We start from the raw sequence: 123,410 nt of genomic DNA on the forward strand, positions 1-123,410 counted from the left end.
CGGATGAAACGGGACGGGACCCGGGCATTTAATGGACCCACGCCCCCCTGCCAGGGCATGGCAGGATCTGACACTAGGGCGTGGGCAGCTGAGAATGTCAGGATGTCAGGCCGCGCGTGCCTATTAAATGCGGCATTGGGTCTTTGACTGGCTGACACCCCGACGATGGGACCCTTCGGGTCGTCGAATGATCTTGCGCGAACCTTCGGGGAACCGAGTCCTCGGGGGCCGCCACGCGCAGCCCCGATCACTCTCTCCCGAGCACTTCGGTGGGACCTTCGGGGAACCGAGTCCTCGGGGGCTGCCACGTGCAGCCCCGAGCACTCTCTCCCGAGCACTTCGGTGGGACCTTCGGGGAACCGAGTCCTCAGGGGCTGCCACGTGCAGCCCCGAGCACTCTCTCCCGAGCACTTCGGTGGGACCTTCGGGGAACCGAGTCCTCGGGGGCTGCCACGTGCAGCCCCGAGCACTCTCTCCCGAGCACTTCGGTGGGACCTTCGGGGAACCGAGTCCTCGGGGGCTGCCACGTGCAGCCCCGGGCACTCTCTCCCGAGCACTTCCTTCCCGGTATTTGGACTCTGCGGATCATCGGGGAACCAGGGTGCTCGGGAACCTAGAGGCTACGGCCCCGAGCACCTTCCCTCAGGACTTAGTTTCTTCTTATCCTGCAGGGTGGACCTCGCGGGATGGTGATATGTGGCGGATGGCCGGCCCGGTCTTCGGGACTCAGGGACCCCTGGTTCCTAATACACCGACAACGCTCGGGAGGGACCCGTCAGATCATAGATGATCGGCGGCTTGTCCTTGGTCGTCGAAATCTAGAACGGAGAGCAATGGAGATTGGAAAAGAAAACTAGAGCAAAAAGAGAATAAAAATGAGAGAAAAGTAAATTGTATTTATTTGATTGGATGTTGAATGATCTCAATAAGCTATGTCCCTTTATATTTATAGGGAGGGATAATCTTACCCTGTCTTGAGTCGTAATCTACCAAAACACGTTTTAAATCCAGCTCAATCTCTTTCCAAAATCCCAAGCCGATTTGAATAAGAAGTTCTAATTCCCCGATCGGATGTTCCAATCATGTCGGAGAATCCGATTTTCCCAAACATGGGCCTCTCAGGTTGAAAAAAAAATTTTAATCGGAAGTTCTAGAACATCGGAAGTTCCGATATGGTCGGAATGTCTGATTTATCAAACTATGGGGTTCTCGGGTTGTACAAAAATAATTAACAAGATGTTTCGATCCTTTAATCGGATGTTCGATATGACCAAAATGTCCAAAATTTCAAACATCGACCTCTCGATTTGGATTAAATATTTAACCAGATGTTCTGATGATAACATCGGATGTTCCGATGTGCTGAAACTTCTAACTCTGAGACTAAACGCCGCATGTTCTGGTGAGGAAAAAAAATTATAAATACAAGACTAATTTTCAGAGCTCGAAAACTCTCTAAAAATGTCTTGAACTCGTCGGATGTTCCGATGCTTTCACCGAAGACCTCATCGAACTAATTTCCAAAAGAATCTCTATAAATCATCATATTAACCTATTCTACACATAAGATATTTCGATGATCACGTAGCTATAGTACCGAAATATCTTGTATTAAAAAAAAACGTACCGTGCTATTTTTTTATCAACCTTAGTTTTCCACTAGTATATGTCAGGACCTGCGAGTAGTGGACGACCTTGACTACCAACAGCAATAACAATCATGTCACGAAAAGGAAAAGATGCGAAGCGACAACATCTTCTTTCACGGCCGATCCCTACTCCCTACCACCACCGGAGGCACAGTCGCCGGCCGGCCTTGGCGCGGAAGCAACCCTTCCCAATTGGCCGACGGCTGACGCTCCAATCCAGATTCCAGGCCAACACCAGAGACGATTAAAGCGTACTTTAGGAGTGAGCAGGCACCAACTTTAGGAGTGCGCAGGCCGGTGGTGGACGAGCACAAATGATCGAACAACTTTAGGAGTGCGCAGGCACCAACTTTAGGAGTAGGATCGAGCCAGCGCGCACCACGCATGGTACTGTTTTAGTAGCTTTTGAAGCAGTGGATCGAAACTAGCACATTGCTGCATCGATCGGCACAGCATAATCTGGCACATATATGGTACACGAATCACAAAATGTCACGTATGTACCAAGCATATCTACCATGTGGCGCGAGATGCAGTCTGCTAGTTGCCGATTTATTCCAAATACACGTACACACAAGGCCGCGACATTTCGGACACACAGCACTCTTGTCGTACTCATAGGCACGCATGCGTACACGCGACTGCACGTGCGGACATGCCCGCGCGCGCTAGTACAGGATCGACTGATCCAGGGGCTTCCCGGCGCGGAGGTCGCGGAAGTAGAGCCGGGGGTTGTCCTCGAACACGCCCCGCGGCATGCGCGCGCCGCCTCGGCCGGGGGCCACCATCATCGTGCGCCTGCGGGCGGCGCGGGCACTGCAGCAGCAGCGCCAGCAGCAGCGCGCGAGGCAGTAAAGCGCGAGCGCGCCCAGCACGGCCGGGATCAGCACCGTGACGGCGACGTGCAGCCACCGCCGGAGCGTCTCCGAGCGGGTCTCCGGCGGGAGGAGCTCGTCGGCCTTCCTGGCGAGCGCCGCGAGGAGGGTGGCGGTGTAGGCCGCGAGCTCGGTGGCCTTCGCCTTGATGAGCTGCCACAGGCCCGAGAAGAAGTGCCCCGCATCGTCGAGGTCGAAGCCGAGGGCGGCGGCGCTGGCGACTTTTCTCGCCGTGCCGGAGCCGCCTGCTAGGAGCTTCCTCGCCGGTGCCGGGGTCGCCTCCACAAGGCAAAAAAGATTAAATCCCGGGAGAGGACGCTCGGGGCCACAGTCAGTGGTCCCCGAATACCCAGATTCCCCAATGATCTGCGAAGTCTAAGTGCCGGGAAGAAAGTGCTCGGGGAGGTATACGGTGACCCCCGAGCACCCGAGTCCCCCGACGACCAGGAAAGCTAAGTACCGGGAGAAGTGTGCCTGGGACCGCAAGCGGTGGCCCCTCGGGCACCCAAGTATCCCGAGGACCCACTGAAGGAAGTTCCGGGAAAGAGTGCTCGGGGCTGCGTGCAGCGGCCCCCGAGCACTCGGTCCCCCGAGAATCCGTACAAGCATGCCCGGGAGAGAGTGCTTGGGGAGGTGAACAATAGTCCCCGAGCACTCGGTTCCCCGAGGACCGAGGAAGGGCGTTCTCGGGAGATAATGCTCAGGGAGGTGAACAGTGACCCCCGAGCACTCGGTTCCCCGACGACCCAGGAAGCCCCTCCGTCAGTGATCCCCACAGGGGCCACTGATGAGGTGTCAGCCAGTCAAAGGCCCGAGGCCGCATTTAAGAGCTCGTGTGGCCTGTCACCTCCAACTGCTCCCACCACGCTCTGTGTCAGTTCCTGCCACATTCTGGCAGAATGGCGCGGGGACATTAAATGCACGGGTCCCATCCCGTGCCATCTAGCACGTCTCAGGATAACGTCGTGAGGGCCGAGGCGTTCCGTCTGTCGCGCTGCTGTGGCAGGAGAACAAGACAGGGTGGGCACACCGGACCGCTCTGCGGCTGCCCGGTGGGCCCTCTCCACGGCGTCCGTTGTCAGTGCATTTATGGTGACGGATGACCGGGCGCAGGGCGCATTTTCCACCCCCGGTCACTTCGCACAGAGGCTATGATGACGCCCTTTCCATTTATGGTGCCTTGGAACTCGTGCCCTCCCATTCGGGGCACGCTACTGCCGGCAGGTATTTAAGGCAGTCGGCAGCACGGACAAAGACAGGTGGTTCTGGCTCAGGAAAAGCTGAAGCAGTTAAGGAAGTAGAGAAGATCGAGAAGCCCAAGAGCACCCAAAGCCAACAGATACACACAGACCGAAGAACAAGGAGCCCCAGGCTCTAAGATAGACAAACATTCTTGTAACCAGCAACATCCTTGAGGGACATTCTCAGGGCATTTATAGTATCCATACAGGAGTAGGGTGTTACGCCTCCGTGCGGCCCGAACCTGTCTAAACCCCAGTGCATTTACTTCGTTCCGCACTAGATCATTCCACCCCGCCAGCCATCGCAGTTATACCCATTTATTTCTCTGGCAAACATATTCAGGATTATCCCCCCACCGAATATCTAAAAAGGGGCCCCTCAGGATCCCTTCGACAGGAGTTAACCCTCCGACAGCAACCGAAGACCAGCTATGAGAGAGGACAATGAAACGAGGTGGTGGTGGCACTGTCGGTGTGGGATTGGAGGGGGGTAGCCTGCGGGTAAGGCAGCGTGACAATGGTGGGTTTCGAGGAGGAAGGCAGCGGCGTAGTGGATGCAACAACAGCTAACCAATAGAGAGATATAGGTCATCGGTGAGAAGAAAAAGGTCGAGAGAGGACAGGATAGAGGTAGAGAGTTCCAGGAACTCCAGCCCTACCCTCGGTGCTGGTAGCAACACCCTTATTATAGTCGAGGAGGTGGGGTCATGATGGAAGGGAAGATTTTGGTGGTGGATCTTCATCCGATGGTTTTAAGGAGGTGGTTGAATAATTGATATTTACTTAATTAGGTCTTGTTTGGGAGGCTCAAACCCCATCGGGATCCCGGCCCTTTCCCGAGGCAGTGAGCTCACAGGGGAACAATCGGCCATGTCCCTTTATATTTAAAGGGAGAGATGGTCTTGCCCCGTCTTAAGTCGTAATCTACCAAAACACGTTTCAAATCCAACTCAATCTCTTTCCAAAATCCCGAGCTGATTCGAATCAGAAGTTCCGATTCCCCTGATCAAATGTTTCGATCATGTCGGAGAATCCGATTTTCCCAAACATTGGCCTCTCGGGTTGACCCAAAAAAATATTTAATAGGAAGTTCCGATATGGTCTGAATGTCCGATTTTTCAAACTATAGGGTTCTCGGGTTGTACAAAAATAATTAACCGAATGTTCCAATCCTTTAATCAGATGTTCCGATTTGACCGACATGTCTGAAATTTCAAAATATCGACCTCTCGGTTTGGATTAAATATTTAACCGGATGTTCCGATGATAACGTCGGATGTTCTGATATGCTGAAACTTCCAACTCCAAGACTGAACCTCGTATGTTCCGGTGAAATTTTTTTTCTAAACACCAGACTAATTTCCAAGAGTTCTAAAACTCTCTCAAAAATATCTTTAGGAGTGCGCAGGCACCAACTTTGGGAGTAGGATCGAGCCAGCGCGCACCACGCATGGTACTGTTTTAGTAGCTATTGAAGCAGTGGATCGAAACTAGCACATTGCTGCATCGATCGGCACAGCATAATCTGGGACATATATGGTACACGAATCACAAAATGTCACGTATGTACCAAGCATATCTACCATGTGGCGCGAGATGCAGTCTGCTAGTTGCCAATTATTCCAAATACACGTACACACAAGGCTGCGACATTTCGGACACACAGCACTCTTGTCGTACTCATAGGCACGCATGCGTACACGCGACTGCACGTGCGGACATGCCCGCGCGCGCTAGTACAGGATCGACTGATCCAGGGGATTCCCGGCGCGGAGGTCGCGGAAGTAGAGCCGGGGGTTGTCCTCGAACACGCCCCGCGGCATGCGCGCGCCGCCTCGGCCGGGGGCCACCATCATCGTGCGCCTGCGGGCGGCGCGGGCACTGCAGCAGCAGCGCCAGCAGCAGCGCGCGAGGCAGTAAAGCGCGAGCGCGCCCAGCACGGCCGGGATCAGCACCGTGACGGCGACGTGCAGCCACCGCCGGAGCGTCTCCGAGCGGGTCTCCGGCGGGAGGAGCTCGTCGGCCTTCCTGGCGAGCGCCGCGAGGAGGGTGGCGGTGTAGGCCGCGAGCTCGGTGGCCTTCGCCTTGATGAGCTGCCACAGGCCCGAGAAGAAGTGCCCCGCATCGTCGAGGTCGAAGCCGAGGGCGGCGGCGCTGGCGACTTTTCTCGCCGTGCCGGAGCCGCCTGCTAGGAGCTTCCTCGCCTGTGTTCCCGGGAAAGCCATGGCGTTTGGAGCAACGTGTGTGTGCAGTGGAGCAACGAACCACTAGCGTGCGTGACAGGAATATATATTAAGGCCCCGTTTGGTATCACTATGTGGAGTGATTCTACGTGGGAATCAGTTCTCGCGTTGTCAAACGTTCTGTTTTGAATTATATACAATTAATTGTTTTAAATTTTAGCTACAAATTATTTTTTATATATTAAGTTTGAACATTTGAAAATAGTACGAATAAATTTGTCTCGAAAAATACTTTTATAAGTATATATTTGCTATATTTTATTAATATATTATAATAAAAAGATAGTAATCAAAGTTATATTTTAAGAACATAATAATATTCAACATAATATTTATTTATGATTGAAAGAAGTAATAGAGTCCTCGTTTTTGGTGTATTTGGTGTCACTACTTGAGGTGTGTGATGTTGTACTCTCCTTTAAATGAATGGATCTTGGTCCTCGATAAAGCACCCGGTTTGTTTCTTCTTTTTAAGATAAAAGAGACTAGGCAGTTCATTAAAGTAAAGGAAATAGATAGATGGCTCATCGCTATTAGCTTAACCTGTAAATTATCTATTTCTACTTGAAAAGAATAACAGCCTAAGAGTACTAGCAAGCTACATAGCTGGAAAATGGCACTCAAGTTATCCCTTGCACCCCGACTAAAAAGGGTGGTAAAGACAAAACCCCATATTGGACACATTGAAATGCTGAAACCCACTATCCCCCCAGCTTGTTCTTCCACACCGACACCCTCCATTATGCTTCCGTTTCCGCTACCATCATTACTCAAAGTTGGATCGGCTTTCCCTCTAGTTTCTAAGGTTGGAGAGGAGAGGAAAAAAAACCCAACAACCTCTAAGGCATTTTCCAATGCTTCAACGTAATTAGTTTTTTAATATTAATTAGTTGTTCACGTAAATAAAAAATTGATGTGATAAGCTATTTAAAAAGAAGAGAGATGGAACTTATTTCTTATGGAATAAACTAGCTCTTTAAGTATTTCTAGATGATTGTGAGATAATAAATTGCTTTGAAAGACCTAAAAACAAGTAACACATGCATGCATTAAAAACTTATTTCTTAACAGTAATTTTTTAGTGTCTCTTCTAAAGTATCACCTAAGAAACAAAATATTAGAAGTGACCTAATCCGGAACATCGCTCACCATAGCAATAGGGCCACTGCCTCAACCGGGTAAGCAGAGCAGAGTTGCCATCCACAGCAAATAAGGAAAGCCAATTAAGTTGCTTCCTCACCAGCTTTTTGTTACCACGATCCATTTCACCATCTAAATATCTACTCACTCTGATCCTAAATATATGTTCGTTACAATATCTATATAGTCTTTAATATAATATTTTTGCTAATAATACATATGAAATATATTATTTTAAATAGAAAGAGTTATGTATTACGAAAGTATGTTTCATGATAAATCTACTAACATCGTCCTTACCTTGCTAATCTATATGATTTTTTTAGCTATGGATGATCAAAGTTAAAAAAAGCTTGACTTAGGATAAACCTAAACAGATTTTTTTTTAAAAAAAATCTAATAGACTTATATTTAGGATTGAAGGGGGTAACTCAATAGATAGGCTAGGTAGGCAATACATTTGTTTCGTAGAACATGTACACTGAACCATAGCCATACAAATCAACACTTGCAAATTTAGATGAGAAATCGAGACATACAGCGAGTAATTAAACGAGCCAAACGTAGGCGTAACACTTGATCAGAAACGCAAGCTCCATAACACAGTTCAGTGTTGCATGCATGCTTGATTAGGGGCCGACAGAGACGCGGAAAAGAGCGGCGACCGGCGCAGCGACGAGCCAGGCGACGGTTCTCGTGCAGAAAACGGCAGTGGCGACGACGGGGCCAGCAGCGCGCAGGATCTGGAAGAAGAGTGCCGGGGTTGCCTCGAACGCCGCTCGCGATATCAGCATGCCGGCGGCGCCTGGGGCCTTCATGGTGACGACGGCGCAGTTCTTTACGCAGAGCACGCAGGGAGGTAGAATGCAGGCGAGCGCCCGGTGAACGGCGACAGCGACGAAGTACAGGCCGTGACCGAAGTAGCAGGCGGCGCACACGAGCGCCTTGCTGACTCCCACGGTAGCGATGCACAGGGTCGGCCAGCAGAACCAGACGAGCGCCACGAGGAGGAGAACTGCGGCGATACCGAGCGCGAAGGGGAGAGCGACGGCGGCGGCGGCTTGGAGCCACCGCCAGAGCGCCTCTAGCTTCAGGACGAGCTCGTGGGCCGCGCCCGTGAGAGTGGCGAAGAGTTGGACGAAGGTGCCGGCGAAGAAGCCCGTGACGAGCTGCCACTGTTGGAAACGAGTCACTCTAGCTCTCGTCGGACGGAGGTAGAAGATGAACAGTAGACAAGATAGATTTACTGGCAACGAACGCCGCGGCGCCAAACGCCTGTATGTTGGCTTGTATTAGACAACACACAACTTGGAACTCCTTGAGCTGACGCATTACATTGGCTAATATAGCCCAGCAACTTAAGCCACGACCCGGCCTTCTCTGCGCACGAACGCACGGCCTTAGCTCATGCAAGAGCCACGAACTCGCGTGCGCGACGGACGCGCACGATCCGCATGAACCGGTTAGACTTCTCCTGGCAGCGCTCGCTCCTCCACACAACTCGGTCGCTCGAACAGACCTTGAGCCATGCTCCCGCGCCTGCGCTGCGTCATGCCGATGCCTCCAACGCGAGCTCGAACACGCGCGCCATCGACGACTCAACCTGACACACGCACGCACGCACGCCATGCACGAACATGACGTGGTTTATTCTAATAATCTCCCCCTAAACCACGACATCGCCACGCGTCCCGCCCTACAGGAGCGTCGGCTCGTCGGCGGCGTCTCCAAACAACGCCTCCTCCTTCCTTGGCTTCGGGCATTCCCTCGAGAAGTGGCCGCGCTCACCACAGTTGAAGCACTTGCCCTTTCCGGAGCTGCGTCGACGCTTGCTCGCGCCCGATGCGACGCTGCTCCCCCCATCGTCATCGTCGCTGTCTTCCTGGCCGCCGCTACGGCCTCCACTCTTCTCGCCGCTGTAGTGCTTGCCGCTGCCTTCGCTCGAGAGCTCCTTGCTACGGCATTGACGCCGACGCGCCTCCCACTGCTCCTCCGTGAGTAGTAGACGCCCGACGCCATCCGCGACTGCCTCGACGCCGCCGCAGCGCTCCTCTGCCACGCGCAGCCTGCCGACGAGCTCCTCCAGCGACATGGTCTTCAAGTCGGCGAACATCTCGATGGAGCACGCGATCTGGTTGTACCTCGCCGGCACGACGCGCAGCATCTTCTTCACGACGCGTTCCTCCTCCATCGTCTCCCCCAGCCCGCGCAGCTCCGCGGTGAGAGAGTCGAGACGCATGGCGAAGTCGTCGATCGCCTCACCATCCTTGAACGCCGCGTTCTCGAATTGTTTGAGGAGATGTTGCGCCTTGGCTTCCTGCACACGCGTGTCTCCCATCCGCAGCGACTTGACCGCCGCCCAAGCCTCCTTGGCGGTCTTCTTCGCGGCGAGCCCGGACTTCATCTCCAGCGGCACCCCGCGCAGGATGACGGCCAGCGCCCGTCGATCCTTGCCGCGCTCGGCTTTACCAGCCTCCACGGCATCCCAGAGCTCCATGCCCTCCAGGTTGACCTGCATCTCGAGCGCCCACTCGTGGTAGTTTGTCTTCGTCAGCTTCGGGATCTCTGCCGTGCCGCCGATGACGCGCTCCACCACGACCGTACATGGTGCGCCATCGCTAGGGTTGCCGGAGCTCGAGTCGCCGACCTTCTTCGGCGTCGTCATCTTCAGCTCCCTCTCCTCTCCCTAACCTAGGCTCTGATGCCACTTGCTGGAAACGAGTCACTCTAGCTCTCGCCGGACGGAGGTAGAAGATGAACAGTAGACAAGATAGATTTGCCGGCGATGAACGCCGCGGCGCCAAATGCCTGTATCTTGGCTTGTATTAGACAACACACAACTCGGAACTCCTTGAGCTGACGCATTACATTGGCTAATATAGCCCAGCAACTTAAGCCACGACCCGGCCTTCTCTGCGCATGAACGCACGGCCTTAGCTCATGCAAGAGCCACGAACTCGCGTGCGCGACGGACGCGCACGATCCGCATGAACCGGTTAGACTTCTCCTGGCAGCGCTCGCTCCTCCACACGACTCGGTCGCTCGAACAGACCGTGAGCCATGCTCCCGCGCCTGCGCTGCGTCATGCCGATGCCTCCAACGCGAGCTCAAACATGCGCGCCATCGACGACTCAACCTGACACACACACGCACGCACGCCATGCACGAACATGACGTTGTTTATTCTAACAGCCACAGGCCGACGAGGCCGGAGCTGATGGCTCCCGCGGTGTTGGTGACTGCAGTGAGGAGCCACTGCCAGAGCAACTCTAGAGGCAGGACGAGTAAGTGGGCCGCGCCCGTGAGAGCGGCGAGGACGTGGGCGAGGATGTCGGCGAAGAAGCCCGTGACGAGCTGCCACAGGCCGTCGATGCCGAAGCTGATGCCGCCGGCGTCGGCGACGCCTCGGGCGATGGCGCCGCCATGTAGGAGCTTCCTTGATGCTGTGTCAGCCAAGGCCATGGCAGCTGTAGCGCCTCTCCTCAAGTGGATCACTGGAGCAGTGTGGAGAGAGTGAAATGGCGCTACTGGAGTCTTTGGCTTGAGGTGTTCTTGACTACTAGCACCACATTCCGCCGTGCCCTGGTACAAATGCGCATTAGTTTACGCGGCGGCTCTTTTCCCAGAAAAGAGGTTTACGCTTGCTTTCCTACGTGGAGGTGGCCCACAACAACGAGCTTGCTTTTCCTGACGAAGACCTGAACAGTAAGTTAGTCTATTTTGATTAATGGGATCCCTTAAATAAACGGATCTGCTAAACAACGGTAAGCCCAGAAAACCTGCAAAAATGAACCATGGATCATACATTACGACTCGTTCTCCACATATGAACAGTAGCTTAGGGTTTTTTAAGGTACAGTAGGTTAGGGTTAGGGTACAGTAGGCTAGGGTTAGGAGCAATATAGGGAAATGCAAACACTACGGTGGAAACCTTTATCGGTCTTGATTTAAAATCGTTATTAATGACGGGCTTTGAATCGATACTGATTACATGGTACCGATAGTCACTAACTATTAGTGTCGGGTATAAAACTATTACTGAAAATCACTATCAGTGTCGGTTGGTGGCTCCAACTAGCACTGATAGTCGGTCCCGATTCAATATTTTTTGAGCCAAAAAAAGCTTAAAAATTCGTGATCAGAGGCAAACTGATCAAAGACTGCTCACCTGACCGCGCCCAATATTCGTAAGGTCACCTGATATTCGCTCGCATGCGGCAACCAAGACTCAAACTCACGACCTCACAGCAGGTGCGGGCGCAACCCATCTAACCATCTCAGCTATCATCCGTTCGTGAGTATATTAGCAAAATAAATCCTTTTAATATCTTCTGACTAAACGTTTGAATGGCTATTTAGACATCTAAATAACCTCAAATGAAAAAATTATCAACTACAAAGTTGTATATCTCGTCGAGTTCTACAATGTTCATATAACATTTGTCTCCATCCAACCACTACTGCAATTTTGTTATAATTATTTGAGGATTTAAATAACCTCAAATTAAATGTTTTCAACTACAAAGTTGTAGATCTCATCGAGAGCTATAATTTTTATATAAAGTTTTTCCCCATCCGACTTCGTGTGAAAAAGTTATGAATTTTTTAAGATAAGTTATGACAATAGCAATCATCAGTAGCGTTTTATAACTAGAACTGACACTAATACTTACTATCAGTGACGGCTCATAGCTAGAATCGACACTGATATATCAGTGCCGGTTCATGACTAGAACCGACACTGATACAGTCACTATCAGTAGCGGTTACTGTTAAATCGGCACTGATACGTCGTCAGTAGTGGTTACTGTTGAACCGGCATTGATAGGGCGCTATATATATGGTGTTATGTAGTAGTGAAAACTGTATAAGCTTGTGCACATATAACTTATATGAGTTGTTCATCAATCTCATGTGATACTTATCCATTCATTGATTCTTTTCATCTATCTAATGATTTTTTTCACATATTTCTTTAATATGAATCTCAATGCAAATAAATTATTCTAACAAACCATGTATGCCTATATATATGTGAACATTTCCCTTTCGGCAACCGAAGACCAGCTATGAGAGAGGACAATGAAACGAGGTGGTGCTGGCACTGTCGGTGTGGGATTGGAGGGGGGTAGCCTGCGGGTAAGGCAGCGTGACAATGGTTTCGAGGAGGAAGGCAACAGCGTAGTGGATGTAACAACAGCTAACCAATAGAGAGAGATAGGTCATTGGTGAGAAGACAAAGGTCGAGAGAGGACAGGATAGAGGTAGAGAGTTCCAGGAACTCCAGCCCTACCCTCGGTGCTGGTAGCAACACCCTCATTATAGTCGAGGAGGTGGGGTCATGATGGAAGGGAAGATTTTGGTGGTGGATCTTCATCTGATGGTTTTAAGGAGGTGGTTGAATAATTGATATTTACTTAATTAGGGCTTGTTTGGGAGGCTCAAAGCCCGCCGGGATCCCGGCCCTTTCCGGGGGCAGTGAGCTCACGGGGGAACAGTACACATGCAAAGTAGAGAGCACATTTGGAGGCACACAAGACGAGTATCTTTGGCCCGACCCATATCGTTTCCATGAGAGAAACATGCCCCACCTACACAGGTTGGGGACGACTCCCCAATCTCACAACTGACACTTGCTCGCAACTCACGGCTGACGCTGCCACCCGCTCCACCTCTAGGGCCAACCCTCTCTACGTCAGCCTCCACCGCTATTGCCACTAGCTATGCCGTCACCCCCTCTCCACCTCCATGGTCGGCCCCTCTCCACCTCCACCAACACCGCAACCACCTCCACCTCCATGGCCGCCCTCAAGGAGATGGATGGGCTCGACTTCGTCAGGGGAAAGGTCAAGGCCCTCACGCGGAAGGTACTCTAATCACCTCTCTTTCCCCTTGCAATCTTCCCATAATCCCACCTATCTTGTCTTTCTAGAGAAGGTGTGCTTGTGCCTCCTGTGTTGATTGCTCAGTTATCTACCTTTGTATAGTTGGTGAACTAAAGATTACATTCTATTTAATGTGGTATGGTGCATATGCCCGATTGACAAGAAGGCGGAGTACCAATCTAGAAGCTCACCAATGCCACTAATGGTGCATCTGCTCAAGAGAAGGCACCAAATATAGAGGCGAAGGGGAAGGATGAGCATTCGGATGAGGAAGACATGTTTAAGTATCAGCCAAAACTAGATGTGATGTACACAAAGTCTGCTCCTGATGGGTAGGTGATGTTTTTCAACTCCTAATTATTCTTGTATGTTTGTTACATTTGGTAAAGAGATGTCAGATGCTTCCTTTTGTGTGTGCACGGCTCACATACTTGAATGTTACTTTGCAAAATTGTATTGACTAACTTGTTCGCAAACAAAATCTTGAAATGTAGCTATCGTGGGTTAATTTCTGATAATATATCCAGGGTATGCAAGACGATGTGTGCATGATCAACTTTTCCAGTGGTTGTTGGTGTGTGTCGAAGGAACTCAAGAACATCAATGTTTATTCTGGTTCAAGCCTCCTGTGAGATAACAGCCCTACAGTGTATTTTCTTATGAGTTGGGTGAACTTATTCAGAGTGTCCCTTTTACAAGCCCGATCCTCCCCCTTTATATAGCAGGAGGTGCGGTGTACATACAAGGAGACTATGCTAAAAACAGTGGCTTCCCTATACCTGACGAATACAACTACTCATAGGTCATTATTACAGGAAGTGGGCACGCCTGGCCTACCCTGGTCATCCTACATGCCCTATCCTATCCGCCAAACACCGTCACACCTGCCTTCCAGCCCATCACACTCACCTGCCATGCCGTCTCGTAGCATAAATTCTACAAGACGGGTCACTCCTTCTCTGCGTCGGCCCATGACTTCATCGGCTGAAAGGGTATATGTGGAAAGAAAACACATGAGTGTATGATGTTAAATATGATTAGACTAGTTAGGTGTGTACCTACCTCACGACCAGCAATACCTGATCGTTGGGTTTCCATATACAATCAGGGGACTGGTCACGCGAGCTCCGCCTGGTCACACAGTGAGGTCATGGTCTTAAAAATATCAACTGTCAACTGGCATCTACTGGTCTGGCCCTTCTGACAGGAGACCCTTATTCTTTACACCAACAGTAGCCCCCAAGCTCCATCGCGGATAGGGTGGACTGAGTGGTTCATCGCATGGTTCCGAGGTTGCCGGACACCATTTTGCTGTGGTCAGGCCAGGTCGAATCACTTTGGCCCTGTGTGAGCATATGTTCACTCTGGGAGTGGTCATTGACGTGCCCTTTGGTGGTCAACTCGGGAAACCTCATCCTAATGGGAGGTTAAATGTCCAGTCAGAGAGAGAGAGAGAAATCATGGGGGAGAGAAAAAGGTGAATGGGAAAGAATTGTGGGAGAGATAAACATTAAATGCCACCGGGCCCGATGGAATTTCAGTTCCCCACGCACGACCTTTTGAAGTTTCAACCAGCTGGACTCCGCGACGGTTGGGATATCACACCGGCCCTATAAATTGGAAAGCCAAAGGTTCCCCACAAATCATTTCGTCACCTCCCCACCGCCTTTGTGCTTGGAACCCTTCTTCTTCGTCCCTGTTCTTGCACCCGTAATGACACTGCACACCGGCAACCAGATTTCTCCAAATCCAAGTGTAACACGGTAAGGATGAAGCAAATGCATGACAACCACCAGCTCCATTGCCACGTATCCTCAGGGTACCGCGCCGGCGAGATCGTGTCCCCCCCCCCCCTCCTCCTCGTCAAGAGTGGGGTAGATGCGAAAACACCAGAAAAGCAAGTAGAGAGGAGGATTTGGTTCCAAGCCACCAAGAGTCCTTCAATATGGCAATGTCTGAATTTTTTGAGTTGTGCCAATGTAATGTATGAATCATACCATAGACGTACGGCTTAGGAGTATTAAGAAGTAGCAGATTTATTAATGAATGGAAGTCTCAGCCTGAAGCTCGTATTTGTTCATCTGCATGACTGTGATCAATTGTAATAATGTTGAATTCAAATAAACTCTTAAACTTGTTCTGATCATATGGTCCTTAGAGGTTGAAATAAGCTCTACGGGTTCTGAATTTTCTCGATTTTTTTTCTAATTTTTAAGACTATTTTTGTTCATCGGGATTTTTATCCCCTTAGTTTTCAAACAGTAGTAAGGAAAAAACCCCGGACAGAAATATACCTCTAGAAAAACGAATTACCCTAAAAATCCCTATAGAGGATATGTCCCTGGATTCACTCCCTGCTTCCAAACATAGTCTTAGGGCTTGTCTGGGAGCAAGGAGAGGTAAATCCAGGGTAGGAAATCCCCAAGGGAGATTTAAGTGCACTTCATTTTCCTTGGGGACGATTTGCTCCCTTCCCTGCCACTATTTGGGGGCAGAAGGGATAAAATCCCTGAGAACAAAATTTGATCACGAGAATAATACAACAGGGTTTCAGAGACGCAAACAATGCTGCACTGATTAACAACACGCACTGATGAACTAAAAATCGAAGCTGCATTGCCAAAGTCCTGCTTCAAATTGCTTACATTAGAATACTGATTCATCCAACTGACACAAGGGTCCCAAAATTCAATACTACATAAAAAAGTGTTGCATCATATTGGTATGTCCAGCATGATTTTAGACGAGGAACAGCAAATAGAAGAAGCGTCATATCCGCTGCCTTCTGCTTGTAATCCTCTTGTCGAACTGAATTTTGATCTCCACTACTCCAACAACTTGTATATGGCCCTGAAATTTGAATTCATATTAAATAATTTGAATGTGATGCATACATCCAATACAGCACGATTTGAAACGTGCAGATTGTCATGGAAGAAAAGCAACATGCAATTCAATGTGTAATAGAATGTAAAACATATATATATCTAAAATGTAAGCCCAAAATTGCGAGAGAAAACAGCAAAAGAAAGTACGGAAGGTAAGGAGATTTAGACCAGGTTAAACTTATGCGACTGCAACTACGGTCACTTGGAAAGTTGCAATAATTCAGATGAAATGATAAAATAGAATGAAAGTGAAATTTAAATCTCCCGTAGCAATGCTTCCTATTCCAAAGCAAAAATCAGCAGCACAAAAAACTGTAAAACTGATAAAACGAGGATCATAATTCTGAGAATCAAGAAAATTCTTATAACCATAACTTCAAAGGTTCCTATTGCACATGTGTAGGCCTTATCCTGATCCAGAAGCCAAAAAACAAGTTATAAGGAACAATTTTACCTTCATATAGAGATGCCAAGTAATTAAAGAGAGGAAAAGGCTTTTGGCAGAACTTCCTCACTTTGGGTGATCCTATGCAACATAACAATGTAATTAGTACCAAAAAAATTACAAGATTACTATTTCTAGAGACAGTAAATGTCTTACCTTAATAATTTTATCCAAGATTTTTGGTTCAGCAATTATCATGCCCATAGAATCATCCCAACCCGTACCACTCTGTTTCTTTGCATCCCTTATTGATTTATAGCTTGCTTTAAGTTCCTTCTCCTTTTCTTGTAGTTGTTGCTTTGTGAAATGTGCTATAGGGAACTTCTCATTGAACTTGATGGTGATACCCCTCCAACCCTCTGATACCCAACCATTTTGCCCTTTGAACTTTGCGTTGTTGTTATGGTCATGTAATATATCAACATGACCTTTCTCATATGTGGAGTTCCAAGCAGCCCTTGAGACTTCTTTTGACATATCAATTCTATGAAAAGAACGTCCAGCATGTCCAGCATTAAAAAAAGACAGCATGTCCAGCATTAAAAAAAAAGACAGCATGTCCAGCATTAAAAAAAAAGACAGCATGTCCAGCATTATAAAAAAGACAGCATGTCCAGCATTAAAAAAAAGACATATCAAAGTATAATGATGTCTCTTACATATCAAATCATAAGCAAACTAGTGAGTACTACTACTTTAAGCATCCATTACACATCATAGAGGTACCATACTACTTTACAAGATATCATGTTTAACTAATTATTGTAGGCAACCCACATCTATAGTACGATCTGATCTCTGAGAGTACTTCCATCACTTGACTCCAAGTCATTTGGGTAGTTGTCATCACCCTCCGGAACATCAACATAGTCGACTGGTGAGATATTAGTTGGTTGGTCATCTAGCCACCCTTCTTGACCGTTTTGCCCTCTAATTATATTGTGAAATGCAACAGCTGCAACTGAAATCTTAATCTAAGACTCTATGGGATAGAATGTGCCTACTTTTAGAATCGGAAACCGCTTCTTTAGAACACCAATGGCCCTCTCTATGTGGTTGCGAAGTATTGCATGATGATGGTTGAACAATTCTCTATAGTTAGCATAACCACTTTGAGATGAACGACGCCTCCTGAACTCATTGAGGTGGTATCGAACTCCTCTATATGGGGCAATAAAGGATGGTGTGTTTGCGTACCCACCATCTACAAGATAGAATTTCCCCTCCGGCACATGAAATCCCTTGCTAAGAACAGATCTAAGGACCCCTGCATCTGATGCATACCCTTCCCATCCACATGAAATGAATGTGAAGTTAAGATCAAAGTCGCAAGCTAATATAACATTTTGAGACATAGTTCCTTTCCTATTCCTATAGGGAGGGGCCTTGTCTTCTGCAATGGTGATTGATATATGTGTCCCATCGATGGCACCAATGCAATTCTGCATGCAAGGAAAGAACTTAAGGACTTGGCACTCAAGGAAAGAAAAGCTTGGGGAAAGGTATGTGTTTAGTATATGGCTCACCTGAAAAAAAGGCATAAAACGAGGATCTGTTGCAATTTTCGTATGAGTTTGGATTGAACTTGGGAGCTTCACAAATTTTTGAGTCAAGGCAAGAATTATATTGAAAACTTCTGTTATTTTCATATGGATTGTTTCCCCGCTATGTTGAAAAGCTTTTTGTAGCCTCTGATTACTAGCATTGTGTGAGAGCATGAACATGAACATCCCAAGCTGCTCCTCAACAGCAACACCTCGTGTGTCACGCAATAAATTCTCCCTTCTAAGAAAATTTGACGTGGCTCTAAATATCTCCGGCTCCATGCGGAACTCAACTCTACACCAAATCTCATGCCCTTCTAGGATTTCCTTAACCTTTTTAGCACCAGGAAGAGAGGAGGTGTGGACGTACCTTTTCTCTTCTTGTAGGCATAAAAGTAAAGCAGGAACAAGTAAAAGGAATAGCTCATCGTCCTCTTCTTCCTCCTCTAAAAAAAAATTGCCTAACTTGCTCCTCCCAAGAACCCATTATCTAGTAAAATGACAAGAAAACATGCCGATATGAATTGAAGCTGTAACAAACATGCAGATCTTAATTCATTAACCTAGCCACTAGTATTCAAGAAAACATGTATAAGAAGAAGAGTAAATGTTAAACTAAGAGACGATGTGAAGCAAATAAGACCAATTCAGTACCTCTTTGCACTGCTTCTTGAGCTTCAAGTTCTCATCCACCAGCCGGTGAACTTCCTTTTCTAGATTTTCCACGTATGCCTGCACACGAACAAATCACTTAAAAATTAGTAAAAATTGAGCTATTAACTTGCATAATCCAAACATGTAGGCCTTTTTTCAGGTGTACTAACTGTATAATCACATTCTAAACTAGAAGCCTATCTGCTCCAACTGTTTCAAAGACAGTCCAAAGTGAACAATATGCAAGGTCACATACTAATCTACTACTGTTTCTTCAGGTATGTTCCATGCATATCTACAAAGTTTCTGACAAGAACTTAGATACAAATTTACAGGCTATACTTTCATCTTTTATATCTTTCTAAGGGTTAGTGCAGTGGTAAATGTTCCATTTATCTAGTATGGATGAAGTTGTGCTGTTGCAGGTTCAAATAGTGGAACCGATGCAGGCCTGGTTCAGAAAGGAGCAGGTATGTAACTAGGAAAAGTGAACTACAGATGCACATAATATCACATAAATTCCTACATACTACTCATCATGCTTTAGAAATAAGAGGAAAATGGCCGATTATTCTTATACTCAGTAAGTTTTAGCCTACTTTTAAATTCTGTTAAATTCAGCAGATAAGATCCGTAAATAGTAAGTCCAAAGGGTGAAGCATAAATAAAGATTGTAGACTGCTAAGTGATCAGTGATCAATTAGAGCGTTGACTGAACACTACTGGACAGCTTCTAGTGCTATGTTCAGCAGCATAAGAAAAGAAACATGCTGTAACAAAGTGATGGTATGATAATTATATCTGACAAAGTAAATCATTTTTCAGTGCTGATATGTTATCATTTGCTATCTAATCAGTAGATTAGACAAAATGGCACTGAACTGAATTTAAATGGTACTAGTGACTTGACATGAAGCCCTGAACTAATAATTTGGACAATTGCAAGATAGGTCTCTGGTTCTGATCTGAAAAATGAAAATAAAACAAATTTGCTATCTAACAGAACTATTGTTTCTTCAGGGAAGGCAACACCATCTACTATAATTTTGCACTTGTTTCAACCTAGACAAGTATGGTTTTACACTGCACAACACCATCTACTATAATTTTGCACTTGCTATCTGACAGAACTATTGTTTCTTCAGGGAAGGCAACACCATCTACTATGATCTTCCTCTGTATCAGGTCACCAACAAGAGTTCAAGAAGCAGCAAGATTAGGGGGTCAAGCCCACAAAGAGAGTTATCAGTCCTTTTCTCAGTTATGGTCAGATAGATCTCTAGAAATCTTTTGAACCAAAACCATAGGTAAATGCATTCCTCGCGCGTGGGTAGTAGGGCTGCGCCGCCGCAGCTCTCACGACGCATGCAGATTTGGAGACCCTGTTGAGGAGGCGGTCGGGGAGACGCCCGTGACGCCACAAGAGGGAGGAGACGAAGATGGATCCGGAGGCGAACTCACCGTTTGGGTTCGTCGGAGCGGAAGGGGCTGGGCTCCCAGGAAGTCAGAGACCGCGCTGCGGGGTTGGAGGCGGAGACGGAGGTGGCAGGAGACGGAGGCGGCGGGAGGCGGAGGCAGAGACGGAGGCTGCGTGGAGGCGGAGGCGGCGGGAGGCGGAGGCCTCTCGTGTGCGAGGGAGGTCGAGGACGAGGGAGGTCGAGATGGGGAACGATTCCCGATTGGTAGAGGCGTGGCTCGGGCCCCCACGGAAAGGACATGGATCGGGCCGAGAAACCCTGTCTGATGGGCTTCCCACATGGCGTGATTTTCTAGCCCGTGGGAGGTTGTCCAGTGGGCTTTTCAACCGGGGAAAAGGCTGTGATCCCGGAGTGGATCGAGCCTCCCAAACTAGCTCTTAGTGTGCTTCCTCCCTCGGGCAATTATTATAAATCGTGAACATATTTTACTCCGGATTTAAGCACCATCTACGCAAAAGGAGACGAGGACGCTGCAACTAATCCAAACTAATCAGAAGAAAGCATCCATCGATCCGTAGTGAATGGAAGGTGACGCAATGGATATGACGCCAGATACAGGATCTTTTCCTGCGTGGTTAGTGTCACATTGTCACGTAAATGCCTACTGGATGGAAGATACCAAGCAAAGAACCTTAGAACACCAATAACTATCGACACCTTGACGTGCATGTATTTTTCGGGTTTGCTCAGTACTACTAAGATGTTTTTTATTTGTCCTAGTCTTTTTCATCTTAACATTCATGCATGCTTCAGCTTCACCTTTGGCGACCACAGCAACCCCTCCAGTAAGTTGAGACTGTAAGAAGTGCGGTCAAGACATTGAATTAGAAACGTACAGTTTAGAGTCACTCATTTGCCAAATGTGGGGCTCTTTAGACGAAGGGTGCCCTTCTGTTTTCTTACAGCTGATGGACACAAAAAGACAAGAAAAAACATCACAAGAGGTAAAGCATACCACAACCGTTAAACCATACACATCCAGAGGAAACAAACACGGGTAGAATCTCCAACCACAAGCTAGACCGTACCGAGCTCGTTCCATCAGAGGGGGAAAAAACAAGGGAGACAGTAAACGTAAGAACAATACACAGTTTCCATGCACCTTGTAAAGCCTTTGACAAATGCACCTGATCTTATTAGTGGCTACGCCAGTATCATCACTTGATTGTGATGGATCGCAGCCGTGGTTTCCTGGGTCATCGAAGCCTTTGACACAGCCGTGATTTGAGCTGCGAAATGGCAGCGGAAGCGCTCATCTGTTACTGACAGTGCGGAGCATCCATTGTGGCAGCTTGCCGCTGTTTACATGAGCAGGAGATGGTTCAGGTTCAGACTCCCCTCCTGCTCCTCTAAATTGACATGGCCAGCAGACGATGAGTAATATAATAGAGTAATTGTGCTGGATAACTCATAATGTCAAGTGCAGGTCCAGTCGCAAATGTCATGACAGGTTTAGCTAGCAAGGTGAAACAAGTAAACAAGTCGCAAATGCCATGAAACGTTTAGAATTCAGAAGTTGCTTTTCAGACATGTGTACTTTTAACCATAGTCACCAGAAATTCAGATCGATAGGGTGAAGAAACGGGATCATTGATCGACATCTAACAAAAATATGGTACGAAGGAGGGTATACCTCTTCGGGACAACAAATTAACGATATGGAACGTGACTCCGATTCATCCAGGTCGATGACACAGGTCCATGCCTTATTGTAAAGACTAAATGCATATGCTATAAATGCATATGTTAACCAGTACATGTATATATTAGCTAAAAAATAACAAAAGAAAATATATTTGATCCATGCCACACTTATCACATTCAAGGCTCAGTAGTCCCTGCCTATTTGCGAAGACTTCTCGACCTGCAGGCCGGAGCCTTATGGGCCTCGGTGCATGACTGACCCAACTCGGGTCACCTACACAGTGCACACCGCTAGCATCATCACGGAACCCTAGCTACCCCTTCACCTGCATGCACCACCAAAGCACGACGCACCCGCCTCCACCTCGCTCTCCGCTCGAAGCCACCGACATCCTACCACCGCTTCCTACAGTGACACCGGGTAGAGATCCATCCGAACTCGCTAATAAGCTTTCCCCACTTTGCTTAGGTCGTTCGAGACCAAATCCAAGTCCAAAATCAAATCTCTCTCCCCTCCACCCCCTTCTCTCTCTCCCTCTCTCTCCAGCAATGAATCATCCCCATGGTAGAACTCCATGGATTCTCACCAGCAGCATCTTCTTTTCCTCCTCCACTTTTCCGCATAGTACATCGGTGAGCGGCCGCGGGCGACGGAAAGAGGTGATGGAAGTGACGATAAGAGGCAACGGTGGGCGCTCCGTCCTCCTCTCTTGGCGGCGTCTCAGCGGCGAACCGGACCCGCGATCTGGGTTGTTCGATCCAAGGCATTGACCCCATTTTTAGTGACTATGCTTTTACCTCAAGGATCTTGTTTAATTAACTTACAGCAATTTTGTTGAAAAAAATTAACTTGCAGCGATTATCCATCTAACTCATCGATTTTATTTGGGCAAATCTAGGGGTAGTCCATCATCAGCTAATGTACAGTAGTATATTAGTATCATTATGAAAAGGAGAAAAAACATAGCCAATATTTTGCTAAAAGTAATGCAAAATTAAATAGACGCAGTGGAAGCATAATACCCAATATTAAGAGTTATCATGAAATCTGGAACTGTTGCTGGTGCTGGTGACGGTGAGGTTGTTGTTGCTCTACTTTGCTGCTCCCAGAGATGTGTATTGTTTTTCTCCTTCTCGGCCTCCATGAGCTGTTTTCAAAAATACAATTAATGGAAGAGTATGACCTCCTAGACCAATTTTGTCTTTTTTCCATAAACTAGTTGTACCTTTTGCAGCACACCATTTTGATCTTTAAGTGATTTCTCCTGCACAAGACAGATGATTGTAAGAAGACATGTGACCACAACTGTTTGTCAACATTGTGCATTAAATTCAGGTTTTACCGGAACAGACAAAGTAACCACACTTGTCTGCTGAGTTCTTTATTTTTCTTTATCTTTTTCAGACTCTTTCTCACTGTTTCTTGGTTACGTGTAACAGATACTAAGCCATTTCCTTGGCTTAATTAGGGCGTGCACATGAACTCAGTTTTACAGTCCAACTCAAATCCCTAATTCATTTCATTCTCTGCCTTAATGCATGGTTATCAATTCTTCTGCCTCCCACTTCAAAACCCATTTGCATCTCCTTAGAGCATCTTAAACCAGGCACTAGGTTCAAATTTTCCAAACTTCTACAAAGGCCAAACTTGATTCTGCTTTAGAGCATATTCCTATAGTAGCTGAATGACACAATGTTGGTAAATGCTGAAGAATTATATGTTTAAATAAGATGTAAGCATAACAAATGAACGGTGACAGCAGCTTGTGTATATTGAACTACACCGAGAACACATTAATCTCACTGCAACACGTGTATGATTATGAGACTGAAAATTTTGCTCCCCTTCCTCAAATTTTGGCAAACAACAGAGGCTCAATGGCTTGTACCAGCTACATTCCTCAGAGGTCCATGTTAAACGTGAAGTACAAGGGAATCTAAAGGAGGTAATGTACCTTCTTCTGAAGCTCAGAAATTGAATCAAACATGAGCTGATTCTGCATCAGAAAAAAACAATGCTATGGTTGAGAATTGACTAAAAAAATAGTAAGTAAACCAAAAACTTGCTATGCACGCTCGCCAAAAATAACATTAACACAATTTGTTCACCTTTCTTGATCTTATATGATTCAAAGAACTGTCCAGTTGGTGTTCCAATTTTTGGAGTTCTTTCATGTTTAGTGAATCCAACTGTTCTCCTAACAGTTGCCTTCATTTGTATATAGACAAAAACAATAAGCAATTAGTAATGTTGTAACTGTTAGGAATAGTAACTTGTATTTTATAGAGGTTATAGGCTAGTATATATATATGTATAGGTGGGCATATGCAGAATAACGCAGGGATATTACATGGACTAATTATATATCTCTAACAACCCCTCAAACTCATAGTGGGTCAATCACGCTGAGTTTGGAGAGATATAAGTTGTGATGTGATCGAGTCTGAGTCTTCGCGAAGAAATCTACCACCTGAAGTTCTGAAGGCACGTAATGAAGCCCAACAACTTGTTCCTGCACTTGAGACCGCATGAAGGAAGCATCAACACCAATATGCTTGGTGAGCTCATATTTGATTGGGTCTCGAGCAATACTAATAGCACATGTATTGTCCAGGAAAAGATGAGTAGGTGCAGAGAACAAAACACCAAAACCTCAAGTAACCACCGTAACAAACTGAGATCCTGCTTTCAACAAAGCCATGGCTCGCAACTTAGCCTTTGCACTGAAACGAGAAACTGCGGTCTGCCTTTTAGTCTTCCAAGCAATAAGAGAATGATCGAGAAAAATACAGTAGGCAGAAAGAGACTGGCAATCAGAGGGATTACTAGCCCAAGTAGCATCAGAATATGCACAGAGTTGTAAAGAGCTGGAACGTGAAAAGAAAAGATAGCGAGAGATAGTCCCAGGAAAATAGCGCAATACACAAAGAAGATGAATATAGTGGAGCTGAATGAGAGCAGAAACGAACTGACTGAGGATGTGCACTACATAAAAAATGTTAAAATGAGTGACACCAAGATAAACAAGACTCCAAACAAAATAACAATAGCATGTGGGATCCTCAAGAGGCTCACCATCAGTGGACCGAAGATGAAGATTAAGCATCATAGGAGTCTTAACAGCACGCTCATCAGTGAGAGAAGCACGAATAAGAAGATCCTAAATATACTTCTCTTGGGACAAAAAGAAATCATCGGATGTAAAAGAAATCTCACTCCCAAGGAAGTAACAAAGAGGACTCAGATCAAACATAAAAAACTGCTCATGGAGACGAGCCTTCACAAAGGAAATATATTGGTTATATTCAGAATCATCTCCGATAATGATCATAACATCAACATACGTAGGAGCTGCAGAAGGGCCATCTTCACCCGTCATGACACCCTACTGATACCAATTGAAATGTCTTCAGCCTCACAGGTAGCCCAGGAACTCACCCAAGACACACGTATACTAGCAGTGGTACTTTTTTGGTGTTGTAATGGCTTACTGTCTTTTCTGTTTTCTTCTCTATTTATACACTGCTGATCACTACAACATGACATGGGTCAATCAGCTAATAACTACAGCCATTATTGCTTTAATTGGCTATTATTCTCCCTAATCTGCTAGCTGAAAATCTCTAGTTCAATCAGCTAATAACTACAGCCATTACTGCTTTAATTGGCTATTATTCTCCCTAATCTGCTAGCTGGAAATCTGCACACATCAAGGCTTATTGCTAATAGAGAGGAGGAAGAGGAAGCCTGGCGGGTGGGCTAAGGTTGGGATGAGTTGCTACGTCTAGTGTTACTTGGACACGGATACAAGTGTCGGAATCTGACTTGAATTCAGGTGTCCGATTCGGTAAATAAAATTTGGACACACGAAATACAAATCAGAATCTAACACAAGTGTCAAAATTCAACTCGTATTCGGGGTATCTGATTCGGTAAAAAAAAATTGACATCGGCTTTCAGGTAACACTAGTGCCTACATCTCAAAAGAAAAACCTAGCTCTAATACCATATTAGGAATATCAATTTGTATATGTACATAGAAGCCATAGGCTAGTATATATACATGTACATATGGGCAATACGCAAGAAACCCCTTATATCACATGAATATCATACAGACTAATTATATATCTCTAACAGTAACCAGAATATGGATCTTCTTAAGAAAGTCTACACTACCTTTGACTCTTTTGAAGTGCATCAAGTTTTGATTTTAATCTGCGATATTCATCCCCCCAATTTTCCTAGTAGAAAAGAAAATATCAAGTACAGGTAACTTACTGGAAGAATAGTTCTCTAATAAGTAAGGATATTTTTACCTGGTCTTCAATATTTGGATCCAGTACTGCTCTTTCTTCATATGAGTAACGCTGATATCGCTCAAGAATGTCTTCCATACTACAGAAGAAGTGTCACACAGAAATTAAATGTCATGCATCCAGGAAAAAATGGTTGAGGTCTTTGTTTTAAAATATAACGACAAATAGTCAGGTAAGATTTTCTTTAATTTTATGCATTATGTATGGCTAGGTGCAGTATTGAAATGCTAAGCTTGAATAACATGTATAACACGATGCAAAGATGGTTGGAACAATGTCTGTCATCACATGCAGACCTTAGAGAGAACCGAGGTGCTGAATGAACTAATGGTGCTTCATACACGAATACAGAATGGGTTCTCTAGAATCAGAGGACATGCCATGAGTTCATTCTAATTTGAGAATAATTCTAAAATCTAGCAAGCTATCTATGCTTTCTCGACAAAGTTGTCCACTACTTTGCAAATAATAAGTTGGCACTAATCTGTTCTGACAGACTTAACATTAACCATTTTTGTAGGATTGAAACAGTGACCTTTGCAAAGTTACATGTTACTGTAACTTAAGTGTGGTAATGTACCTCTAGAAAATGTATGATAATGTATGGATTTCTACAATCTGGCATTAGCTTAGTTTTGTCTAGTTCATAAAAAATAAAGACAGCTCTAGCTTAAACCATATCATACAATTCAATAATTCTGATATTCTCGTTACTGCTGGTAAATGGAAATTCCATAAAAATTCTGTCCGAAATTTTTCGAATCCAAACTAAAAAGATATGTAAACAAAGAAAATAAAAAAAAATGGTGTGATTCAAACCCAAAACTTCCTGTGTTATGTGCGGGTTACTGTTCACACATGCATGATTATTGTTTACTAAGTAAAGATCACTGTTCACTCACGTGAACAGTACATACGGCAGCAACCAGACTTCACACTAGGATTTATCGTTAGTTTGAATCAGATTCAGCTAGAGATAAAATTAAATCAGATGAGATTAAAGATAAGTTAGAGTTGAATTTGAATAAGTTATTTATAGACTTATATAAGACACACGACTGTCACATTTTGTAATTAAGCAAAGAAGAATTAATCTTGTCTCTCTCAATATTTTGTTTCCTTAATTTATGGTCTAATCCCTCTACTAGCAGACGTCATTCGGCTATCCTTCCAACAGCTGTTTACCAGGTTGTGGATGGTAAGTTCAGTAACCGTTGGTAATGCTTTCCTTGAATGGATCGGTTATATATGAATATGACATGCAACAAGATACGTAAGCATGCGATTATTCTCCTAGAGTCTAACTTTTAAACAGCGAAAGGTCAAAAATTGCTAAAATCATGCATCACAATTTGCAACCTTGAATGCATCCATAATTCTGTAGTACTTGCTTAAGGAATTAAAATTCTAAATCGTATTAAAGTATGGGCAAAAAAACTCAAACTAAGTTTTAAATAACATGATCTTGCATACCACTTGGAATATTGGACACAGACACACAATCATTGGTATGGAACACGGAAACCCTCCTAGTATGTGACACAAACATGCATAGAAGAGACCTACTTTGCATGTGCTAATCACCATTCACCACAACTTCTGCTAGCATTTGTACTTCAACAATCCAGTTCCAGCCTTCGAAGAAATACAGAACTAGTTGTACTAGTTACTAGCAACAGATCACCAGCGGCAATACGATATAAAGAACCGATATAACCAGCAAGTGATTCCACGACCGAAGCAAGCGAGACGATCGCCGATCGAGCTCGACTCGTCCATGCAACCAGAACCCACACAAACAAGCACGAAATAACAACTACACATGCATGCATCCACAACCACATCTCGCATGGGACTCAATCCCCATCCGGAGGATCGACCAGCGCAGCGGATTCCTGCACGAAAACCACCACAGATCAAGCGCCCAGGTATCCAGCGCGCGCGCCCCAAACCCCCAAGCGGGCGATCATAGTAAACGGCAGGAGGACGAAGGGATGGAGCTAGTGAAAGCGAGGCAGGCGTGTGTACGTACCTGGTATGGCTGGAGTACTCGTACAGCTTTCCCTTGGTGGAGAAGACGATGAGAGCGACCTCGGCGTCGCAGAGCACGGAGATCTCGTGCGCCTTCTTCAGCAGCCCGTTCCGGCGCTTGGAGAAGGTCACCTGCCGGTTGATCTTGTTCTCGATCCGCCGCAGCTGCACCGGCCCGCGCCCCATCTCCGCCGCCGCTCCTTCCTGGTCCCCCTCGCTCGCAGCGCAGCAATGTCGACGGCGACGGCGGCGGCGTGTGGAGGAAGAAAGATCACGTGGCTCTCGACTCGAATGGTGCGCAGGAAGCAAGGCGAGGAGGCGAGATGGGCGGTTTAGATGGGGGCGCTGGGTGGTTTGGCGAAACCGGGGTGGTTTTTCCCGCTGCGCTGTCGTGTTTTGATTGGTCACCGGGGTTTCGGAGCGACGTGGAGGGATCGGCACCGTTTGATCGGGAGAGAGGTCGTTATTACGGGCCAGGTGTGGTGGGTCCGTTGGCGCGGGGGAGCGAGTGCACTGGCGACCGGGCGCGGGTCGGAGCGCGTGGGGAGGGACGCGTTATTTAGGGTCCGTACGGATTCAGATTCTAAAAAAAAAACGTTCAGATTCTCAAAAAAAAAACCGTTTTGGTTCTATATTATTTCCGAAAACGTTTTTCTGATTTAAGGTTTTGGTTCTAGAATTTTATTAAAAAATTGTTTTTATGATGAATTACTTTTAAAAATTATTTGGCTTGTTGTTTGGATTCAGTTTTTTTTTTTAGGATATTAGCATAATGGATTATTTTGCCCATATACTATTTTTTATTTCTATTTGACTTTTCATTTAACATAAATAATGTTGTTTATTTGACTTTTCTTTAACATAAATAATCTCTCTTCCTTACCTCCCTCCTTTATATCTAGTTCCCTTATCCATTTGACTTTTCTTATCTCTCTCTTATCAACAACCAGGGGGCATGGGCAGACAGTGATGCCTCTAGCAGGCAACGGTCGAGCGAGCAGCGCAGTAGGTAGGCAACAAGGGCAAGATAGGCAAGAATCGGATAAAATGCCTCTTATACCGTTCCAAGGATTCATCCCGATTCTCCGAAATGTTTTGGCTAAAAACAATTCATTTCACTCCATTTGGCAACCGATTCTTCGAGAATTGAAGAGATTCGGAACCGATAATGTGTGCCAAACAAGACCTTAATTTTCTAGGATGAAGTGATTAATCAAACTAAACATCCACTAGCTGATTGTGATGAATCCTCTTGGTTCAATATGACTTAATCGTTTATTATTTTCTCGCATCAGTGAAGTCGTTGTAGTATAGTGGTGAGTATTCCCGCCTGTCACGCGGGTGACCCGGGTTCGATCCCCGGCAACGGCGTTTTTTATTTTTTTCAATAGTGCCTTCCCTTTCAGCTGCAGCCTCATCGTCGCGTGGTTGCCTTTTGAAATTACAATATCATCAAGGAGGGCTTGAGCTTTTAGATCTCCAACTTCCAAATTGATTCTCTCTTTTTGTTCGGAAGCAAAGATACCCAGCAAAGACTAGATGATAAGAAAACGAAATGTTTGGGACACAAAACGAGCGCGAAATCAGAAAATTCATATAACGCCAATCATGCTATCCGTGCTTTATGAAACAAACAATAGCAAGCAATGAAACTATACAGTCTTCTCATCGATCAAATAGGCAATAAACACAGGAATTTTTGCAGTAAAGCCACTAACCTAGCAGCTCTATTTGGATTCTAGATTTTACATTCCAAACGTACTAACAAGGCAAAAACATGACATATTTAGGGCAGAAAACGCAATTCCCAGGCAAAGCTCAAGAACATAACCAGTAACTTTATTCTAATTTGATGAGAATCCAATTCCGACATTACAACTGTTACATCATGCCAAAAAAATGTAAATACCCTAAAACCGACAGGACGGTTGTCCAGGGAAGTAGTGACAATTTTAAGTTACAAAGAAGCGATCTCAGTCCATCAGCACTATCCCAAACAGTATTTCAGTATGACAGTCACAGACATGAACAAACGAAGTTTATACTATATTGCCTTTTACTTCTTGGGAGCGCCATTTGAGGTGGCAACTCCACCTTTCGGTGGGTTAAGCTCATCCCAGGCCTCGATCCATGTGACCATGGAGTCAGCAAGCTTGTTGAAGTATCCGTCCACCTTGCCAAGCTTCGCCCTCACCTGCTTCGCCAGCTCAAGGTAACACTTCTGGACAGTGGTTGCCTCCTTTGGAAGGGAAACTGACTGGAAGAAGGGGATCAGCTCCTCTTGCCAGAAGATGCCCTTGTATTCCTTCTTCAGGTTCACAAACGGGTTGCTTGCCTTGCTGTGCCAGATGTAGGGCAGGCCAGTCTTCACACCCAGGCCCAGATGATCCGTAATGACCTGTGTTCCACCAGAACATTGGCATGGTTTAGTTTTAGTCAGTACAAAGATACTGCACCAAGACAAATAAATCACCAAACAATGCACAATATGTCAGTATCAATAAGCATAGACTGGTAATAGTTACTAGCTTGCACAATGCAACTGCTTATGACCAATTGTGCGTGACCATGAAATTGGTTCTTTGCATATATTTGTGGGCATAACTATTAACAGCAATGCAATTTCCGAATGAAATACTAGTAACAGAATATACCTTGGTGCACCATCCCGCCCACATATCATCGTAGCGACCAATAGGCTGGCCATCACCCATAAGGCCGAAGTACATCGCAGGACCAATGAGCTCACGGTCAAATGCAAGGTTCATTCCACACATTGGGAAGAGGGTACCCTTGGGGATCGTAAGAATAGCATCCACATACCTGATTCAATGAAAGAAATACCATATTAGTAAAAGAGCATCGCTTAAATGATGAAAGCTGCTGGAATGTAACATCCTTGCCTGTTATTTCTCTCAAGGGGCTTGACAAGCTGGGTAGGGGCATCATAGTCTGGAATGTTGAGCCAAAGCCCATGAGAAACAGCAGTTGGGACACCCTCACGAAGGCTGAAGGGGTACCCACGAACAAAATCGGCACCATCACGGTAAGGGTCATACAGAGTATTAAAGAAAAATGGAGTAGAAGGGCTCAAAAGGTTCTTGATGTGTTGTTCAAGTGCATTGATGTCCTTTCCTGATGGATCCTTAGCAATCTACGAGTTTGCCAAAAGATTAGAATGAGCTAGTGACAAACAATAGAGCAAGAATCTGGCATTTATTAGCATTACCCAAATGTATTTAACAAGTACAGAGCGGAGGACTAAAATAATGAATAACATTCCAAGGCTATTAAATTTATACCGCAAGGCATGTGCATCTGCTAGTGTCGACTGCCAACATAGAAAACTATTCTGTAGGACTTCCTTGCATGCAAGTAACGCCATGAAAGCAAACATCAGCATACTATTTTTTAAGCAAATAGTCATTACAAAGCAAAGCCCAGCTCTTAAAGTTAAAGTTTGCTGCTATATTTTCATTTTCACAAAAGAATAAAAGGCAGATGTTTGCTTCGCATTAGATCCCTGAATCACAAGCCAACCAAACAATCCAATAAAAGGAAACTATCTGGCAAGCAGGTGGGACCCTGGAGTGAATGCACTTGAAACACTATTAAGATTTAAGCCCTACAACAATCTTTCTAATACCCATATGGTTTACAAATTTTCCAATGGCTCTTGAACACGACTTATTATATTTCCTGTTTCTACCTTTTTTGACAAGACATTCTTTTCATCAGTTTTTATGAGTCCAAACAATGCAAGGACAAAACAAAAAGTGAAGTGCAGCCCAAGGCTTGATGATGGCATGGTCCATCAAGTGGTGGTGATTTCAGAGAGGCGGTTGCTCCAATCTAGCTTTACATTTACATTTCTTGAGCAAAGGGATAATTTATAGTTATAAGAAACGCATATGGCGATAAAATAAAAAATAGGATAGCCCAAGGCTACATGGATATATCGTTCATTCCAAATACAATATATGTTTAGCCTTCGGAATAAACCATGTAAGGTGCAATCAAGATAGCTCTCTATTATTGTTTTCATATTGTTAAATAAGCATTTTTGTCCCCTAGTTACTCAGTCTAATGATCATGACTCTCAAGCATCAACGCAACCGACAAAGTAGGGCGGCAAAGGCGATATATACAAGTCTTGTCGCTGCATCGTTACATCTGAATTCAACAGCCATTGTTAGGTACCACAGCACATCTCCAAGTAATACAGGATCAAATCAGTGTGGCTAGATCCAATGCTTGATACAGTACCTTTGAAGCACTGGAGCAAGTCAAAAGTTCAGTCCAACAGCAACCTAACACGATTAGATCTGATACACGAAGCACTCCAAGGATCGGGGAGACACTATTTAGCCAGACACGTGGAATTTGCATTCTACCCACCCACATCACAGCACTATGAGCCATGGCAGATTTGACCATAACTGACAGGAGTAACAACAAAGAACGAACTTTACATCCAAATCACAATGTACGTATGCACGTATCCCAAATCTCATCACTTAAATCATCACACGAGACATCCCCACGAAGAAACAAACTAAAGATCACACCTTTGCCGTAATCTACTTAGCCAGATCGGATCCCCACCACCAAACCGCACCAAGATCCCACCTTGCCGCGACAAATCACACCATTCGGCCAATTAGGCCAAGATCCAGCGGTCTACCGGCAACGGATCAGACCAAAGGCAGGAACAGACCTCAGATCACAGGGGAAGGGAGGGGGGGGAGTCAGGCACTCACGAAGCAGTCGTCGTCGATGGTGTAGATGTACTTCTTCTTGGAGACCATGTACCCGAAGCATCGGCACGCGGAGTCCTTGAATGAGATGCAGGACGCCTTGGGCCCGAGGATGCGGTTGATGTCGTTGCGGTTATAGAGCTCGTAGTCGAAGCCCTCGGGCACCTTGATGGTCTTGCTGGGGTCGCCGTCCTGCACGATGATGAGGTGGTACGGCTGGAAGAAGGGCCGCCACATCTCGAGGAAGTCGAGGTTGCGGATGGTCGGGATGACGATGTCCAGCTCGTCCTTGAGCAGCGGCGTCGGCGCGTGGGAGGCGGAAGCCATTGCGGGCGGCGGCAGAGGGAGGAGGCAGCCGGCCAGGCAGGGGGCGCGGTGGTGGTCGGGGTGGGGAGGGAGGGAAGGGAAACGGAGGGGTATAAAAGGACGGAGGGAGCTGGCCGGACCGGGGATGGACCGGCCGTGGTGGGTGGGCTAGTGGAGGTGGAGCGGCCGCCCGCCGGTTGTTTGCCTGTGTGCCAAGGGAACAGTGAGTTGGGGCGGGATACTTGTCATGTGGTTACACCCATTCAAACGTCCGGCCTAAGTCCGGCCTGACCTGACGAAGCTAGACGTGAAGCCCTCAGAAAGCCCAGAATTATTTTTTAAAATAGTTTCTGAATTTTGTGTTTTTTTGTGACGTTGGGATGTAAAGGCAGCAGGGGGCTGCGGTGCTGCGGATGTGGGTGGCGTAGCGAGACGGTAGTGGCATTGCTTATGCCTCGATCACGGGGAGCCACGGGGAGTGGAGGAGGGTGGTAGGCGGGCATGAGGGAAGATGGGCTACAACGACATTAAAAATATTCAGTGTGGAGATGATAGAACAATGTCGTGATATGTGGATGAACAATATCATCTCTCTCTTACTTAAATGAACTTGTATTTGAAAATTGATGTAGCACTGGTTTTTTACTATATAGTTTAGACCACACGTTTAATGGAGACTGTACCATTTTCTGACAAATCCACTGTGCCTTTCATGTTCTAAAGAAATGCTACATTACTCGGCATGACTCGATTTCCAAGTTAATGAATCTTTTGTGAAACCAACGTGATTAAAAAAAGTTCAAATTTTCCACACGAATCGCCTCAAGAGTTTGTTTCCAAAACTCCCATGGAATTACACGCGAATATCGCCTGTCGTGATTGAGATCGATTTTAAATGTCCGTCCTTCGCGGCAGCGCGTGATGTGAAATCCGTTTCCAGGCCGGACGGGCGTCGCTCTGATTTACAGAGCGAGCACGGTCTGGTCGGCGTTGTCATCAGGTAGCCCTGCCACTTGCCGGGGATTCACATCCTCGGCAAAGTCAGATGTGCTATATTAATTCATAATTCGTGTTTTCATGTCGGATCACGAATGGATGTTCAGGATTTTAGTGATACAGTATTACTACAGTACCTTTTTCAACAGTATTTTCGCTGCAGTGTTTTGCTACAATAATAAAGTGCATTTCACTGTTCGTGCACTCACGAATCCTTGCACTTGCCGGACGTAGGCCAAGAACAGGAAGACCAACCGATGGACGCCGAGCTGTGCGCGCGCTTCTTGAGTGCAAGCGCGGTCACTTGAAGACCACAACAGGACGCGCGCCTTTCCGCGGTTCACGTTACTGCTGCTGCATGTGTCAATGCGTGGAAGAACTCCCAAATCACGATGGCGCGTACGGCACCGTGTTCTCAGACTAGATTAAACCACGCAACGTTGGTGTGGTCTGTCACGTATCAAAAGGGCCCTTTTTGCGCTTTTGGCTCCATGCATGTGAGCTCTCAGCAACAATATCGACCGATGGCCACACACACACAGGACAGCATGCATATGATTATTGACAACGGAAGGGATGGCTCCATGAACGTACCGCGATGTGATCCCTTTTTCGAAAAGGAGCAACAGCTCAAATCAAACGTTCAAACTCATAGTCACGATCTACAACGAGACTGTGCATTGGCATCTTTTTTTGTTGTTGTTGCATGGCTCAGCAGCAGCACCCCTAATTTTTTAGCATGGAAGAGTAAGAATAAAAGAATGATGTGAACAGAGGTAGAAAAAGAGGAGGAGAAATAGCGACGATTTTCATCCGTCACCGCCCCTCCCTATTTGAACTTTTTGAGGGATCCGAGGTGCAGCATGTGTGTATGAGCGAATCCCGTAACGGCATATTAAGAACTGGTACGACTTTTTCTAAGCTCCTATCGGAAAGTTCATCCCTTTGCCCACATTGCACGTTGGTTGTTGTCAGCGTGGACATTACTACGCAGCTAGCGCTAGAAGAACGCGTGGTGAAATGGTGATTGGATATTTGCATTTTGCCTGAACGTGTTGACAACCCATGCACTGCACGGCACATCTTCTGCCTACACGTACCCACCGGAGGGAGGGAGGTAGGTACGTGGCCCTGACCTGACAACACGACATGCACAAATTCATCCATGACATTGATGACAACCTGCCCAATCTGCCGTGCATCCGGTGCAAATGTGAGAAACAGTACCAGCCGCATGGCCTACTCCTCCGTGCTACTCTGATTATCTCCGTTCTCAAATAGATATTATTTTAATAATTTAATTTTATTTATAAATAGATATTATTTTAGGTTTTCAATATGATATTTTATTGGAATATTCATATTAAAAGTTATTGAAAAGTGAAGTTTCAAGATAATGAGGGTGCTGGATTAGTGTTTTACGTGTCATTAATTGAATATTGAATAAATCGAGATGTGTAAACATATCATGCATAAAAGAATTTATTATAAACTTGTTTTGTGTATCGAAGGCTAAAACGATATCTAAAAGAGAACTGAGGTATTAGCTAGTTTGTGTGGTGCGCACGCATTAATATGATTTTTTTAACTGGTAATCTGTTTATATGGAAAATATATATTTATGTATATATTACTATATGTATAGTGAAGTAACATTAGGGTCATTTTAGGTCAAGCTTCGTGAGCTTGCCGAGCAGGTCGTGGAACGCGTCCTTCAGAGTCCGTTTCTGCAAACACGAAACATGCATGGTCATGCTCATGGAGGTCGCTTCTCTCACTTCGCAGCGCACATGAATCACTCTGGGGTGAATTGTCGACCATGGTCCATGAGTCACAGAGGCAAGAGGTCTCAGTCTCACCTTGCAAGCGTGTACGTCGTCGCGGCCGCAGACCAGCATCCCGTTGAGCATACCCGTCACTTCTCTGCGATAAAAAATCGTCGTTGAGATATCCACACAGGTGTTCTTCAACGGAGCAGCAAATCCTTGCACCAGCCGCTGGAGCTGTTACGGCAAGTTGGGGAGTACCTTGTAGTAATCTACGGCCAAGAAGTTTGCCCAGCGGTCGCCGGCGGCGTCGTAGCACGCCCGCAGCACGTCCACGAGCCCCACCGAGTTCTCCAGGCACGCTGTCGGTCCGAGCGGGATCGTGTGGAAGTAGTTCACGAGAACCAGCGACCTCCTCCTGTCTCCGAGCGCCGCCGACTCCCAGCGTTTGCAGCACGCGCCAGAGTGCACCCCGCCGTCACCATCTACGGCCACGGTCACCACGAGCTCGTTAGGTCAAAATCACCTCTTTTCTGAGGCATTGCTATCGGCGGAGCTCTGAACCTTACACTGGTTCTCGACCATGTAGTCCCACTGGTACGCGATCCCTTCCGTGGCCTGCTTCCACCGGGCGGAGGTGAACACGAGGAGGCGGCGGTTCCGCGCGACCAGTGCTCGCCGCGCCGCGGCATCCGCGACACGGGGAACCAGTACCCAGTGAGGCCGGCGTCCCTGAACAGACTGGACAGGCCACGGTCCGACCGGACGTAGTCCTCCAGGATCAGCGTCACGATCTCCGACGGGTTCGACGACAGGAACGCCTCGACCTCCCTCATCGTGTCGACGGCCGGCTCCTGCACAATTTCAGTTTCCGGAGTTTCACAGGAAGCAACATAATCCCTGCAGGAATCCTGTGGAAATTTGTGGCGTTCATCGGTTTGCTCACGAATGCGGTGAAGTCAAAGCATTCCCCTCCTTTCGAGTGGCACAACCAGATGTCATCGTGGAAGTCGTACACGTCCAGCATCAGCGCCCGGACGACGTTCTGCGAAAAGGCGCCGCGCGTGTTTCAGGATCGTCAGGAGTGCCGAGTGGTGAAGTTCAGAAGGCACCGACTGAAAGAAACTGATCTGAATTCTGAAGAGACGGTACATTCAGTTGATCGGTGACCGAATCGTCCTGGTTGTACAGCGTGATGCGCGGGACGCCGGTGCGCGACGGCGCCCCGTGGATGGAGGAGGAGTTGTGCGTCGTCAGGAAGGCGTACTTGTTGAATGGCAGTGATGTGTCCTGATGAATGGGAGAGGAAAAGGAGCAGTAAGTACACCTGTCATTTCAAATGGTGTGTGAATAGGCTCTGGCAAACCCTGCCAAGTACTATCTAATCCACAACTACATTGAACGGGTTGGGAGATGATGAACTGAGACAAGAGGATGAAAAGGGCAGAACAGAAGTGCACCGTTTTCTCACAACTATCTTGAACGGGTTGGCGACGATTGTCTGAATGCATTTTTTACCGTGAACTCGAGCCAACAGTTGTAACAGTATAGTTCGGATCCGCAGTAGGCTTCCGACGAGCATGGATCACCGAGCTGCAACGCCCGGACGTCAGATCGAAGCACAAGGTGAAGCAGAAGCTTCCACAGTCATAACAAATTCGGTCGAGGAGAAGAAGAAACTGGACCTTGCATTGCCCACTAGAACAAGCAGCTGCTGCTCCAAAGATCACGCAGAGTAACAGGACTGTGCTTCTTGAGCTGTGCATCATCACTCTCTGAAACTCCGAAATAAAACAGCATAACCAAAGTGAGGTGCGACGAGAAGCGAAATATATCGGTACCGTCATCACGAGGAACTTGTTTTTTCAAGGATCTTGGATCATTTCCTCATCGTACCTTGAGCCTTAATATGAAATTATCTTGATGTCCCAGAATAATTCAGCATAAGGACGCAGCAGCAATTTAAAGAAATCACCTTGTGCCGTCAGCAATGACATGGCATGTAATTCAACTTTCTTTGCACTGCAGTACTGAAATAGCAAAGCTTGTGGAGTTCTTTTTTCTCCTACAAAACGGAATGCTCTGGTTTCTTCTTTTTGTTTGCAGAAGAGTTGCAGGAGCACAAGGAAGCTAGCAAGCTGAGTTCAGAGAGAACATAGCACTTGGCCTGTGAGTATATGCCTCAGGCCCTGAAAGCCTTCAAGGCCAGCATTACTCTCAATCTGATGTGATTGTGAGGCTCACGACAGTGCATAATCTGCAGACAGTTTTTTTGTAAGATGACTGAGTTTGTTTACCAATTTGAAACATACTTGTACTTTCTTTTTGACATCAGTGAAGCATCCTTATTTTTTTTTCACTCATAAGTTTTGCCTAAGCTTCATATAACTCGAACGGAAAAGTAATCCATTCTTGACACCATTTCACGTTTCAACTGAACACAGTTTTGATAGGCGTCATATGGACATCACAATCCACACCTCCCATCATCGTTATTCTGAACGATTCGGTATTCTGTAGCAGACGAAGACATGCAGGAGCAGAACATACCGATATGCTCGGCACAACACATATAGCCCGGTCTGAACTTTCGAGCAAGTTTGGAATATCCCTTGTCGGTCAGCTGACTGCCGACGGATGGATGGAAGAACCAATCACTTTCATCAATAACTAAACGCCACCGAAAATGGCACCTAGATTACTTATATTTGGTACTTCGATCAAGCCAATCAGAAATCCAAACGTAAGTACATCATCGATCACGAACAAGAGACCTCTATTTTATTCGGCACACCACAGCATGATTTTCAGAGACGTCCCATGGCGCAGACGCACCGTGCACATCCACACGCGCATGCACACCGAACAGCAGCGGGAGAACACGCACGCACGCACGCATGGCGGGCGCGCCGCCCGATCACTTGTCGGGCTCGGAGAAGAAGCGGTTGAGGGCGGGGAAGACCTCGGGGCGCTGCGTGCCGAGGAAGCGCCGGAAGGAGTGCTGGCTGTACCGCTCGCCCTCCTCCGCGTTCTCCAGCACCGCGCTCTGCCGGTTGCGCTTGTTCACCCTCACGTCCGGGTTCATGAAGACGTTCCTGGTGAGCTGGAACACGCACATCCCCGCCACCACCGACATGGCCGCGATCAGCGGGTAAACCTGCAGCACACGAAAGTTAAAGCACGCACGATCGAGGAGCTGCTACGTGCACTACGAGCAACGACATCGAGAAGCTAGAATCAGATGCGTACATCCGGCTTCAACCAACGGCCCATGCCGATCGAGTAGCCGCCTCAGGCTCAGCCCTCTCTTCCGCCTGGCCCTGTGTGTTTGGGACGACGGAAACACCGAGAGTCTCTGCCTGCGCGCTGCTTTTCTTCGTGTGCCGTCGATCGATCGGCGCCATGCAGATGTGCCGGCGTGCGTATATATGCAGGCCGTGAAGGCATGGACAGCGACTTGCTGCGAGATGTGGAGGTGCCGGCCGATATGGTTTCCTGTGGGCGAGCTGGGTTTTCAGCGCAGCGCAGGCTGCTGGTGCCCAGGACGAAACCATGAGCTGCCCGCTGTTTCGCGGCGTTGGTCGTCAAGGTATCGGTTCGTGCTCCGGCTGGTTCATGTCAACCTGCTTTTCTTTTCGCCCGACCGTTGAGCCGGCCCGGTCATCTCTGCAACACCAACGATCTATCTATCGTTCCAGGTCAGCGCGTCCCTGTCACGGGAGATTGCGTCATCGTGTCTCTCGTAGAGTCTGTCAAACGTCGATGCACGTGTAGTGCAGATAACATGTAGTACTCGTCACAGCAAGGTGGTTCTTTTTGGACGTTAGTTGCCGACTGGTTCTAGAGACCGGGCTTTCTTTGGTTTTCTGAATCTGTGGGAGTAAATCTGGTTTTCTGCTATATCTCCTGATACGGCATATACAAGCAGAAGTATTTGTTAGACTATCTTCAACTATTTTGTTTTTATTTTATTTTCTGTTTCTATTTTTTTTATTTTCTCTTATCTTTAACAGTTTTTTTTTTCAAATGGATTCGTAAAGAGAAAGAAAAGAGAATCCTGTCCAGGAGGAAATAATTTTAAAAATCTCTTTGTAAAGAAAACCGTAAAGTAAAACCGTTAAAACGCTGAAACGAACGAAAATCTCTTTTCAAAAGGATTCTAAGTCAAGAATCCATTAAGCATGATCTTATGAGTTATGGATATGTACAATGACAAAGGTAGTTGAAACAGGTGAGAGGACTCACCCACCTCTCTCTCTCTCTTCTTATTCCTTCTTTTCTCTTTTTTTCATTTTCTCATCATAATAATAATAAAAATTACTGAGAAACTCATAGCGGCTTTCATTAACTGTGAAGCATAGGGAGTACGACCCAGCAACTTGCCACGCTGGGAATTGGGATGATCCACCACGGCGCTGGCGATGCCTGATGCGATACGTGACAGCACGGTTACACGAGGAAAATTGATGAGCATCGACACGTTTTCTGAACAAAAGGGAAAACAAAAGTGATCTTGTACAGGTGTGTCTGACAGACGTATGAGTGACAGCCTGAAAGGATAAATTGGATGTGCACGACAAGACGCTTCAAATAACTCGAAGTTGCTTGTGTTCAAGCGCGATACCATGGGCAATCGTTTCGGTTTCAGGTTTCTCCGTAGAATTACGTAAGAGTATTGTATTATTACAAGTTCTTTTTTTAAGGAACCGGGTAGGCTTTCATTCATATAACATTCAAATTACATACCACCGATTACAAAGTTTGAATATCTGATTCATTCTCATGAAACCACCATACAATACATCGCCTCGCGGACGGTGAATAGAGAAACACATTAAAGATGAAGCTGAAAGCTGTTCCCTCCGACACCAAGAAAATTACATAAAATATTATTATAAGTTTTTATTGAGTTACTGATTTGTGAATACGCGACAAGAAAATTCTGATCCAATTTAAGCCCATGTAAACTCTTTTATGGAGTAGCCTTTGTCCGGCCCAAAACACGAGGCTTCGGTGGGCTGAATTGAGCCCAAAACCCTCAAATTTGTTTTTTTCTTATTGCACAAATAATTATTTGATTTAAATAGCTTCTACACTATAAATTTTTTATGATTATTTTGAGTATTTTAAAATTTTGAGAACATTGAAATAAAATATTTTTTGATTGTTAAACATGTCATACATTGAAAGGACGTATGTTCTTCTAACCAGCGACATAAGCTAGATCTGTATTTTTCCCAAATGTACACATATATCTGTATTTTTTATTAAAAACATAAAAATAAAAAATCCTGGCCGCCTTGCCGGCGCCGCCACAACACAAATATCTCCACCGCCCCTCTCTCTCCGTCTCCCTAAAAAAATGAGACAGTTCCCACCTCCACCACGTCCGATCGGTAACCTCACAAGCTAACAGTCAATGATACTTGACCCCATGCTTTAGTGGGACCCAGCTGCATCGAGAGCACTAGACAAAGAACAAGACGAGGGCACGAAAGGCTCGGTGAGCCAAAGCAACCACGCTTCCGCGCTTTGACGGCGCACCTCGTCTCCCCATTTTCACGCCACAGCCCGAGCTGCGTGCTAGGGTTTCCTCTCCCGCCGCCCCCCCCCCCCCCCGGAGGAAGAGGAGGACTAGTAGCAGGAGGAGGAGGAGATGGGGACGCCGGAGACGTCGCGGGAGCCGTGCCCGGACCGCATCCTGGACGACGTGGGCGGCGCGTTCGGGATGGGGGCCGTGGGCGGCTCCGTCTACCACTTCCTCAAGGGCACCTACAACTCCCCCAACGGGATGCGCCTGTCCGGCGGCGCGCAGGCCGTGCGCATGAACGCGCCGCGCGTCGGTGGGAGCTTCGCCGTCTGGGGCGGCCTCTTCTCCACCTTCGACTGCGCCATGGTCTACGCGCGCCAGAAGGAGGACCCATGGAACTCCATCATCGCCGGCGCCGCCACGGGCGGGTTCCTATCCATGCGCCAGGGCGCAGGCGCCGCCGGAAGGTCGGCGCTCATGGGCGGCATCCTCCTCGCGCTCATCGAGGGCGCCGGGCTCATGCTCAACCGCGTCCTCGCCAACCCGCAGAACCTCCTGCCGCTCCCCGCCGACGACCCCACCCTGGCCGCCGCCATGGCCGGCGGCGCTGGCGGATACCCGGGCATGCCGCAGGTGCCGGTGGTGGCACCTCCTGAGGCCGCGAGCTCGACCGGTGCGGGCGGGTGGTTCGGGGGGCTCTTCGGCAAGAAGGAGGAGGAGATGAAGCCGACCGCGGGAGGGGGCAAGTCGGATATCTTGGAGAGCTTCGACACGCCCAGTGCCCCGATACCGTCGTTCGAGTACAAGTGAGGAAAAGGTGCGATTTTTATTCGATTTACTTACTTACTCTTCAGCGTGTTTGTCTCGGACTTAGAAAAGGTGCGATTTTTATTCGATTTGCTTACTTGCTCTTCAGTATGTGTTTTCTTCAGACTTATAAAAGGTGCGATCTTTGCATTCGATTCGGAGCCTGTTTGTTGTTTCCTCTGTTTTTGATTGATGCGTCGGGGATTAGGACTGGTGTTCTTGCCGCGCAAGTTAGAGAGCACTTGGATTCCGCAGCTGATTCGTTTCTTGTGTTACATGTCGCCAGATTTAGTCCGTACCGTATCCAACTAGAAGCGTTCTTAGCTTCCTCTTAGAGTACACAATTGGTTGGTCGCCCTTATATATCTGCTCCGGTGGTGCCTGGATCTGTAGCACCGAAACCCAGAGAAATTTTCTCATTTGCGATCCTCCTCTGAGTTCTAGTAAGCATCAGAGCTTCAGATAGGGTCACGCAGCTACTACTATGGGGTCTCTTACGGAGAGGGAGCCGTGTCCAGACTGCATCCTCGGTGATGTGGGTATGGCGTTTGCCATAGGTGCTGTCAGAGGCTCTGCTTTCCACTTCATCAAGGGTCTCTGCAACTCGCCCAATGGCACGCCATTTGCCGGTGGTATGGAGGCTATGCACATGAATGTGCCACGTGTTGGTGGCAGCTTAGCTGTTTGGGCCGGCCTGTTCTGTGCCTGTGATTGTGCGCTCGTGTATATGCGTCAGAAAGAGGATCCATGGAATTGCATCCTTTCTGGTGCAGCCACTGGTGGCATCCTTTCTGTGTGTTAGGGCTTTTGCTCAGTTGTTCGGTCATCGGTGCAAGGTGCTGTTCTCCTTGCCCTCATTAATGGGGCAAGGATCATGATGCATGGCCCTCAGCCTAATACTATATCAATGCCTGTCGACGACCCAGTTATCGCCCCTGTGGAAACATCTTCTGGCGGTGGGTGGTTTAGTGGATTATTCGGGAAGAGGAAGGTGGAAGAGAGAATCACAAATAGCTGCAGCAAGACTGATACTTTAGATACTTTTGATGTGCCCAGCGTGCCAACGCCTCGTTTGAGTATAAGTAGAGGCATGGATGGACATGGGGTTTTCTCAGCTGCCGAGGTTAATTGCTCTTTTGTCGATGTACCTTTGTTAAAGTGTACATGAACTTACATTGGATCGTCTTTTTAGCTACTTAATCTAGTACCAAAATTAGGGACAGTGTCAAGGAAGGTAGAAGGAGGGAAGACAGAAGGAGAACAGTTTCTTTCTATATGGATTGCGATAGATGTTTATTTGAAGATGTAAAGGAACAAAGGTCCAGATTTCACTTATTTGACGTTTTTTCTGGGGTTAGAGTTGGACAAATTGTTAGATAATGTGTTCGTTGGGATGTCATTTTGGGCACTAGCTTGTTCATTTGTAGTACTTCCTTTAGTTAGAGCTGTGTTGATGTTTTAAGTAGTTCTTATATGTGACGACTCACTGACTCAAATGGCTGAATGGATTGGTAGATACCAGCTTAGGGGAGCTGGTTAGTTGCACGAGGTTTGTCTTATAGTCTACAAAATCTGCAACATTTGCTACACTGCTTTGTGTGATCACGAATAACTTCCATTAGTTGTGTAAGCTAGAAAGATAGGTAGGGCATGTTTTGCTGATCAATTACTTCATCCTAAAATTATTTGTGTGATTGCTCTCTCTCATGAGTCAGATTGCAAATGAGGATTCGTAAATTTATGACTATGAATCTGTTCAAGAATAGGCAGCCTAATTTCCTAAAGAGAAGAAAGAAAAAGTTGGGGCAGCTCTTGTGTATGAGTTATGACTCAGCAAGTTGTATAGAACCATTTGAAATAAAACAAGGATAACTGAGTAAATGATAGCTCTCAATAAACCTTACAACTTGTCGAGTCAGCACCTCGTTTTTTGAAAGATCCAACATTTTTTAACTAACAATGTAAATTTGTTTTTTTCTTTGCAAATTTCAATCCCTGGTGACATAATAAACAGTTTTAAGCTCCTGTTGATAACTTAATATGCTATCCAAGGAAGCTACCGAAATTTTAAATTGGATGTTGTGCTTGAAGCTAGATTGAGATTTTCTTTCAGTAGATGTGCCGCTGAGACAATTAAACCAATTGCTGTTCTTTTATTAGAATTGCTGTAACTTGTTGAGTCATAACTCATGAGTGGTAGGTATGGAAGTTAGAATTCCAAGGCCCTGAATCACCTATTATATGGCTGGATTCTCGCTGAGATTTTGAAACTAGCAGAAGATTTGTGGTATTTCCGTTAGACCAGATCGAGTATATGGTTTGTTTCTGCTTGCCCGTTTGATTTGATGCAAACTTTATGTTGTGCATTTGATGCTCATCAGGTGTATGCATCACTGAAGATGTTGAGAGGACGTGACTTGTGGTCGCAAACGTTAGATTTTGTTGTATACTTTTATCAGTCTATCATTCTTTTCGTTTCTGTTAAAAAAAGTTTATCTTGTTTCCCGTACTTGGGTCTGTTAACCAACATGATCCAGAGTTCATGGCTGGCTGGAGTTCATGAACTAGTGTGCTAATTTTTGTCTACTTCGCAGGTTGGCTGATGGCACTGTTGCTTAGCTGGACTTGACATGTGTTAGTCTGGAATTGGGAAAGCAAATTAGCGATACAATAACGGACTGGACAAGAGATGGAAATGGAAGACTTGTTCGATAAACTTATTCATGCGCTGCTCTTGTACGGCTCTATCTATGCACCCCCTTGTGTATGTATAAGCCTTTTTAACGTGGGAAGCTGGCAGGTCTTGCAAACTGTTGTAGCAGCAGCAGCAGCAGAAGCTGTAGTGCCTATAGCATTCGTGTTGTGCAATGTAATGCACTTGAGAGAGCCATATCCTATGCCTCAGGTAGTCAGGTTGGAACCTAAAATGATAATTTTGAGTTGAGTCGTTTCACATTCACAGCATCCTGTCTTTCCAGATATCCTTTGTTTTGTGAGTAGTTCTTTGGTTGCAAAGCCCTTGCTTACGATTTGTCGTGCTGTTAAGTTTTTGCCATCTGCGAATGGCTCACACGATGTACCTGTGATGCACGGGATTGTGAACTGCTACTCTTGGTGGCTGGTTGGTACTGCGACGAGGTCGGTAAACTGCCGATCGTGGCGTGTAAGCTAAAACGATTCGACTCCCCTAAACTGGCAGTATAGATTGAGCGACCTGCGCTTCAGGATTCTTCCAAGACGAACACAGGGCACATGCAACCAGATTTCATCGTTCTTTGCTTTGAACAGAGACATGAGACGGACATGATCTTGTGCAGAGAAAACAGGATCAGAAATTGTCGTTGTGATGCCATGAAAACGCCCAATCCACGACCCCTGGAATTAGCAGATAGAACGTCGTCAGCAAAGAACACGAAATCTCCCAACTCATGTATCAAGCGATCAATCAAGCTGGTCCATGCAGAAACACGCACATGATCACACGTGCCGCTCCGTTCAATATTAAAATCTGACATGTATGCCAGATCCAGTGGTGGCACACGTGCCGGCGATCACGAGAAGCTGAACGGCGGCAGCCCGCAGCCGCGCACCTCACGCGATCAAAGGCATCTCAGGTGTTTAGCCGTCGCGATCAGCGACCTGAGCGCGGCAGTTAGGATGGCCATTGCACTCCCCCCATTTCCCTCCTGCTCCCACTACTCCGAGCGCGCGATGATCACCAACCACGTTGCTTCGGCAGGGAGAAATTACGCCGCAAGCAACCCGAAACCCAACCATGAGCGAGCCACCGGTAGAAAGAAGCAGTAGCAGGGCACGTCTCGCTGGCTGCGCGCGTACGCGTCGTGCGCCACAGCGGTCGGTCGATGAGTTGCCGTGAAGGAACCCAACCAATGGCGAGGTTGGTGGCGCTTTGCCATCGCGGCCGGCGCCGCCGTTGGCTAGCAGGCAAGCTTCTTGCTGAACCCGTCGTCATCGCGCTTCCTTTGCGTTAAAGACCCCTGCGGCTGCTCACCCAGCTCACGTCTCGGTGTAGCTGTGTCGTTCTTGCACGCCGTTGAGGCTCGCAGCAATGGAGCTTCGCTGCTCCGTGCTGGTCCTGGCCCTCGCCGCCACTCTCTCGGTCGCAGGTCAGTTTCTGGTCTCCTCTGTTCTTCTGCGTTGCTCTCGTGCTGTTTGTCGAAACGGGCTGCTGATCCGCGTGGTGTCAATCGGTTCTTGTCAGCGGCTTACGACCCGTTGGACCCGAACGGGAACATTACCATCAAATGGGACATCATGTCGTGGACACCTGATGGATATGTCGTGAGTACTCTCTTGCATTTGTCACATCTTCTCTTGGTGTCCATGCTTCTTAATCATGCTAAAATCAGACACCATCGATTGATTACTGAAGTTCAAGAACGTCTGGAGATCGACTTGCAGACCTGACAAAATGAATGTTACATGCATGGATCGATGCAGGCGGTGGTGACGATCAACAACTTCCAGATGTACCGGCACATCATGGCGCCGGGGTGGACGGTGGGCTGGACGTGGACGAAGAGGGAGGTGATCTGGTCCATGGTGGGCGCGCAGGCGACGGAACAGGGCGACTGCTCCCGCTTCAAGGGCAACATCCCCCACTGCTGCAAGCGGACCCCCGCTGTCGTCGACCTGCTCCCCGGCGTGCCATACAACCAGCAGATCGCCAACTGCTGCCGGGGCGGCGTCATCGGGGCCTACGGCCAGGACCCCGCCGCCGCCGTCGCCGCGTTCCAGGTCAGCGTCGGCCAGGCCGGCAACACCAACCGCACCGTCAAGGTGCCCAAGAACTTCACGCTGCTCGGACCTGGACCAGGGTACACCTGCGGTCCCGCCAAGATCGTCCCGTCCACCGTCTTCCTCACCCCCGACCGCCGCCGCAAGACCCAAGCTCTCAGTAAGTTGTAGTGTTCTACACTAGTAGCGTGCATGACCATGCATTCGCAATTGCAGCCACAGATCATCACATGACTCATGGAGCGTGCGACGCATGCTTGCAGTGACATGGAACGTGACGTGCACCTACTCGCAGCACCTGGCGTCCAAGTACCCGTCGTGCTGCGTCTCCTTCTCCTCCTTCTACAACGACACCATCGTGCCCTGCGCCAAGTGCGCGTGCGGCTGCGACCACAAGAGCTGCGTCCAGTACGTCTCGTCTCCTGCGGCGCAACCTGCCGGCCGGCCGGCCGGCGTGCGATCGAACTGACGATGTGCGTGTGCATGCAGGGGCGACTCGAAGCGGCTGTCGGTGACGGGGAAGCACGAGCACGCCCACGCGATGGCGGCGGCGCGTGGGCACAGGGACAGGGAGGCGCCTCTGCTGCAGTGCACGACGCACATGTGCCCCGTGCGCGTGCACTGGCACATCAAGCTCAACTACAAGGAGTACTGGCGCGCCAAGATCGCCATCACCAACTTCAACTACCGCATGAACTACACCCAGTGGACGCTCGTCGCCCAGCACCCCAACCTCGACAACATCACCGAGGTCTTCAGCTTCGACTACAAGCCCGTCGTCGCCTACGGCTCCATCAGTAATTCTTTCTTACTGCTCACATCGCCAACATGTACTGCTTATTTCGATCTGGATGTGAAGTTGATGTGAATTCGTTGTTTTTGCGTGAGCAGATGACACGGCGATGTTCTACGGGCTCAAGTACTTCAACGACCGGCTGATGGAGGCGGGGCCGCACGGGAACGTGCAATCGGAGGTGCTGATGCGCAAGGACGCCAGCACATTCACCTTCAAGCAGGGGTGGGCGTTTCCGCGCAAGGTGTACTTCAATGGCGACGAGTGCCAGATGCCGCCACCGGACGCCTACCCATACCTGCCCAACTCCGCCCCGGCAGCAGCATCGGCGTCGCTGGGCTCCGCGATGGTGGCCGTCGTCGCGTTCTTGGTGCTGCTCATCATGGCATGAGCATGAGAACAGAACGCAGGAGGATCGGTCTAGTGCTAGGACTTGCAGAAGAAGAAAAAATGTTTTTTTCCCCTTGTAGATAGAGTGTTTTGGTTTCAGAATTGGTCTGGATGTTCTGAACATATGGAAAAACGCAAGTTTTTGTTTTTTTCCGTTAAGTGGAGGGGCCACGAGCATAATTTTGGAAGATAAATCTATGCAGCACAATTAGACATTCTGCTTCGCATGCCAGATAACTGAAGTCATACATCTATGTCTTATTAAGTGATGTTGCATCTGCAGTGAACCAATCTGATTTTAGCTCAAGTCTCCGATGTATCAACAATTTTTTCTATCGTCATATGGAAGTCATACACAAACTGTTCATATGCATCCAAAACTTTTTTAATTTTTTTTTTGAAAAGGGAGCTTTATTATCTCTTAACATTACATTAAGATGATACAACCGCTCAAGAGTTTCCCTCTGATCTCTGCATGCTAGAATAAAACACCAGAACAAAACTTGTTCAAAACCAAAAGAAAGTGACAAATAATCCTGGAACAAACTTTTTAAACTTGACTTCAACTTTTCGTTCCTGCCACTCAGTCGTATTTGAGCACGAAGTTTTGCAGGATGCAGCGGGAAACATTTTATTCCTCGTCAGACAGTCTTTGCTAAAATTTACAAGTATAGGGAATGTACAAGAATCAATAACGGTTTCGGCTTGGTACGTAATTGCACATCTGAATCTGCTCCTCAATCAAAACACCATCTAGAACTTTGCAAGAAACTCACTGATCAACAGACAACAACGCCCAATCAGGTCAAAACTTTCGTGAAACGGTGAGGAATGGAAGGAGAAGCGAAGCTGACAGCCGTGGGGAAGCGTTGGGCAGCCACGGGTACGCGTCCGGCGGCGGCATCACGCAGTTGTCACCGTTGAAGTACACTCTTCTTGGGAAGGCCCAGCCTTTCTGGAAGGTGAACGTCGAGGGCTCCTTCCGGAACAGAAGTTCCGACTGAACATTCCCATTTGGCTCAGCCGTCATGAGCAAATCGTTGTAGTACTTGATCCCCCACAACATTGCGGTATCGTCTGCGAAAGAGGTATTGTCAATGGCTGAAAATAATTGGAATTGACAGAGTAGGAACATGTTCAGGGGACGAGCTGAAACACAGGTGCTCACTTATTACTCCATAAGGGTTCAGAGGTTTGTAGTTGAAGCTGCAAATGGTAGTCAGGTTGTCGAAATTGGGGTGTTGGGCAACGAGGTTCCACTGCGAGTAGTTCATCCGGTAGTTGAAGTTTGTAACCGTGATCTTGACCCTCCAGTACTCCTTGTAGTTGACTTTGACATGCCAATACACTCTTATTGGGCACATATGAGAAGTGCACTGGATTAGAGGTGCCAAGCCAAGCTGTTCTTGTTAGGGCCGTTCACAACAGAAGCCAGATAAGGAGAATTGCCCCTGTTGAAGAACAACACATCCAACCTTCACAAAACTGAACAAATGAAAATTATTTCTTGATGTTGAGTTCCGTCGATGTAACTTACTCTGCACAGCTTCCTGGCGCAGTACTGTTATTCTGACAGCCACAAGAGCATGTTGGGCAGCTAACAATAGTGTCGTTGTAAAACGACGAGAGCATGTTGGAGATCTTTGAGCAACAAACTGTGAGTATGTACATCTCACATTCCAAATCACTGCACAAAGTGAACAAACGGTCAACTAGTGCTAAAAACTAAAAAGCGTTGCTTCAACAAGGGGGTCACAAACTCACAATTTGTCGAAAAAGAATAGGATACTATCCATGAAATGTTTTTGGTGTCGAATAACTAAACCATGAAAAGAAATCTTACTGTGGGTTTGAGCTGATCTCCTCCCATCCTGCGATATGAACTTAGTAGGTTTCACGAGTTTGGCAGGTCCGCAGGTATACCCGGGACCGGGAGCCTTCAGAGTGAATTTTTTCGGCACTCGCACCGTCTTGTTGGTAGTCCCAGCCTGACCAACACTGACTTGGAACGATGCCACAGCATTTTCAGGGTCCTGTGCCCATGAGGTGAGGACTCCCTCCCTTGCAGCAGTCGGCAATCTGCATGTTGTAAGGAGTATCAGGAAGCAAGTCCACAACCTCTGGGTCCTTGCAGCAATGGGGAATGTTGGTTTTGAATTTGGAGCAATCTCCTTGCTCAGTGGCTTGACCACCGGTCATTGCCCATATTATCTCCTTCTTTGCCCACACCCACCCAAGTTTCCAACCCGGCGCCTGAATGTGGCGGTACTGCTGGTAATTGTATAATGAAACAACAGCCTGGATAAAGATGATTACACGGGATATCAGCAACTGACAAATCTATAGGTTTCGGGAAAAATCAAATGATTATGATGTGATCAGGCGAGGCTGTTTTAGAAAAAAAAATGATTTTTGAGCGGTCAATCCCACAGTTGTGTGAAATGCATCTGAAGAAAATAGGATGTACATAATTGGTCAGGTCTAGTTTGAAATGCAACAAAGGGAGCTTATGTAAGCATTTGATGATGACTTTTGATTCGATTAATTAAATGCAACAATTCAGTTTAGCTGTTAACTATATATATATATATATATATATATATATATATATATATAAATATATATATATATTAGTAATTGGCCAACAAAAGAAGCCTCCTACTCCACTCTCAAGACATAGATATTACCACGTTACTTAGGGGAAAAAAAAGCAAAGTATCCATATACATGTTCATAAATTACCCACATCTGCCATTAAAAAAAATAAACCCAAAATACTCCTATACCTGCTTTGATAATATTCACCACTGCCATATGAGAAATAAACCTAAAATACTGTTATATATCCTTCTATATTACCCCTATATTTGCTACGGTATAGAAGGATACGGTCTCCGCTGCACTGAGTTTGAACCGTGTAACTTTAAGGTCCAGGCATTAGGAACGTGACAGGGAAAGGCATAATCTGCACAGATGATGGAGCCTGACCTCCTAATCCAAACAAAAGTTATTCGATTAGAATAGCAAAGAAAACAAGAATATGTGCCTCCAGAGCTTAATCTACATGAAATAAACAAAAGAGATAATAATATAATATCCGAATAGATGAAAACATTGTTATGGTAGATCTATGTTCGAATTATGTCTATCAAGTAGTATTCATAGTAGCGACAAGAAAGAAAACGGAGGGAAGGTGAAGCACAAATTAAAAATAAAATCAGAATGATACAACATACATGTTAGGTACTTTATGGTATTGATAGCGGTTTGCAAAGTTGGTCTCACAGATCATATAAATCAGGAATAATTTTCATGATCATCGAGTGAAATCTATTATAATGGACAATGTTGGAGAATTTACTTTTAAAGCATTCGATAATTATTGCATTGGTATGAGAATTAAAGTTGAACATTCTATACCGCACGTCCACGCTCAGAATAGACTAGCCGAAGCACTGATAAAATAATAAAATTCATTTCTAGACGTTTGTTGCAGCACTGTAATTTTGTCTGCTACATGTTAGGGACATGTAGTCTTACATGCAACAGCTCTCATTAATTATAGACCATCCTCATATAACATCCATTCACCTAAGCAACTAGTGCAAGGGGTAATTTCGAAGATTTTCTATTTATGCAAATTTAGATGTATGGTTTATGTGTCAATACTGCTACCACAACGAACAGCTATGGGACCTTTGAGAAAAGTTGGAATATGTCAGTTATGAGACTGTACATATAATCCGATACTTAGAACCAACAACTGAAAATCTGCATACGGCCTGTTTCGCTGACTGCATTTTTAATGAAAATAATTTTCCATTATTAGGGGGAGGAATTACACCCTTGGATGAAAAATGCCGAAAAATTATTTGGCAGGCCGAAGAAATTACGGCACATGATCCTCGCACTAGTGAAGCAAATGATGAAGTACATGAAATTATCAATTTGCAAAAATTATCAAAGGATTTGCCTGATCATTTTTGTGATTTGAAGAGCATGACTAAGTCGTATGAGCCTGCACGTTATTACCAAAAGAAGGTACCCATCATCTTGTCCTAGGAGCTCCGATAAATAATAAAAGGATAAGAAATTTAGTTTCTCAAGTCCCAAATAGCTGGAGACGTCCAGTGAAAGTGGAAAATAAAAGCTTACCATAGCCGATCACAAAAATACCCCCCCCCCCCAAAAAAAAAGAAGGGGAGCCAATTAAGACCTGACGGTGGTATGAAATCTCATAAAGTAGGCATATCGGATTTGAATATTCTCATGCAAGAGGAAACCAGCGAAAATACGCGTGCTAAAATTAACGCTGATAAACTAAATGACCTTGCTCCAACAGTAAGAAATCATGAAGAGCAAGAAGAAGCACCTGAAAGTGCAACCTATGATAAAATAGTAATAAACTTTGTGAATCCAGGAGAATCCTGAAATAGCCACAATAGTTGACACATACTTTGCAAATAAAATTACCACGGTTATAGATCATGACCAGATTGAGACTGCATCGCTCATTCAATATAGAATGAGGTCAGATTGGGAAGATTAGCAGAAGGCAATAATAGTTGAACTGTTATCCCTGAACAAAATAGAGGTTTTTGAAACAGTATGCCGCACACCTCCCCACATTAAACCAGTGTGATATAAGTGAGTTTTTTTTCGTAAGAGGAATGAAAGGAATGAAATTATGAGGTACAAAGCATGACTGATTGTGCAAGGTTCCACTCAACGATCAGGCATTGATTACGAAGAAATCTATTCCCCGATGATGTGTGGCATTACCTTTAGATATTTGATCTCGATGGCAGTCAATCTGGAGTTAAAAATGAAGCTGATGGATGTTGTGACCGTATATCTTTTTGGGAGCCTTGATTCGGATATTTATATGAAGGTACCAGAAGGAATACGAATGCCGAATCAGGATAGAGGAAATAGACACCTTTACTACGTACAATTGAAGAAGTCGCTATATAGGTTAAAACAGTCAGATAGAATGTGATACAATCGTTTGAATAATTTTTTCGAAAAATGAGGCTACATAAATAGCACATATTATCTTTGTCTATTCATAAGAAGGTCCTATAATGGATTTTGTATAATATCTATGTATGTAGATGATCTGAATATCATCGATACGGAAGAAGAAATAAAGAAAGCAAGCTCGTATTTGAAGTCTGAATTTAAAATGAAAGATTTGGGTAAAAACAAGTTTTGCTAGAGCCTGTAGCTATAGCATGTGGCAGATCGAATCTTTGTACATCAGTCAAACTACACTCAGAAAAGTGTTAGAGCGGTTTGGTTTTGAAAAATCATTTTTCGCTAAAATCTTTATGGTCGGAAGGTCATTGCAAGCAGATCAAAATTTCTATAAACCTAGAGAAGAGGGGGAGGAAGTATTGTGACCGGAATTTCCATACTTAAGTGCAATAGGTGCGCTGATGTATCTGGCTAATTGCACTATACTAGATATAGCATTTATAGTAAATCTACTTACACGATACGTGCGGAGTCTACTAAAAGTCATTAGAAGGGTTTGAAGGATATTCTGTGTTACTTGCAAGGTAGCAAAGATCTGAGTCTGTTGTACAGAAATAATCAGGACCTAAGTCTAGTTGGTTACGTAGATGTTGGGTATCTGTCAGACCCGCATACAGCGAAATCATAGATATGCTATATTTTCCTAGGTAGCGGAACTGAAATATCCCGGAAATCGTCAAAGAAAATTTTTATATCTACTTCAATAAACCACTCAAAAATAATAGTTTTATATAAAGCCGTATGAAAATGCACATGCTTTAGAACAGTGATCAATCATATCTGGCAGTCATGTTGTTTAAACACTACTAACATCCTCATTATTATCTATAAAGATAATATTGCATGTATTGCACAAGTGCAATAGGGATATATAAAAATCAACTTAACAAAGCATATCAACCACGAGTTCTTTTATACTCATGAATTGCATAGATTGAATAAAAATAAAGGTAATGTGTACCAAATCATATGAAAATTTTACAGATTTATTCAGTAAGTCTCTTCCTGCATCTAGTTTTGAAAGATGTGTTCATGACGTTAGGATAATGAGACTTAGAGAATTAAGAATATAATCTAGCTCTAAATATTGTGAGATATGAAAATTAAGAATATATTTTTTAAAAAATATGCCGAAAGAAATAAGAGATAACCGCTATCTCTTATTGTTGGAGATATCCGTAAAAGGCTAGAAGCCAATAACCCAAGTCCCAACAGGCTACAGGCTACAGGCTACAGGCTTCAAGCCATCGAGGCATAGACAAAAGACATTGAGCCCAACACAAATTTGGTTTCTTCGGTTTTCAGCCGATTTATATAAAGAAACTGAACACAGGAAAACCATACTTTATGTCTCCCTAACTGAAAACAACCGTGCTGTCAGGTTCGGTTCGGTTTTTTCAGTTCGGTTATAAGTGCACAGTCATACTAGCTTCCCTTCCGCACGCGCCCACCCGTGCTGCGTGTTGCACGGCAATTGCGTAACTCATGATAAGCTGTGCGGCCTCCCACCTCCATGGGCCGTGGCAAGCAGCGACCCAGATGCCCGCCGCGGAGCTTTTTATTTCTATATTTTAAAAATAAAAAGTGCAAAACTAAGTGTCAATTTGATTTTTTTTATAAAATAGGTTATTGTCACCCGTCACCCTTCCAACAGACAATTGGTTTAATAAAATAAAGACATCACCCTTCTAACAAGCAACATGTTAAAAATTAAAAAAAAAACATTACGCTCAATTACTCTCAAAATTCAAAACATTATTAAAATAATCATAAAAAATTCTGAAACAAAAGCATGTTCCAGAGGCATTGGCAAAAGACCCTTAGCCCAACACAAATATGGTTTCTTGGGTTTAAGCCGGTTTACATAAAAAACCGAACAAGGGAAAATCATACTTTCAGTCTCCCGAATAAAAATCGATCTGATGGGTTCAGTTCGGTATTTTGGCTTGGTTTTTCTAGTTCGGTTACAGAGGTGTGTTTGGTTAAGTGGATCTTTCTCATCCTAGTTCAGTGAATGTGTAGAATCTCGAAAAAAAAAAACTTATTTGTTTATCTGTATCTACTGTTACAGTCTAGCCCGGTAGATGCAATAATACGGTCTTATCCTGACCCGGGGAGTTTCACTCCGTAGTCTGGCTCGGTAAATACAAACTTTACATTCACTCATGCAGACGGATCCACTTATCAGTATCACGAAATCATCTTCATATGAGTAACCAATCATAATCTCAAATCTTATATCTACTCAGACGATCTTAGATTCAAACATTCAGTCAACCAAACAGAAACTCATCTCAACCTGTCTAAACAAATACAACTAACCAAATACTCTTCCTTCAACAAATATAACTTAATTTAATATGCTTATATGATATAGCTATACAAAATCTCATTTAAAGGATCAAACACACCCCAAGTGCACAGACCCACTTGCTTCCGTTCCGCGCCCGCCCGCCCGCCTGCGGTGTGCTGCACGGCAATTGCGTGACCGCGTGATTCGTTCGGTGCGCGGCAAGCTAGCGAGCCAAGAGGGCGGCCGCTCGCGATGGGGAAGGCGAGAGGTTCACCAGCCCGCCATGGGCACACCGGGGTGCCGGGAGTTCGGCGCTTGGGCCCATGAGGGACGCAGTGGCGGGATGGCTCTGACGAATCGGATTCTGTAAACGGATCAGGAATTGAGCTGGAAAGGACACATGGTGATGGACAAGCGGAGAAAGGAACGGCAGCTTCGGGGTACAGATCGTATGTATACCCAGAGGCCAGAGGAGCATGAGTTAGGCCGCCTGATCCTCAATTCTCCCCTAGTTTAATTAATGTCAATCACAAGTTCATACAGCTACAGATCAGGAACTATAGTAGCAGCGGTAGCCTGTAAAGAGCAGAATTCAGACATCACACAACAACCAGATCTAAGCGTCCAGAACGAGCACAAAGGAGGATTTGCATTACACTGAATCATGCTAGAGCTAAAGAATTCAACATAATTCAGTTTGCCGGGGGGGGGGGGGGGGGGGGGGAAAGTGGGGTGGGAGCAACCTTCTGAGTCCATACCAAGGCTGAAAAGAACAGCAGAATCGATCTCGCCAGGTTTTGGTACGGCTTGAAACATATTTAGAAGACTGCTATGCACAAGAAGAAATACCAACAAATTAAAGGATCTAACTTCAACCAGACAGAATGTAGCACATAATATCATACGATCACAGTTCAAATCCGGTGTTCTCACCTTTGAGGTCTGGACATTGCGAGCGCACATACTGCGTCGCTCTAAATCACCTCTAGTTGCAAAAGGACCAAGGGCAGTTTTGATTTCCCGCAAACCAAACCCTCAGACAAAATGAATGCTAAGACAAGTATATTGAGCGAAAGGGGGAAGCTCACATCTTCCATCATATCCCACCACCTACTTACACACCTTCATTCACAGCAAAAGGATCGGATCTTTGGAGTTAGTATTCGTGATGCTCATAGGAGGCGTCGTCGTTAGTAGCCCCGAGAGATGAGGCGGCTGCCTTGTCCAAAAACCACACCAGCTTCCCATCTGTTGGGTGAACCATTCTAGCGGGCAGCGCTGCAGGAGCATCAGGACCTTCAGTATTGTCAGAAATTGCTAAATGCAAGGCCTTTGCTTTGTCTTCGCCCGTGGCCACAATTACTATGTTGGATGCTGAGTTTATTACTGGAAGAGTGAAGGTGATCCTCTCAGGTGGAGGCTGTGGAGAGTCAGTGATGTAGGTGATCCAGTCGTCTTTCAGCTCGAGGGCAGGGTGGTTAGGGAACAGTGAGGCCACATGTCCATCGGAGCCCATGTCCAGGAGAATGAGATCAAACTTGGGGCAGTCATTGCTCTCTGAGACTCCAATTATGCGAACCTTGACCAGCTGCCTGATAACGAATTCATAGTCTGTTGCTGCGTCCTCCACCGTGGCATTGTCATTTATGGAATATACATGGCCATTAAGAATAGGTACCTATAAGACCATTCAAATACAACAGATAGTTTACTTGGCATAAGAATGTGTTGCAAAGACAAAGATGGTAAAAATCCTATTCAGTCATTTGCATCAGCATCAGGATCATAAAGTGAACTAACAGCCACAGCTTATTCAGTTTCCTTCTTGGTGCCAAAATAAACTAAACATTGGAATCATTGTCGCTGAAATGGCACGGACAGGGGAATAAATGAAACAGATACATACAATCAAAGACTCGAAACAGCAGACTCCCCCCCCCCCCCCCCTACCAAAAAAAAGAGGCACAGTTTCAATAAGGATTTCAGATGCAACTAACAGTCTTCCGTCTAAAGGTCTCTAGAGAATTAGTTGAGGCCACGAACTAGGCAAAAACAATGGGGACGAGCTCAATGTTGAAACAAAACCACAGAAGGTTATCCAGAATTTGTGTTAGGCTCCTTGAACAACATAACATTCTAGCGTAGAAAAATGGAGCCAAGCGGGCTCCACATATCATGGGAATGGTGCAAGCAGGAGACCTGCGAGAGGCAGTAATCCTGTTGCAATAATGGTTAAGGCAGTCACGGGAAGCTATTGAGAGGTGTGGTTGGTGCCCGGCGCTTCTGGAGTAGTTGAACATGGAACTATTAAAGCAGTAGTTAGGCAGCCTTAATCGCACCCACCCCCAAGTGGACAAAGGATATTGCATGATCTGAAACCTGAAAAATTAGACTGAATGATAAGTCATACTAGAACATGAATAATCAAAATGATAAATTAGACTACCTCGTGTAGCACCCATCCAGACCAACAGTCAGTGTCTAAATGTTAGCAAATACTTTCAACTGCATTAACATTTTTTACTGTAAAAGGAAAGGAAAAGGGATAATGCCAAATGAGAACAAAGGCAGGAGACTGCATGGTAGCAACACAGATTTCGAGTTAAGGCGCATTATATACCACAACTCTGGGCCTGCTCTTTCTTTGAACATATCATTGCAATAAAGAACATGCGATTTTTTATTATCTACAACTCCCACTGGCTGGTCCTTTTGACACCTATATTTAAGCCTATTTTCTTTCAAGCCTGAAATGAGAAGTACCAAATACTCCTAACATCTGGTTGAAACAAAATGAGAACAAAGGCAGGAGACTGCATGGTAGCAACACAGATTTCGAGTTAAGGCGCATTATATACCACAACTCTGGACCTGCTCTTTCTTTGAACAAATCATTGCAATAAAGAACATGCAATTTTTGATTATCTACAACTCCCACTGGCTGGTCCTTTTGACAACTATATTTAAGCCTATTTGCTTTCAAGCCTGAAATGAGAAGTACCAAATACTCCTAACATCTGGTTGAAACAAAAAAAAAGGTAGAAATCCACAGGTTAATCATACAATCCTAGATAATTGATTGAGTACCACGTTCATAAAATTTATATGGTAGTATTTAATAACATGCAGTCCACGCCACAAACAAATAACCAAAACATCCAGATCTTACAGAGCTAGATAAACTAATTCCACCCTTTTATCTATTTTATCTGTTATAAGAACAAGAAATATGATGAAGTCTGTGCTTGCTTTGTAGACTCATACAATCTTACTCTCTCACACTTTTTTCATGGTTGTAGTCTCAAGGAGGTGGACAAGGATAACATAAAGCCAAGTTCCTTGTAACTGAAGGTTAATTTAAGAGCTCTTTTACGGTGATCCATACTACCTAGAGGTAGAAAGTAGTATAAATCTAATCCGACGATCCACGTAATTGAATATTTTGGTAATTGTGGCAATTTTGTTAAAATTACCCACCATGCTTTTGCTAATAGAAAGATCGACGCCGCAAACGTCGGATCGCTAACCCTAGCCGATGGGTAGCAAATGAACTCTCATGCCGAATGCAGATTAAAATGTTAAAACAGCAATGAAATATTACTTTATTTAGAGGCATATAACTGTAGTTAATTACTTTCATGTCATGTATTTTTCTCCCCAAAATAACCCTAATACTACCATACTACTCACATATACTACCTATACTACCGGTGAGAAATGATTAGTGTTCTGACTAATCTGAACCGTTGCCCGTTGGACTTTAAAAATAAATGGCCCATATTAATTTTGGACCACCATAAAATTTCTCTAATTTAATGCTCTAAAAAGTGGAGATGAAATAACAGTTTTAAGACTGGTAAATAATCACACCAATGATTATTTCCACGATGAAGCAACAAAATATCACCCAGAAAAATGAAGCAAATATCAAACGCAAACTAGCATCAACACTTCACCATCAAACACTGGACAGGAAAAAAGAACCCCTCAATAGCGAAAAGCCCCACCAGAAAAAAAGAACCCCTCACCAAAAGGTCTGACTTCCGATCCCCAAAACACATAGCATTTCAGGTTGCAAAGGGCAAACCATACTCGCTTCAGCTGTTAAACTTGTGCACAAGAGTCTGTTAACTCATCATACGTTAGTGAATAAACTTTCTTTATTTTGGTATGCTGAGGGGGAAATAATATTAGTGGAAGCAACATGTAGAACCATCAGTATATAGGATCTCCTGCAAGATACAACCACCATCTGGTTGGTACATAATAATAAACAAAAAGAGAAGCCAAATCAACTCAAATTTGAACAAAACATAACTTAGATGACAGATATCAACAAACAAAAAAAACAAAAAAAACAAATTCTAATAAGCAAAAACATGGAATTTCTGTATAAGCTTATTTTAGGCTGCACTGTAGGAGAAAAAGAAAGGTTTCTTCAATTCACAAACCTTGGAGAGGAATCCTTCTTTTGTTAACTTATAGTTACTCTCTGCATGGTTCTTTGCTACCGCGCGTTCATCAGACCAGAAGATGTACCATTTGGACCAATCCAGGGTTTTGTTGTATGGTGCTTCACAAAGTTTCCTTTTAGTAATTGAAAGAGTGAAACTTCAGATATAGGAACGTGTACTGTGTTGACAATTCTTGTGCATAATCAAATATAATATATTAGCTAAAAAAGATGAGGAAATAACATTACCCCAAAAAACTGACAAGGGGACCTCCAGATAGGGCAATTGCAAAGTATCCCCTTTCTTTGACAGAAATTTCTGAAACTTGTGAGATGTACTCAGCCAGATCTGTTGAGATCTCATCTGAACTCTCAGAAACCCTTATTTCACTATTCATTTTTGGCTCATATGTGGCAGCCGTTTCTCTTTCCATTGCTACTTGGGTCTAGAACTCTATATGAAGTTATTGTTGCACCAAAATTTCCCTGCAAAAAAGAAGTAGCAGTACATTAACAACAGGTAGATCTAGAAGAGGCGATCAAGTTTATGTATATAACATTAGAATAGAAGAAAACTTGAAACATGGACTCTAGTGCTTTAGCTTCTACATCTATAATGCCTAAATAAAAATAACGTCTTTGGTCAGAGTGTTAGAGTATATCTCTGATATTACTCCACACTTATTGCAGAAATATTATTCTCTATTTACTGCATTCATTGTAGATTTGTACAGCTATAATTGTGATCCTTAATGGATCATTATAGCCCCTGTAATCACTCCTTTATGAGTATAAGTATATGCAGCCCTGCAGCCTTTTGCCGTGTGCGGCATTGCTCTTCTCCTCTCTCTCTCACTCTTTCACAGAGCATAAGAAAACTTCAAACAAAGATTCTAGTGCAGTCTCTAACTTCTATATCTCTAATGCCACAATAAAAATAACACTTTTTTCTTGTTTCTGGCTAACAAGTCACCGAAATGTTGGAAAAAGGAGGATAATCTATCATATACCTCGGCGTTATCTCAACTTATCCAACCTAATATCCTAAGAGTGATTGACCCACTGACTTAACACTATTGAAGCATTACATAGTCACCACCAGCCAATCTAAGAGAAATGGTGACAGCAACGAGCTTTTGCTTATCTTCTTAATTGACTAGACACTTCCAACATGACGCATTAACTCCAAAATGATGAAGTTACCCTGCAATAGAATATTACAATAGGATGCTTCTTTCTAGAATGCAGGAGTGAAAATCGAGAAAACTGGACAGATAACATAAATGCATCTAGAAACTGGTATGATGATTCTTTTTGTTGCATTCTTTTATATGTTATCCTTTTCCAGGTGTTTGCACTTCTAAATATTTCCGGTATAACCACCAACTTGCTGGTGGTAAATAATGAAAAAGCTAGTCCTACATTTTGTAGACCTTGGCCAAAGGCCCATAAGGAATAAGTTTTCAAGGAAAATTTTTGCACGCAACATTAAAGAACATAAAAAAATTGAACATGTATGATTACATCACGTCAATTTGTGGGGTCATAAATTTGCTGAGTAATATGATTGTGACAGTAATCTAGATGGATTTGCTAACCCACAAGAAAGAAGGTACAATTTGGGGGATCTATTATTGCCTTAATTTATTATAGCTTTGACGTTCCAGTATGAATTTTCGGGGAAAGGAAGTCTCCTATTGCTGGATAGGAAGTCTCCTGGCTGCATCTTGCACGTTAACAGCTGAAACCCAATCCTAATCATGGTTGGACGGGTAAAACAGACTATCACACAAATAAGCTCAAGAACATCTTGGCATAACGACATATCCAACATTCAGCTGCGAATGACCTCTTCTGAATAATGAAGTAATGAACCAAGGTTCCAAAGCCAATTATAAAACTCAAACTGAGACAGTAAAACTACATGAATCATGCTGCTTTAAGTTCAAAGCATCAGATTATAGGCTTAATCACAAAATTTAAACTTCCGAAGAAATTATACTAGATATAAAAGCAAATTTGCATAGCAGAAAGAGAAAACTCAGCATTACACACAGGGGCATACAGGCAGTAGCACGAAATCAAAGAACATAAAATTGCAAATAAAAGAAGAGAAGCTGCCTCTCTTGTTTTGCTGGTGAATGGAGAAAGCTGAACATCTCTGGACCAGAATTGGGAGAAGAGCAATAAGGAATAGGGCAGTTGCAACTGAAAGCTCTAGCAGCCATCATTTGAGTTGAGACCAGTTCAAAGATTCCAAGCTTTTTTTTTTAGAATCCCAACAAAAGCACTCAAATACAACTTTACTGCTAATAAAAAGTAAAAGAATCAGAAGCAGTGCAGCGGGGCAATCCATTGTAGATGCTGAAGACTGAAAAGCTACTCCTTTGGGCCATTGTTCGCATACCTTTTCCGAGGAAAAGAAACCAAAACAACTCGGAATAAGGCATGGCGGCCACCATTGCAAACCAGCTGGATCAAGAACGCACAAGCACACGCAATTCCTCTCCAAAAACCAAATCTTTAATCAACAAAACCGCATTAACTACCCCCCCCCCCTCCACGGCGACAAACCCCACACTACACAAATCAGTAAGCAGTTCAGCCGCATTTTCCTAACAATGTTCTATCAGGTAGAACCAAGATACGATCCGTCAAGAACAGGAGTAGGAAGAACTGCAGTTCACGGCGGCTGCGCGCCGAATGAATCGCCTCCACCCGGGGAGTACCCAAACCAAGAACCGACACATGATCACAGGAGCGGAGCGAAATCGAGGAGGGCCCGGGTTCCAAGAACTCACCGGAGCTGTGCATTCGCTCGCCCTCTCCTCCTTCCGATGCCGCAAGCGAACAAACGAGGGGAATAAAAAGAAGCCAGTGGAAGCAAGGAAGCACACACACATATGCGCGCACACATATATGCGCATACATGTGTACGATCTTTCGTATTGCGTATATAATTGTTGATAAATAATCTAAAAAGGAAATGATCAAGAAAAGGGTGGACGTCTACATCAGGAGGAGGAAGAAGGGAACGCCTTGTTTTGATCTGATTTCTCTTCTGCTGCGGATTGTGTGCTTCTTCTTTCTTCTTTTTTTATTCCCTTCTCCACCCCTTTTCCTCTGGGTCTGTGAACTCTCCACTCCGGCTACACACTGGACCCGATCCTCTGCACCGGAGAAGACAATGCATTTTACTATTCATATGTTACTGTAGTGACGGTTTTTATATGACCTGTTAGTTTTTATCTCGCGGTTGATCTAGATCCTTATGTATTTTACTGTAGTCATCTGCAATTGCTAGTGCAGTTGCTAGAGGATCTGATCGGATATAGATGGCTTTATCCTATTATTTTAGGGGATTAAATTTGGATACTACTAGTGTCCGGACGTCCGATCTAAACATAGTATCGGATAGTTACCAACCGTTAGATCAAAGGAGCAAAATAGACAGCTGCTCTCCGATCAAATGATTCACTTGGACGCTGCAAGATTTATTAGTGAGCTGCGCTTCTGATCTATGCCTCCCATCTCCATTTCTTCCTCCTTCCTCGCGCTCCCCACCGCTTGTCGTTGTCGAATTCGACGCACTTGAGCCGTGTTGCCTCAAGATCCTATGGTTCTGAGCCGAGTAACCTTCAGATCCGGTGATGCTGGTGCTCCTCTTGAACCACACCGTTATGGAGGACACCGTCGCGTCGAACCAGCTCGATGCTGCCATCTGTCGTCGTCCTCTTCATCGACCAGGAGCCGGTGCTTCTTCTAAAGACATCGCCACTGGATCTCCATGCAACACCACGTTGCCGTCTACCTCGTAGATTTAGCCGCGTACACGTAGAAGAAAACCTGGAGTTAAAAGCCATTCTCATTAGATGAATCTGAGCTAGGCAATGTAGCATTGAAAGTTAATTAACACAACATCAAAAAAGAAATAATGCAACATCGAATAATAATTTGTGCAACATAAAAAAAGTCATTGCAACATCAAAAGATATTTACTGTAACATAAAAAGGAATCGATGCAACATTCTAAACGAAGGATTGCAACATCGTGCAATATTAAAAAAGATAGTTGCAACATCAAAAAGTATTCACTGCAAATAAAAAATGGATCGATACAACATTCTAAACTAAGGACTGTAACATCATGTACAAAATGAATCACTGCAACAAATTAAATCGAAGGACTGCAACATTCTTATCACAAAGGAATAGGAGAAGACAACTGCTATAGAAAGGTGTTTTGCCATATAAAGGAGAGGTCTTCGCTACCACACTCGTTGAGGTGCTCAGAGCAGGAGGAGTCACAGCTACTACTGGAGGAGTCACCATTGCCGCACTCGTTGAATGGCGCGGACAATACCCGGGCCACCGAGCTCCCAACCTCGCTCCCCCTGCCTCATCACCCATGGCCCTATGGCTCACCTCGCTCCCCCTGCCTCATCACTCATGGCCTTATGTATCACCTCGTATTGGGCTATTAGATCCACTACCACGAGCTTGATCCACAAAGCTCGAGTTGGTCCGTCGAACGAGCTAGCCGATGGATGTAGTGTTGCTGTCAAATATGAGCCAATTTGAAAAGGGAGAGGGATGAGACGAAAGGAGGGGAACTGGATTGAGCCTGGGGAGCAGGATCTGGAAGTGGAGCGATGGTTGAGGGGCGGTACGGCAGGAGGTCGGATCAAGTTGAGGTAGTGGTGGCGAAGACGATCAGAGCAAAGTGATGGGGGTGAGGCTGTGAGGGGCGACACGATAGATGCCAATGATTGAGAGTGGGCTAAGCTAATTATTGATGATAGGTTGCGGGCTGAAAGGGCCGTTCGATACGTTGAACTCCCGAATATTATTTATATTTCCGATTAAATTTTGGTTATGTCCATCTGTCGAGCTGCCTCGCACGTGCTGCCCTCATTCTTATCGCAACTCCAGCATCCCCTACCTGCCTGCCTCATCAGTCATCTCCTGGTAGACTACCCCTTAAGCTTCCCATATACTTCCGTTAACATTCTCTAGACATCATTAGTAGAAAAAAATTAATGATGTGATTTGTGCTTTTATGCTTTCTTGTTCCATCTGTGCTGGCTCTTCCGCTAAAATTTGTCTAGAGTTTCTTTCCTTCTTTATGTGGAAGCATCTACCGGAGGTTAAAGAAGAAGGGCTTGTCAGTTGCCATCTTGCTGATCCAAGTTGCAGGGGCGCCTGCGGTCCTCCTCATCTTTTTGGAGAAAACGATGGAGCTCCCTGTCTTCATCTGCAACTGACCATGGAGGAAGGTCCATGCCTCTGAGGCTCTGATGCTACCCTAGCCCAAATCTTTACAGAACTACAATTACAATGTGGCCGCTTGGTTCATGATCAGTTGCAATTTGCAGGAGTACTGGTCATTTTTATGTGAGTTGAGATCATGAGGCATGCGTTGGATGAGGATAAAGATGCTGCCACTTGCACAACACATATTGGGAGCATGTACTAAAGGATCCCAATTTGAGGATGGTTTGATAGCATGTACTACCTCAAAATGATTCATCGTGAGGCCATCTTGGGATACATGTTAAACTATTTATCACGTGTCCGGTAGTCCGCTCCGTTTCGTCTCGTGTGTTCGATATTAACCTATTTATTTTTTAAGGATACATACAGATATACATCACGGCACCTATCTTACTCACATCATACAGATACGTGTCTTTTACATACTGTAAGAATATGTTGAAGGGCTTAGACCCTCAGTGCGTGAGAAACATGCACACGTGTATACCGACCATTTGCCCAGAATCTATTCCCGGTAGTGAAGTGCCTGGGATTGGAGCGGGCTCGATCGCATGCTAGCGACTTGCCAATCGAGCTGACGCTCGATCTCACTACTGACATATTTCCAGTGCATCTATGGTTTGCAGGCTGAAAATGGTCGACACAAAATTGCTTCCATCTTTTGCATAGCATGTTGTGAGTTGTGACATCATCCTCGTGGTGTCCGCCGCCAAGTTTAGATCATCTCCAATTATATTCCCTTCCCGATTCTTTTTCCCGTTCTCATTCCCTTTATTTTCTTTTTTCTCCGACAGCTTCCCTTCGAAGGAAATCACGAAGAGAAAATAGAGAGAATCCTGTCCTGGAGTGAATGACTTTAAGAATTTCTTCGTGACGGAAACCGTGAAGAGAAACCGTTAGAGCGCTGAAAAGAACGAAAATCTCTTCATGACAGTATTTTCGAGGGAAACGGTTTGCCTTACCGAAGCCTCAGAGTTGTGTGCCTTACCAATTGGCCAAAAACGATTTCATGTCTGCAACGTGTCATTCTCAAGCTTACGTGCTTCTACGTACCGCTTAGTTTAGAACATGAAGCCCTTGCTGCCTTAGCAGAAGCAATGTGTGATTTCACTTCCTTCCATTTGATTGGGCAATGCCGAATTTCATAGAACCATCGGTTGGCTTACTGGTAGCGGCAAGACGACAATTTTCCATGGCCAGACATCATGCAGATGCCCTCCAATTCTGGAAGCTCGACAACCAAACACTGATCACACAACCCAACAGACACAAGATAGGGGCGAATCAAGCAATGCTTAGGGCACACAGAACCTGTTTCTGATAAGAGAGATTGCGTTGGAGGGATATGATGTGTGACCCCCAATAATTCTTGGCCATATCCATCGCTATCAGCAATACTGTTGTCTATTTATGCACAGGAAACGGCTGGCTCTGGGGCAGGTAAAGTGCTCCAGGAAGAAAAGGGCATCTACAATGATGAAGATAGCAGCTATCTTATAGTTAAGAGAGTACATTTTTTAATATTATGTTTAATAGGAGTTTTCATACCTTACAGAAGAGAGAGAAATAAATATTAGTTTTTTTTAAAAAAAGAGATAAAGAACTAATACTTACAAGTCATCTCAGTAGCTCTCTTCTATGTGAGATTTGAAGAATTATGAACAGTAAAACACGTATAAATTTTAAAAAGTATAATCTTTTAGCTAAAAGAGAGTAGCTATCTAAAATCATTAGAGATGCCGGAATAAGTAGGGTAGAAGGTTTGTGGCCTGTCACTCTGACAATTTTGGGCAAACAGGAACTCATTATTGCTTCACCTAGATTTGCATAAGCCACAAAATTCTTCAGTGCAGTATCTCCCATTTCTAAGCTGATCCAAATGTCCTATAAGGATGGAGACTTTTTATGTTGCATAACGGTTAAAAGAAATCACTTTAGGATTCATCATGCAATCAGGCAGCTACGATGGTAAATCACTACTAAACCTTGGTTTTGATATCGTAGCACACCTTCTAAGTAACAAGCCACCCATTTAACAAACTTGCTGGGCTAATTGTGGTAGTCTGGTGCATAACAACAGTGTTCTGGACTCGATAACGTGAAGCAAAACTTAAATTGGAAGCTGCCATTTCAGATCAAAACCTTTTTTTGACTTGCTTGTCCTGTGCACACATCTTTTTCGGTTGCCACTCATTGAAGCACTGGTTGGGTGCATCAAACTATGGCAACAGAGCCAAGGGGCCAAGGGGCCCAGAACCCCATAGTTTTTATTATCTCCAGGTGAGATGGTGTGGATGATATCAGCTTGATCCAAGATTGGTCCATGAGATGAGAACTCACAAAAAGTGGAACAAGTGCACACAAACCAAGTGTATAAAGTCACATAGAAAAAGAGCCCTTACCAGCCTGATAGAAATCAGAGAAAGGCACATGTCTGCATGTGTGCACCGTGATCCTTCAGCTGTTTCTGCTCATCCCGGCAACCTCCAATTGCCGACCTAAATTCTGACGTGACTCATAGCAACCAAGCAGATATGTAAAACAATATTAATTTCAGTGAATGGAAATCACTGTTGATCGTATTGAAGTTCATGCACTCAAGCATATTGGAAAAAACATTTTCATGAAAAGAATTAAGAGAAACAGATAACATTCTTTAGCAAGAGGTAGACCAGTTAGTTTTGGACAGTAGCAGAGTTCCAGTGCTTTCTACGAAAACAAAACTAGGGTGTACATAAGCTTCCTCTCAACAACGCGGTAAATTAAAAGATGTGAAATGGTACATTATTTATGCTAATGCAATGCGAGATGTTGCACTAAACATCACCAGAGTCACCAGTCCATGAACCAAAAAATAAAACCATACGAAGCCTCTCAGCTAGGAAAAATATAATTGTTGGATAGCCACTCATAACGACCACCACAATTATAAATAGGCTCTTGATGATGTTTCCCTTGCCATGATCATCCGTTCCAACCGAACTGGTACATAATTAAAAAAAAAAACAATAACATAGTTGTAGAAAGATGTGCAGGCAGTTTCCAAAAAAACATTTTAAGCAAACAGCACAAACTTTTAAACCCTTAATTTCCATGTGCAATGATTCAGATTTCTGCTGTGGGCAATGATTCAGAACTCTGCTACTTTTAAACCCTTAATTTCCATGTGCAAACTGGAATCAAACTAGGGCAGCAAGCATACCAAACTGCATGAAAGGAGCAAAATTCATGATATACTTGGTCTTGGCCTCTAGGAAGAGAGCATGTACAGATTGTACACGGACTGAGAGAAACTACTGCATAAAGGTTGAAACAACATGCCATGTGCAAATGATCATTTGCTATCTTGCGTACAGACAAGAAGCCAGGAACAGGATCTGAGAAATTTGCCCAGTTGATTGTGATACCATTCCTGCTAAACAGTATAACTAGGTTATAGACCAATCCTAAAATTCCTAGAGCAATCTCCCTCCATCAATATGCCCCCCTGTAATGTCCTGAGGGAAAACACATCGGGAACTGCTGTATAGTATGACTCCCATTTATCGTGTTATATGATGCCTGTTTATCCTGATGCTTCAAGATACCAGTGGGCCTATAGTAGTGCTGCCTCTATCAAACATAGTCGCATATGCTTTGAGCACTTGCAACTTCATAAACATGGTAATTAGGGTCTGTTTGGCAGAGCTCCAACTTAGAACAAAATATGTAGGTAGCTGTCGCTGCTGTGCCAGGGGGGGGGGGGAGGTGAAAGAACAGGAAATAGAGTAGCACTAGAACAGAATGGAATATGCTCTGGTCATTCGAATATGTATCAGAAAACCAGCATTATAGTACTAGACTACTAGTGTAAGTGTCAGTGCAACCTTGGCAACACATAATGAGAGAGTTTTTTCAGAATACATATTCCATAGCATGGAACATGGACCTGAGCACAACAGCTAATTTCATTTCACAGTGAAAGGTCCATAAATGGAACTAAAGCCACAAGTCAAACAAACAGATTTGGGAAAATGTAGCCAGGGTGTTGCCATGATGTTATTCTGCAGCAGATTGGACCGCTCGCAAATGAAAAGGAATAAAACGATTCTAATGTGAGCTAATTTTTTGCAGGCAGAGAGGCACGATCACGTTGGATAAGGAACAACAAGCAAGGTTACTAGCTTTTGTATATTTTACTGTAGACTTGAATGTATCTAAATTTTACCATTATCCATTCCTAGCAAAGAGTAGATCCAGGATTTTTGGTATTAGTAAATAGTGCACCTTGTCTTCCATGAAGCATTAGGTATTTACTTGACTAAGTATCTGAATTCAACCGTATATTATTTTGAATGTGGCAATATTTAAAGTATCTTATCTATGCAATTGCTTCAATGCACTAAAAAACGACAAGCTGGCAAATTTGAAGAAAATTGCATGAAAAAGTATTACGATACCAAAATTTCTACAAGTCTGACTCGTTTACCAGTTACTAGGAATCAATGCTAATCCACTAGTACTGGTTCATAAAACTGAGACAAGTTGAGTAATCCAACTCCAGATAAACTACTTGCATTTGAGATAGTCCTAGCCAAAATCTCCAAAAAATTCTACTCACCTAGATTTCTTGACTTGACAGCATATTCAGCATCACAAGGATTCAATTTTTTATCCTTAGAATTTGTCTGACACTTTCATGAAGAAACTGGGCTTTTGAGCACATCTTTAAGTAGAATGGCATAAAAGAATAGATTCTAAACAAAGTTCTGAATATGCATATTGTCTCCTCTGGAAAAACAATTTCATTGCGCTTCTATAATTCAAGTGCGACGAAGTAAGATACAGTGCAGGTTAAAATAACTAACATGAAACAATGGACTTGTCTCCAGCAAAATCACCATCCACACGGCAAATGCTGAAGCAAAGACAGTATCATGCAAAGAGTGATAAAACCAGCATGATTATGAAATTACCCAAAAGTCTGCTTAAGCCCGGAGCATTCGCCGCTTGGGCTTCTTGACAAAGCTCATTCTGAGCTTGTATAACCTCTTGCTCTTCAATCTCATCTTCTCTGGCAAAGTCAGTCTCTTCTTCACCTTCTTCTCCTTCTTCGCTTTCACATACCTCTTGTCAATCTTGTACACTCCCGGCATTACAGTTACACCACGTGCAACTGCCTCCCTGAACAATGCATTTGCACGATCTCCTAAATTGTGCCTAGCCAGCTTCTTGATCAGCAAGCTATAAGACTTTACTCCAGGAGCATGCCCATATCCTTTCATCATACGGAATACCTTGACAGCATGCTCAACCCTCTCAATCCCACATAAAACCTTGATGAACCCATAATATGCCTTCCTATCAAGTTTATCTCCAAATCCTGCAGATCGCATCCATGTCATCATCTCATCCCCTTCTGAAATCCGGGCAGCTTGATACAAACTCCTGATGAGCACCAAGTACGTGTCAGCATCCGGCGAGCATCCCCACTCACCCATTCGCCGGAAAAGATTCATGGCATCCTCCGTCTTGCGAATCTTACAAAGATTTGTGATCAGCACCCGGAATGTCCCTGCATCCCTAGGAATACCACTGGCCTCCATGTCAACCAAGAACTTCTCCGCTTCCACAGGCATCCTCAGCGGGTCCTTCTTGCGACAAAGCCGGCAAACACAATCAAGAACCGCATTGTACACATCTAACCCTGGCTGAAACCCACCTCGGTGTGTCTCACCAATCAACCTTAGCGCATGGTCAAGCTTGCCAGCATTGGCATAACCAGATACCATCAAAGTACAGATATTATCATCAGGGAAGATCTCATTGGCGACCTTCTTGACAGCACGCTCCGCATGCGAGGGGAAGCCCTCAGTGGAAAGCGAGGAGACCAGCGAAGTGAGCGCCTCGCGGGTACGGAGCTGCTCGGGCAATTCATCGAACACCTTGACGGCGTCCGTGGGGCGACCGGCGCTGGCGAGGTGGAGCAGGTAGGCGTCGAGCGTGGCGGGGCCGAGCGCGGAGGGGAACTCCTGGATGAGCGCGCGCACGGCGGGGAAGTCGCGGCGGCGGGCGAGGTGGTGGACGACGACCGCGAGCGCGCAGTCGGAAGGGTGGAGCGAGCGGCGGCGGACGAGGAAGCGGAAGAGGTCAGCGGCGGCGCGAGAGGTGGAGGGTGGGGAGAGGGAGAGTGCCTCGGTGAGGAGCGCGTTGGTGGGGCGCACGTCGGAGAAGTGGAGGAAGAAGTAGGCGTCCGGGGAGGTGACGGGCGGCGGGGTCGTGGAGAGCGTGGCTAGCGCCGAGGCGAGGGAGGAGGCGAGGGAGGTGACTGGGGTAGGGGTGGGAGTGGTGGATAGGTGGCGCAGGAACGGGGAAGGGGAGGCGGCGAACCCGGCGGTGGCCGGATATGGGAGGCGGCGGCGAAGGAGGTGGCTGCGCCACAGTTTGGACCGGAGGAGAGCGGGGGGAATCGGAAGGGTTTTTAAACATCTCCGACTATTCTCTTTATTTCGTTGCCTTCTTGATTCTTTTTTTTTTCTCATTCTTTTTATTTCTTTTTATCTCTAATAGCTTTTTTTTAAGAGAATCGTGAAAGAAAATAAGAGATAATTTTATCCTAAAAAGAATGATCTTGAGAATCCTTTCGTGACAGAAACTGTGAAGAGAAACTGTAAGCGCTGAAGAGAAAAAAAATTCCGTCGTGAAGGGATTCTGAACCCTAAAGAGAAACCGTCAGAGATGATCTTAGAGTCTTTGACTCCGATGTTCAAGTCTAGGCGACGCTAAGGGTATCTCCGACCGCCGATCTGAGATCGGTGGCCAAGATGGAGCCATGACGAACTATATAGACCAGTGATGAACTTTTGCTACTCAGCCAATACAGTAAAACCTGCTCTCTCTCTCTTTTGAGGGGTCTTTTGTTCTCTCTGTAATTTGTAGTACCTTGTTAAGTAAAATAATATACAGTTTAAAAAAATATATTGTCAATTTAGTTATGTAAATTGTTAAAAGGTTCGTAAGCCTGTTTAGTAAAAATGTCATTATAATAAATTAGATTTATGAAATTGGTGAATTTTATTTTTGAATAAGGGGAAACCCACATCCATTTTCCACTAGAAAAATGGAACAAAAACCACAAGCAGTCTCTGAAACTCAGCAACTGTCCTACCAGCAGACCATAGCAACTTACCAAATGTTCAAACATCTAACATCCTAGATGCGTGCCATAATTATGTTTACAACAATTCAACAGCCTTACATATAACTGAACCGAACCCTCCAACAAATGCACAGATATAATTTTTTAGAATCAACTGAGGGATGAGCAAGCCAACCTGAAACAACTTCATTTCTTCAAAGAGATATTACAAGATCAAGCGGCCGACTCCCGTTTCCAGGATACAATAATCTGAGCACACGAGCAAACAACCATAGTAGAAGAGAAAGGGAGCCACAAACCCACAGCAGGTTACAACAACGGCACAAACATACACATGGCACAAATGCACAGATAATGGATAGCCATTAGAAATGCAATAGCTATCCAACGAATGAGGGGAGATAAGGTCCTTCTATGGCCTATACATAGAGAATAAAATGTAAAAATATTTTATATGTCACACTTGCTGAGTAATATTAGCTGATAACAACTTTCTTTAATTTGTATTTACTAGAAAAATAAAGATAGACAACAAAATTTGCCAATGAGAGGGCTGTAAGACACCAGTAGTAGTAGTCAAGGTGCCCTTTGTTCAGATCATCCGGTATCCATCCAGGGCTATGCCATACCGTGGTCACCCCTGCAACAAGGGTAATGATAGCTGAGCTCAAGTAATTGCCAAGAGCAGTGGTGAGCAATGCAGCTGCTGTCAACATGCTCTTCATGGAGTTTGGCGCCTGACCGTGGAAGAACTCCAGCTGAGTAATAATAGCAAAGCACTCAGCCCCAGCAATGACAATGTACTGCGGAAGCTGCCATACAATGCTTAATGGTTTCCCCTCTTGAACACTCTTTAGCCTCTTCATTTCTAAAAGTGCAGCAATTGCCATGGCAAAAATCATCAGGAAACGACCGATCCCAATCCTCTGCAACTCTGTGAGCTCTGCTCCATTTGCAAAGCATGTTCCGGTAGCTGGCACAATTACTTCGTTCACAACAAGAACCCAAAGCGTAGCGCATATCACTTCAAATGAATACAGGGATGCCGGTGGAATGGACAATGAGCCAATCTCAGTGTTCATCACAGTTCCCTGCTGAATAAAAGTGGTGTGCATTTGAGAGAGTGCATTCCCAAAGAGTATTCTAGTTTCCCATATTGGGAGTAAGCAGATTAGTATTTTCAATTCCTCAACTTCAGTAACCATGCATAGTCTCCATGAACTTCGACAACTTCCATTGGCCAAGCTCAGATCAGAAATAACGGCTGCCTTGTCTATGAACCTGGGACAAAATGATGGAATTAGAAAGATGAGAACATAAGTTCAGGATAGCAAGGGAACACCAACTGATATATGTTGCATCCTAAAAATAATAATTCCCATCGGTTTTCACGTTCCAGGAATACCTATTTTGTTATTTCTACAATCACATCATAAGATGCACAAGATACCATTTTGTGGATTGAACATCCTTGAATTCATATATGATACTTATTTTCCAGAAATTGTTAAGTAATTAACAGCTGACCACCATTGACACTATTACTTCAACAGGGTTGAAAACCTCATGATAAACAAGAAAATGTACCATATATACAAACACATCAGAATAAATAACAAAAAAAATCAGTACCTAAAATCATCAGAGTGAGCTAGTTTTGGTCTCTTTTGTGTGTTTTTAGATAAAAGAAGCTTTTATTGAACTCAGATAATTACATCAAGGTGATACAATCGCGCTAATAACACTCTCGGCCTATGCATATCTAAGATGCACACAACCCAAAAAAGAAAAAGAAAAACACAATAAAAGTTTATCATAGGTGGAAATAAGGGATGCTAAGGCTCGCCAATCCTCTGACTAGACCACCATCCATAAACCTGGGTAAAAGACTCCCTGACCATCCACTCCAAATGGTAACACGTCAGTACAACCATATCTCGAGAATTCGGCTTCTATAATATAGCCCATGTACGTAGCCAATGGATACATAGGTAGATAATCTGTAAGGCTATTTTTCAAACCCCCCCCCCCCCAGATTTCTTACAAATTGCAATATGGTCCAACTACTAGTACTGTACATTAAGTATTTTTCATGTTTAGGCCCTTGATGTTTACTATAATTACATTCAGTACTGTTTACTATTGTAATTTAACATTTCAGACCCTGTTTTTCTGGAATATTGTGCACTGTTCAATAGGTTTGCTTCATGCAATCCCTATAACATGCAATTATGTTTACGACCACTTTAATTTTGCAATTGAGATTCATTTTCTTGCAAGATTATACTGTAATTCACCTTAATTAAGCCCAAAGAGTTTTTATGCCCAAAATTGCTTAATTCAAGCAGAATTACAATGCAAAATCAAATTAAATGATTACCTCAATTTAATATTTGTGAAACACAAGGTAATGGAGATATGGATCTACTGCAAATTTGCAGATTATCCATCATTACCGTGAGGTTCTACATTTTTTCATATTGACAAAATAACTACCTTCAATGTGCTCTTCTAAATATTATACTTAGCATAACACATGGTAATAGGAACATAGGCATCTACTGACAAATATCAGATAATGCCTCCTACTACTGCGAGATCTATACCATATTTGGTGATTATCTTTAACGTGTTAGCTACATAATTTGAGGTCTACACTATATAATTCAAGTCTCAATTTGATTTTACATATTTTGCATCATTATTACAGTAATACCATGATGATTTTTAATTTACTAATAGTAAATTAATCAAATCTATGGTTTAAATCTATGTAGGTCAAGATGACCAACAAAAAGTTTGATATACTCGCACTTGATGGTCACAACTACCCGACATGGGCAATGGACGTCAAGGTCAGCATTGCGTCCCGCAAAATAGTAGTGGCACTTCAACCTCCCTAAGAGGGAGATCTACCGCTCACAAATCAAGTTAAATATGGTACATTATACATAATAAGGTACCATATCCATCCGGTTCTCAAATCTGAGTATCTGATGAAGAAAAATCTAAGCATATTGTGGCTAGCTCTCAAAACAAGTTATTAACAGAAAAAGACAGTCATTCTGCTTGATGCAAGTCATGAATGGACACATCTCCGACTCCAGGATTTCAAATCCGTCAGAGATTACAATCATGTTGTTCATAAATATGTTCTAAGTTGCGTTTTTGCGAAAAAGAACCTACAGAAGCAGAAAAGATAGAAAAAACCTTATCTACTATGCTTCCCACTGATAGGATCTTACAGAAATAATATCGTGAAAGAGAATACCAAGTTTATTCTGACTTAATACATGTATTACTTCAGGCCAAAAAGCATGATGAACTCCTTTTAAGGAATCATCATCAGCATCCATTAGGTGTTGCTCCTTTATCTAAAGTACATTCTAATATCCAGAATAACAATAAATTTGATGGCTCTTCTAGAAGCCAACCAACGAACTTTAGAGGTAAACACAGACACAACAATAAGCAGAAGCCACATGCACCGAAAAAGGGGAAAGGCATATCTAAAATCAAATTTGACAAATCTAATATTTGTCACAAGTGTGACTACTACAAGCACACTACTAAGAAATATCGAACCTCGAGACATTTAATTGATCTCTACTTATAATTCGTGAGACATAACCGACCTGCTCAAGGACAAAGAAATGAAGCACACTTCAATCTTCAAACTAACATGGCCAAGGAGGCTAGTTGTTCACAACAAGTTACACAAGAACCAAGTAACAATCAGACTCTTCAGCTGCCAGAAGATCCCATGGGTACGGAAAATATGATCATCAAATTTTCTTCGCATGACATGTTTGGAGACCTTATTTAGTCTCTTAATTCCGAAGATACTATGTTATCTACGTCTATTAGTTGTTGTAATAATAATTATCATCATTATGTATTGTATGTCATAATATTGTATCAGCACTTATGATATTAAATAAAGTTTGTATGTATTCTATATATCTGATAAAGAATTTTATATTAAATTCTCCAATTCTATATATAGATTTCTATGGGAGTCAATCCGATGGAGGAGAAAATGTGCCTTGTGGATAGTTGTACCACAAATTATGTACTTAGGAAAATAAAATATTTCCAAACTCTTACTAAGAGACAAGGAAATATTTTGACAATCGCCGGACGTGATGCAGTAATTGTTGGCTCAGTTCATGTCATAATTACACTCCCTATGAGTACTCAAGTTATAATCGAGGATGTTTTATTGTATCCTGATTCAACTCGTACTTTACTAAGTTATAGAGACATCTGTCAGAATGGTTTCCATATTGAAACTCATGATAACAACAAAGAGGAATGTCTCCTCTTAATGAAAAACAACGAATATGACAAACAAGTACTTGAAAAAAATTCCCTCTTTATCGTCAGGATTGTACTGCACATATATCAAACTCGTAACAAATGTTGCATATGAGGTAATTTTTTAGAATGTCAATACATTCCAAACTTGGCATGATCGCTTTGGTCATCCCGGCAAAGGGATGATGCGAAAAATTATCAGCAATTCAATTAGTCATGATTTAAGTGATGCTAAATTCCCTCAATCTTCAAATTTTATGTGCACTACATGTGCCATAGGAAAGCTAATTTTAAGGCCATCATACCTTAAAATTCAAGCAGAACCACTCAAATTCCTTAAATGCATTCAAGACGATATATGTGGTCCTATCCAACCATTAACATGACCATTCAGGTATTTCATGGTTATACACGATGGTCTCATATGTGTCTCTTGTCCACACGAAACCATACATTTGCCAAAATAATAGCTCAAATTTTTAACTACGATCACATTACCCTGAACATCAAATTCAATCAATTCGAGTGGATAATGCTGTAGAATTCTCCTCACGTTCCTTCAATGACTATTATATCGCCCAAGGAATTCAAGTTCAGCATTTTATCCCATATTTTCATACTCAAAATGGTTTGGCAGAATCCCTTATCAAAAGAATTAAGCTCATTGGATGACCCTTGTTACAGAATTGCAATTTACCAACTTCTTGTTGGGGTCATGCAGTTTTACTTGGTGCTGGCTTAATTCAATTGCGGCCTACTATATATCATAGTACTTCCCCTCTACAATTAGTACATGGAAATCCACCAAGTATTTCCTATCTGCGTAAATTCGGTTACGCTACATACATACCGATCCCACCACCGCAGCATACATCCATGGATCCACACAGGAAATTGGGGATCTACGTGGGATATCAATCTCCATTGATTATTAAATACCTCGAGTCCCTCATAGGGGACCTATTCACGGCCCAATATGCTGACTATATATTCAATGAGGACCATTTACCGGTATTAGGGGGAGATTTCAAGTACCATAAACAATGCTAGGAAATCAATTGGAATGTCAAAGGCATTTCCGCCTCAAATCCACATACTCAAGAATCTAAACTCCAAGTACAAAAAATCATCAATTTACAACATATTGCAAATAACCTGCCAGATGTATTTACTGCTACAAAGGTGTCATAAAATCCTATAATCCTACCAAAAATGTGCCCGAAAGAGTGGAGTTACCAATAAAAAATCACTCAACTCCCTGTTCAAAATCAGAGGGGGAGAAGTACGGCTACAAAGGAGGATACAACTTCTTGCAAGCGCCAAAGGAAACAGAGGAAGAAACCCTTTGAAACAGTAAGTGTAAGTCAATCTCAAATTGACAGACACCCAATGGGTAGTATACACCCAGTGGATGGGCAACATCCACAACCCAGATAAATAGTGCACTCAATTAATGATGCTGGGACATCGGAAAACCCTGACTCAATTGTATTGGGAAATCACAAACAATCACCAAGGGTACAAGAGATTTCCATCAACTATCTAGATTCTGAAGAATCATATGACCGAAAGACTATAATTGTCGACACATACTTCTCCACTATGATTGCAAACAACCTCCAAAATGATCTAAATCCTAAGACCATGGCAGAGTGTAAACAACACTTGGACTGGACTCAATGAAAGGATGCAATCCAAACAGAGATAGTCTCGTTCACAAAAAGAGAGGTATTCACAAAAGTAATACCTACACCTCCAAATGTCTTTCCTGTGGGATTTAAATGGGGTTTCATCTGGAAACGGGATGAGAACAACGAGGTGGTGAGATACAAAGCAAGGCTAGTAGCACAAGAGTTCACACAGAGACCCAGCATTGATTTCAATGAAACATATTCTCCAATCATGAGTGGAATCACATTCCGATATCTTATCTCATTGACAGTTCAAAATTATATATCTATGCAGTTGATGTATGTAGTGACTGCATATCTATATTTGTTACTTGATTCGGACATATACATGAAGATTCTCGATGGAATCCAAATTCCGAATCCAAACACAAATCGCAACATATATTTTGTAAAACTATATGGCTTAAAGCAGTCGGGATGAATGTGGTACAACCGACTTAGTGAGTTTCTTCTGCATAAGGGTTACTCCAACAATGATGATTGTCCATGCGTGTTCATCAAGAAATCCTTGACGGGATTTTGTATTATCTCTGTGTATATTGATGACCTAAACATCATTGGCAACACACAAGATATCGATGAAGCACATGATCATCTAAAAACGGAATTTGAGATGAATGATTTGGGTAAAACCAAAATTTGTTTGGGTCTACAACTCGAACACCTTCCCTCAGGAATTATGGTATACCAAGCTTCCTATATCCAGAAAATATTGGAGAAATTCAATATGGACAAATCATATCCATTTAAAACCCCCATGGTTGTTCGATCTCTAGACATGTAGAAAGATCCATTTAGACCAAGGGAAGATGGAGAAGAGATATTGGGACTCGAGGTTCCATATCTCAGTGCTATTGGAGCACTTATGTATCTTGCAAATTGCACCATGCCTGATATCGCATTTGTAGTGAACTTACTAGCTAGGCATAGCGCTGCTCCAACTAAACGTCATTGGGGGAGTCAAGAATATCTTTTGATATCTCCAATGCACCAAAGATCTTGGTCTATTCTTTCAATTTCAAAGAAATCAAGATTAAAAAATATGATTGTATACAGTGATGCTGGCTACTTATCAGATCCCCACAACGCTAGATCATAAACAGGCTTTGTGTTCCTACATGGTGGGACATCCATTTCATGGAAGTCTTCCAAACAAATACTAGTAGCTACATCCATAAATCTTTCTAAAATAATTGCATTATATGAGGCATCACATGAATACGTGTGGCTTCGCAGAATGATAAACAACATACAACAGTCATGTGGTATTAGTTTCATTGAATCACTTACCATTATCTATGAAGATAATGTTGTTTGTGTTGCTTAGATGCAAACATGTTACATAAAGAGCAATATCACTAAGTATATTACCCTCAAATTGTTACAACAAAGTGGGGAGATAAACATCTTGTAAATTAAATCTTGTGATAATCTCGCAGATTTATTCATAAAGTTCTTACCAACTTCGACATTTCAAAAATATGTTCATGGTATTGGTATGTGGCGACTTCGAGATTTGCAAAAATTAGGAGAGTCTCTTCTTAAATTTAACCTGTTCATACACCATATTGTACTCTTTCCCTTTATGAATTTTACTTACAAAATTTCTCATAAATGGTTTTTAATGAGGCAATACATACACAAGAACATATGTCACATCTCTTATTTTTCGTACTGAAGTTTTTAAAGAGATATATAAGAAAATTTATTGTTATCTAAACTCGCTTATAGGTTTTTCTTTTACAAGGTTTTCTCATATGAGTTAATAAAGAGACAATAATCAATATATGATGTATCATTTTCTCCTTATTCTCTCACTGAATTATAAAGGAGTGCATATTACTATTACTCTCCTCATACTGTATATAAATTCAGCATCAATCAATAAGAAAAATAAGTTCAAATCTATGTTCTATCTACTATTACATTTTGCAATCAAATCAACCCACAATAATCCATGCCATGCAAGAGTAAGCAAGTTGGCTAGACAGAATAAGAGGAACGCACAGTGCAAGAGTACTACTACAGTTTGTTAGGAACACACACCAATTCATCGTGCATGCATGTAACAATGGTGAATGGTGTTGACTGTTGAGCATTGCATCAGTGTGTGAAGCAAAAATGTTTTATCTTGCATGCATGTAACAACGGTGAATGGTGTTGACTGTTGAGCACTGCATCAGTGTGTGAAACAAAAATGTAACAGTTCCATCTTCCGTACAACAACCCCACGGTTGTATATTACGATGATGATGCATCAATCAACGGGAAGGCAGCAATCAACAAGTGTAAAAATGCACTTAAATTTATATCATTATTTCTCAACATTAAGCCTCAATTCATTCTCAATTCATCATATCCGTTACAATAATATAAGCCTCACACAAAGACGAAAATAACATAGTAGTTCTCGAACATGAAGAGCACCAACACTCCGACCACAAAGAACTCATCACAGAAAGACACTCGAACAAAAACAGAACTCGTTGTAGCAAGCCAAACCAAGAGCTGAGACATGCGTGGACACATGAATAAAATTTGACCCCAGCATGCATGCCCCACTTCGAGAAGACGAAGCGGCCATGCATGGAGGTTTAACACACGGACATTGTTAATGAAGCAAGCCTCGAGGTGTAGCTAGCCCCCTAACGGCGGCCTTGCACACCAGCTGGGTCGCCATCTCCAGCGACATGTTCAAGCGCTCCGACAGGTCGACGCCCCCCGCCGCGGGCGCCCACTCGAAGTGGTGCAGCAGCTGCGCGAGCCAGAGGTGGGTGGTGGCGAGAGCAAGCATCTTGCCGGGGCAGACGCGGCGGCCGGCGCCGAACGGCGCCAGGCGGAGGTCGCTCCCGAGCACGCTGACGTCCTCCTCCTGGAAGCGCTCCGGGCGGAACGCCTCCGGCTCGGGCCAGATGGCGGCGTCGTGCGCAATGGCCCACATGTTCACCATCGCCGTCGTGCCGGCGGGGACGAGGTGGCCGCCGACGTGCGCGTCGTGCACGGCGAGGCGCGCCCACGAGAGGAGCGGGCCCGGCGGGTGCATGCGCAGCGTCTCCTTCACGATACACCGGATGTAGGGGAGGTTGACCACGTCAGCGTCGGCCACGCCGCGGCTGCGGCCCACGACGGCGTCCAGCTCCGCCTGCGCCTTCGCCTGGATGTCCGGGTGCAGCACCATCCTCGCCATTATCCACTCCATCAAGATCGCCACTGTGTCCGCACCTCTAAAGATCATCTCCTGATCAAAAGAAAAACAGAACAGAAGACACGCCAATTCAATGCAACCATTTCCATATAAGAAATAAAAAGCATGCACGTTATTAGCCAACTCTTACCCAAAGAACAGCTATCATGTCGGAATCTGACATCTTCTCTTCTCCCTCGAGGCCAAGAAGGACGTCGACGAAGTCACCCATGAACTCATCAGCGACGCCTCCACTGGCGCGTCTCTCCTTGTGCTCCTGAATGATCTTTCCAACGAACACTTCCACCTTTCGGACTAACCTGTTGCACCGGTGCCGCACGCCCTGGAGGTCGAGCCACTTGAGCAATGGCAGGTGATCGGCCCAGTTGAACGTCCCCAGGAGGTCGTAGCCCTCGGTCACCATCTCCTCCAGCAAGGCTCCCTCTTGGCTCGTGAAGTCGTCGTAGTGCTTGCCGAAGACGGTGGCCATGATGTGGTTCAGAGACGCCCCGTGCAGGACGCGCCGTAGGGAGACCTCGCCTTTGCAGCCCATCAGGGCGGCGACGTCGGAGACCATGCGCGCGCCGATGGAGGTGCGGTGGTGCGCGGACCCCGCCACGCAGCGTGGGCCGAAGAGGTGTGTGGCGGCGAGACGGCGGAGCCCGCGCCAGTGCGCGTCGCCGGACGGGGCGAAGCCCATGGCGCGGTGGAAGAGGAGGTGGCGCGCCGCGTCCTTGACGGGGCGGTCGCCGAATGCAGGGCTGACAAGGATCTCGCGCGCCGTGTCGGGTTGACTCGCCACGACGAGGCGGGTGAGGCCGACCGAGAAGGACATCAATGCCACGCCGCCATCGACGGCGCTGGACAGCGCTGCCAGCGTGCGGTGCGCCACGGGGCTCGAGAGCGCGGTGACCACGCCCGCTGGACCGGCTGGCGGCCGGCAGCAGCGGGAGAGAGCCCACGCAGGACCGCCGGGAGAGAGCCACAGGAGGACGGCAGCGAGGGCGAGGAAGGCGAGGAGGAGCGTCTGTGGGGAGGTGGTCGGAAGGAGGAGGAGGAGGGAGTCTTCTTGGCCGGTGGTCATGGTGAGCACCATGGTATGCTTGGTGGGGGGACACTTGAAGGGTTTGAAGCAGATGTTGGTGAAATGGTGTGAGGGAGCGTTTATATAGGAGAGCCCGGTAAATAATTTTCTGATTTGGCAGCTGATCTGGCAAATAATTTACTGATTTCCCATTAAATTTCACATTTGATGCTGATTATTTCATCTAGCTGTGATTGGGCATGCATACAACATCTATATCTATAAACTATAAAAGCACGAGTTGTAGCAATCCTATGTACACTAAAAAAATATCTACGAAATTACCAGCACCCTTAGATATGTCAACATTCAACAAATCCAACAACCAAGATTATATTTCATTCAATCCAATGGTTGATCATGAGTTGTCATCACCTGTTGGAAATCATATGTCCACTCCAACAAACGTCCACAGAACTATCCGAATCATCGGATTTGAATTCAATGACCAAGATTGCATTGTTCCTCCACCATTCCCTCACTCATTTGAGAAATCATTGATTCTCATTGATTTGGTCCCTAAAATTTGCTCTCATTAATCCCAGTTGTTAATTTCATTCTTAAAAAAGACCATACAATCAACTATAAATTAGATATGGCCCCAATCTCATATAATCAATTAATCCATCAATTTAGAAACCATAGCCTTCAGGATTTCTTCTTGCACACACTGTCAATTTAGAAACTTTAGTCAATCAATCGATTAGTTCCCAAAGACCTGCACTATACCCTCCTCATATCAATACAAACGTTTTTTACCCCCTCTATGCTACCTCCTCGTCCCTTGAATCAATCCTATAAAGGCACGAGCTGAAACAATAATATGCACACCCCCAAAAAATATCCACAAAACAATCATCACCCCTCAGACCTGTCAACATCCAACAAATCCAACAACCAAAATTCGTTTGATGGTGTTTCATCCAATCCAATGGCCAAGCATGAGTTGTCATCAGCTATTAGAAATCGTATGTCCACCCCAACAAGCGTTTGCATAACTATTTGAATCATCGGATCTGAATCCAATGGCCGATATTGCATTGTCCCTCCACCAATCCCTCACTCAGTTGAGAAATCATTGATTTTCATTTATTTAGGCCCTAAAATTTGCTCTCATTAATCTCAATTGTTAATTTCCTTCCCAAAAAGATAATGCAATCAATAGGATATCATATTTGACCCCAATCCCACATAATCAATTAAGGTAAAGACTAGTTTTTTACCGTGCGTGAGTTTATCGTTCAGAATGCACACCAGGTGTATCGTCCGATGTGAAACCAAAGATTCGCACGTCCTGTGAAAAATTCAACTGTATGTTGCCTCTGTGCGACACATTCCTAGGAAAATGGAAGGCTCCAGCTGGTCGGTCCTACTACCTTGGCCTTTTCTTCTCTATGTGCACAGACTTTTCCCCTAAGCCTCCACCCCGGTCTTGTCTCTCCCTTTTGCTAAAATCTTGCGACCAGGTCACAAGGGGGCGACAAGCTTGTGGTAGTGTGGTGAGGCTAGCCACGGCACACCCATGAGCTGACGATAGTGAGGCCTCTGTGGGGTGCGAGCTCGCGGTGGTGCAGCAAGCAAGTGGCTGCGACACCAAGGTGGGGTGGTGATCCCATGGCTACAAGGACTCAGTGGAACATGAGCTCACGGCGAGGCAACATTTGCAACAAGACGGTGAGATGGCGATTTTGCAGCTGTAAGGCCACAATGGCCGATGGGGCAGAAGCCAGTGGTAACATGCCCACGGTTAGGGCATTTTCTGAAACTTCGGTCGGGTTAACAACACAGATTTGATCCATTGGTTTGTTTTCTGCATTCCTACCCTATTCTCTCTATTCCTTCCTTCATGCGTGTTTGAACTCTTCCAAGCTGAATGGTCTATGGAGGAGCTACTTTGGGGAACTAGGAAAGTAAGCCCCTGCAACACGTCGATGGGAGAGTTTGTTCACAGCAATGTGCTAGATTCCTAATTAATTGACTACAGATTTGTTTTGGTATTCGATCCAGTGGAAGTGGATCTAGAAGAGTGGGGAGGGTCATCAAGAAGGTGGGTGCATCGATTTGGTTTGCATTCGGTTTAGTTCCCCTCTCCCAAATCAATTTTGACTTGAGCTTCTTGTTTTGGTGCTTTGATACAGTGGAATCAAGAATCAAAAGAGGGTACACAGATTTTTTATATTGTATGGATTAACTTTGTGAGCAGAGACAAATTTGTTGCTTTCTAATGGCACCCAAGTTCGAACATATGCTGATGAATTTAAACAAATATGCTCTTTGTATATAATTGATTTGCTTTCTAAATAAAAACTAACTTGCTTTTCTAAGTTCAAATATATGCGTGTGAGTTTAAACAAGTTTGCTCTTTGTATAATATGAATTTCCTTTCTAAATTAAAACTAGCTTGCTTTTCTAAGTTCAAAATATATGCCTGTGAATTTAAACAAGGTTGCCCTTTGTATATTATGGATTTACTTTCTAAATTAAAACAAACTTGATTTTCTAAGTTCAAAACATGTGTGTGTGTGTGAATTTAAACAAGTTTTCTCTTTGTATATTATGGATTTGAATGTCTGTAAAGATGAATAAAGGGGTGCAAGTTCTAAATGCATACCTAGTCAAGCATTTGCTTCTTCTATGTAGCAATGGTGATCTCCAACAAACCATGTTGTGCCTCCGTTTTCAGTGTCAAGTATTATGCAGGTTGCCTAATTTGGTAGGTAGCCTGATTAGGAGGGCTCCTAATCAAAATACTTTCCTAATTAGGGTGTGCGGACGGATGGGCTTTAACATGCACGTGCATGCGTTAGCCTCATCCATCAATTTAGAAATCATAGCCTTCAAGATTTCTTCCAGCATGCACTGTCAATTTGGAAACTTCAGTCAGTCAATCAATTATTTCCCATAGACCTGCACCATACCATCCTCGTATCAATATGGGCACTTTTTACCCCCTCTACGCCTACCTCCTCCCCTCCCCTGATCCAAACCAGCGATGAGTTTGCTCACGTTTGGCCCTGACTCGGACAACATCACATTCTACAACATCTCAGAGAACACAGATTCTCCTTGTCGTTCCTAGATATGCGCGGAAAGGTGTCGTGCGGCTCATCGTGCGGGTGGCTCGCCCTTGTGAACGAGTCCACGTATGTGATGCTACTGAACCCCTTTGCTGGCACCCGCGTCGAGCTCCTATCGACCGATGAACACATCGCATCCTCCTCCTCCTTGACACACATGTCTAAAGTGGATGGCCGGTGGGTTCTCCATCCCATTGACAATTACGATAATGCACTTGAAACAAGTGTCATCACGCTAGACAAGATGAGGCACGTGTTCTTCAATGAGATCATGCTCTCCACGCTGCCTAACACTGGTGGTCGTGAGTGCGTGGTTGTGGCCATGCTCACGAGGTCCACAGAGGTTGTGTTTTGCCGGGTTGGGGTCAACAATGCATGGACGCTGCTCGACACCTACCTAGGTTGCTTTGTGGACTCCATCATACACTGCAAAGAGAGCTTCTTGGCATTCGAAGCTGACACCATCACTGTCGCCACCTGCTCAGCTAAGCCATCATAGCTACTTGGAATCAAACAGTGAGCTACACATGGTCGGCACCATGGTGAATATGTTCCATAGGGCACGATGCTTTATCTATAATAGCGGGATCTACAAGTACAATCTCCTGGATTGGAGGTCAGAGTGGTGCAAGGTGAACGACATCGGCGTCCTGACACTATTCATGTCAAAGCATTTTAGTGGCAACTTCAGTGGAACAAGCGTCTCCAAATACAAGAGGAAAAACATCTACTTCTCTGAGCATTTGTATAGGGATCAATACGACTTGGCCCATCATTCGGAGACCATTGACATTGCGACAGGCACATCGGAAGTGGCAGCTTTCCACCAAAAGATGTAGGGTTCTGAGGCTCTAGGTTGGATTCAACCGAATCTCTAGAAGGGAGGTACATGAATGTTGATTAAAAGTTTATATAATATGGCAGGTGGTTCAGACATGTTTGGTTCATGGTCACAAGTGGCAACAAAAAATGTTAGATATGCTATATTTGGGTATTGCTACATGGCACATGGTTTGTTCAATTGGCAGTGCTATTTTTATTGGTTGTAATGAGCTATTTAATTATCTTATACTTCAGAAGTTGTGTTATTACACAACTTTATTTGCCCTCAAAACATGCATCATCATATTTGGTTACTTGATTTACATTAACCCAGAATATAACAGATCTTCGCATAATTCAGAAACCGTAGTTGTACAATTGCTCATGCGTGTTGCATGCACGGTCGCTAGTGTAGAAAAGTATAAAAGAATATAACCTTGTTGGGCCACATCTTGTATATTTATAGGGCTGGGAAAAAACCCCAGCATGGTAGTTTCAAACATTGTTTAATTTATAGATAAATTATATCTCTACATGTTTACATATTCAAATTATTAAATACAACAAACTCTATCTCTATCTATAACTCAAACACCAATGCTCCTCCTCAATCATAACTGGCCTAAGTTAAGATTGTGTCAAAATTCTTGTAGCTGTCGTGTAGTCAATGGATTTATAAATCCATTTGTAATCTGATCTCCAGAAGATATAAATTGTATATCAAGAAGTTTATTTGCCACTCATTCTCATACAAAATGATAGTCAACATCAATATGTTTTTTCCTTGCGTGAAATAAGAGATTAGCTGACAAATATATTGCACCTAGGTTATCACACCAGAGACACACAAAATTGGGTTGAGACACACCAAACTCATTAAGAACAGCCTGGACCCAGATGATTCCTGTTGTGGTATTGGCAAGGGATTTATATTCTTCTTTAGTATTTGACCTAGACATAGTAGCTTATTTGTGAGCACTCCATGATACTAGATTAAATTCCATAAATACTGCAAATTATCCTATAGAACTTCTATCATATGGGCATCCTGCCTAGTCTGCATCTAAAAATAAACTTACCAATATAGAAACAGACATACTAATCTTAACACCCAAACCTATAGTAAAATGGACATATCTTAAAATCCTTTTTACAGTTGTCCAATGTAAAGGTATTGGTGCATGTAGGAATTAACATACTTTATTAACTGAAAACACAATATCTAAATGTGTAAAAGGTAAATATTATAAAGCACCAACAATACTTCTATATCTGGTTGAATCTTTATTATTCAAGAGATCCCCTCCAATAATCGAAAGTTTTTCTAAGGTTGATAGTGGAGTGGTTACTGGCTTGCGATTCTTCATCACAACACGGTTCAACAAAACAGATGAATATTTTCCTTGTGAAATAATAATACCATCTTGAACTTTCTTTACTTCAATTCCTATAATAATGAAGCTCACATAAGTCCTTCAGAGCAAAGTCATATTTCAGATCCTGAAGAAGTGCTTCAACTGCACCACCTGAAGAACTTTATACAATTATATCATCAACATAGACAAGTAAAAATATAGTTACTCCATTTTTATTTTAGATAAATAATGATGTATCTACCTTTGATGCAAGGAAACCAAACTATTGGAACTTTGAACTCAATTTAGAATAATATGCTCTAGGTGCTCGTTTTAACTCATATAATGCCTTGTCTAGTTTACATACATAATCTGGCCAAGAGGAATCCTCATATCATAGTGGATGCATCATATAAACTTCCTCCTCTAGAACACCATGAAGAAATGTGTTATGTACATCTAACTGTCGAAAACACCAATGTCTAGAGATTGCAGCAAACAACACAATCCGAATAGTTGCTGCTTTCATAATAGGACTAAAAATGTCTTCATAATCAATGCCATATCATTGCTTGAATCATTTTTTTTAACTATGCGTGCCTTGAACTTGTCTATAGTCCTATCAGATTTCTTTTTGAATGGATGATGCTGACACCCCCATCTACACCAGCCACCCTATCACATTCACGGATAGCACGAAGCAAAGACCGAAGACGACGACCACAACAAGTTAATCAGAGGTTCTCTGGCAGGCTTGACCTGTAGAGGTAATTAGCCAGAGTCTTTCGAGGCCCTGGGAAGCAGGAGACCATATCGTCCAAGTCAGATCATCGTTAGTAGGCTATCGAGCACATACATGTGGAAATTGCATTTGTTATTCACAATGTTTAATAAAATACTTGTTTCCTATTTTGTTCTTTCTTTCTTTTTGTGTACTTAGGTAGACTGGCACGCCCACACTCTTACTCCGTAGGGCAGAGAAATTTATGTGACATTTCTTTCCAAAACAGCTAGAATAGCAAACACAAGCACATCTGCCACTAATATAGCAACTTGGAACTAGGTGTATACGAATTGACAAGAACAAGTGGAAAAAACACCGACAGGATAGTCCAAATATGCAAATACACTATCTACAAACAAACGAAATGGAAGTTTATGGAACTTTCTCCTGCCAAGGGTTTGCTATGATCAAACCATCAATTTGACAACGCATTTCAGAAGATCGCAAAATCAAACCAGCACACCAAAAGTGATGCTAACATAGATAACGATATGAAATTAATTTCTCAGACTGTAAACAGCTGCAAGGGCATGCCATGTATCTATCCCAGTTTTATCCATCATTCCGCGAGAACTGGGAAAGTAGAACGCCAAGCACACAAGTGCCATGTTCGAGACAGTTAAAACCAAATAATGCATATAAATCTACAGAAACACTCACTAAATCTCGACAATTTTGCTATTCAGAACTGAATCGGCAGTATTCAGGAAGGCATGCCATTGCCATGAAAACCTCACTTGAGTCAACAGCAACCTGACATGCATGCTTTCACAAGTTTTGCAGTATAACAAGGTAGCCACATTGTAAATACAGCAATCAGAGTTTGCAACTTAATACTTAAATTATTACGCACGACGTTGATCGATATGATGCCTAACTAAGCACAATCGACATGGATCACAATGCCATATAGATATCATGGAGGTCATAGAGGCATTAGCTAAGCAACATAGATAAAATTGATGTCCAGTACTCTAGCAAATTCTCATGGCCTTAGCCACACCTCCATGACGGAGGCTTGTCATCAAATTTGTCTTTGACTTCGTTGTTCGAGTAGACACGGTCACCACACATTTCTTGCAAGTGCCAAGTTTCTTGTTGGTATGAGTGTGGGCTACAATGCCACCAGACTTGCTCTTCATTTTGTGGTACCTCGTTGTGCACCCAAGATAGCATTTATTTGAACCACACTCTCTCCATCACGAATCAACTAAATGGATCAAATCCTAAGGGGGACTACGTCCAACACGTGCACCCTGATTGAGGGCGCAACCAACCCCTCTAGTTGTGGTGCCATCCCGTACAACACTATAAAACAGACGGGGGACTCCAACAAACATATCGATTAGTCCATCTAAGGTCCAGCCGCCTCCCTCACATTTAAACCCTAGCCGATCCAAAGTGTGTTCCTCCAGGGTGAAGAACACCACCGCTGCCACCACATCGACGTGCCTTCACCATCGACAACGAGCTAAGGCCGACAATCATCTACACCGACTTGATCGCCCAGTTATTCTACCACGAGCCATCATCAAGCATCTTTATGGCATCTACAGGATCAGGTCTGTCTTCATGCTTCCGCAACTAATGATGTAGTGTTTGATCTTAGGGCTAGTTTTAGTCAATTATGTGCAATTAAGGTCTAACATTTAGCATTAGAGCCATACTAGTCCCTAATCAAACCCAATCATCCTTAATCATATTGAATTATGACCGAATGAGCATATTAATGTTTATTTCAAGTGAATTAGTCAATTTCATGCTCAATTGATCTTCTAGCCCAACTTGATGAGGAATTAAGGCTTAATTGCTCTTAGATTAGAACTAATTGTTCATGTTATATGATGATTAATGTTAATTAAGCCTTAATCATTTATGCATTAGCACTTTTTGAATTGGATTAGGGTGAATTAGACTCGGGTTAATGAGTATTAACCCAAATTAGTCTCGGATTTTAGGTCAATTATGCTCCAATGATGCTTTCCTATGGTCAATTAGCCCTTTTTTTTGTCACGGATCAAGTGAATTAGTCATAATATTAGCCAGTTTTCATGTCAAATTAGGGATGATCAGTGAGTTTATGTCACAGTTATGTGCATATATCCATGTTTTAAAGTCAATTAAAATCGGATTAGATGCAATTATGCTTAATTTCTTTTTGGTACATGATTAATGTTGATGGATTAAGCCTTTTTACTTTGGATTAGTCCCAAATTGCTCTCAGATTAGACACACATTCATGTTTTAAGGTCAACTTGTTTCAGTTCGATCATGTTTATGTACATATTTGTGTGTGCATGAAGTTTTGGGCTCGGTTTGGGGGCAAATCGACATGGTCTGGCCTCAGGTAGCATAGAGAAGGAGGGGATTCGACCAATTTTGATGAAACCTAAGGCAAACCCGATTTTCCCCATTTATCTGAAACCCTAAATCCCCAAATTAAGCCCCAAAATCTTGTCCTAACTCAAGAAACCTAGAACTAAATGAGAAGGGAGTACTTACGTGCTTTATGTTGCCACGGAGACCCGCTGGAATCCTTCCCCTCCAGCGGACCCGTCTTCTCGATGTGAATCGCGCACAGATCTTCCTTTTGATCGCCTACCATTGTGATGTCACCACCCTCTGATTTCTTGCACGCATCGATCCGTTGGTAGACTTCTCTGTTGCCGCATGCACATCGACTTTGCAAGCACCACCACAAGTCTATCTGACAGAGACGCACGCTGTCGCACGCGGCTATGGCAGGTAGGCCCGCAGTGGCACCGCATCAATGCTGCTTCTCTCACTCTCTCTTTCCCCCATGGTAGATCTCGCTCTCCCTCCTCACTGGCAACGTAGTCGGAGCTCTCGCGGCCGCTGAATCTCTCACTCTCAGTCGCGGCTAACTCGGAACAGGGAGGGCGAAATGGAAGCTAGGGTTAGGGTTTTTTGACTGGGCCGGTGGTTTTGTTACGGTGAAACGACAAGCCATCAATCTTGATCAGGTGGCCAAGATCTCATGCACATTTTTATCGAGCCGACAAGGGGAGGCAGGCCGCGCGTGGAGAAGCGGGTTGTCTGCAAGCGAGTTGGGTTGACGCTCGGGTCACTGCGCGTGCGTTCGCGTGGGCCATGCAGGTTGACTAGGCTGAACTTTGGGCTGATTTAGTCTTTAATATTTTTTTGAGGTTTTCTAGTAATTAATAATGCCTTTTCCTTTATGCACTGGAATTCTTTATGACTATGACCAAAATAAATAATTTTTAATGTACCAAAATTTTAGATTATTTCTTTGAAGTAATTTTTTTTTCTAGTGAACTCAAATATTTTCTTTTATGAACTAGTTCAATTGACTAATGTGGCCAAAATAATGGCATTTTATGCACCAAAATTTATGAATTTTTCTCTAGGTAATTTGGAACCAGCGGGAAAATTTATCCAAAGAATTTTGATGTTATTTTGGCCATGGTCACATACTAGTCAACGTTGTTTACAATTATGTGCTAAATTTTATAATTAATTTTGAGGTCCATAATTATCTTCTGACTAACGTTGATTGTAATCATGTGCCACTTATGTATTTATTAAAATTCCTTTTTTTCTGCCCAACGATGATACGGATTAGAATTGATCTTTTGCATTATTTTAATCTGACCAACATAGGGTTATTCTCGTGCAAATGTTTCTTCGAACAATGTTTTAATCTAATCCAAATTTTCCTTCAGCTCTTAACACTTCTACCGTTGCCGCCACAGTTGACAGCATCGAGCAGCTAACAGGGAACAATTTTCCCCCTTGAAAAGCTAAAGTAATGGTTGTCCTTGGCATTCTGGACCTTGACTATACACTTAGGGTTGACACTCCCACAGCTCTCGCCATTGGCATGAAAAATTATGATAATCTAAAGAAAAATTATGATACAATTGCTAAGAAGTGGGAGCGGTTCAACCGCATGTCACTAATGATAATAAGAAACTCTATCTCAGATGCCATAAGTGGAGCAATCCCCAACTCAAATAAAGCTAAGGAGTAATTGGCATATGTGGAGAAGCAATTCAAAGATACCGCAAAGGTTTATACCAGTATAATCATTCAGAAACTCTTGAACACTAAGTATAATGGGTCTGATGGCATAAGAGAGCACGTTATGATGCTGACAGACATGGCTTCCAAGCTCAAGAGCATGGACATGGAAATCTCTAAGGGTTCTCTTGTCCATTTCATTTTGAACTCTCTACCTCCAGAGTTTACTCCATTTAAGATCAATTACAACACTCAGATGGAGAAGTGGACCATAGGCAATTTGATCGTGATATGTCTCCAAGAGGAGGAGAGACTGAGGGCTGAAAATAAAGATTATGTGCATAACATTAGCAGCCCCAGTAAGAGAAAATTCCAAGGGGAATATAAATCTAAGAAGAAGTTGTATTTATCCTCTAAGCCTGACAGGGCAGCGCAAAGGATGCCTCAGGCACTTGCTCCTTCTGTTCCTGACACTGAAAAAAACTGAGGACAATTGTTGTCACTTCTGCCACAAGAAATGACATTATCAGAGAGATTGTGCTGATTTCCTAAAGTGGCTTGCAAGAAAAGGCATTCCATACTGTGAGAACGCTAAGAAAGGAGGAGCAAAGTCTTAGAGCCACCAATAGAAGAATACAGAAGTTGAAGATATCAAATCAATTCCATTGACTTTAGATAGCGGCTTCATTCTTCATCTTAATAATATTTTCATGTTCCTTCCATTAGAGGGAACCTTATTTTAGCCTCTTCGTTGGACGATTATGGTTATTAATGTAATTTCAGAAAAAAATAAGTGTATCATTAAATTTAAATTTAGAAATTATTAGTCTTGCTTTCTTTGAATGAATTCTTGATATCTTTGAATTTCTGTGATAAAAATAATGAGACTTGTTTGAGGAGGAGAATAGAGTGTCTCATTAAAGAAGAGAATATTCACCTTTTAGACTTCTCTAACTCTGATCATTGCATAGTTTGAGGGGGAGTTGTTGTGGTTTCTGAAATTCCTAATGAAACACCTAACGATAAGCCTCAACAGTCTAGAAGATCCCAATTGGTATAAAGAACATTCGCCTATGTGACTTAATGCCATGAATGATGATTTAAAGTCTATAAGAGATAATAATGAATGGAAATTAGTAGACATTCCTGATAGAGAAAAAACAGTAGCCTGTAAAAGAGTTTGCAAAATAAAGTGTGACTCTAAGGGAAACATCGAAATGTTCAAATCAAGACTCAAAGAGATGAGATTGACCATAGTGAAGTAAAGTTTTAATTGTAAGGAAATTGATAACTGCATTTAAATAAAGTTTAAAAGGGGGAAATTCACAATCGTAGTCATAAGAAGGATATCGGTGAAGCTTTTATGTTCTTTGTATTGATGTTCACTGAGATAGGTCCAAAGTCATACATGGATGAAGTACTAAATAAATACAATATGCATAAGTGTCATGCCTCGCCTACTCCAATTATAAAGGGCAATAAGTTTGAGAAAGTTTTAAGATACAATGTCTGATGAACCATTATGAAGCTGATCAGATAAAATTAGTTCATTATGCTTTAGCTGTTAGAAGGATTATGTACATGCCCTATTTTTGGTTTTCATAATCGGGATGATTGGCAGATATCAGTCAAAACCAGGACCAGACCACTGAAAAGACATTGAGAAAGTCATTTGCAATTTGCAAGGCACTAAGTACTGCATGCTCATGTTTAAGAATCCGTTTGTGAGGTGTGAGGATACTAAGAAAAAACACGACATGTTATATACTCACCCTTGCTAGAGGAGCTATCTCGCGGAAAAGTTCCAAATAGACACTTACAACATCGTCATTGATGCAAACTGAGTTTGTAACATGTTATGAGGTTACTGAGCAGTTGTATGGCTAAAGAACTTTATACCCAGATTAACAATGGTAGACAACATTTTAAATCCACTTAAGCAGTTTTTTTTAACTCAAGTGGTACTGCCAAGCACATCAACATTGAGTATTATGTTGTAAAAGATAGAATCCAGAATCAAACCATCAATGTCAAGCATATAAGAAATGAGTCAATACTTGCAGCGTTGCTCACTAAATGCTTACCACCCCATAATTTGCGTGATTATGTTGCCAGGATGGGGTTATTGGAAAGTCTATGATTCTAGATAAGAAGACCATAAAGCAAACCAATTCCCATTAAACATAACGAATATCCATCTCGAGATGGGGTAGTATGCTATGGGTTTTTAGGTTCCAGTGGTATTTTATTAACCGTTGTAACCCTTTGCCTTGGTGTGTTGTTTCATCAAGAGTGAGCTTATGATGTTAGCCTTACGATCAAGAGGGGAATGTTGGTGTTTTTATCTCGGCTCCATCACGAGTCAACTGAATGGACCGAGTCCTAAGGGGAACTATGTCCCACACGTGTGCCCAACCCCTTTGGTTGCGATCACATCCCGTGCAACACTATGAAAATAGATAGGGGAGTCCGACAAACATATCGATTTGTCCATCTAAGGTCCAACCGCCTCCCTCATATTTAAACCCTAGCCGATCCAAAGTGTGTTGCTACAGGGTGAAGACTGTCACCGTTGCCACCGCATCGACGTGCCTTCACCATCGACAACGAGCTAAGGCTGGCGGTCATCTACACTTACTTGATCGCTGTAAGACCCCAATTCCGGGATCTCATGTGCCTCCTGTATCTGTCCCTGGATTAAATAGCTGATATGAGCAGTATAACAGTTGTAGTATTACAGCCAAACTTCGTACATAAGTATTAAGGTTACAAAGTACAAAAGGCTACAACCCAACAGTAATAATACAAATCTGGCCGAACGGCCAACAAAATCATAGCGGAAAGCAAAGACCTAAGCCACAAGTAGCAAGGGTGAGAATACGACTTCTATGTCTACTCTTCATCCTCGCCTTCACCTCCAGTGTTGGTAGCGTCTGCTTTTTCATCTAAATGACAGCAAGAGTGAGTACAGAAGGTACTCAGCAAGCCCTATACTACTTCAAGGTGTTGATAGATGCATAATTGGGTAATTCAAGGATAAAGCTTTATGGTTTAATTTTAAGCGCAAAGCGGTTTATGTAGGTACTCAATTGTATCATTTATTATTGATTTTAAAGCCGCTTCAAATGGTTTAAAACCAGGTAACAAGATTTATCCGGGGTTTTTTGTCCTGGGAGGGGCTACACCTCACTCCGCGGTCCCTATTACCACATTTGGTGTACCTCTAGTTCCACACAAATTCTGGCAAATTGAGCTAGGAACCTCATCACACGGACGTTTAGTTCACACACTCACTCATCAAGACACACGCACCCGGAGTCTACTCAAGCGTGACCATGCCTTCGCGTGTCCATGACTGTGGACATGGCTATTCGAATCGATTGACACTCTGTAGAGGTTATACAGCTTTACCCATGCGATATACTCAACCTCCATCTGTTGCAGGCGGAGGAGCGAATCATACCGAGACCCTCCAAACACCTTTCCTGCCGGGCTTTTCTACGAGACACCCCAAGTACCAGAGACCATGTTCAGAATATCATATTGGCTATACCGTCTCTTGAAATATTCAACAGAGGGCCAGATGGACACTTGGCTTCTCGTTGCTCCCCAGCCTCCTAGTATGATGCCCAACTCAGTCCGGTGAAAGAAAGTCAAGTCCTGCCCATATAGGACATATGGTTGCACAGGGGTGGCTAAGCATGACGGCGCAAGACTTGGTCCTTAAGCGGTCGAGCTAGGCATCTTCATTGGCAATTAATATCATCATGTAACTCAATCTCCCAAGAGCATCCTCCTCGGAGGACCACTCTACCTGCCCGCGCCAAAACAGTTTTCACCCATTTTTACATATCACCCTCCATATCCCACATGACATCAAGAATTTCACAACCATCACGAAATTCACAACCATCATAGATTCATGGTATATGAGTTATCATTGATAACAGTAAATCTTATCTCCGAGGAGAGGTGTTTTAAAAGCGACGTCTCAGAGGAGACGTATTCAATCCTAAGCATGCTAGATATCATGACGTCGTCTGATGCTAATATAGATAACGACATGTAATCCTAGGGTGATATGTATTCTGGATGATAATATTCAAGACATGGCATGTGTTTGAGAGGACTAACTATTGCAAGTAGTTTGTAAAAGCGTAATACATAGCACATGCGATAATAAGTCCAGTTTTAGTTGATCATGTATATTATTTGAAAACATAGGTTCAATATGATCATGGAAATAGGACTTGCCTTATCCGAAGTTCTCTTCAGAGTCTTGGTTGTAGTCAGGATCCTCCTCGTCCCTAATGCTTCCTACGCAGCACTCGCAGAACTCTGGTTGCTCTGCAATTGCTACTACGATCAATAATAGCTATACTAGAGTAGAATCAATTAACACAAAATGAAAAACCAAATAAGTCATAATGGCTATCACAATATGACGGATGAGTAGATCTCGATTTTAGATGAATTTTGGCGAAAGATCACCAAAATTGGAGCCAGAATGGAAAAGTTATGGCTCCTGAAAGATTTAATCTAAATTAAATTGGAAAAATACAAAAAGGCATTATTCATGAGTGGGACCCACATGAACAGTAACCCCGATCCTATATGAACAGTAACACATTAGGCCGAGATGGGCCCAGATTGGGCCAGGTAAGGGCCTGGATGGGCCAGGCCGGGCTTAGGCTGCACAATGTCGATCTGCTCGGGTTTGAGCTGGGTGGTTTAGCAGGCTACGGGAGCTGGGCCGACCCATGGACTCAAGGCCTTTGGCAGCCGGGCCGACCACTAGGGTGAGCCACGGCTGGCTTGGCTGGGCTGCCTGGCGCACGGACGGTGGCCTGGTTACGCACGCGCGGACGCGCAGGGCGGCAAAGGGGGAAAACAGCTCGACGACCAGAACCGACCAAAGATTCATGATGACGAGAAGACACCGGGATACTACATGGCACGGCGGATTCATAGGGGAGCTCGTCGACGGCGGCCGACGACGGAAACACTACCAGACGACTATCGGAGGAGAGCGCAGGTGCAGACGATTGGGCAGCACCTCCCCTACACTGGGAGGTGCCAACCTGCAAGGGAAAGAGGCCTAGCACCTCTAGACATCATGGCACGACGGCCGGGCCACATTACAGAGCAGAAGCACACCGACGGCGAGCGCAAGCATGGCGGTGGAGACAGCCATACGATGGCGCGCAATGATAAGCTAAGAGGGAGCTCTGGGGACGCCTACACACTATCTACGCGGACGCGAGGGGGGACTGGGAGGCTCCCCGAGCGCAGGAACGGCGACGGACGGGGCGGTGGTCGCTGATTTGTTGAAAAGGCGGTGGCGGCACGCTTGACTACTAGCTCGGCGAGCTCCCGTCAGGCTTCTAGTGATCGGACAACGGCATAGGGACGATGGCAAGGTCCTGAAGCTCTTCGGCAGCACGTGGTCGATGGATCGGCGGCGGCGAGCTATGGTAGCGTGCAAGCGGTGGCAGCGGTGGAATGGGGGGGAGGGGGAGAAGAGAGGCTGGGGTTGCGCTATTTATAGCAGGAGAGGGAGCACAGAGGGGCGGTGCGCGTGTGACTTCGGGCGGATGTCGGCAGGCAGCGCGACGGTGAGGTGGCAGAGCAGCGCCCACCATATTTCCCGCGGCACCAGGCCCTCAGGTTGCGGGAGAGAGAGAGCGGAAGAGCGCAGCGGCATGGGAGTGGTCGCAGCGATATTTTTCAGAGGCGGTCGATGCTGTCACGGTGGCGGACAGCGCGACACGGCGCGGAGTCGCACTGGAGGAAGAAGGAGGAGGGGGTGGCGCGGGCGGCCGGCCGATGCGCGACGCGTGGATGGCCACACTCACGCAAACGTGCGAGGGTGCGCAAGCCGAATGGGCCGATTGTGCGGTCGTGGCTCAGCGCGTAGAAGGAAGGGGGTGGAAAGGAGGGCTGGGCCAGATGTCGTGGGCCGCGCGAAAGAGAAAGGAAAAGCTTGGCCCAGGAAGAGAAAAAAGAAAAAAGGAATAAGAAATCAGGTTTAAATTCAAATTAAACTATTTGAATTTGGATTTGACCTTGGATTCATATCAGTTCAAATAAACATGTTTGAATTATGGTTTGGACTAGGATCTTGATTCTTGAGGAAGAATTCAAATTTAATTTGGATTTAGGCTGAATGGAAACTCAGAAAAGATTTGAAGCGAGGGACACACAATTCAAATCTCCATCCAAGGAAGAATAAAATCCATAAACCAATTGTACATGAATCAATTTAAGGCAGAGATTACTTTAAAATATATTTGGTGCATTTTGGAATACTTAACCAATTAATATATATAAATTTACATACTGGTACTTAAAAAAATTAAACTTACACTGAATTTTGCTATTAATTAATATGCTAAACTCAAGATGTTACAATCATCCGGTTCCATCATCAAGCCTCTTCATGGCATCTATAGGCTCAGATTTGTCTTCACGCTTCCGCAACTAATGATATGATGTTTGATCTTAGGGCTAGTTTTAATCAATTACGTGCAATTAAGGTCTAACATTTCTAAGATCATCACACGGTTGTGCGCCCTGGTTGGCTATTGCCGCACCTTGTCCTGGAACTCGAAGAAGCTCTCTTGGCTAGCGTAGAAGATTCTGGCAGCATAGTAGAAGAGCTTTGTGGACTCATCCATCTCTCCTCGTTCGACGATGGCGTAAGGTCAGGGTTGCTACGTCTCAGGGCCTCGAAGTCACTTAGGGGTGAGAAACTCTTGGGAGAGGATCCAGTCGACCTCCTCTTGCGGTAGCCATGCCATCCGTTTCTCCAAAGTCTCATCGTGTTTGAAACTCAGAACTTCACAGGTTTTCAAAGGGCGCATGTGCAGAAGACCAAACAAAGTGATTCTCAACTGGGCCAGATAAAAGTGGATACCCAATGGTTAGTTCTGAGTCACTACTTTATTTATTTTTTCTTAAATTAATTAGATGAGAATGAATCTCTATTTTTTTAGTTTTAGATTGACCTAATAACTCAAAAAATACAAAAGTTATATCCTACCAGCAGACAGCGAGGATACTCCGTATCATATTGACTCAAGTCAGACAAACCGCGTCCCGCGCTATCTGTGTGTTTGCATGTGACGTGTGAGCCCCAACTATAGTGACAGAAGAACAGCGCCAGATAGCAAGCCAAGTGGCCGTTTCATTTCTGCCGCCCCTGCAGCTTCAGAAACCAGAAGCATGGTAGGTCTAGCCTGAAAATTTATCCACGTGGTTAGTCATATTCCACTCCCATGCTAGAAAAAGGCTTCCATATGTTTCCATTTAAGGGGGAAACACCTGTTTGGATGTACTACTGGTGCATCTAGCAGAATATTTTTACAAGACCCTATTTGAAATTAGTGTTATCTAGATATAGACATAGGTGTCGATTTGGATTTAGATGTCATGTCAGTAAAGAAAATTTAGACACATGAAATACAACTCAGAATTCAACTCGGGTATCGAAATCGAACTCAAATTCAGAGTATCCGATTAAAAAAAACATGAGTGCCCAGACCATGATAACACTGTTTCAAATGTGAAGTTTCACATAAAGCCGTAGTTCTAAATGGGCATCAGTAGTGATAGTGACCTAACATGGAAGGATGCCATCATGGAGATGATGGTGAAATTCCACAGCCCCTACCCCAGCTGCCACACCGTGACAATATTACAAAATTAGCTATCAACGAAAGTAACGAATAAACCTATCGAGATGATACACACGATCATAGACAACATTAAAGTCATGATGTCTATTAACAAAGTTGAGCTGAAGTCTATATTCTCGAGGCATGACTACGAGCGCTCCTTCCTAACTAGCAACATCGGCCACTTTTCACGATTATGGTAGAATCGCTGCCCTCCTTCCAACCTATCACTATACCATTATGGTTACAAATAGCTACTCTCCTCTTATATTTATGAAGAGATCTGGTTACAACAATCCTACTAGAATTCCACCTATAGTCCTACTAGGAATCCACCATATACCGCTAATACAATACCAAGTCCTATACGTAACAAACTTCGTATAATTATTCGAAACATATCCCACAAACTTCACCTTGGCTAATAATCTGCCACCTTAAAGCCGTCATACGCAAATCTCCCTGTACACCAGACTTGAGTTATCGTCTTTACCGCTCAACGAGAGTTGCCCAATGAGTTTTACTCAAACTCATCGCATTCCAAAGACTATGCTATCCCTGCAACTTTAGACTCCATAACTATACCTGCAACTGAGCACCTATCTCTTCTGTCAACACACCCTCTTTGAGCGAAATCATATTCCTCTTTAGCCTTTCCATATACCTGACTCCTCAAAGCACATAACTCTATTATAGATCTTGATAGTAACTTACTCCAACAGTACGGTAGCCCGCGTAGTCACATAAGTAGATACAACCAGAATCATCAAACTTTATGAAGAAAATTACTCCCTGTTGGACGTCATATGAAAAAACCAATTGAATCTGATATCTAAGTTCCTGATTGATTGTTTCTTGATACTGAGAAATTCACTGTTACTTTCCGAGTCACACATAGAAATGACCACATTAGCACTGCTCTTTCACATAACTGTTTAGGTTATAATTCTCCGACGTCTTACACCGTAGCCTCCTACAGTCCCAGACCAATCAGATACTCCAGTTACAATTAAAGATCTTCATAATCTCTACTTCCTTTCAATTCAGTCCTTAAAGTTTCTTCACGTCCATCAATTCACACTTGAGAAACCCATACGTATAACTCAAATTGATCAACGTCCTTACTGATTTGAAAGCACATAAGCCCTCTCCAATGCCATCCTCCATCCAGAGCTCACATCACATGTTGTCACGCCGCAAAGAATAACCACCACCAGCCCTTACACTCATATGTCGTTGTTACCAATCTCTTCATCTCTGTTACCCACGGTATGACTAGCCTGTCACCACCAGCCTATCCATCCTGCACCATAGTATGTTCACCCTCTAAGTGAATTGTTCGCCAGTTTTTCCTAAACTATCTGCTATGTATCTGCAAACTGTCTGGCTACCACTGTCGAACTGTTATTAGTCGTCATATGCATCACAATCAAACACTATCGACAACCTATACTTATCACCGGGCACCATAACATCGGCTTGAGGTCTTAATCAACCGATCGACTGCCTCTCCTTCTTCACCTATTACAATATTAATCAGTGCTTGTGACCTCCTATCGCGCTCGAGCACCTGCGCACCCCGTATATACATACCCGGTTTCCTGGCCACCCGGACCCATGTCCTGCCGACCTGCACTGCCACCGCCGGCGCTGTGGTGGCCGAGGCGGACCGCAAATTTGTACGGATCTGCGTGACCTCCACGGCGGCCACCTCCTCGCCCGCGGCTCCTGCGACCACGCCAGCCTGTGAACCGGCCCGCCTCCGTCATGTACCTGCCAAGCATGACGAACCAGCCTCCAACGCAGACACCTCACGCCGCACATCCGTACGGCCGCACAGCACCTCGCCAACTTGCTCGCGACCACCACGGGTCCACGGCCTCGTCACCAAGCCGCTACCCCACACGACCGCAACACGCGTCCTGGCCCGTCCTCGACGACCACTTCCGCCGACGCCACAGCCGTACACGCAGTGCAGGTGCGCACAGGCTGTCACCATTTTCCACCTATGTTTACGATATCTCGAAGATTTATAATTGTCACGTCTCCTCGTAATCTTCCACGTAACCTCTTTAGAACTAATCAAACAAAACTTTAATATCATTTATTAGTAAATTAGCCATCAACAAAAATAACATTTGGATTTATTAAGATGATACACACGATCACAAACAACATCAAAGACATGATATTTGTTAATAAAGTTCAACCGAAACCTACATCTCGAGACGTGACTACAGACGTTCCTCCTTAACTAGCAACGTCGTCCGCTTTCCAAGTTCCTCCTTAACTAGCAAGGTCGTCCGCTTTTCAAGGTTCTAGCAGACTCATTGTCTCTATACAAACATATCGCTATACCATCGTAGTTACCAAGAACGATCATCCTCTCATATTTATAAAGATATCGGGTTATAACAATCTTATTAAAATTCTACCTAGAGTCTCGCTAGAATTTTATCATATACCGCTAATACAATAAGTCCTATACGTAATCAACTCCGTATACGAATATGAGTGTTGAAATCTAATTCAAATGTAGGTGTCGGATTGGTAAAAAAAAATAGACACATAAAATAGAACTCGAAGTCCACCACCGGTATCAAAATCCTACTCTGATTCTAAGTGTCAGATTTAGAGAAAAAAAAAATTAAACATGAGTGACCAAATAACACTATTTGAAATGTGAAATTTCACATAAAGCGGTACACCTTTCACAGAAATCTCGTGAACTTGTTCTAAACGGGCATCAGTAGTGATAGTGACCCAACATGGAAGGATGCCATCGTCGAGATGATGGTGAAATTCCACAGCCCCTACCCCAGCTGCCACACCGCGACAACATCCTGTATAATAAATAACAACGACCTCCAAACCCATACCATCCTCAGCATGTACAGGACAGCGGCCATGCAAGCTCACCGCCGGCCGGCAAAACCTGAGGGAAACGCCCAACGCGGTGTCACGATGCCTGGACCGGCGGCATGGCCGCTATCTCCACCAGGGTTTTGTGCAGCGCCTGCGGCTTGGAGAAGAAGGGTGCGTGGTCCGCCCCTTTCAGCCGCAGCACCTTCTCCGGCGGGTTGGCGCCGCATATGTTCTGCTGCAGAGCGAGAGGGATCGCGTTGTCCTCCGTGGTCTCCACGTAGAACCGCCGCACAGAGCCGTAGTTCTCGGCTGTTAACACGAGCTTCTCCAGCACCGGGGCGAAGGGGATGGGCCTCATGGACACCGAGGCCAGTGACACGTCCTTCAGGAGCACAAGGAAGGGAATGCGAGAGCTTCAGAACTAGGGTTCAGTTCAGTGATGTGATTGGAGATTATTGTGTGAATGCAAAAGTTTGAAAAAAAAACCTTGGAAGGGCTTTGGTTGAACACCAAGTCTCTCAGCAACGCCTTATTGATGTTGATGGCGGTCGGAGGCCGGTCCTTGCCATTGGAGTAGACGAATTCCTGAGCCCTTTGGAGTGTGCCATTTGTGTCCATCTGAAGTGTAAAAACGACAACAGGGCATAATCGTCAAAAGATACGCTAATTTGGATGCAAGGCAACATTCAGTGTTCTTGTCTGTTTTGATGTTTTTGATGTTGTTCAACCTGCTGTTGGAACATATCAAGAGCACTATGCCCGTTTGTCAGCATTGCTGCGCACAGGAAGATGGCCTTGGCAACTTTCGATGGGAACATCTCCATGGCATAGGATACACAAGTGCCACCGAGGTCATGTCCGACCAAAATCACCTGAGTTATAATAAGGGTATCGGGTTGTTATATTTCTTGTAAGAAAAAAGACGTTATGTGTAAAAACAATCACACAAAACAGGGATCCTGATGTGAATTTGAGAGCACAACAGTAAAAGACCTCCTGAAAAAGTTCCTATGATGCTTTGAAATATTAGTACGCACTGCTGAAAATATTTCTAAACAGTGTAAGAAAATATTAAATTGATACATTCGAGAGTACACAAATATTCCGGCAATCATTTTAAAGAAATACAAATCAAGTTGACTGTCACCAGCTGCTTTAATTCTCAATGAGTACATAATAAGGCAAGATCATTCTCAGGCATCAAATCATAACTAAACTTAAGGTGGTGCTCAGGCTCTGAATCATAACCATGGGAAGTATTAGGTTCTGAGTATTATCGGATTATTCCTACTATGACTGTGATCCCCAGAAAAAATAAGTCCACAAAATTCATCACCTAGAAGATTGATCCCACAGAACACTGAAACATATAGTATCTTTATTTATGATTGCTCCAAGTACAATATTGCTACATTAGGTGGTTAAGTATAATCTAACACTACTAGTTTCTACCTCTAAAATCTTACCACTCCAGAAGAGTTAAGTCTCAGCCATGTCCGTTAGATCAAAACTTTACTCACAATTTTCATGCTGCTGCACTAGCTATTCTTACCTAACGTGCACAATGTGAAAGAAGAATAGCACTGGTACAGGCCTACAAGGTGCTACAAAGCCCTGTACCAAAATTCAAGTGCTTGCAACTCTAGAATGCTTACACATAAATCTGCAGAAATAAATACTAGTTTGTCATCATATATCTCTCAACTTACAATAAATTAGCCAATATGATCCCAGTTTGCACGTTAGATGATGTAAGTATTAGCCCATACCAGATATTAAGTTACAGACATAATTTCTTTAATTTGTTCTGCAGAGTTTTAGGACTACATTCAGGTCAATGTTATATTACTAAATTGGAATGTCTCAACAGCCAAGCAACTCCTCAAATGCAAAGAAGATTCATAATAAAGAGCATGAAAGGGGGTAAGTTACCAAACATCACACACAACACTTTTCAGCGTCACTTAGGCGCTAGGCTACTACAGCATTCCAAATGAAATTTTAACTTGCTAAATATCTAAAGCATACAATGATTCATACATCGAAAGAGAGCAAACCTTTTCAGCGTCACCTAGGCCTTTAAGGTAAGATGTAAGTGGTTCAGTATACTCTGAAAGACTGACAATCTTGTTCGTGTCATAAGAATGAATCCCAGAGCCTGTTAAGTCGATGGCATTAACTTTGAACCCACTAGCTTCAAGAAGTGATATAGTCTTGTACCAACACCAAGCACCAAAACCACCTCCATGAACAAGAACAATGATGTTGGTTTCCAAATCCTTAGTATTCAAATCCTGCTTGAGAAGCAAACCATTTGTCAAAAATAATAGTGGTTATATAAATGTGTAGTTGTGATAACCAAGTTCAAATCTGTTGTAGAACCCCAGGAATAGCAAGAATCATTAAACACTATAAATTCAAGAGTGGAGGAAACTAAACAAAATATCAGAGGTCCTGATGGCTATGCACACAGTACTTGTGCTTTCTTTAGTCATAACTATGGAAATAATTGTTTGATCATAAGCACTAAAAAAGAAAAACACCATCTAAAAGTCAAATAGCATGCTAATTCTGTTGGGACTTTCCACTGTTTTCAATAAATTTAGCATACCATCGGATGCATTCGGCAACTGGCCAGTGATTCTGAAAATGTCAAACACAAATTTTCCAATCCCAATCAGCCGGCGCTTCCATGCTGGCTGGTATTTACTTACTAGTCAACACCACTGTTAGTGGTCAGTAATGCTGGTATATAAGTCAATACAAATTAGTAGCCACGCCGGCTGCCCATTCCAGTAATGGCAAAGGCAGACCTGGCAACAACAGATCTAGAAAACACGTAGGCATCGATACTGAAATAATTCGAAGTAAACAATCTCATGCCAATAGGAGTGCACAAGTTGGGAGCTCCTCGGCTCCTCTCTTGTCTTTTTTCTCCAGAAGAACGAACACACATGCCAATAGGAGTGCACTAGAGCTAGAAGCGGCAATCAATCAATTTCAGCCACCCCCTATGCATGAAGAGCTTCTGAACAAGACCAATGTATATGACCAATGCAACCACTATCCGTCAACAACCAAAGTTTCCTACTTCCTCTAAACTTTTACCAAATTAGTGCTGGGTCGTTGTCTGATACCTGTTTGTTCACATGTTTCAAGAGAAGTTCGTCAGGTCCAAATGATAAAGTCAGGGTCTTAGTATATGCCGAATATCAAGAACACATGTCCACACATAGAACAGGGGGAGAACTCCCTTGATCCACATATGCATTCCACCAGCCCGAACCTGCAGCTTTCGAGTTTCAACACCTATGACATATGGGAACCCCATTTCCCGGTCCCACTAGACAGTGTCACAAATCGATTGGTGATTCAGATGACACCACGAAATCGAATTGACTACCTAGTTCTTACGTAAGCCAATGGGAAGAAGAAGAATTCGTCCACGTAGAAGCATCGGATTGAATTGAAAGATAGCCGGGCATGACAATACAACGAATCAGAAAACAAGAACAAACACCAACGATGGCACCTTTCTGCAACTGAGCCCAAAGTAATGGAGCAAACCATTAACGGAATCTAAATTTCAAAAAGAACCACAAGAACGAGAGAATCGAGAAGTGTAATAAAAATCCCAAAGCCCCCACATTTCTTACATGCGACACAAAGTCAGAGAATCGCAGCGAAACCCCGAAGGAAAAAAGGGAAATAGTCAAACGAAACAGCGTTAGTATTCAACGCAGCGCACGCGGCGGCGCGCGTACCAACCAAGCAATGCGACCGACGCCGACCGAGAGAGGGGCAAGCAAGCTAGGGAGGGAGGCCTTGATTTTAACCTTGGCGAGGAGCTGCTGCGGCTGGAGCTCGGGGTCGGCGAGCGACCGCGGGCGAGTGCTGCAGCTCCGGGGCAGCGGTGGGGCCTGGCTCTGCCGCTTCGCGGCGTACCGCACCGACGCCGACCGCTCGAACGCCCCCAGGCCGCCGCCGCCGTCAGCGCCCCGCTGCCCCAGCACGAGCGCCGCCGCCGCAGCCAGCGCCTCCTCGTCGATGGACACGGACTTGGATGCCTCGCGCCCACCGCGGCCGCGGGAGGAGGTGGACGAGCGCCGCTTCGCCGACTGCGGCGGGGACGCCGAGGGGCAGGGGTCAGAGAGACAGGAGATCAGCGAGCCCATCGGGGCGATTCCCGGAGAGGAGGAGAGGGAAAAAAATCCTTGCTTTTGCTGCTGCGATTCAGGAATCGGTAACAGGGGCGGCAGCAGCAGCAGCAGGGAGCGCGGCAGAAATGGCAGGAAAAGGATACAAAAATTTATACTTCTTCCGGTACCCCGTTTTTGCATATAAGTCCACCAGGTTCAGGGAATTTTGTTTGAGTCTGCTCATGAGGGATCACAAGTCCAGAGTTGACACATACAACTGCTTCAATGCTCTTCAAAAGATTTGATTTCAGCAATGGTACATGTACTACTAGCTCGTACAAGATCGTTCCTAACTAAAGTTTTCACTTGTCATAATCCATGATTTGCAAGAAATACTTGGTACGTCAAAATAAATTATAGCACAAAATTGCAGGTGTGCGTGGTCTACAGCTGCTCTGAATTTTGTGCAATTCACATGCTAGATCAAGCACAGGAGCTACCGAAACAATGGCGTCAAAATGCAGCATGTTTGGTTAACGCCTCTCAAATGCCCCAAAACTGAAAGGAAATAGGTCAGAGACACAGCTCGGTGGCAAAGTTCCACGAGGGATCGAGCCGATCAGGGGTTTAAACCTTCGGTGTCCAATAAAGACTGTGAAAATAAATCTTACTGTAAAAATAGTTAAAAAAATTATTCAACCCCATTCTTTCAAAAAGTTTATCTCTGAAATGTTGGCGCCTTGAAAACGAGCAGCATGCACGTACTAACTCCACATCCATGTCACCTACCATCCACACAAAAAATTTCCAAGCCGATATTGACAGGCCCTCGATACCCTTCGAGGCGTTTTTCTTTACCCTGCACACGAACCCTGTACAGTGGCAAATCCGTGGCAGCAGGACGTGCCGGGGTACTAGCGTACTGTGCTGCTACTGTTGCCATTGAAATGGAGCACAGTGCCAGCAGAGGATATAAATTGTTGCCACCCGTCACATATGTTCACAATGTTACTCTCGTGCGCAGCATCTCCGGATTCAAATATGATATTACGTGTATAGTGTGAGTGTACATCATACAAGAACGATGTAGATAAATTCCATAGAAAAATCCAAATAACGGTGTTAAAGTAACCATGATAAAATAATAAGATTTTAGCGAAAAACAACTGTAAATTCTTTAAGTACAACTCTAAAAAGAGTACAGGTGATTAGTTCTCTCGAACTGACTTGACCCTTTTAATACTCTGGAATTCTTGCCCCTGTACAAGAATCTAACGCTAAAGAATTACTTGAATCTACAAACCTTGGACGAGCCTAATTGCCATTACAAACCTTGAACGAGACATTGTGTTGGCTTCACGATTTATTTAATTTCTGCTATGGTCTCCAGCCATTGTTTATATAGTCTCCTTCAGGGTTTTTCATCTTACAAGTAGGACTCCTACTCCAAGCACTTGGCTACTCGCAGTAATAAGCATGGGCGAAGCTATTCGGAAGGGACAGGGTACGGATGCATCTAGAATAAAACGAAAATCATAACTAATTCTCAGAATTTTACCTTTAGCATACCCCTCGACTCAAACTACTACACTACTCGACCCAATCTTGCAAGTTGTACCTCTCTATTTCGCTCTAGCTTTGCCGGTTGACGGCTGGGTGGGTGCTCGCGGGCTCACGGCCCCGGTGTCTCGCCGTGCGCCAACAGGCAGCGACGGTCGTAGCAACCCAAGTGATCCATCCAATGATTCTGAATGCGAGGTCAGATCGGTGACGTGCGAGTATGACCCAGATCTCGCTGCCTTTTTCTCCACCTTTTCGCGCTGCTCTGCGTGAACCGTTCCCAAGTCTGACCGCACCGGCGGTCCGGCGCCGTGTCTACGGAATCGATCAGCCGACGGCGCGGGAGAACTGACGACGGAGTAGAAATCTCTCGGCAGGTTTCCTGACCAGAAACGGGTGTACTAATAAGTTATTGTGCACTGGATTGACTGACGACTCAGCTGAATTCGAGGTGATGTTCAAGCTTCAAACTGAAAATATCTTGGCTGGTTCCTCTTTCGGGAAAGAACAAACGACGCCGTGGCCGTTCCTCACAAAATCGTGCCAAATAGCTCGAGCGCAGTCGCACGCGAGTCATGGCGACGATTCTCTCTGTCAGAACTGAAGGGGGAAACGATAGCTTAATCAGCCGGTTGTTGAGTCCAATTGAAGGCCTACTCATCAGAGTCAAGCAAAACTCATCTTCGAGTTATTTAGTAGCGCAGCAGCATGATTTCACTCCACGGGATCAGATTCAGAGAGTGTGTTTGACGGACCAGGGGCTGGTCCACACCAAACTTGCATGATGAACATGACTTGATCCTGAACTCCTGATGGTATTTACAAATTCAGAAACGGACGGGACGCGTCAACGAATGGTTGCAAGTTACCCATTTCTGTGGAGAACAATCGTGGCAATATGGATGAATGGATCACGGCGCACCTACTTCTCCATCCTTTTTTCGTTATACATTTTGTCAGTGATTTGTACTGCCAAAGAGATGGTTAGCAGAACTAGTATAACAAAACACTAAAAAAATAGTGATACGATCAAATTCAGAAGGAAAAAAAAAACACGATTGACACATCTCGGAGCTAAATCTTGTACTTTAAGACCGATGAACACGGATACCTGGCTCATGAGCCATGTCCTTTAAGGCCATTCAATATTGCCATCGATGGGGTCTACAGCGATACGGCTCACGCGGCCATCGATAGTGGTTGACATCGTGATCATGGAAAATATCAGATAAACTAATGCAAAAGCTTTGCATCCGGGGTTCCACAAACTCGCATGCACCTGTTGCGGAACTGTGTAGGTTTCAGGTAATCTTGTCAATGTCGTTGGCGCCATGCTGCGCACCTACCTGCAGAAAAATTGAGTATTGCCATCGTGCCTCCATAAGGATTCTGATCTTCTGCAGCGGCCGGTGTTCTTCGACATTTTGGTTCAACCACTGTGGAGAAACATGTGTGTCCAGAGCAGTATTTAATCTGATCGGAACCTTGATTTCAAAACAAAAAATCGTTTAAATTCAGACGCTTGTGTGAACTGGATTATGCCACTCTGATGTGAAGGTTTCATATCAGGCACCACATTTTTTTTCTTTCTTTTTTGTGTGGGCAGGATTTGTATAGATTTTTTATAAAAAAAAAAACTTTAACCTTTATTAAGGCAAAGAGTTTTATCCTTTTGGGTGAGCATATAGAATAAGGCTGTGTGGTGGCGCACCGAACTATGATTGTAGGCCTGCTATTTATAAATACTGAACATGATTGGTTCGCATGTAGATGACGCAAATGAACCGGTTTTGTAAGTTTGTTTTAAGAAGGATCTGATAAGAATACTTGTCATTTGTCAGTCCTGAGCCTATGCGTTCCAACCTGCATGTTCTTAGCAGTTGAAACTTAATTGGGTGGTCCAGAGACTAAGCAATCATGCATGTGATTAGAACCTATCAGCAAATCTTCAATAGGGAATGCCAAGAATGATGCAACTTATTAATGGCCCAATTTCCACAACTTCTGTAAAACTAGCTGTGGAAATCAAAATTCTTTGCATAAAATTCTTCTCAACTGCCAATCAGCATTGGTGGAAAAAAAATACACTCTGTTTTTCTCTGTGTTCTCAGAAGTCAGTCAGTAACTCGTAACTAATCTCTGCACGGTTAAAGAAAAAGGGATGAAAAAGATCCAACTTTTGCTTCCAACCCTGACATACCAGCTTGCATATCTCCCCTCACCCTTTTTCTCAACTTTCTTGTCAAACACCAGTATAGAAAGAATGAAAGATCAAAGGCGGATTTTATATGATTTTCACGCGGATCAACTCAGCTCTGATCTCCAACAGCTTGCTCACATGTTCCCCACTACAAGCTAAACTGGAAGTTTCTCCAGGTCCATTCTTTTTAGGACAAAAGCCACCGGAGCAAGCAGATGAGGAGCATCATTGTTTCCATGGCTACAAATATCATGAATCACATGAGACTCCCTGTACGGTTAGCTCTTTATCTGCCCTTTTTATTCTCTTCGTCACAAAAGAAATAGTGATGCGGTACTCATGACTAATCATGGAACAACATCTGAACTCCGTGAGGGTGCTGCGAGTCATCATGTCCTCATGAGCTTCTGGAGTGCAGGCTAAGGCTCTAAGATATTCTGCTGCAAGCCTGCAAGCACATATCATGGGTTCAGTGTGTTGATCCGGTCTTAAGGGATGACAAATAGAATGCAAGTAAGATCGAAATAGGTTGGTATCTGAGCTGTCTGAAGAATTCCTTGTTTTTGGCGCCCTAGAGTCTTCCATTCCATGCATGACTGTTTCCTGTGGTGCTGTGCCTGTACGTCACTCATCAGAAATTATCTGGCCATGACATGCTCAAAGTTCCAGCAGGAGTCTCTAGGCTCTCTGAAACTGAAAGTGTTAGACCTTAAAGCTTCACTTAATCAACATAATAGCTAGCCCTAAGATCAAACACCCTAAATACGGAAGCGTGAGGTCTTTACCTGAGTTCGGTGACGCCATCTGATGATGGTGAAGTGGTTGCCGGCGTGATGAAGAGGCTTTGACCGATGTAGTCGATCACCAGCACGTATTAGATGAAGAAGCGGCGGTCTTCACCTCGTTGACAGCACTCTAAGGATTGGATTAGGGTTAAGATATCAGGAGAGGCGGCTGACTTCGTGTATTGGATCATGTCTTCCGAAACCCCTCACATCTGTTATATATCCAGTGCTGCACGAGGTGGGACCGCAACCAAAGACGTTGGATGCACCCCCAATCACGGTGCATGTGAGAAACGGCTCCCATGCGTTTCGTTTGTTAGTTAGAAGACGTCAGGGAGAGTGGAGCCGAGATCAAAACCAACATTCTCCCCCTTGATCGTAAGGCTAACATCATAAGCCCACTCTCAATGAAACAGCATACCAAGGCAAAGTATTACAGCGGTCAATAAAATGCCACTGAAACGCAAATACCTATAGTGTACCATTCCATCTCGAAATGAAAATTCGTTATACTTGATGGGAGTTGGTTTGTTTAATGGTCCTCTTAATCCAGAATCATAGACTTTCCAATATCCCCATGCCGGCAACATGATCACAAAAAATATGAGGTGGTAAGCCTTTAGTGAGTGGATCCGCAAGCATTGACTTAGTGCTTATGTGCTTGACACTTATTGTTTGATCCTGGATTCTATCTTTCACAACGTGATACTTAATGTCGATGTGTTTGGCAGCACCACTCGACTTGTTGTTACTCGTATAGAAAATTGCGGGTTGATTATCGCAGTATAATGTAAGTGGTTTTGCAATACTGTCGACCACTCTCAGTCCCGGGATAAAGTTTTTTAGCCATACAGCCTGCCCGGTAGCCTCATAACATGCCACAAACTCAGCTTGCATCGTTGAAGATGCTGTAAGTGTCTGCTTGGAGCTTTTCCACGAGATAGCTCCTCCAGCAAGGGTGAAGATATAACCTGATGTGGATTTCTTAGTGTCTACACACCCCGCAAAGTCTGCATCCGAATAACCAATGACTTCAAGGTTATCGGATTTTCTAAATATAAGCATGTAGTTCTTAGTGCCTTGCAAATAGCGAAGGACTTTCTTAACGGCTTTCCAGTGGTCCGGTCCTGGATTTGATTGATATCTGCCAAGCATCCCGGTCACGAAAGCTAAGTCAGGGCGTGTACAAACTTGAGCATACATAATGCTTCCGACAGCTGAAGCATAAGGAACCGTCTTCATTTGATCAATTTCATATTGGTTCCTTGGACATTGATATGTCCCAAACTTATCGCCCTTAACAATAGGAGCAGGCGTGGCAGAGCACTTATGCATATTGTATTTCTTTAGTACTCTGTCAATGTATGCCTTTTGAGATAAACCTAATGCTCCTTTGGACCGATCTCGATGAATTTCAATGCCAAGAACATAAGAGGCCTCATCGAGATCCTTCATATCAAAATTAGAGGAAAGAAATCTCTTGGTCTCAAACAGCATATTCTTATCACTGCTGGCCAATAAGATATCATCCACATAAAGAACTAAGATGGTGAATTTCCCCCCTTTAAACTTTATATAAATGCAGTTATCAACTTCATTTTCTTTAAAGCCAAAATTTCTGATGACTTTGTCAAACTTGAGATACCACTGTCTAGACGCTTGTTTTAGACCATAAATTGATTTCTTAAGGCGACATCCCAAATGTTCGTTGTCTTTCATGACAAAACCTTCTGGCTGAGCCATGTAAACATTTTCTTCCAAGTCACCATTAAGGAATGCCGTTTTTACATCCATTTGATGCAGCTCTAAATCATAATGTGCTGTGAGCGCCATAATTATTCTGAAAGAATCTTTACTTGATACAGGAGAGAAAGTTTCATTATAATCGATTCCTTCTCTTTGCGAGAAGCCTTTAGCTACGAGCCTTGCTTTGAACCTTTCGATGTTCCCATTAGAGTCATGTTTTGTTTTGTAGACCCATTTACAGCCTACTGTTTTGGCTCCGTCAGGAATTTCTACATCATTATCGCTCATAGATTTTAATTCGTCATTCATGGCATTAAGCCACTCAGACGAATGCTTACTCATCATGGCTTCTTTATATGAGTTGGGATCTTCTGTCTTCCCTATGTCATTAACATCCTCATTCATATAAACGACATAATCGTTCGAGATGGCAGGTCTCCTGTCACGCTGTGATCTCCTGATTGGTTCATTATGCACTGCAGGACAAGAACTGGGTACTGCAGGGGACTGCTGAGGCTCATCGTTAGGTATATCATTAGGAATTTCAGAGACCTCAACAGGGGGTGTACTGACGTTAGTTTCTACTGAAGGTGCAACCACCTGAGGCACAGGGATGTGTGACTCTTGTATCAGTGGAGTAGGAACATAAACCCGTTTTTCTTCAAGATCAACTTCCCTTGGCTCCATATCCCCGTTTTCAAGAAACACAGCGTGTCTTGTTTCTACGAACTTAGTGATCCTATCTGGACAGTAAAAACGATATCCCTTTGACCTTTCTGGATACCCGATAAAGTGACAACTAACTGTTTTAGGATCTAGTTTCCCAATGTGTGGATTAAAGACTTTAGCTTCAGCTGCACAGCCCCACACACGTAAATACTTTAAAGAGGGTTTTCTCCCAGTCCATAATTCATATGGTGTTTTTGGAACTGATTTACTGGGAACTCGATTAAGAATGTGTGTGGCTGTTTTAAGTGCCTCCATCCACAGTCCAACTGGTAAACTAGAATAGCTGAGCATACTTCGCACCATGTCCATAAGCGTACGGTTGCGTCGCTCAGCTACCCCGTTTTGCTGAGGTTCACCAGGTGTAGAATATTAGGCTACTATGCCATTTTCCTGAAGGAATCTGGCAAAAGGACCAGGGATTTGCCCATATGTGGCATGCCTCCCATAATATTCTCCCCCGCGATCCGATCTCACTACTTTAATCTTCAAGTTGTGCTGATTTTCTACTTCAGCCTTAAATATCTTAAATTTATCGAGAGATTCAGATCGATCTTTAATGGGGTAGATATAGCCGTAACGGGAGAAATCATCAGTGAAGGTAATGAAAGAATCAAAACCGTCAACTGATGTCACAGGAAAAGGACCACATATGTCCGTGTGAATTAATTCTAATAATCCTGTGCTCCGAGTGGCCCCTTTCTTTATTTGCTTAACGTATTTTCCTTTAATGCAATCTATACAGTGGTCAGAGTCGGAGAAGTCTAAGGGTTGGAGAATCTCTTCCTTAATGAGACGCTCCATTCTCCCCCTCGAAATGTGGCCTAAACGACAATGCCACAGTTTCGAAGAAGTCTCATTAATTGTACTTCTCTTTCTCTTATGGCTTATATCATAGACATTCATCGTCACAGAGGATTCATTAAGAGGAAGCATATAAAGTTTGTCTTGTCGGATGGCAAGACCAATATCCTCTGAATTAAATTTAAGAACACATTTATTGTCTCCGAAATTACAATGAAAACCATCATCATCTAACATCGAAACTGAAATGAGATTCCTCCTCATAGAAGGAACATAAACTACATTATTTAATCTAAGAGTGAAGCCACTATTAAGAACTAATGGAAGGGATCCGATAGCTTCAACTTGAGCTTCCTTCCCATTGGCCACTCTAAGACTTCGCTCCCCCTTTCTTAATGTTCTCGCGGTAAGGAATCCCTGTAAGGAGTTGGTAACGTGCACAGTGGCACCTGAGTCAATCCACCATGAATTAAGGAAAAAATCAGCATAAAGTGATTCATCAATGAATGTTATGAAATCATTACCCTTCTTTGCAAGCCACTTCAGGAAACCAACACAATCCTTTTGGTAGTGGTCCTTCTTGTGGCATAAGTGGCATCCGTCATCTTTAGATTCTTGAGAGGCAGGAGCAGAAAGAGCAAATGCCTTGGGTGCCCTCTGTGCTGCCTTGTCGTGTTTAGCGACGAAATGCAACTTTTTCTTAGACTTGAAATCCCCTTGAAATTTTCTTTTATTCTTGGGGCTGCTTATTTGATTCACAAAATCTTTATTTTCAGCCCTCACCCTCTCTTCCTCTTGGACGCACATTGCGATCAAGTCGCTCATGCTCCACTTCTCTTTCTGAGTGTTGTAATTTATCTTAAAAGGAGTAAACTCAGGAGGGAGAGAGGTCATAATGAAGTGGACAAGGAAACCCTCAGAGATTTCCATATCCATGCCCTTGAGTTTGGCAGCCATATCTGTCATCATCATGATGTGTTCTCTTATGCCACCAAACCCATAATTATACTTAGTGTTGATGAGCTTCTGAATCAGTGTACTGGCATAAACCTTGGAGGTGCCTTTAAATTGCTCCTCCACAGATGCCAAGTACGTCTTAGCTTTTTCTGAGTTTGGGATTGCTCCCCTTATAGCATCTGATATAGAGTTCCTCATTATCATAAGAGACATGCGGTTGGACCGCTCCCACTTCTCAGAAAGTGTATCATAAGTTTTCTTTAGTTCATCATAATTTTTCACGCCAACGGTAGGAGCTGTGGGAGCGTCAACCCTGAGTGCATAATCCAGGTCTAAAACACCAAGGACAACAGTCACCTTAGCTTTCCAAGCAGGAAAATTATTGCCCGTGAGTTGTTCTATGCCGTCAATAGTGGCGGCAATAGAGGAAGCGTTAAGAGCTGAAGAGAAGAATTGTGCCTGATTAGTGAATTTATCATAAAAAAAAATAATTTGCACGAAAATAACCCTACGTTGGTCTGATTAAAATCATGCAAAAAAATAAAACTCCAATCCGGATCACCGTTGGGCAGAAAACGGAAAAGAATTTAAATAAACACATAAAGATGGCACATAATTACAGTCAACTTTGGTCAGAAAGTAATTATGAACCTATATAAAATGATCGTAAAATTCTCCGGAAAAATTTTCCCGTTGGATCCAATTGAACCAGAGAATTAACAACAATATTTTATGCATTAATCATCATTAATTTTGGGCTAATTTCATTAGATATTCCAGTGCATAAATGAAAAAACGTTAGAAATCACTGGAAATTCCAAATAAATGGAAAAAGCCCAAAACATTAAAGAAAACGACCCAAGAAGGCTTTTCGGCCCAGCTTGGCCCATCAGCACGGCCTGGCCCAGAGGTTTTTGCGTGCACGCGCCGGCCCGGCCGAGGGCACGGCCCAGCTTCCGCGCGTGCGCTGGCCCGAGCGAGGGCGCAGCCCAGCCACCGCGAACGGCCCAATCTGCCTTCGCGCGCGCGCCGGCCCGGAGCTTTTCAGCCGTTCATCGCGATCGACGGCAGGCCGACAAAATCGCCCGGTATAAAAACCCCGTCGGCCGAAACCCTAACCCTAATTCATTTTCCTCTCTCTCTCCCCGAAAAAATCCGCCCGACCCGGAGCTCGTCGGCGACGAAAAACTTGGCCCGGCCGAGAGAGAGAGAGACGGCGCCGAGCGCGGCCGCCGGTCGCCCGAGGAAGAGGGCAAAGGGCACCTCTGTTAGCCAAACAGCCGGAGCGCGCGTGCGACGGAGATCGCGCGCGCCTCCGTCGGTTGGTTTGCGGTGGAGCCCGAGAGGAGAGGGAGATGAGCGCGCGGCGAGAGGAGATCTCGTCCCACGGAGGAGGCGAGAACGGCCGGATGAACCGCGCGCGCACGAGGAAGATCCCGCCGGAGGAGAACTCCGACGGGCATGAACAGCCGGAGCCGTAAGTCCTCCCCCCCCCCCCTTCTATTGCTTTGAGTTCTGAGTTAATTGGGCTTAGAGTTCGGGATTGTGGGGAAAAATTGGGGTTTAGGGTTCGGATTTGGGGGGGAATTGGGGATTTCTTAGGGTTTTCTTAATCTCCCCAATTCCCCTCCTTCTAATTGCTTAATCCCACTTAATCCGAGCCTAATTGACCGAAACCCGACCCCCATGAACACATAAACACAATATAGAAGCTTAGTACATGAATAGATAAGCATAAGAGTCGCCTGATTGAGTTGACCCGAGGTCGATTAGAGCTAAAACACGTTAAACATAAACTAATTGATCTTAATCTCATACCAACAGCGCTAACTAAAGTCCAATTAAGGCTCAAAACATCATAACCGAGCCGAATTGATTAATTTATGAAAGTGTATACAAGAATTCATCCTAATTTCATTAATCCGAGACATAAACATGAACTTGTACATTGATTCGAGCCTAAAATTGAACTTAAATCGCATAATTTATCATCAATGTACTTAAACCGATCAAAATTGGAAACAATTGACCGCTAATTGGCGTCAACCGATCGTAATTCAACATGAATAAGACTAATTGGGTTTGATTAGGGACTAGGATGGCTCTGGTACCAAATGTTAGACCTTAAAGCTTCACTTAATCAACATAATAGCTAGCCCTAAGATCAAACACCCTAAATGCGGAAGCGTGAGGTCTTTATCTGAGTTCGGTGACGCCATCTGATGATGGTGAAGTGGTTGCCGGCGTGATGAAGAGGCTTTGACCGATGTAGTCGATCACCAGCACGTATTAGATGAAGAAGCGGCGGTCTTCACCTCGTTGACAGCACTCTAAGGATTGGATTAGGGTTAAGATATCAGGAGAGGCGGCTGACTTCGTGTATTGGATCATGTCTTCCGAAACCCCTCACATCTGTTATATATCCAGTGCTGCACGAGGTGGGACCGCAACCAAAGACGTTGGATGCACCCCCAATCACGGTGCATGTGAGAAACGGCTCCCATACGTTTCGTTTGTTAGTTAGAAGACGTCAGGGAGAGTGGAGCCGAGATCAAAACCAACAGAAAGCACTAGTTGATTGAGTCTGTCATATATAAAGAACCTTGAGATATGATAGCACACAAACACTGCAGGACCAGCGGGTCATCATCGACGACTGAATTCTGAAGCAGAATCACACGTGCGAACTATGAACTCGAAGCAACTGATCGAAGATCATGTGGTAGTTGAACTGCTGATCTGTGGCATAGACCTGTGCGCGCCTACACCTGCAAGTCATGTTAATCGATGCCACCGGTGTAGTTACAAGTAGAAAAGTAACCACCTGAACGAGCATGCATGCAGGATGCAGCGTTGTGGTCCAGGAATTAATGCGTGTGCGCAACGCTTGTCTGCGCTGCATGCGCGCGTGCGTGCACTGTGTATGTGTGCATACATGTGCGCAGAAAGGCGCCGATTGATCAGGTGATCCGGAAAGTTTACCACTGTGCATTGTAAAATGCTTCTGATGGCCGGCGATGCGTGTGCCAGGTCGAATGTGACGAACTCGGTTCGATCGCGAGTATTAAAGTGTAATCAAGCTGTTTATGAAAGTGAGCAATAGTTTTGGGCTTTTGGTGCTGATGCTGTTTTGAGTCTCAACTAGTTCATCCAAAATTTAGGCTTTCGAAAGTAAAATTGGACAAAATCCTTCTGAGACGCTAACAGATGTGGAATATCAGTATCCACTCCAATCTTTCTTTTTTTTAGAAAAAAGAAAATGCTCACCAAATCGTAGCAATGATAACATGCTGAGGACGCGCTCGCTCACGTTTGCGAGCTGAAGTGCCAAACTGGAACGACGAGCTGAAACCGTAACGGGCCGGTGACAGCATCAGACAAAATGGATGACGGTGCATGCAGCGGCACTCCGATTTCTGGAAGCGGAGTGCCGGAGTCAGGTCGGTGGCGCGCGTTTGTGACCCAGTTCTCGCTGCGTTTCGACCCCCTTTACACGCACGCTCCTTTGCGAGAACCAATCCGCGTCTGATCGCAACGGCGCCGTGTCTACGGAACTGATCAGCTGACAGCGCAGGGAATTGAACGAAACATAGATCTTGGCAGTTTTCGACTGACTCAGCTGAATTCGAAGTGATGTTTGGCCGATTCCTCTTCCTGAAAAGAGCAACAAGGACATCGTGGCCATTCCTCGAAAAAATGTGCCAGATGGCTTCGCCGCGGACACACACACGACTCATGTCATCGATTCCCTGTCAGAGTCTCAGAGGAAAAGAATTAGCAAAGTAGCTGATTGTTTAGTCGCCGTATTGAAGGCCTACCCATCAGAGTCAAGGAAAACTCGCTTCGAGTTATTTTACTCGATCAGCACAATTGATTTGTCGCCACGGGATCACAGAGCGTGTCATCAGAGAATATCTGATCATGGCCCATGAGCCATGACACGTCCAAAGTTCAGAAGAAGAGTCACTAGGCTCCCCTGGAACTGAAGGTGCTAGTTGATTGAAGCCTGACCGGTGAGGAACAGCGGGTCATTAACTGAGGTAGTGTTTGGTTCGTGAGATGAGGTGGTATAAAGCGAATTTATTCTGTTTTTAAGCTGTTTGGTTAGAATTTAGTGGAATGAGATGATTCTTAATCAGATAATATTCTTCAAAGATTCGGAACAGAGTCGTTCTTAAAAAAAAGTCGAACGCAGCCATCCAACTTTGATTGTGATGTTGACGGTAGACTTGAGTACTAAAATGAACTTGTTCTATCCCAACTAACAAACAAACATTTAATTCCGGACCATCTCATCTTAAATACATAAATGAAATCATCACATCCTACCTCGCTCTACAACCAATCACACACCTGAGGACTACGCTACTGTCCTTCGGTGGACAGAGGCGTCTGACACTAAGAATTGAAACTAGCTGATCGAAGATCGTGCGGAATAGACACTGTGCACGCCACACCTGCAAATTCCAATTATTCGGTGCAAATCTCTGCTTCTGCTCTCTATCTTTTCTTTTAAAAAAACTTGCGAGAAGGATTGGCGTTCACTGGAAAAGGAGACGGATACCCGAGTCAGTCATAGAACTCGAGCACAGGTTAAGCATCGCAAAATCGTTCAGCTGGTTCGCATGCTGTATCGGACTATCGGTTGCAAACTACGATAGGTTATCTGTGAGACTGTGACTATACTATAAGCTATGCCCTCTGATGCTCCCAACAAATATAGGTGTAGTACAACACTACAGCCACAAGGTCCACAGCCAACTGATACTTGAACGAGCATGCATGCAGCCTGCTGTGGTCCAGGACTGCAAGTGTGTGCAGCGCTTGTCTGAGCTGCATGCGCGCGCGCGTGCACTGTCTATGCAATGCATGCATGCGCACAGAATTAAAGGCCTCGGTTGATCAAGTGATCAGGAAAGCTTTGCAATTTGCGTTGTAAAATGCTTCTGATTGCCAACGATCCGTGTCAGGTTTTACAAGTAGAGCAACCGCACGCAGGTGACAAAGTGGGTTCGAGGGCAGCAGTCCAATCACGATCGGTTATCGAGTTTCATGGGCCAATCAGTTCGTTCAGAAGTTTAAGCTGTCTATGAAAGTGAGCGAAAACTTTGGTTTTTGGCTCTGATTTGATATTGAGTTTCAACTAGTTTACCCAAGAAGTTAAGCCTTTGAAAAAAATGGATAATACTCTTCAGAGACGCCGGTAGATGGAGTACATCAGTGTCCACACTAATCTTTCTCCTTTTTCAGAAAAAAAATTGTTCAGTAATCTTATCAATGACAGCATGCTGAAATTAATGGAAGCTGTTGGGCTCTGATAGATTACTGAAACTGAAACGGGCCCGTGAAGTGGACAGCATAAGAAATCTCCCCATGGAGCTCATCTGGGAATCGAGAAATGGGCCCAAATAAGGCTCGGACCAACTTGTGCAGACATTTGACTGAGACTTTCTCTCAAACAAAAAAAAAAGAGACCGCGATATCCCGCGACCGGTCGCGCGACGCCCCCCCCCCCCCTTTTGCCATGTGTCCAGACTAGGTGTCATGCGCAGGCGTAGAGGTGAGAGAGCGCACTGTCGCTGTCGGCAATGAACGTCGCTTTCAAGAATGATGTCATCGGGGGAAAATGTTTATTGAGTTTATTTTAAATCAACATATCTTGTAAGTAGAACGTTCGTTTCGAGTTACACTATTCGACAAACTCAATAAAATGAGTTCCATATTCTATATAGTTTTAAGATGCTTTACATCCGCTAGCAATTTAAATGTAAACTTTTTATTGAAGCCTACACATAATTTGCTATTGTATACTCACACAAGTTGCTAAAAAAATATTTACTAAATTAATTGTAGGAGTTGATATTAACTTCATAGTAGTTGTTGTTAGTAATTTTTGTGGTTGCTGGTAGAAACTTACATAAAGCACCAAGTTGCTAGTGAGATAGTATAGCAATTTATGTTGTATGTATAGTAACAACTGAATATAAAACTATTGGTATTTCATTAAGCATAGGATACAATCATCATCATAGCATACCATGATGATGATAATTTCAGCTCTGAACCTCGATCTAATTAGAGTCTCACGGTCTGATTAGATCATCTAAACTAGTCTAAATAACTAAAGTTAAAATTGATAGCGTTTTGCTGAGATTAGCTCTGGACATGTGATCTTTCATATTGAAAATATCGAGAGGATCTTCTTTATATAATGTTGGGACTTGGCCGCTGCAAAACGACGCCCCCTGGTTGCCAAGCGGCACAAGGAGGGGATGTCACGTGGCACAAGGACTCTCCTGTCGTGTCAGCCACGGTCCACTCTAGATCAGTTTCCCTCCTTTTATAAGATGTTAAGGGGCTTCTATGTGGCCCCTTTGAATGTAGATTTCTCAAGATGGACTCACAAAGATAGGTTCAAATCTTTGATGATTTAGTTTCTATATTTGACACATTTAAAATCTTAGCGATGTCGGTGGTAGCTTCTGGAAGGCTCGTGCGAGGGGAAGGTGCATCTGCCTTGGATGGGCCGAGGTGGGCCTCCAAATGGCAATGTCACGCTACATCACCATGTGTTTGGCCCCAAGTGACCCACTTCCTGGTGGGGCGATGCCTGTCTTCTAGTAGGGTTTATTTATGTCTCATTTCATCATTTTTTTCTATTAATTTCTGCATGTCATAACCAAACAACACTATACACGAATTCCGTCAAAGCTTAGCATAAACAATTAATAATAATGATAAATAATCAGTAATATATTTAGAGAATATGACGCTAATATGTATGTATAATGATCGTCATCAGCTACCAATTCAAGTTATAGCAAATTATGATACTTAGCAACATTTTTAAGCTTCCAAATCATAATAAATGTTATAGGTATGGTAGCAACTTCTGTAGATACTATAGCAACTTATGTTGTAGAAAAAATATCTTCAAAACATATGCAATATAGATATCATTTTGTTATTGATGTCATGAATATAATAGTACAAATGAAATTGAAAACGGACATAGTATGCGATAGTTATGATAATTTAAAATGCTTCAAAAAGACTAGTACAAAACAAATCTACTGGTCTACGTGGGCCTCTTGCTCTCCTCCACTGACTATGCAGCCCACGTGACGGTTTTTTACAGCGTGGGCTGTATCGGACGTCCCTTTCGCGAGGCCCTAACAAACAAACTGGGCCAGGCCGTCGCTGCGAGCTACGGCCTACTGCCTTGAAAGAAAGAAACGTGCTTAGCAGCGAACATGTTGACGGGCCTGATCTGTGGAGTTTTTTTTTTGATATTTTTTAGC

At 44.2% G+C, this 123,410-nt stretch overlaps 12 protein-coding genes, 1 non-coding gene and 3 pseudogenes across 17 annotated transcripts; 4 read left to right on the forward strand and 12 right to left on the reverse strand.

Moving 5' to 3' along the window:
• Positions 1-2,180: 2,180 nt before the first annotated feature.
• LOC133893018 (uncharacterized) lies at positions 2,181-4,637 on the reverse strand. Its single transcript, XM_062333997.1, has 2 exons — positions 4,620-4,637; positions 2,181-2,803 (listed from the first exon to the last, which is right to left on the reverse strand). Exons 1-2 carry the CDS (start codon positions 4,635-4,637, stop codon positions 2,318-2,320), a joined length of 504 nt encoding a protein of 167 aa, XP_062189981.1. The 3' UTR covers positions 2,181-2,317.
• Positions 4,638-5,271: 634 nt separating this feature from the next.
• Positions 5,272-6,030, reverse strand: LOC133893047 (uncharacterized). The gene has a single exon (XM_062334019.1). It carries the CDS (start codon positions 5,988-5,990, stop codon positions 5,499-5,501), a length of 492 nt encoding a protein of 163 aa, XP_062190003.1. The 5' UTR covers positions 5,991-6,030; the 3' UTR covers positions 5,272-5,498.
• An 11,123-nt stretch (positions 6,031-17,153) lies between these two features.
• Positions 17,154-18,488, reverse strand: LOC133893444 (uncharacterized; annotated as a pseudogene).
• Positions 18,489-20,894: 2,406 nt separating this feature from the next.
• Positions 20,895-28,411, reverse strand: LOC133893445 (MADS-box transcription factor 18-like). Of its 5 annotated transcripts, none has more exons than XM_062334464.1 (8): positions 28,039-28,402; positions 26,007-26,085; positions 25,867-25,931; positions 23,796-23,895; positions 23,642-23,683; positions 22,913-22,951; positions 22,710-22,834; positions 20,895-21,340 (listed from the first exon to the last, which is right to left on the reverse strand). In XM_062334464.1, exons 1-8 carry the CDS (start codon positions 28,221-28,223, stop codon positions 21,295-21,297), a joined length of 681 nt encoding a protein of 226 aa, XP_062190448.1. In that variant the 5' UTR covers positions 28,224-28,402; the 3' UTR covers positions 20,895-21,294. The 5 variants fall into 5 exon arrangements, with proteins under 5 accessions (XP_062190448.1, XP_062190446.1, XP_062190444.1 ...); XM_062334462.1 differs by having other exon boundaries at positions 20,895-21,391; positions 28,039-28,399; XM_062334460.1 differs by lacking the exon at positions 20,895-21,340 and adding an exon at positions 21,398-22,431 and having other exon boundaries at positions 28,039-28,406.
• A 925-nt stretch (positions 28,412-29,336) lies between these two features.
• TRNAD-GUC (transfer RNA aspartic acid (anticodon GUC)) lies at positions 29,337-29,408 on the forward strand. Its single transcript has one exon. It is a non-coding gene; the product is annotated as a tRNA-Asp (tRNA).
• Positions 29,409-29,858: 450 nt separating this feature from the next.
• On the reverse strand, positions 29,859-33,313 carry LOC133893565 (UDP-arabinopyranose mutase 3-like). Its single transcript, XM_062334620.1, has 4 exons — positions 32,798-33,313; positions 30,941-31,191; positions 30,692-30,860; positions 29,859-30,435 (listed from the first exon to the last, which is right to left on the reverse strand). The coding sequence occupies exons 1-4, from the start codon at positions 33,119-33,121 to the stop codon at positions 30,094-30,096; spliced, it is 1,086 nt and encodes a 361-aa protein (XP_062190604.1). The 5' UTR covers positions 33,122-33,313; the 3' UTR covers positions 29,859-30,093.
• Positions 33,314-35,757: 2,444 nt separating this feature from the next.
• Positions 35,758-37,709, reverse strand: LOC133893020 (PI-PLC X domain-containing protein At5g67130-like; annotated as a pseudogene).
• A 795-nt stretch (positions 37,710-38,504) lies between these two features.
• LOC133893038 (uncharacterized) lies at positions 38,505-39,278 on the reverse strand. The gene is made up of 2 exons (XM_062334012.1): positions 39,112-39,278; positions 38,505-39,019 (listed from the first exon to the last, which is right to left on the reverse strand). The coding sequence occupies exons 1-2, from the start codon at positions 39,133-39,135 to the stop codon at positions 38,780-38,782; spliced, it is 264 nt and encodes an 87-aa protein (XP_062189996.1). The 5' UTR covers positions 39,136-39,278; the 3' UTR covers positions 38,505-38,779.
• A 2,078-nt stretch (positions 39,279-41,356) lies between these two features.
• Positions 41,357-45,178, forward strand: LOC133892532 (mitochondrial import inner membrane translocase subunit TIM17-2-like). The gene is made up of 2 exons (XM_062333376.1): positions 41,357-42,209; positions 44,794-45,178. Exon 1 carries the CDS (start codon positions 41,519-41,521, stop codon positions 42,200-42,202), a length of 684 nt encoding a protein of 227 aa, XP_062189360.1. The 5' UTR covers positions 41,357-41,518; the 3' UTR covers positions 42,203-42,209; positions 44,794-45,178.
• LOC133893021 (mitochondrial import inner membrane translocase subunit TIM17-2-like) lies at positions 42,684-43,001 on the forward strand. The gene has a single exon (XM_062333998.1). It carries the CDS (start codon positions 42,684-42,686, stop codon positions 42,999-43,001), a length of 318 nt encoding a protein of 105 aa, XP_062189982.1.
• An 840-nt stretch (positions 45,179-46,018) lies between the features above and the next one.
• LOC133892531 (COBRA-like protein 6) lies at positions 46,019-48,299 on the forward strand. The gene is made up of 6 exons (XM_062333375.1): positions 46,019-46,326; positions 46,422-46,501; positions 46,661-47,117; positions 47,221-47,365; positions 47,447-47,754; positions 47,849-48,299. Exons 1-6 carry the CDS (start codon positions 46,269-46,271, stop codon positions 48,139-48,141), a joined length of 1,341 nt encoding a protein of 446 aa, XP_062189359.1. The 5' UTR covers positions 46,019-46,268; the 3' UTR covers positions 48,142-48,299.
• Positions 48,300-48,945: 646 nt separating this feature from the next.
• On the reverse strand, positions 48,946-50,888 carry LOC133893022 (COBRA-like protein 1; annotated as a pseudogene).
• A 5,428-nt stretch (positions 50,889-56,316) lies between these two features.
• On the reverse strand, positions 56,317-62,929 carry LOC133892461 (probable 6-phosphogluconolactonase 2). Its single transcript, XM_062333257.1, has 4 exons — positions 62,725-62,929; positions 60,173-60,409; positions 59,922-60,057; positions 56,317-57,148 (listed from the first exon to the last, which is right to left on the reverse strand). The coding sequence occupies exons 2-4, from the start codon at positions 60,355-60,357 to the stop codon at positions 56,627-56,629; spliced, it is 843 nt and encodes a 280-aa protein (XP_062189241.1). The 5' UTR covers positions 60,358-60,409; positions 62,725-62,929; the 3' UTR covers positions 56,317-56,626.
• A 4,321-nt stretch (positions 62,930-67,250) lies between these two features.
• Positions 67,251-73,417, reverse strand: LOC133893023 (small ribosomal subunit protein mL104 (rPPR9)-like). Its single transcript, XM_062334000.1, has 4 exons — positions 72,965-73,417; positions 72,366-72,388; positions 70,153-71,692; positions 67,251-68,179 (listed from the first exon to the last, which is right to left on the reverse strand). The coding sequence occupies exons 1-3, from the start codon at positions 73,415-73,417 to the stop codon at positions 70,165-70,167; spliced, it is 2,004 nt and encodes a 667-aa protein (XP_062189984.1). The 3' UTR covers positions 67,251-68,179; positions 70,153-70,164.
• Positions 73,418-80,760: 7,343 nt separating this feature from the next.
• LOC133893338 (cytochrome P450 78A5-like) lies at positions 80,761-82,826 on the reverse strand. The gene is made up of 2 exons (XM_062334337.1): positions 81,679-82,826; positions 80,761-81,581 (listed from the first exon to the last, which is right to left on the reverse strand). Exons 1-2 carry the CDS (start codon positions 82,621-82,623, stop codon positions 80,955-80,957), a joined length of 1,572 nt encoding a protein of 523 aa, XP_062190321.1. The 5' UTR covers positions 82,624-82,826; the 3' UTR covers positions 80,761-80,954.
• Positions 82,827-102,874: 20,048 nt separating this feature from the next.
• Positions 102,875-107,467, reverse strand: LOC133891886 (putative methylesterase 11, chloroplastic). The gene is made up of 5 exons (XM_062332588.1): positions 107,029-107,467; positions 105,250-105,486; positions 103,921-104,064; positions 103,679-103,810; positions 102,875-103,574 (listed from the first exon to the last, which is right to left on the reverse strand). The coding sequence occupies exons 1-5, from the start codon at positions 107,365-107,367 to the stop codon at positions 103,287-103,289; spliced, it is 1,140 nt and encodes a 379-aa protein (XP_062188572.1). The 5' UTR covers positions 107,368-107,467; the 3' UTR covers positions 102,875-103,286.
• Between the last annotated feature and the right edge of the window lie 15,943 nt (positions 107,468-123,410).

The sequence above is a fragment of the Phragmites australis genome, chromosome 15 (assembly GCF_958298935.1).
Source record: "Phragmites australis chromosome 15, lpPhrAust1.1, whole genome shotgun sequence".
Classification (NCBI taxonomy): Eukaryota; Viridiplantae; Streptophyta; class Magnoliopsida; order Poales; family Poaceae; genus Phragmites; species Phragmites australis.

Bases quoted from the DNA above. Each gene is read 5' to 3' on its own strand.
- LOC133893047 (XM_062334019.1), bottom strand. From the start codon at position 5,990: ATGGCTTTCCCGGGAACACAGGCGAGGAAGCTCCTAGCAGGCGGCTCC.
- LOC133893445 (XM_062334460.1), bottom strand. From the start codon at position 28,223: ATGGGGCGCGGGCCGGTGCAGCTGCGGCGGATCGAGAACAAGATCAAC. The intron at 25,932-26,006 runs GTAAAAATATCC...CTTTTCTACTAG, and splicing joins ATCCAAATATTGAAGACCAG to GAAAATTGGGGGGATGAATA. The intron at 22,952-23,641 runs GTACATTACCTC...TGTCTTGTGCAG, and splicing joins TTTCTGAGCTTCAGAAGAAG to GAGAAATCACTTAAAGATCA.
- LOC133893565 (XM_062334620.1), bottom strand. From the start codon at position 33,121: ATGGCTTCCGCCTCCCACGCGCCGACGCCGCTGCTCAAGGACGAGCTG. The intron at 31,192-32,797 runs GTGAGTGCCTGA...GCAAACTCGTAG, and splicing joins CCATCGACGACGACTGCTTC to ATTGCTAAGGATCCATCAGG. The intron at 30,861-30,940 runs GCAAGGATGTTA...TCATTGAATCAG, and splicing joins CCCCTTGAGAGAAATAACAG to GTATGTGGATGCTATTCTTA.
- LOC133893038 (XM_062334012.1), bottom strand. From the start codon at position 39,135: ATGGGCCGTTGGTTGAAGCCGGAT. The intron at 39,020-39,111 runs GTACGCATCTGA...CGTGTGCTGCAG, and splicing joins GCCGTTGGTTGAAGCCGGAT to GTTTACCCGCTGATCGCGGC.
- LOC133892532 (XM_062333376.1), top strand. From the start codon at position 41,519: ATGGGGACGCCGGAGACGTCGCGGGAGCCGTGCCCGGACCGCATCCTG.
- LOC133893021 (XM_062333998.1), top strand. From the start codon at position 42,684: ATGGGGTCTCTTACGGAGAGGGAGCCGTGTCCAGACTGCATCCTCGGT.
- LOC133892531 (XM_062333375.1), top strand. From the start codon at position 46,269: ATGGAGCTTCGCTGCTCCGTGCTGGTCCTGGCCCTCGCCGCCACTCTC. The intron at 46,327-46,421 runs GTCAGTTTCTGG...GGTTCTTGTCAG, and splicing joins CGCCACTCTCTCGGTCGCAG to CGGCTTACGACCCGTTGGAC. The intron at 46,502-46,660 runs GTGAGTACTCTC...GGATCGATGCAG, and splicing joins GGACACCTGATGGATATGTC to GCGGTGGTGACGATCAACAA.
- LOC133892461 (XM_062333257.1), bottom strand. From the start codon at position 60,357: ATGGAAAGAGAAACGGCTGCCACATATGAGCCAAAAATGAATAGTGAA. The intron at 60,058-60,172 runs GTAATGTTATTT...AATTACTAAAAG, and splicing joins CCCCTTGTCAGTTTTTTGGG to GAAACTTTGTGAAGCACCAT. The intron at 57,149-59,921 runs GTTTGTGAATTG...ATGGTCTTATAG, and splicing joins AAGAAGGATTCCTCTCCAAG to GTACCTATTCTTAATGGCCA.
- LOC133893023 (XM_062334000.1), bottom strand. From the start codon at position 73,417: ATGAACACTGAGATTGGCTCATTGTCCATTCCACCGGCATCCCTGTAT. The intron at 72,389-72,964 runs GTATGGCATAGC...GCACGCATCTAG, and splicing joins TTGTTGCAGGGGTGACCACG to GATGTTAGATGTTTGAACAT. The intron at 71,693-72,365 runs GTAAGTTGCTAT...AGAATCAAGAAG, and splicing joins GTTAGATGTTTGAACATTTG to GCAACGAAATAAAGAGAATA.
- LOC133893338 (XM_062334337.1), bottom strand. From the start codon at position 82,623: ATGGTGCTCACCATGACCACCGGCCAAGAAGACTCCCTCCTCCTCCTC. The intron at 81,582-81,678 runs GTAAGAGTTGGC...TCTTTTGATCAG, and splicing joins ACATGATAGCTGTTCTTTGG to GAGATGATCTTTAGAGGTGC.
- LOC133891886 (XM_062332588.1), bottom strand. From the start codon at position 107,367: ATGGGCTCGCTGATCTCCTGTCTCTCTGACCCCTGCCCCTCGGCGTCC. The intron at 103,811-103,920 runs GTTGAACAACAT...TTTACACTTCAG, and splicing joins TTGATATGTTCCAACAGCAG to ATGGACACAAATGGCACACT. The intron at 103,575-103,678 runs GTTTTTTTTTCA...GTGCTCCTGAAG, and splicing joins TCAACCAAAGCCCTTCCAAG to GACGTGTCACTGGCCTCGGT.